Below are 142863 nucleotides of genomic sequence, written 5' to 3'. Positions count from 1 at the left end.
AATAATTCGTCGCTTTCTTTTTCAACTCGTCGGTATGACGTCGTCTAATATAATATGAATATAAATCAATAAAAAATAAAATGATGCTCCATTTATATGAATTAAACGAATTAATCATCCTGAATTGATATCTTTTATAATATGAGAAATTCCTTTAAAAGCAAAATCAATATTTGGACAATAATGTATAGATAAAAATAATCCTGAAATGATCTGAATTATTTAAAAAATTACTAATATTGATCAAAAATTTCATATATAATTAATATTAATGGGTGTTGGAAGATAAATAAATGATAATGAAATTTTTATTATAATATTTTTATAAATTAATATTTTAAATTTTTTTCATTATTATAATAATTTATTCCGTAAAGTTTTTTTTATATAACAAATTTTTGATGAAATTAAAAGTATTAAAATTATAAATAAAATAATTAATATAAAAATTAAATAATTTGGAAAAAAATAATTTTATTATTGAATAATTAAAATTATTATCAAAAATTTTTAAATTTTTTACTATAAATAAATAATTTCAAAAAATAATATATAATTGAACAGATAAATATATATATATATTATAAAATAAAAAAATTTAAATTTATTTTTTACAATTTTTTGTAAATTAATTAAACAAATAAAATAAGAAAATAAAATTATTATTCCCCTAATTATAATAATTGAAATTATGTATAAAAATAATAATGATAATGGTTTTATTAAATAAATATTAATTGATAAGAAAATTGAAAAGAAAAGAAAATAAATTAATTGATTTAAAGGGTTAAAAGAAATTTTAAATAATGATAAATTCATTATAAAAATTAAAATAATAAATGAATTTAATATAATAGAATATAAAAAAAATAAATATAAGCACAAATATAAATTTTCATTATTTCAAAAAATAATTTTAAAAACTATCACTGGATAGAAATTATTGAGAGGTAATAAATTTATTATTTGTTTTGCCTATTTTGTTTTAGTTAATATACTTAAAACTTTAAGGAAATTATACAATTTTGGAACAAAAGATACTCGACGTGCGTGACACGTCATTCCAGCGCAAGAGATTAAGATACTTGAACGTAATTTATACGACGATGATTTTATCATATGTTATTTAGTAAATTAAATAATTCCACTTGATCAAAATCGACGTTTGTTAATCTTACATAGACAACGTGGATCGTCCACGCCCTGAGAGAAAATTTCACTCGGGTGAATTTTTCCAGAAAAAATTTTTATTCGTCCCGAAAAACTTTCCAAATATAAAGCTAGTTATATAATATATTACATAAAGGTCTCAATAAATGATCAAAAATTTTTTTACATTTTTCTGAAAGCCTAAAATAGGCTTTCAAAAGCCTAAAAAGAAATTAGATGTGAACATGGATGTCTCAGCTTGTCTATAGGCAATGGAATGTAATATGTTGAATCACGAAGGATTAATCAAATTACAAATTTTACAAGTAAAATCACTCTCTAAAGGGCAAAGTAACAAGCACAGACTATTAACCGTAATATGACTGATAAAAATACGATAGACGTACGCGCTCTCTCTTTCTCTCTCATAACGTAAGTAATTACCTTTGAAATGAACCTCGCAACGTTATACGAGCTGAAATAAAAATTTGAAAGCTCGAGCGTGATGGCGTCATGCAACCACAGAGGACATGAAAATTAAACTTACGCTTGTAGGGGAAAGCGGGGCGAGACGGGACGGTTAAAGAGAAATGTAAAAAAACATCAAATGTATTGTAACAGTTATTGAAGTATTTGTGAAATGTCTGTGCGTTTATTTTCAAACATTAACGCTAACGGAGACAATTAAAGTAAAACAGCATGGGAGAATTTTATAATCCAATAGAATAAACAAGCTTTTATTTATACATTTTACGATAATCAAATACAAGTCTCCAAAAACACACTATTTTACATGTATAAAGCTTCTAACGAAAATTATAATTTATTATAATATAAAGTTTGATCACTTTCGTAATTGACATCACGAATTTAAATATTCATCTTTTTCTTGAGCAATCGAATTTTCCCAGCTTGCACATATTATTTGTATAAATAACAAATATCTTATATAACAAATAAGTATAAGATTGTAAGTAAAAGAGTTTTATTCCTCCTTTGTTTCAATCTGAATTTTCCAACATTCTTTTTTCTATTTATCGGGGGAAAAAATTTTCACGTTCTTTCTCTTTTCAATTATTTCGTTTTTTTTTTTTTTTTTGGTAGTTCAAACAATTTTGTTTGTTTGAAGAAATTAAAACCGTGGTTTCGCCTAATATCAACCATTTCTCCTTTACTTCTCAATTTATTTTACCCGTCTTGTCAAAATGGTCTTTGAAACCCCATACATCTGTGGCGCTTTTTGATATCCCATCCTCCTCTCTGATGTTGTATCACTAATTACCACTATTTTCCATATTTTCTTCACACCACCCAGTTTTCTTTGTCTCCCTATTATGTTCTCTCGTCATTATCGCCCCGATCACCCGATCACCCGATTCCATCTTGCCTCGGTACCTACTTAAAATGTTCAATTTTGATTGAAACTATATATATACGAAGAGGTAACTAACGAAGTAGACTAACTTGAAAGATGCACGCAAACAAACTGACACAGTCTTAAACTTTCAAATATAATTAAATCGTTGTTAAGAAATTTCAAAATTAATATTTTATATAATGATATTTTTAATAGTTTAATAATAATTTATATAATAATTGATACGATAACTTCTGACACGCGTGGCCTCTATTGCACAAATAGTTTCAGGCTGATAATCTTGTCTACTCGCCTTACTGAAATTTTTACAACATCTACTTCCTTGTCAAAAAAAAAAAAATGATTTACCATTTCGTTTTGTTATCCCGTCTGGCCTCGCGCTTGCTCAATTCGAAAAAGCGACAAATAACGAGGGAACAAGCGAGTCGACGAGGAATCGAGTGGTACCGGTTTAACATCCAAGAATCAGAGAATATGCAGACAGCCACGCACGATATCAACGCACGAGATTTTCCAGTCATTGACGCGACGCGACGGTTCGTCACGCGAGTCTTTGCGTAACGCGCCACGTAATGCGGCGTAACGTGCACGTGAAATTGGCGGCACGCGTGCGAACCTTGAATCTCCTCGTTCGGATCACTCGCGCGTTACGCGGACGTTTATGCCAATTCCGATTTTTATGAATATGCAACGAAAGATATGGAATCTATGTTAGAACGTTGTTTCATAATTTAATCCAGAAGCGGCGAACTGCCAATTCTCCCACAATGAAAATTAGCTTCCATATTCTGTGCGTTCTTTCTCGCCAAGTAGCTTTTCCTTTCACCCTTTGAACTCGATTTGTTTTCAATGTTGTCACGCGTCCACTCGTGATTTATTTTCAGGTAAATTAGGTAAATTAATATGCAGTGGTCAAAATTCAATGCTTTCTTTATTTATTTGTTAATACTATTATGACTTTTATTATTACTATTTTATTATTATGATTTTTATTTATTATTACTATCATTAAGATTTTTATTTATTATTACTATTATTACCATTATGATTTTTATTTATTACTACTATTATTACCATTATGATTTTTATTTATTACTACTATTATTACCATTATGATTTTTATTTATTATTACTATCATTAAGATTTTTATTTATTATTTCTATTATTACCATTATGATTTTTATTTATTACTACTATTATTACCATTATGATTTTTATTTATTACTACTATTATTACCATTATGATTTTTATTTATTATTACTATTATTACCATTATGACTTTTATTTATTATTACTATTGTTACCATTATGATTTTTATTTATTATTACTATTATTACTATTATGATTATTTTATGATTTTTTAAAGTGTTATTGTCGAGAAAGATCGAAGATCGTAAAGAATTTCATAACAAATTTGTATTGTCACTTCCAGAGTTCAAAGAGTTAACTTACAATTAGTTAAGTCAAAGGTAAAATGGAGAGATAGATGCAGTGAAGGAGATCGTTTTAAAAAAAGAGGGCCAAAATCGGCCGCCAGTTCGCCACCAGATCGAACATTAATCCATTATGATGTCACAAATACAATTAACACTAGAACTAGCAAAATGGCCAAAATAATTAATTTATAATTTTCTATGGAAATTTTATATATTTATAACAGTGTACTTTTAGATACTCGAGTGATTTTTAACAAAATATATTGCGTGCTTGTATTATGATTCTTCATTGCATTATTAACTTTCCCTTTTGCACTTTAATTTCTTCGCCACAAATATAGTTTTTCGTCAGTAATTCTAGTGTTAAATAATCGTCAAATCTAAATCAACAAAATATTAAACGAATACCTGAAACACTGTCTCATAGCTAGAAAATAAAAACTAGGAATTCGATTCGGAATCTCGAAAGAATTTGAAGACTCGCTAAATCTTACAGAAATTTTTCAAAAGAAAAATATTACCAAGAAATATTAATTCCTATTTCTTTTTATCGACAAAATCCATCACAGAAATTACTGAACAAACTGCGACCAAACAAATTTTCATCATTCACATCGTCATTCTTGATCAATATCTTTCAAACTAAAACATATTATCTATAATCTTCTTTCCAAATTCGCATTACAACCACGACGATCTCTGTTGCTAACAATTTGAGATTAAAAAGATAAAGATAAACGTACATAAGCTCAGGGTGAAACACATACAGCGACGTGTGTATCTCGTTGAGCTACGCCCGGGGCTATTTACCCTCATGATATTTGTACACTCGTTCATGGAAGATCCGCGTCGGACACTGGTTCTGTGCGAGTTCCTCTGCGTTGCAGCGGGACCTCGAGTAATGTGTAACTCAAAATTAATAGCTCGATCCCGCCGGCCAGAATTATCCCAGTAATAGACGCACGTCACGTTGGATCTTTATCTGGCGACGCTTAGAACAACAGAATCATTGTAAACTCTTTATCGCGACACGATTCGCGAAAACTCTCTCAATTTTGCAATCGGTGATTTGTTTCGACGAGAAAACAACTAAAATTGTTGGACTTTAAACAAAAGAAAGACTTTAAACGAAATTCAAGAAGAGATCACACATATTAGAGATTCTCTGATTATTTACTTCAGCTTTAAGAAATTCCGTTACTTTATGCGAAAACTCCATCGGAACAGCGAGAATTACTAAAAATTGCCGACGTTTGATAATTGATAATGTTAAATAAAAGAAAATTCAGCGTAGTTCAGAATTCGAGAGAGAAAATGACTCGAAATTTTCCTTTCAACGGAAGAAACGTTCACGCTATCCAACTTTTACTTTCGTTGAGTAACGAAGCGCAGTTGCAATGTCACGTCGAAAAATGCTCTTCCCACTTTCTAACCGCGTACCGGCGAACGATTCGCCTGGAAACGAGGTTCGCCGATTTTCCGCCACCAGGCATTCCCCGATTCTCCACCAGTCTTCCCTGCAAACACGGCAAAACATATCGCAAACCATTCCATCGACATTCCACGACAATTCGTGCGCAATGTACAGTATCACTTGAAAATGACCTGATAAAGGATAGCAGAGGGATTTTAAAAATGGAAGTTAACAAACTAAAAATGAAACAGGAGTAGGAGCTACTATAGCCATTAACCATAATGAAACGAAAAGTGAAAATTGCGCACTTTTAGTAAAAATTATTAAAATTAATAAATTATTGCACTTTTAATATATAAAATTATTAATATTAATAAATTATTTATTTCACAAATAATTAAATTTCCATTATCTTCCAAATATTGTCAAAAATTAAATAATTATTAATAATTTTCCAGCTTCTGAACGATTTGAATTATTCCAGAATTAAATGAATTCAATTTATTATCCTTGAAACGGAGAAAGACTTTTGCACGATGCAGACCCCATAATTTGTTACTTTTGAGGTATAAGAAATTTGTAAAGATTCTTGACCAAACTAATAACTAATAATAAATAATAATAATTAAGCGAAGGGAGGAAAAATCTTAAAATTCTGAAGATTAAATGAAACGTATAAATTTTAGAGTAATTACTGTACAGTGAAAGAGCATGACTGTATCAACGACGATGGAAAATTGTCGAGAAAGATCATATAACGATCCACTTGGTCTTTAAAGCGTGAATCGCTTTTGACAATCGTGAGTTTTTTTTAAAGATAATTTTACATCACGCAGCAGACGAAAAAAGTGAGAATATTTTTTTCCTCTGTAAGAACATTTTTCTTTCTCTCTTTAGATCTTCTAATTTCTAAATTTATTTCAAATTTGGAATTTTTCTCTCGACCAGATCCATTGCGGTCTCGAAGATTGAAATTTCCTCTTTAAAATTTCCAACTCTTACGACTTTCATCTCGTCGTTTTATTGAACTTTAAACACCAGGGTTAGAAATTTTGGGATTTCTTAAATTTCTGTCACTCGAGCTTCAATATTCAACGTTCGTAAGACGTCGACCTTCAAAATGATGATTCAGTTAAGAAAAGAAATTTTTAACGTTTCTACAAGCGTATAAATTCTTTTTTTCGAGAGAAAGCCTTCACTTTCCCACTTGCTACGTGATGTAAACTCACCTTCGAGAAAGACGAGCTCGCAAACATTACAAACTAGAAGCTTGACGCTTTAAAACGAGACCAAGCGCTCTCTCTCTCTCTCTCTCTCTCTCTCGAGTTATACGATCCTTTCTTACAAAATTTCTTACAAAATTATACCAGTTTAAATTATTGACAATGTTTCACTGTCATTACGCTTTCTGCTGCAATCTCCGACCGCTTAGCAAATTGTATTACTTTTACGAGCGCCGAAGATTCATTGCCACAAACAGAGCCGTCTGACCGACCATTCCAAGTGACCGGATCCTCTCCGAAAGGAACTAGATCGAGAAGAACAATGCAAGAACAGGTGCCAACAACTATCCAAATAAACAATCGAGGGGATTATAGCTAGCTCTGTTGGCCTCTTCGGTTAGTAAATCGTCGACTATTCGAAAAGGTAAAGGGGGCCGCGACGAGGCCACCTGCCGGCAATTTGTTATTCGACGCGCATAGCTGAACGGATGATCTATCGCGGCTGCTAAGGAGCACCAGTTATAATGAGCGCTATGATCTGTAATCGCAGAATCCGGCCAGGACGAATGGCCACGCACGACGACGACGAAGCGACACGGACGTTTTCACTTCTACATGCCATTTCGGCTGCCTTATGTAAGCTCGATTACGTCTCTCTTCCTTTCTTTATCCTCTTTTTTTTCTCTTTTCTCTGTTTTCTCTCTCATCCTTTCAACCTCTTGCCATGCACGTTAAGAATTTTCTGCCCCAAAATTGCAATATTTTCTCAGTTTTAAGTATATTTAAGTGAGTATTCTAATGTGAAGTGTTTTTTTTTAACTTTGTTAGGAAATTTTTTTTGTAAAGAAATTATTATATTTTTTGCAGTCAAATTGACAACGTTTATTTGTACGTATTTCAACGACGTTTCAAAATTTTTTGGGGTAAAAAAAGTTAAAATTAGTGGCACTGCATACTCTCAAACGGTCGCTTTTAAAAAAGGTAGTCCACGGTGTCCGTGATTCCGACCATTCTACTTGTCGAAAATAAAAAAAAACGTGAATGTTCCTTAATTAGTATGAGTTTGGCTATAGCAGGTACCAAAACAAATGCAAAAAGCTGGTAATTAAAAAAGTAATGATACTCTGAAGTTCGATTATCGATTTTTGCATGTTTTTGTTAAACTTCGGAAGTCTAAAAAAATATAAAAAATAAAATTTTTTGATTGATTCTAGTAGGAGCTATATATAGTCACACGTGTACTAAATGCGTACTTAAACTTTTGAGTCAATTGGTCAAGTAGATTTTGAGATATCATGGACACCGTTCTGAGAAACATAGTTTCCAGAAAAATATCTTTAAAGTTTAGTATTGCGGTAACAATCGTCGCGTTCTTCAACCATAACTTCGTTAATTTTAGGAGTTCACATGGAAGGTTACAGAGATTTATTTTTGAAACTATGTCCTTTAAGAATATGCAAAAAAAAAAAAAATCGATTTTTTCAAAAGTTCACACTAGAATACCCTTAAGTATAATCCAGGCAAAATAAATAATAAATTTATTACTTCTCAACAATTTTTATCCAGTGATATACCGAGTTGAAAAAGAAAGCGACGAATTGTTGTATACGGTTTGGTCGCTCGTTATGGTCCGCAATCAGTTGCCAGCGCAAGTGGTTAAAACTTCGTGTCACGAAGCACGAATTACGTAGTTGAAGTTCGACCGATCGATCGATAGAAGTTTTCAGGGAATTTACGTGGCAGAGATAGATAATTGGAGAATCTCGTGCGATACTTATCGATGTCGACATCATTTTCTTTTTTTTTTTTTTTTTGTGACAGTCGATTTGAATTGGTGATTGGACAAATGAAAAATCATACGAGTTCTTTTCTTGAGAGAGATTTGAAATAAGCGTGATAACAAGTAAGAAATAATTATAGATGGCAATTATAGGCAACTAAAAGACTCGTCTGTGGAGAAGTTGATTATTGAATAATGATTGAAAGTTAATGCCACCTCGGAGTTCAACATTTCCATAGGTTAACCTTGTATCAAAATAATATCTTTCAGTCGTTCGAAAAGGCTCATCGGTCAGTGCAATAATTTCTATTTAATATTAATCAGAGCTCGACATTTGCATGTTATCCTCGAAAAAAAAAAAACTCCATCTGCCGTTTGACATTCCACATTGTTGCATTTTCAACGAGAAGATCGTAAAAAAAGGAAAGAGAGGGTCGTGCGAGTAAATTTGGTTACATAAAAAGCAGATTATGCGCCGGCGCGAGGGGAATAATTTTCGCCGACGCGGAACGATGTCTCGATTGCACAACGAAAAGTTTCGCGATCCATTATCGACTGCATTTGCTGGTCATCCTCCGCTTTCTCACGAGCCCTCAACCTCCCTATATACCGATCTGCCGAACGCTGCTCTCTCGAAACTTTATTCCGAGCCACCACCACCCAGTCTCGAACAAACTGGAAACATCTTCGCGGTCCCGTAAAAGGCAGAAATATCATTTCGTCTCGAAAACTGATAAACCGTCACGACTGTGTAGCTCGCTTTATCGCGCGCGTTACGCAAGGGAAATTTTGTCGCGTGCGATTTTCGCTCACGCCACGCCAATCCCAAAGGGGAGAAAAGAAGAAAGTTACGAGAGAGCGTAGATTCGGATCTCGGATGCTCCTGGCAGCCTCCTGCGTTTGGCAGTGGCTCTCAACGAGAATCTCGATGAAAAACGAACGTAAGACAAGTCGAATGTGGTCCATTCACATGGTGAGTAATTGGAAATGGTCATTACGCGCGGACTCTCTCTTTCTCTCTCTCTTGCAAATTTAGATTCGAATTTGGGGACTAATTATATAGAAACACTCGGTGCAATGAACTGCAATAGCGGATAATTAACCTTTTGAACTCGACTATCCCTTCTTAGGGGACATCGTACTTAAATCTAGCCAACAGCTTTCAGGACTTTCTCTGTTTATAATTATAATTGTAATTATAGAATTATAATATATGTTATAATTATAAGATTGTATAATTGTAATTATAATTTGCTGATAATTATGAACGAACGTGTGTATATGTTTGGTCTCGTATGACGCGATGTACAATAGTATAATGTCTGAACAGACATCTAGAGTGAAAGCTATGATATAACGACGTAAGAACAAAAGAATTTCGGAAGAAGAAATTTCTTAAGAATCAATTGACACTCAATAATTCACATAAACTAAACTCTTATTGTTTTTTTTACGACGGCGGAAGACATTATTTTTCCAGAAATTGAAACTATATATCATTAATAATCTTGTATTATACAAGATGGACCAAAAGTTTCCTCCCACTTGTTTTTTTTTTCTTTTTTTTTTTTAATAAAACATCGAAATATGAGAAAGAACTAATTTTATTAATTTTGAATAAAATTTAAGCTGTTTTAAAATTATTTCTTTCAAGTGTTGACCGTTGTGCTCTTTTTCTTTTAGTAGAAATTTTTAAATTTAAACGATATCGCATGTTGGAAAATATAATCAAGAAAATTTCCAATGGTTGAATACCATTTGAACGATCATTTCCAATGCTATGTCATTTCATTCGAAGTGATGACGCTTCGTAAATAAATTGCTAGGTAGATGATGAAAAAAAGTTTGTCAAGGGCAAAGGGTTAATTCTATCTTTGGCAGGAAGACCGAAATCTCGTTTCGTTCTATTCTGATGCGACGACGAATATGATTTCTTCCGCTGGAGCGTATCGCAGGCGTGAAATCAATTACCGGCGGCGGCAACACTTTCAAATTAACCACGATATGATTAATGACGCGCGACGCGATATGCAAATGGCGGACGCCGGGCTCATTAGAGGAACCGATTTTTTCCTCCTCCTCCCGCCGGTTCGCGCGTCACCTAATTGCAGCGCAAAATTAAAGAGATTCGATGAGTCAACTTCCATTCCTTAAATCCCTGCTCCTCTGTGTGTTTCGAACTCTGTATTAATTCTGTTTCCGATGTTTCTTGAAAACGGAGATGCGAAAACGAGAACATGATACCGTGCAACCAACGATTCGACGAATCTCAGAGACTCGAACAAGGATTAATGCCATGGTATCAAATTCTTTCATTACGGAAGAAGTTCAATCGAAACGACGAAATTTTTCGTCAACGTGCGTTTCTCAGGAAGTATATTGAAATAATCGAAACAATGAATTTACACTGCGTTAAATATTATTTATTTATTCTGTATTGAAGATTATTTATTTTGTATTGAATTACATTATTTATTTATTCTGTATCGAATTGTTAGTGCACATGCTAAAAATTTAACAGTAATTTTATTTCATGATTTATCTAATAATTTACTAAAGCATGGTACATACATAATCTTGCATCATATTTCTCGCCTTCTTCTGTTATGTTTTCAACATAAAACACTACACATTTGCACTTTGGATTTTTCCAAATTATTGTATTGTTTACGCATGCAAACGAAAAATGCCTTTGCATCGAAAAGGTTCATTATCAGTATTGTTACCTTTCGATTTGTATATGTATATTCTACTTTAGCTGTGCTTTTGTAAAAATTTGTAAAAAATTAATAAATAATAAAATAATAATAAATTACTAAAATCTGTAAAAAATTTGTAAAAAAGTTAAATATAAATGTGGACGCATTGTAAGGCTCTTACTAAGTTAAACACCTCAGAAACAAATTTTGAAAACGCCTTTAAAGGGGTTAATTAAACTGATTCGAAAAATGTATTTAATACAAGGATAAAGATGGCATCGCTCGGAGATTTGAATGCACGCTGCGACCCAACGCAGAATGCGTCGTGTGTGCAGCAACTTTTTAAATATGCAGTGTCAATTGTTGCGCGAAGATCACGCAGAAAAAGTCTTTCGTGTTATAGGTATGAAATGTAAATGACATGTCCTATTAATATAAACTGTCTATTTAAAACTAGACGCAAAAAGATTGCACAAGGTTAAGCACGCTGCGATTAGAAGTCAATGAGATATCATAAATAAATCATTAGAAAGCCGTATTATACAGTTGTCAGAGTTGTAAAATCATGAACATCGACCAGAAAAAGAAAAAGATTACTGATACATTATTCATTTCCGAATGTATAATGTGTTATAAATTACCAACCGGTTGTTAATAATATTACAGGTACCTATAAGTAATGTCGTTTCTTTTCAAATTTAATAGACATAGCGACAATAATTTAACTTATTATAATGTAGCCTATATTCTAGTTAAATATATTGACTATAATATAATTAATATAATTATATTATAATATAATATAATTTATATAATTATAATATATTATAGATTAAAATTGTATTAACTCTTAAATAAAATAAAATTTTGTACAGCATCAAAAACAACATCACTCATGGGTATCCTTAATATATTCATTTTCGACCGCGTGATCTCTCTTTTCACCGATTCGTCAGTATCGTCAAACTAAACACTCTTTGATTCGAACGTCATTCAAACTACATCCAATCTGTGAAATCACGCTTCATTCGATCAATTTACGCTTATTAAAACAAACTGAATCGTTATTTTACATCAGCTGGCACGGGAACCGCGGAGAACTTGAGATTTAAAATATCTTGAAAAATGAAACGGGTCAAAACAGAGCACAGGGGTAGAAGAACAAGTGATTTTCGAGAGAGAATCTATTTTTCATCGTGTCGAGTAGATAAAATGGTAATGGAAAATTGATACAGTCGAAAGAGAGTGAATAATGAAACCACGACCGATGGGGTTAATGTATTTTGGAAAGTAATTCCGACACTTCGGTTGCCACGATGAACGATGACCGCGCCACGCTGAGAGACAGACACGCAGGCGGCTGTGTTTCATTCCGATCTCGAGAGGAGGAACTCGCGATCGCGCGACAGAAGGAAAATGAGGATTTCACACTAAAATGCCAAAAATGTTGGAAGGCGACGCGGTACATTCGTCGGGCAAGCGTTGTTGAATTATTGGGTAGCATCCTCTCGACGATCGCCAAACGTCAAAATACGTGATTAGACGTGGCCAATAATAAATCAACCGGGCGATCGTTTATATCTTCGCGGCGAGTGTAATTGTGCTAAATATAGAATCACAGCCGGGCCGAGGATTTCATGAAAGTGCACAAGACCGGAGTCTAATTGCAGAGAAAGAGAAAGAGAGAGAGAGAGAGACGTGGCTCGAGTGTCTCGGAACGAATCGAAGGAAATTGCTTGTTAACTTAGTTTATTCGAGTACTAGCCCTTCTCCTGTTTCCTCGTTTCTTTCATCGTTTCTCGATCGTTCCCCTGACCTATCGTTATGAAATTACGTGTCTGCATTTTTATTTCCCCCTCGTTCCGCATCGAACGAAGAAATAAGTACAGTCAGTGACGAGAAACTGTTACGTTCACCCCTTTTTTTTTGTATACTTTTTTTTTGTAAACGAAAGATTTCGTACACCTTGTAGCGAAGCTATTTTTATTAAAATTACACCAAATTCAACCAATTCACGTTCTCGTGCAACAAATGAAAGTTTGTACAAAAATTGGCAATCCAGTTAAAATATTTTAAAAATATTCACCCCTTACATTTTTTATATACACAAACAAAAGATTTTGTACACTTTAGAGAAGCTATTTTTATTAAAATTACGCCGAATTCAACCCAATTCACGTTCACGTGTAACAAATGTAAGTTAAGTATAAAAATTGGTAATCCAGTTAAAATATTTTAAAAATATTCACCCCTTACATTTTCTATATACACAAACAAAAGATTTCGTACACTTTGTAGAGAAGCTATTTTTATTAAAATTACGCTAAATTCAACCCAATTCACATTCACGTGTACAAATATAAGTTTGTACAAAAATTTAAGTCTGTACAATAATTCAGTTAGAATATTTTAAAAATATTCACCTCTTACATTTTCTATATACACAAACAAAAGATTTCGTACACTTTGTAGAGAAGCTATTTTTATTAAAATTACGCCAAATTCAATCCAATTCATGCTAACGTGTAGAAATGAAAGTACAAAAATTTGTAATCCAGTTAAAATATTTTAAAAATATTCGCCCCTACATTTTCTATATACACAAACAAAAGATTTGGTACACCTTGTAACGAAGCTATTTTTATTAAAATTACGCCAAATTCAACCAATTCACGTTCTCGTGCAACAAATGAAAGTTTGTACAAAAATTGGCAATCCAGTTAAAATATTTTAAAAATATTCACCCCTTACATTTTCTATATACACAAACAAAAGATTTTGTACACTTTGGAGAAGCTATTTTTATTAAAATTACGCCAAATTCAATCCAATTCATGTTCACGTGTAGAAATGAAAGTACAAAAATTTGTAATCCAGTTAAAATATTCGCCCCTTACATTTTCTATATACACAAACAAAAGATTTCGTACACTTTGTAGAGAAGCTATTTTTATTAAAATTACGCCAAGTTCAACCCAATTCACGTTCACGTGTGCAAATATAAATTTGTACAAAAATGCATGATCCAGTAGAAATATTTGAAGGAAAAAAGAAAACCTTTTGCGACCAACTGCACCGTTAAATTACGAAGTCGATGGAATTATCAATCGAAAACAGCCGGGCTGATTTTGCTCGACAAACGCGGCAACGTCATCGAATAAGTAGGTATCTCTGTTTCAAATAACGAGCCAACAAACATTATGCGAAACAGAGGGACGGGGGCCGTTCAACGACGGTTCAATCGACCGCGTTCGAAGCACGGCGCGTGCGCAGAAACGTAATATTTCTCCAATTTGAGAAACTTAAAAGGACGATCGTTCGAGCGTCGTTGCCGAGCGATCGAGGAAATTTTCGTAGGCGAACCAAGAGGAAGAGACAGAGACAGGCAAACTCCGTCTCTTTGATGTGTCGCCGTGGTTTCGTTCCCCCCGCAGGCTTTCGCTTACAGCACGGTGCTTGTTCGACGCCGTGTATCTCCACTCAGAGTTTTTCACGTAAAAATAACGCGACTGCAGCTGTCTGTATCATGACCTACCCTCGTTCGAACCTTCTACTCTCTCCACACCCCCATTTCGTCGAGGCGTGGAAATTTGATGCGTGTCTGCCCAACTGCTCCATTTTCTTTTTTCTATTTTTTTCCCGAAGATCTCACCGCGAACGGCGAATTTTAAAACATCAGATCGACGAACTGAATTTTCAATATTTGTTTGCAAATTGTTGGTAAATTATTTCAATTAGAATTTGTTTGGTTTATCGTTGTCGGTAACTCTTCGATTTATTGTTGATACCCATAAATCTCTCAGATGTATTTAGAAGATATATTAGATTCGATCATTTCGGTCATTTTGTTCGATTATTCTTTGCCATATTTCAAGCAACTTCGTGATTCCATGTTCAAAAAAGTTTTTATATTTTTCGTCAAAAAAGGAGAAATAGTTCCAAGAACGATTTGATATCCACGTCAGCAGAGAAATTTAATAAACTAATTCTGATAATGCCATAGTTTGAAGGCTTCTTCGCCTTCTGCATATTAGATAATTTTTTATGAGCTTGCACATTTTCCTTTCTGATTTTCCATTTTGAAATCGATGCCGAACAAACAATTGTTAATGAAATCGTGCATCTTCTTTTTCAGAATGAATTTGCGGTTTAAAATGAAGTTAGTTATATTTTAATCCCTTGCGCTGGCAACTGGTTCGCGGACCATAACGAGTGACCGAACGGTATACAATAATTCGTCGCTTTCTTTTCCTTTTGAACTTGTCGGTATGATATCACTGGATGGAAATTATTAAGAAATAACAAATTTATCATTTGTTTTGCCTGGGTTACATTTAAACATACTCAAAACTGAGAAAATGTTGCAATTTGGGACAAAAAATTCTCGACGTGCGTGGCACGTCATTTCAGCGCAGGAGGTTAAGATACACGTAGACGTCCATCTAGTAGAAAAAAATGCAATTACAACTCAACAACATTGAATTAATATTCGGTTCTTAAAATAAAAATAACAATTGTCACAACTAAATTAATAGCAGTTAAATTTCACATACTAACAAATTGGTAAATATTGATTCACAAAATTTGCTAAGCACCCCCTTCGATTTACTTAACGATACACGTAATCGTTAAACTCAAAATAATTTCACCCCATTTGCGAAATTATTTCGTTTGCACAACGAGCTAACAGAGCAACCAAATATTCCGAATATTTTTTTGCCGCGCGTCAGACGCGGTATTTCCATGCCCCTTAATTATTTAGATCGAATCGAGCAGACCAAATGCAACCAGCAAGGTTCAAGGTCAAATGTCGCCGGCGCCGATCGTTCGTATCTGTAATTAAAAATCCATGACCGTCGACTTTTCTCGTCGATAATGTATTTCACGTTTCGTGAGAATTGAACAAGGGCAGGGGAATGAAAAAACTAGAGAGCTGTCTGCTGTAAAAATAACAACGCAATGTTGCAAGCAGATGCAGTAATGCGCAGGACACGACCTACTCTAAATCGACGACGAAGGAAAATAAATATCATCGAACGATGCGTGCCTCGTCTCTCGGTTCCGACAATATTATCCCATTTATCTCCGCCCACCCTCTCTGCCTGTTCCGATTTCAAATACACCGCGCCTTGTCGAGAAGAATTCATTGTCATTCGCTTACAACTCCATATTGCCTTTTCAATGTACAGGGTGGAGAAAAAAGTTTGTCCGTGGCTGTCACAAATGAATTCTACGCGTTCGCGATTTGATGGAAATGCATGTAAAGAACCTGCCGCAAAATTGGCCTTGTCCTTGAATTTCAAGGTGAAAATCTTTTCTTGCATCGTGCTCTATTTATCACGAAGGTAAAACTTTAGAAGAAACTATAATTATTTTGAAAAATGGCATGAAAGTTTCTTAATCGTTTAACACTGTAGACATGCGCGTGCTAACAGCGACTTTATGATTCTGGACGCGTGTATGTCTATATTATGTAATGTTTATATTAACAGTTGGTTTTATCATTTGATTATTTAGATTCACACTGATGCTACAACTATGATCAATCGAATGAATGAAACCTAATGCGAAAATTACATAAAATAAACATCCATACGTTCAGAGCTATAAAGTCGCTGTTAGCACGCGTCCGCAGTTAAATGATTAAGAAAGAGATTTTTTGCCACTTTTCAAAAGAACTTATGCTTCCTTGGAAAAGTTTTAGCTTCGTGATGAGTAGAGTACAATGCAGAAAAAAATATTAACTTTGAAATTCGAAGATGTAGAATGACAAATTTTTCTTTCCACCCTTTACATACTTCCACAATAACGAACGCCGTTGCTAAATTCATACGTCAAAGTAATTTCCCAATAAACTGTCTGAATTGCGCGCGAGTCGCGCTAGAAATGTTCTCGCGTCTCGAGCTTCGTTGGAAAAAATTTTTTAATTTCGATTTTTGCACTCTCTCTCTGCCAGATAGATGTTATTCGCAGAGAAGGTGCGAGCAATTCGACGTGACACTGTAGAAAGAAATTTTACTGAAACTTGACTTGATCACTCTACTCAAACGTAGAAAGAATGTTTTCAGCAACTTTACGAAATGTTCGAAAGCAGGTGAACTGCTTTCGCTCGGAAAGACTTCTTGAAAAAGAAAAAGAAAAGAAAAAAGAAAGGGAACAAGACAATTAAATTCGAGCGAGACGCACGCTCAATTTAGCAAGCGTGAGGTCAGTTTTCACGTTCTCGCGAGAAGAAGTGAAATTTCAAAGGGGAGGAAGGAAAGAACGGCGAGGAAAGCGGTGTAACTCGCTGTCAGAATTCGTAAACACCGTGTGATCAAACGCATCGTCGCTCGCGGTGGCGGAAGACCCCACTGGGGGGCCGTAACAACAACCTGACCAGCTTGGAGGAGAGCCTGTGCAGCCAGGCTGCGGTTGGAAATTCAATGTTCTGCATTGCAGTAAAAGGATACACCAGTGGCTTACAACGCACAAGTTTAGCCCGCCTTTAGCCCGCCGCAACGTACATATTTCAGTCCGCGGTCCGCCATTTTTCATCGTTCGTAATCGCTCCGGCTAGATTTCGCGAAAGCCCGCAACGGCGCGTAACGACAGCCTTCTAGTGACAACGGCGCGAACCTCCCCGTTGTGAGTGAAAAATCGAATTTCCCGCGCCACTCGAACCGCCTTGCGACAAGAAAAATAACGTATCGTACGCGTATACTTTGTAAATTTTTCGATCGGACTTGCAATTAGAGACGAACGTCGACAAGAAAGTGTGAAGTGAATTTTATTCGTCAGAATTTCTATCATTTGTTTCTTCTGATGGAGGACAGGAGAGAACGTGAATGTATGCAGAGTTTTGGGGTAGATGTCAATATTCGCAACACGCGTATTTTAGATGACCTAGTAAAACATATTTGACATATGTGTAATTTATGAGTTTTAGAAATTTATAACACGATCATCGAAATAAATCAGAATTTCATGTACTTTCTCTTGCACTTATCTTGTTCTTGCAGAAAATGCAATTCTACCAACTTTCCACTGACAGTGAGTCTTTATAATATAAATATATATAATACATGTATACAGACTGTCTCGTAACTGATGGCACAACCGAATAGATTCTACGTGAAAAAACAAGTCGAAAAGAAAGAATAAAATTTTTTCACTGGAGCCTTTGTTTCCGAGGAAATCGAGTTTGAAAATTTATCAAGTGCACGAATAATCGACACGAGAATATTTCATGCGCAAAAATGAGTAAACATTTTTTCGTTCAAGGCATCATTTTCATGAAAATAGGCTTTGAATATGTTTCGTTAAAAACTGCCTTGGTACACGTGTGTTTGATCAATTTTCAAGCTCGATTCTCTAGAAAACGAAATATCTTGCAGAAAAATTTTATTCCATGTCTTTTACTTATTTTCACGTAGAATAATCCTGTCAATTATTCTTTTCTGTTGCGTCAAGAATTAGCTAAAATTGAAGTAAAAAAATTTTCAAACTCAAGTGTTTTCAAAAACCAAGGCTTTAATGGAAAAATTTTATTCTTTCTTTTCGACTTATTTTTTTCACGTAGAATCACCTCTTATTGAGTTGTATCAGTAGTTACGAGACACCCTGTATAATCTTGTAAGTATCTAATCAAACTCTATTATATTTCTAAAACTACATGTATATACAGGATATCTCGAACTTAAAGTGCAAGATTTACAGATGAGAAGAAGAGGAAAATATATAAAGTTTGTAAAGAAATGTCTTGTTAAAAAGTTATAAACAAATATCGTATATATGAAGCAGGCAGCTACGCGTGATTTTTAACAGAAGGATTAAATACATTAAACATAAAATTTGACTGAAACACAGCAAAAAATTCTCAGGAATTTTATAATGTTATTAATTCTATTATTCATCAAGCCTGATGGAATTGAAAATTATTTTTACATTATTATAAATAATCGTACACGTATCGAAATTATTTTCAGCACAGCAGAACAAAGAAACATGTATTTAACGACGTCGTCTGTGTACAGCGATGAAAAATGCATATATATTTCATATGTGCAATATTTGTTCGTAGCTCGTTTCGTGTCGAATTTTGCATAAAATTGCTTTCTTCTTTTTACATATAGATTAAACTGTTGCAGTTTGGCCGTTTAAGTTCGGAACACCCCATCACACAAGCTCGACAAATATAGATGAACGGATCAGCTAATTATTAATCAACCAAATGACGGACTCGTCTATTAAATTTGCAATTAGATTCGCAAATATTGAAAGCGATACCAAGAAGCCATTCAAGAATTCATTCTTTATCACAACATAACCTTCAACGCAATCGAGCTCGCGATTACAAGCCTAACACAGCCCCACACAAGTCGAGGCAGTTTTCAAAAAATTCAATCAGACGGTATTCTGACGTCCAACGACTGACGGAGACGCCTTCAACATCGAGACCTTCATCCAGCTCATCCAACCGAGTGCTCCTATTATCAGACACGCACTCCAACTTCTCTCTCTTTCTGTTCGCCTGGCCACTATAAGCTACTCTCGCTACTATTCGAGGTATCGAGCCGCGATCATTGACCGTGCCGAGTTATCCACCGCACCGGAATCCGCTTAGCCCGCTTTTCTCGCTTCTCTCCTATTCATCGCGCACACGCTCACTCGGCCAAGCGCGATCTTCGCCTCGCGTCGCGGCGCGGCGTTTTGTTTTCTCTGCCGCTCTTCCTCCTCTATCTTCCGTACCCCTATTTTCGTGGCAGCCGCCGCTGCTCCCTGTGCCTGGCTCTGTGTATTCCATTCGGCAAAAGCAAGCGGCGCGTAGCGTTGCAATTGGCAAGGGAGACAAATGTGGCGGGGCAGAAATTGGCCGTGGCATGTTAGGAGCTGGACAGCCAGGCCAAGCAGACAGAGGGAGGATGTTTCGGGTCGTACGAAAGGCCGAGTATGCCTGTGCCAGCCCCGAGTTATTCGCATAACCGTCTCCGCCAATCTCCAAACCTGGCCACCAAGCCTCTTTCTTCCCCATTTCGCGTGTAAACCCCCCGCATCGCGGAATAAATAGGCAGAGGATCGACCAAGAGGTATTAATCGGTCCAGGATCGAGGACATTTCGTTTCGAACAGCCACGTTGCAATACCAAGCACTGTGATCTACTTATTCCGAAAGTTTGTTCGAAGTTTTTTGAAATATCCTCGATGACAGGCTCTTGATGAAGCCTTAAACATCTTTCCATTAATCTTGCGCCTTTTGCCGCAACATTTCGGACGTGCAACATTTTCGTTTATTTTCGCGACGCTCAGGTGCCTCTCAGCTGTTCGCGCGTTGCCGCAGCGAGGATCATTAAGCAACGATTTCCGGCGGAAACGCCGGGACTCCGATGGAAGAAGCGAACTTGGCTGTTGATCCAGAAGTCTGAAATTCGACCTGGAACGGTTGATACGTGTTTCCTCACCAAACATTGTACACTATTCACGTTGCTTGAATAAATTCAAACTGTCATTCGGTGAATTCAATTAGGGCGGAATTCTGGGCCGAAACAGCCGAAAGTCAATATTCGTCTTCCAAATGCGAGAACTCGCTATCCTTCTCGTCTATAAAGCGTCCGTTTAGGTGATAGAAGGTAAATATGGCAGTCGATGGGAAATCATTGTAAATTCTTCCTGCGACTCGTAAGCTCTTTGAAAATGTCCTCAATCTGTTAAAACATCCTTGTTCTGTGTCCTTACATTCTCGGCGACGAATACAATTTTCGAGAGTCTTTATCTAAAAGAGTTTCACACGGAGCTTAAATTGATCGACCTCGTCTCGATTAGGATTTCGAGATTTCTAATTTTAATATGGATAATTTCGATATTTAATTCTTTTAAAATTTAAGATTTCAAAATCACAGTTGACCAGTTCAGTTTAGCTATTTCCGAGATTCCTAAATTTAATATGGATAATTTGAACGTGTTATCGATATTTAATTTTCAAAACTTAAGACTTCAAAATCAGAGTTGACCAGTTCAGTTTAGCTATTTCCGAGATTCCTAAATTTAATATGGATAATTTGAACGTGTTATCGATATTTAATTTTCAAAACTTAAGACTTCAAAATCAGAGTTGACCAGTTCAGTTTAGCTATTTCCGAGATTCCTAAATTTAATATGGATAATTTGAACGTGTTATCGATATTTAATTTTCAAAACTTAAGACTTCAAAATCAGAGTTGACCAGTTCAGTTTAGCTATTTCCGAGATTCCTAAATTTAATATGGATAATTTGAACGTGACCGATATTTAATTTTCAAAATTTAAAATGTCAAAATCGGTAGAGTTGACCAATTTAATTCAGCTATTTTCCTAAATTTAATATGGATAATTTGAACGTGTGATAGATATTTAATTTTCAAAATTTTAAATGTCAAAATCGGTAGAGTTAACCAATTTAATTCAGTTACTTTCCTAAATTTAATATGGATAATTTGAACGTGTGATCGATATTTAATTTTCAAAATTTAAAATGTCAAAATCGGTAGAGTTGACCAATTTAATTCAGCTATTTTCCTAAATTTAATATGGATAATTTGAACGTGTGATAGATATTTAATTTTCAAAATTTTAAATGTCAAAATCGGTAGAGTTAACCAATTTAATTCAGTTACTTTCCTAAATTTAATATGGATAATTTGAACGTGTGATCGATATTTAATTTTCAAAATTTAAAATGTCAAAATCGGTAGAGTTGACCAATTTAATTCAGCTATTTTCCTAAATTTAATATGGATAATTTGAACGTGTGATAGATATTTAATTTTCAAAATTTTAAATGTCAAAATCGGTACAGTTAACCAATTTAATTCAGTTATTTTCCTAAATTTAATATGAATAATTTGAACGTGTGATCGATATTTAATTTTCAAAACTTAAGACTTCAAAATCAGAGTTGACCAGTTTATTTTAGCTATTTCCGAGATTCCTAAATTTAATATGGATAATTTGAACGTGTGATCGATATTTAATTTTCAAAATTTAAAATGTCAAAATCGGTGGAGTCGGCCAATTTAATTCAGCTATTTCTTTCATACAAATATTGGTTTGGCCAAAAAGTAATTGCGCTGTTTTGTAATAGATGGAATTAAGATGTAATTAACTTAATTTTAAACTGCAAATTCATTCTGTAACCTACTAGCTGATTGTTCAAGCCTGTTTTAGAAAAAGAAAATCTTGCACGATCTCAATAACAATTCTTTGCTTGGCGCCGATTCAAAATAGAAAATCGAAAAGGAAATTAAAACGCTGTACGGCGCTGGAAAAACCTTCAAACCACGGTGTCAGAATTGGTTTACTAAATTTCACCGCTAATGAGGATGTCAAATCGTTCTTGGAACTGTTTTTCGGTTTTCGAAAAAGATAAGAACGTTTTTGAACGCGGAATCATGAAAGCTGGCAAAGGGTGATGAAACAAAATGATCAATATATATTAATAAAACTTTTGCTTCTCGTGAAAAATTTGCTTTTCATTTGCACACAGAAAAGAAACGCAATTACTTTTCAGCCACTTTAATGCATTCTCCGATTTGGATTTAGAACTCTATTAATCTCCTGGTGACTAAGATATAGGCTGATTAAAATAGCTTAATCTACTGATGAATCGAGGACTTCTGATGAAATGTGCTTCATCTCTCGCAGTGTTTGAGTACATTTTTATCGTAAACTTTCAAAAATATAATTGAAAGTAACAACTGCTTTGCTGGCCAAATCAAGGTGTGTTAATCGTACATATGTATATTGATGAAGAAAAAAATTTTCAAGATTGACGAACGTGTTGAGAAACATGCAAAACGACAAGTCGGTCAGCTTAGCATCTGAAAAGGCTCATTAACGGTGTCTCTGCACGGTGATAACGGTGACTCACCGCTGGATTTTCAGGAATAGAAAGACAGTGAATAATAGAATGATGTCATGTCGGAACGGCCCTTAAAACGCGCGGCCGTTGAAATTTTCGAAACACGTCTTCGGTCTTCTCTGCATCGCCGAAATATTCTCCAAGCCCATTCACACCGCCGCGACATTGTCTCTGAACGGACGGATACCATACGTCGGAGTATGATAAATCGGGAGGCACGATAGAAACGACCAAGTTCTAGCTCGTCGCGCGTAATTTACCGGCCGCGTGAAAAATGAACGTGAAACAAAGTGAAAATGGTATTCACCGCGGTAGTTACTAACCACCGGAACGCCGGAAACTGGGACGACCTCCCATAATTCAATACGCATCCGGGGCCGTGTTCCCGGGCAACTTTCTTGCCCGGTGACCGACGATACACCAGGGACATACCGAGCAGTAAATCGCGGCGACAACGCTTGGATCTTGGGTTCAATCGGATCAGCATCAAGACGCCGTCACCTTGCCGGTTATGAAAAGCGTCGCAAACGATGGGACGCCGTTACAAGGGAATTCCAAGAGAGCTCCCTCCCCCACAACGGCCCTCACGACATCCCGACGGACGTTGAGTTTGATAAACGAGTCGATTAGTCTCCTGGAAAGGCCGGAAACTTCGGAGATTTCAAAAGAAATTCTTCGATTATTCCTCGGAATATAATGGGATTATCAGAACAGCGATTAACGAATGAGGGGGGGGCATATGGATCGTTGGAACACTAGATCGATTAACACTAGATCGAAATTGCCTAATTCGCATAATGTTAGATACATTATAGATGTGAAATAGTATGTATTTTTAAAGATTTAAATGATTCTTTACAAAATACATAAATAAAAGTTTTTATAGTTTTTCTATTTTTTTTTTTTTTTCTTTTTTTCACTTTAATATCTCTGATGAAAATTCTATGCTTGAGTCCTTGATAGTTAGCAGTGTTAATGGAACGTTTGCAAGAGAGATTGAAAAATAAGAACGTTGCATTTCCGTTCAAAAGTTTCTTCTGGAGTGATCTCGGAAGTTTTCGTAGAGGCTTAAACTACCGATGAAACATACAAACGTTCGTGAAACTGAACTGTCTTGACTAAAGTTTGAATGGAGAACGTGAATTATATATTTGGAAGAGTAAATAAAGAGTTAGCTATTCGCCATTACGACGCTCCGTTGAAATGCATATAAAAAAATCTTTGACTTTAGATCAAAGGCCCGGGGATAAAATTAGAATTGAAACGCTGACAGGAATAGAATTTGCTTTTATTGAATCGTAACCATGATCCATGCTACGAAAGTGACACGGCGTTGCGAAACAACATAAGCTGTCCGATAGACGTGTTTTATCGCGTCATTTACTTTTATAACTCATCAAATATCCGGAAAACCATCCTGCAAGACTAAACGAAAGTGGTCAACGAAATCGAACGATATATAGGAATATCAAACAGTTGAATTTCCAAAGTAACGTTTTCAAATGAAAGGCTAATTTTCAACTCTTGCGTAAGAAACAATAAGTAAATATCGATCGGAAATTTCTTCAGAATCTCCATAAGCTCTTCAACAGTCTCGTCTTCTCTGTGAAACTCGTACCAGACTGTATATTCAAGATCATTGGATCTTTTCGTAACCTTTGAATTTATAAAACAAATTGCTGAATCAAAATTATTACATATCTTATTAGATATTTTTCTAGCAGAAGTAGAATTAAAATATTTGTATTCATTCATTTACGAAACAAATTGTGGAAACAAAATTGTTAGATATCTTATTAGATATCTTTCTGGTAGTAGAATAAAAAATGTTCCTTCTTTGTCCAATTTTGTCTCATATATACTGTAGTATCGGTTATTATAATTAATCTGTAGTTATAATTTTAGTTATGTTTAAATATAACAGATGGCTTGTTTGTTGATCATAAAACTACGATAAAATATGAATTTGAATGCGAGAAGCACAACGTAGGCATGAAGTGCTTTTCTTTTTGAAAAGAGCAGAGTCGAGCGAGTTGAAAAACTGAGTCATGAGAGTCGTTGAGAGAGAGAGAGCTGTTAAAAGCGTTAATTGTGTTGTTAAAAGAGTTTATTTCAGTTGACAATTCGTGTTGTTTGAACGTTGTCTTGTTTAATTAATTGTTATTCTATTATCATTACTTTTGTTAAATAAACATTATTTATATTATATCCCTACAATACTGTACGATACAACCCCTGATCTAAACTGATGTTGAAAATCGTCGAAACTAAAATCAGGTTTTGAAAACGCGCAAGAATTAATAACTAATGTAAGCTAATTTCTATTGACAAATACTCCAAATATAATTAACCCCTTGCTCTTCTTTCCAAATTTCTTAGGTAAGCATTAATTATTCCAACACGTAACATCGTATCAAATTGTCATAAAGTATCGAAACGTCATATTTTTAACTTCTAAATCAACTTAAAAACTCAAATTCAAATTTCGCGCTACTCTAATTCATTTTTCTCTTTTTTTTTTCTTTTTTTTTTTTTTTACAACGAACGTGACTTGATGACCATCAAAGACAAGGAGTGAAAACAAAAGTAACGCGATTTCTCGAAATTAGTCACAGAGATATAATCACATACATACAGTATGCAGTTACGTTATACCCATAGGTCCCTCCTGCACGAGGTTCCCCGATGCAGTTCGAAAACTAATCCGTTTAATTACCAGGCAATTAGCGGCAGTTTCCATTAAACGCAGAAACACACATTCGATCCAGCCAGGAGATGCAGATTCTCGAGCGGCAAGCGGAACAGAGAGGAGGTTTGGAACGAGCTTACGGGGGTAGGAGGAGGAAAACAGTGGGCAAACGTTTATATTTAGCGGGAGCACGTGGCCGGGCATATCTCTCTGCAGCGAAGAAAAGCTTATGGCCGTGTATGTGTGGGTACCTGTTGCCCCTGGGGACGCCCAGGCGCCTCCGCCTCCTTCACCTTCCGCCGCCGCTGCCGCCGCCTCCCCCGAAATCAGCAGAAATCCAACGTCGCGGGACGTGGACCCTCGAGCGACTGTGCTTTTGGCCCATCGCCAAACCTCATGCCCGGTTTTCACGGCAAGTTTGGCCGAGGCGAGAGAGCACCGCCACTCTTTTCTTTATCTCTCCCTCTCTTTCGCTTTTCTTCCTTTCTCCTTTCTTCACTTGCTCGTTACCAGCAGGGTGTACGCGCGCCACTTTACCCCCAGGGAGCCGCGTTTCCCGGGATAAAAGGCGTCGGATAAAAGTGTCGCGGATAGGAGCGAGCGCGGCCTGGATGATCAACCGAAAGATGATCGATCTCGGCGAGGTGCGTTAAAATCTCTTGGCAATCGAGACGGGCTCGGTATTGCACTTTGTTTCACCGTTTCCGCCCCCTAGCGTGTAAAACAGACAGGGTGTAACCCGGGTGTCTAATGTATTATAGTTAGCTTTGTAACGAAAAATCGGATGGCAAAAAAAAGAAAAAAAATTTCGCATGTGGTTAAATCTCTTAATTAGACTTTATGCAATGATAAAATGACCAAGCTGTTTTGAAAAAAATTGTTTGTTAAAAGATGAATCACACAAAAACATGAAAACGAAAGGATACGTACGCTATTATAGACGTAGCCAAATATCCGGTTTTGTCCCAGAAACATTCATTGACTAAACATTAAATACTTATACTTCAGTATGAGACATAATGGTGAAAAAAAGATCAAAATAAAATCTGTAAAGGCTATAGAATATAAATATTACTATTATCTGAATGTGAAAAAACTATCACTTAGATCACAAAACATTGAAACACTTCAAGCCAAAATTTGTAACTTTATCTGTATGGAACACAATATTATTTGTTTTTGAAACTTGTTAATAAGATTGTGGAGTCCACCGGAATATTATGCCATAGTTGGATTACATATCAAAGCTCTTATTTTGGAAAAACAATAATACCTGGTTTAAACCTACTTTTCCCTATTTCTGTATTGAAATTTTATACACAATACTGCACGTGTTCGTGTACACTTCCTCGCTTCTTTAAATTTCGTACAAATATGTAGAAATCGTTTGGATTTAATTTCAATGAAAACAGATACATATTTTCATTCCTGTGTAATTTTCAACGACACTATATTAAAATTCTCGTATTTAATTATAAAGTAGCACTAAAATCAGAATAACCAATAGAACTCGTCGTGCCTGTGATCATCAAATATCATCAATGTGCATGAAGTATCGAGTGCCAAAGATTGTACGTGACAAAATACGGTCGTGAATCGCAGTTCCATTGATAAGAATCGAAGATGATAGTAAGCAGTTTCTGATGGTACGTAATAGTTTGAGGAGAAAAATGGTGGGATGAAAACGTGGATGATTAATTCGAGACCGAAAGTGACGACTGAACGTGATTCTTGGTAGATCATGATTAAAGATGTGACGCCTAATATCAAAGGCCTATCGTTGGCGTTTAATCGTTATACGATCATAATTCAGTGAAATATCATTTAGAACACTTTAAGGGGGCCATTTTTTAACGATTCAGTCACGTTTTAAGCCATCGAATGACATTTAGACATTAGGTTGAAAGTTTCAGTAAATCGCTAGCGCAAATCAACTTTCATTGTCAGTATCCTATGTGTTTACCGAAATAAACTACCATAAAAGAATATCTGACGCGTGACATACAGGATGTCCCGTTTGAAATTACCTCATAAACTACTCGTTATAGAAAAAAAAAGAAAGTGTTTCGAGTGAAACTTACTTTGTTTCGAGAAGGAGATTTTATGGTGATCACAGATCTTAGTCTAGGTGGGCGTGCTTTCGAGATTTTAAGGTGACCTTTGTCTTTCTCAAATGAAACTATGTATTTCTCTTCGGAAGAGAATGTTATTTGCAGACATGACGAATTATATCGACCTATCATACGTTGATATGTTATTGTAATTCAGAGATCGTTTATTGTCTACCAAGAAATTATTATCTAATCTTTTATATTCGAAACATGTGATCTTGAGCGTCGATACATTGATTTACTCCATCTCTAAAGGATAGTTGCGCCCTGTTTTAGTGTTTTAAGAGGTCAGGACAGTTTGAAATTTTCAAAAAATCGATTTCTTTTTGTTTTAAATAGTAGTTTGAAGTCTTAAAAATAAGACACAAAAGGTCCTAGCCTTTAAAACAATTTATTTTGGAGTATAATAATAAATCCGCGGATACAGAATAATTGAATTTGTATCACTGTTTACAGCTTTAAACAGAATTATAAAGTGTAAATCGTGTGATTCAAATATTACCTTTGGTGAATCGAATATGAGGAGACTTGGATTCAATTTAGTTGTGAATTTTAAGAATTGTGAGCCGCGATATATAAGTAAAAAAAGTAAGTAAAGGATACATATGAAAAATGACGCTCTGAAACTTTAAACGCGTTTTTCTCGAAACTAGGTTTTTAAAAACGGTGTGCAAGATATCTCGGAATCTAACCAACCGATTACTGTGAAACTTGGTGGGTAACATTTACTAGAGATTGACGATCGAACATTTTTTAATTTTTAACAATTTCGAAAAATACAAACAAAAAAACGTAGAAATTTTTGGCATAAATTCGAATCAAAACAAATAGCTGCTCTTTTCATAATTATCACAAAAATGAAAATGCTGGATCGTCAATCCCTAGAGAATATTGTTTACTTTTGAACTTTTTTTGCCTTTTTGTTGCAACTAATCCTGTTTGGCTGGAATCATGCACATCGATAGGCAATGTAAAAAAATTTGTTATGTAAAAGGATGCCGTTAAAAAATTAAATAAAAATCCTATTTTTTTCTTTTTTAATGTTGCTTTTTATAGTTCATAATGTGTTAAAACGAACCACAAAAGCTCGTGTCAATCAAATATGTACTTTCTTTTTACTAGCCCTCCAAAGTACTCGTAATTTTTAGGCCCGTCAAATTGTCCTGCCTCCTTAAAGTATTTCACAAGTAATACGTCAATGAATTCGTTGTGAAACGGGCTACATGTTCGTCTGAAGAAAAATACACAGTTTTGTTAAAAATGAAAAAGTCGTAATTTAGATATCCTCCTCGAAACAAAGTTTTAAGTTTACTTAAAACATTTTCTTTTATAACGAAATTTAGGAGATAACTGCGTTCCAAATGGGACACTCTGGATGTTGTTAAAAGTAAGTAACGAGTAATTTCAACCTCTAGGACTCGTAATCGTCACTCAAAATCTCACGTATCTTGAGAAATAGTAAATTCACATTTTAAAACTGACGTAAAACCACGGAATTCTTTATGGAGAATACTTCTTTTTATGAAGAAGTTAATGAGAAAAAGGAAAATTGTAAAGAAACTTCTCTTTCTCGATAAAAATTCTAAACAAGAAACTCTTCACGATAATAATTAACATGAAGCCACCATGGTTTTCTTCGTTACGACGACACAAGTCGAAAAAGAAAGCCGGAAATGTATTTTCGTTTCGATTTCCCAATATTAAAAAAACCAATATTTAGAGGCACTAAGTGTTGGTAAAGAACTGCTCGATCCTAAATCCCTAAGTCGATTCATTAAAAGAGTCATTACTCAGTCAAAGATTTCCACAACGAAAAGAAACATCATTGACAACTCAATTTCAGTAAGATCAACTTGCGAATCTAAATAAAATATACCTTGTTTGTAACGAAACAGAAATCAACTTTTATCCAAAGGTGAATGGTAAATTCTAATAATCTAAAAATAAAGTTTCTATCATTTGAAAGAACGTCTTCTCTGGTTAATAGGTTGAACGCTGTGACAAGAAAGTCGCATCAGAAATAAAATGAATAAACGAGAATCGGAGCAATAGGAGAGAGAGAGAGAGAGAGAGAGAGAGAGAAAGAGAGCAACACAAGCGGCACAAACGATGCCAATGATCGATGGCTTGAGAAGTTTCTGGTTCAAGGCCAACCTGGTCCTGCCATCGAGAATAAGAAAAAGAGAGAGCAGGTAGATACCCGAGGTGATTGCGGTCGAGGTGATTGCGCAACAACGTGATGCAAAGATCATTACGCCCGGGTGATGTTACGTGCGTCTCAAGGTGCCCACTAGCTGATTAATTAAGTGAAAGTAATCCCGACATTACGGGAGAAAGACGAACCAACCGTCCTTCCTCTGTCACCTTTGTATCTGGCCAACCAACCAGAACGCCGAGTATCCAATAACAAGGTAAAAGCTTTCGCATTGATCGGATACCGATGTTCGACACTCGTCAGATTAAAAAATTACTTGGATCACCTGTGACCGAAGATTGCTTCCTTTGAATGGGGTCACGATGGTCATCAGTGACCGGGAGTGCTTTGAATGTTTTGAATAAGTAAAATAACTAAAATAAATTTTGAATAATAAACAGAAAATGCACTATTCAACAATTAGAGATTTTAAAACATTGTATATTGTATTATTATATATTACAATAAATATAAGTATATTGTATTATTATATATTGTATTATTATATATTACAATAAATATTAGTATATTGTATTATTATATATTAGAATAAATATAAATATATTGTATTATTATATATTGTAATAAATATAAGTATATTGTATTATTATATATTACAATAAATATAAGTATATTGTATTATTAAATATTACAATAAATATAAGTATATTGTATTATTATATATTATAATAAATATAAGTATATTGTATTATTATAAAAATTAAGTACGGTATATTGTATTAAGACATCACAACACTAGAACTAGGAGACCAAAACCAAAGATTTTTTATGGATGAAACAGTGTATTTTTACAAATTTAAACATATAAATAAGAACTTATGTACTCGATTGTATTATAAAATTTCTCTTTTCTTTACTTTAGTATCTCTGATGGTAATTTTATGTTTCAATCATTGGTAGTTCTGGTATTAAACATAAATGAGGCTGGCCATCGCGATCTATTATGATCTCCTGAAAGCCACCATGTATGTAAATCTGACGTAGCAGTCAGTGTGTTGATCAATGATGACCGAGAAAGTCGGAGATCTGAGACAACAGGGAAAAAAAAAGCAGAAAAGAATTTGAAAGATCCGAGATATAGAAAATATTTGAAAACTCGCGAATTCGAACTACCAACTAAAAATTCAAACATCAGAATTTGTTGAAATACGCTCGACCTCTCCCTTTCGACTTTTTTTGCAAAATACGTCGAAGTTCCCAAGCGAATGAGAGAAAGGATTGTTTGGTCGTGGATTAAACGTTTCGCGTAACAATAACGGCAGGGGCGGAGATGGAAATGGAGACGGAGACGAAGGTAAGGGAGAGAGAGAGAGAGAGAGAGAAAATCGCGCTTGAAAACTGTTCGATGAAAAGGCATCAATTGTTTCCCCCCTCCGACCCGTGCTTAAAAGTCCGCGAAACGCGTTTCACCGTCCCTAGGATTGGGTTCCAATGAAAACGCGCATCGAGCCGCCGCAGCGGCCGGTTCACGTGACAAAAGCAAACGAGAGAATCAAACGAACGAAATAACGACGTCGACGAACGTGAAACAATTTATGCACACGCCGAGAAACTGAACACGCACAATACATACGTATCTGGCAATTATTTTTGTCGCCGCGTTCCGGGCTCCATATTAAGACATCGGGAGAGGGGAAATTAATTGCAGCCAACTGCAAGAGACGATGTTTCTGTTCCGCGGGCGACGATGTTATAATAGCCGACGCGATAGACAGCTTTTATCTTCTGAGAAATCTTTGAATTCTCGGCGAGCGATATTCTGACCTGGAGCTCAGAGTTGAGCATATTTTATTCGAACAATGAATAACGAATAAATCTGTCAAATTTATTTGTAAATAACGAATAACAATTTTATTTGAGGAAAAACTATTCGTTATTTACGAATAACGATTTTATTCGAACAAAGATTATGCGAACATGACTTTATTTGTTATACGAAGTTCAATAATGAGTAAATGTAGCCGTATACCGAATTGATTATTTCGACTTCACGGCCTCTTTTCTGCGGCCACAGTTGGGCATTATTCAAATAAAATTTTATTCGAATAACATTTCGAATAAATTCTTCAAATAAAATTTTATTCAAAATATTATACGAATAAAATTTTATTCGAAATATTACATGAATAAAATTTTATTCGAAAAATTTATTCGAAATGTTATTCGAATAAAATTTTATTCGAAAAATTTATTCGAAATATTATTCGAATAAAATTTTACTCGAAGAATTTATTCAAAATGCTATTCGAATAATGTCCAACTCGGCAGGAGCTCGATCCTAAAATCCAAAATAAATGCGTCTATAATGCATTAAAGTACCATACATTGACGTCGACTGCCAATGCTTTTGATGGAAACTTAATGAATCTTCAATAGAGGATTCTTGTTTTAAAATCAAGCTTCAGGAATTTGAAATTCAATCTGTGATTTCTGATTAAGAACTTGTCTTTTTCAGCGTTTCAAACTCAACGGGATCAAACCGTCCGAATTTCGTCGAGACTAATAAGTTCCAAATAATAAACATAATCCTTCGATATCATCGAGTCTGACGGAAATGTCAGCAAATGTAGAAGTTAATTTTAGAATTTATAGTAGCTGTTAATGTTCCTCTTTTTTTCTTTTTTTTTTTTTTTCTACTTTTTCTAGCATTTGAAATTAACGTGGCACGAGCCGCCAGATGCTGGAAAAATAGCCGAAGGCTGAAGACAAACGCGGACCGGTTTCGAAACAATTAGAAAAAGTTAAGCAGCACGCGAACCGTTTGGCCGGGATAATATTTTCTTACGTGCGCCAGAAGAGCCAACTGATTTATAGCGTATCACGACAAGTTTTCTCAACGTGGTGCAACTTCACTATCGTTGTCACGCGTTTAACGACTTACGAGCGAACTTTGGACATCACCTCGAAAACTCTGTGCTTCGAGGTACCTGCAATCCGCCAAAGACAAAAATTGGAGGATAAGACGCGATAAATCATCCTGAGTGTTTAGTGGATGAAATTAAAGATATTTCTAGATTTGTCTTTTACCCGCGACAACTATTATTGTTGTCATGCGCTAAATCCCAACCATGATTTCAGATTTATATCGTCAGTTTCATCAGTTTCTAATTACTACGTACGAATTGAAACTTAACTACACGAGGTTCGAAGTACTTTTTAAAAAGTGTTTGTTAAAAAACAATATAGTTTTTGAAATATTGAATAACAAATGAAGATTGTCCGTATTACTTCATACTACTTAATTTTTGTTAAAAAAAAAAAGAAAAAAGACACTATGTTCAACTATAATTTTCTAAAAATGCTTCAATTTAATTCACAATTTTCCGGTGGGATATTTGAAATGACAATTACCTGTAAGAAATATTCATTATTTTTAAATAATAAATATTTATTATTATCTGTTAGAACTACCATTATGGAAGCTTTGAAAATTTACAATTTTATTTTAACACTACAATCGAACCCGTCAATATGACTGATTTCAGATTCTGGTTTTTTTTACAAGTACTTAAAAAATACGGATAGTCTTGTCAAAATTACTATTAATTTCTGTTCAGAGAGAAACATAATTGTATAAATCTATTTATTTTAATTATCATTTGAATAACAATTTATACGTAGACTATTTTCATATGAGTGTTCTGGTTAGATATTCTCATTTGTTTATCTATATTAATAAAAATATTATTTCATATTAATATTTTTGTCAAAGTCAAGTATATATATATATATATAAAAGTTAATTTTAGAATTTATATATATATATATATTGTTTATCTATATTAATATTTTTGTTAACCAAATGCAAAAATATATATATACTTGACTTCGGTTAATAAAAATATTATTATAATATAATATAAATATTTTATATTAATATTTTTGTTAATCAAAGTCAAGTGTATATATATATATATATAAGTGTTGATGTGCTTAAACGATCAATTTTTACAGTCAATCACGGCATCTCGATTACATCAATTAAGAAGAAAACGCTTTGTCAAAAAAATTTTCCCAACATAAAAGTCAACTCACGTTCCAAAGACACTCCTGAACAGGAACGCCTGTCCAGTGAAATTGAAACGAAGCGGCGGAAACAGGACTAGACAAACGAGTAAAATTTTTCCCAGTTTTCCTCCCGACTGGCCACTTTTTTCTTCTTTTTTCTACTCTTTCCCCTCGTTCCTATTTCGGAGTTAGCGTCGGTCAGCCTTGCCCGAGGTGCGTCATAGGTGAAAGTGGTCCGAGCTAGTCGCGGTCCAACGATCTCCGCGGATTTTTCTTTTTTTCTTTTTTTTTTTTCTTTTTATTTTGCGGCTCGGCTGGCGCGAGATAGGGGAACCAAGTGCCGCAAAAACCAGATCAAAAGTTTCTTTTTTTTTTCTTTTTCACTCTCTCGCGGCTGCGAGCATACGCACGTTTGCATAATACAACGGTGTTATATTTTACGACACGCGAAACGAAATCTTTCAGACGAATCTCTTGCGAGCGTACGCACGAGCGTAATTTGAAAAGTTAACCGGAGTGAAGGACAAAGGATATATCGGAACCGAAGACAGGAGGAAGCAATCCTAACTTCGTTAAACGAGACTCGATATTTGGTCGCAGCTCGGTGAAACACGCGATGGAACGCGACACCGAACTTCCATCCCCCTCCCTCTGTCCTCCGCCGGTTCGAATCGCGAAACTTTCAATCGACTTCCGCCCTGCCGGAAACCGCGTTACGATATTTTACGTGCACGTGTCTCCCGCCTCTGATCAAACGCAAAATTCCCATTGAATCAAGATCTATTTACACTTAACTCCAAGAACATCGGCATCATTCGATATTCCTTCGAATGTTTCGAGAACACGACGTCTTGGACTTAACTTGTAGTTTAACGGTGTAATCATACGATTAAAAATTAGCGTATCATACGTTAAAATTAACTCTAAGACTAAAGGAAATTTGAATTTATCATATTTTCGATCGATAGACCTCTTTCAAAATATAGATACGTTGAAGATATTGGTGCTTTCGTAAATAATCGAAAGTATTAAATTCGTTTTATTCGTATTGAGATAAGACAATAAACAATTTTATGGAATTTTTCGAAATGAAGAAAACAATGTAATATTTGCCATATTTTCTCTTCTATGGGCTCGAAAAGCCCGATTTATGTTAGTTTAGAATTCTATTCTAGGATCAAATATACGAATGAAAAATCGGGAAAACTTTAAATAACAATCAAACCTATCTAAGCTAAGAATTACTCAAAAATATTTTAACACTAGAACTATCAAAGTGATCAAAATGACCAATTTATGATTCTCATTGAAACTTTTATACGTGTAAAACAATTAAATGATTTTTGGTAAAATGTATAAATAAAATAAAAGCTTGAGAACTCTACTGTATTACTTAATTCGAATAAATAAATTTCATATATCATCTATTCACCGATGTTAATTTTCAATTTTCAATTTGATTATTTTTATATACATTTTATTATATATTAATCTATATAGTTTATATAGTAGTAGTACATTTAATTTCCAATTGAAAAAATTATAATAATGTTATATATATATATAATTTCTTGATGTTTAATTTTTATCATTTCTTTAATTATTTTTAAATTAAATAAATTCATTATAACAGTTAAAACATTAAATTAAAAGAAAAAAAACCCATCTGAATGTGGTTTTGATCCAATTTCAAAATTCATGTTACATTTTCAATACCATTTTCCTATTTCTTTTACTTTACACCCTTACAATAATTAAGATATAAATAATAATTAATGCGAATTTCACGCTTTAATTATCTTTAGTTTCAGCTCAAATTACAAGAACAACCTCAAAAACTACTTCGAACTATAAGAATGAAATCTACGCGGGCAATTAGGCGACGCGAGCTCCAAAATCGACATCGATACCGCGGATCAGAGATCGAATTAGAGGATTATAAATCTCTACGTGCGCCGTGTTTTCAATTTCCTCAGTCATTTCGAAAACTGATAGAAAACTCCGGGAATATTTTATCGACACTTTTGCAGGGGGGCTCTCCTCTGTTCGCGAGAAAATCATCGTTGCGCGAGTTGATCGTTCGCCGGGGGCCATTATCGCGAAGGGAAATCACGGCGGGGACGAGGCCGATTCTGCGTGCACGCCGGCCGATAAGACAGGATTTATTGTGTCGACGAGCGACTCGACGAACAAACGATTCTCAACGTCGCGAAACAACATTTAATATCGAACGTCGATACGTGGCCGGTGTGGATGCGACGATAATTAACAGGCATCTCTGGTCGTTCGTGGAACACATTCAACACGAGGCTACACACCACCGTTGTGCGTAATTAACACTAAATGTATCGGCATATATATTTTTCTTTACTTTATATATATTTTTCATCGTTACATTTGGGAAAGATATTTGGCCTCACTTAAATGGACCACCCTATATATATTATTTTGTGCGTTATTTCATATATATATATATATTTTTTTTAAATTTTATATATATATATATATTATTTTGTGCGTTGTTATATATATATATATATTTTTTTTTTTTAATTTTATATATATATATTATTTTGTGCATTATTCCATATATACAATATATATATTGTAATCAGTCAGATCTTTTTACGAAAGGAATACGGCTAATTGTCAATTTAATATAGGAAACAAAGCACAAAATAATCTTCGGATAATAAGAAAAAGAATTCGATTTTTTCATTCTTTTTTTTTTTTTTTGAGAAAAACACGCAGGCACTTTGTGCTGAAATTGTTCATGCTTCGCTTCCTATTTTCCAAGATCTCGCTCCATGCGACTTCTTTTCATTCCCCTAAAATTAGAAATATCAGGCGGGAGCTATTGCAGCTTTTTGGGACTGTAGATTGAAGAACGACAGAAAGTGAAGCGACGGGGATGCTAAAGAGTATTTCACTTGAGCTACAGCACTGTTTTGCTCACAATTAATGGAAACGTCGCTGAATTAAACGTATAGGTGCCAAAGAGTTGTACAGGATGTCCATAAAGTCTCTTTACAATTTCAAAAATTTATTACAAAGGCAATTTATGAGATATCTTCATCAAATTTGTTCTACGTACTCAGTGATTATCAAGATTTTTATCGCATTGCATTTCAGGTATCCTGTTGATGAATAAGATACTATTAAATGAACAAAATGGCTACCCTTACAAAATGGCTACTCCTCAAGAGAAAGCACAGTGTGTATCATGGTTTATTGAAACCAAATCGGATCTGCAGACTCAGCGAAACTTCAGAACTAAGTATGGAAGAGATTCGTCACGTCCATCAGTTCGTACATGGCACAAGAAATTTATGGTGACAGTGTTCGATAAAGGAAGGAGTGGATGACCAAGAACATCTGAGGAAAATATCGATAGTGTAAGAAAGGACCGTCTTGATATGCTTCGTGCAACTAATGGTCTCCACATAGAGGTGTATTAAATGAGGCAAAAAAAAAAAAACTTATACGTCTCATTTTGTAATAATTTTCACCTATCTGTCTTTTCATTTGCCTTTGTAATAAATTTTTGAAATTGTAAATAGACTTTATGGACACCCTGTACTTTGAAGGTGATAATGTATTATATATTATCAGAAGATAATGTAGATGTTGATGATGATTCGAATAAATAATTTTTATTAATTACTTTTCAATACACGAACTGTTTTTTGTGATTACTTCTACGCCACGTAGTACTCGTGAAATCAATGGTCGACGGAAAGATGAAAGGTTTCGAACCGACACGAAACTCGGTGGCTCGTTAGACCCGTAACGTGAAACGGAATACGGATTCGACGATCCGTAGGGTTGAAAGAATTTATTACCCGGTAGTAGCTGGTTGTTCGTGTCGTCTATGTCGACGACGTTTTGCTCGCGAAAGGTGATCTAACAAAGGGTGAAAACTGTCAGGCAAAAGGGTTGAGACTTCGGCGAATCGACGTATTATTCTCGAAAAACTTTAGCTCTGTTGATTCTTACATTATCAATGATAAGATAATCGTGAATGATAACTGGCGAAATTCTAACAATGCTTTCAGATCTTCAGTTCAGAGTAGAGTAAAATAATAATATATTATAATAATAATATATTATTGCATTGCTATCAAAGATAATTTAAAAAAAAAAAACGATCATTTTGCACTGGCGGGAAATTTAAATATACAAAACCACACACAGCGCGTGCACGACACGCAAGTCTCATTTTTCTAATCGCGCTCGTGAAATTCTACGGTGAAGAAAATGAAACTCCTTCTTGACAGTGAATTTGCATTTTTCAACGATGTCCCGTGTGATGCCAAGAGCGATCAACGACGATTATTTATGCGCACGGAGGTCGTTCGATAAACCGATCGAGCCATGACTCTCTGTGTCTTACAGCTTTCGGCTGGCTACGTGTAAATCGAGCCGAATCCGATTCGCAGTCGGAAGCATTTCGTGTCCTCTGCTTCCTCGAGGGGCTCGTGGAACTTGCAAAATCTATGCGTGCACGAGACCCTCCTGGCAGCGTCGAACGTCGTACAGAAATAGTTGGATGAAACAAAGCGAACAAGAGAAATCATCGTGTGGCTTGCGTGTTCTCCGACTCTGTGTCTTCGCCTAATCGTACGTACGTTCAGCTTGGTTAGATAGATTCGTAGGGATAGCAAACGTGGCGACAGAAAACGTCTCAGAAAGGCAAGGTGCCACGTTTTGATTCACCGATCGATCTAGATGTACTATCCGGATACTTGATTGTTTTTGATATGATACATTACAAAATTCATTATAAAACTACGGGCAAATTAAATTGCAATGATTTTACCTACAGTAATATATTATAATTTTTTAATTACCTACAACAGTATATTAATTTCTTATCAAATATTTAAATACTTGAGTGTTTCTGATAAGATACATTATATATATTTTATAATGAATTTTCTTACATACGAAAAGAATTCATCATAAAAATTAAACCAGGGCTTCTCAAATTTTTCCACTTGGCAACTCCTTTTACCCAAACAAATATTTTCGCGACCCCAGGTATATAAACTAGGAATACGAATTTAAACATTTGTTGTTTATGATTTTCGAATTAAAACATAAAGAGAGTTTATTCGAAAATAATTCTTTGGTACACATACGAATATAATTTTACCATGTGTTAAGAACAAATGTTCGTACTGACTTTTTAGCTTTGTTAAAAATTTCTACTTTCAAAATTTAATTACGCGATCCCACACTGAGAAACACGCTGAATTAAACTGCAATGATTTTAATTACAATTTTTCTAATATTTTTTAAATATTTTTTTAATATTTTCTATAATTCTATAATAATATATTTTTTCAATCAGCAATGTGTAATAATAAATCTGGCGTTCGTAATTCGATCAAGCGGCAAATGATGATGATATTCTCCCCGGACAAGCGACAGAAATATATTTATCTTGAAAAGCAGCGATCTCGAATATCGATCGCTTGCGTAAAATCGTGCCACGCGCGTTGCAAAATTCAATTTTAACTGCATCGGAATGTTTTTAGAGCCGGATATTCAAAACTCAAGCACCTCGAGCAGTCAAATTCAAGCGTTTCAGTTCAAATGTTCAATTTAGATTCCCGTTTCATCACGCATCAATAACCAAACGACACGTGACAGACAGGCGAGGAGCGAGAAAATGGGAGAAGGATTTTTTTTCTTGTCACATTCTGGCGTCGCATAAACGAATTGTCGATGATAGTGCACACACGCGCAGAGAAACGGTGGGACGTCGCGACGTCTCGCCTAAAATGATAATTATAAACTCGTTATCGTTATTTTTAATCCTATTACGTAATAGTGTACTGATTTTTTCACATATTTCGCCTCTGTCCGACAAGAATGAGTGGATCGAAACCAGAGTCGACCGCATCCGATCGGCATTAATCTCTATCGAAGGAATTGAAAACGTATAAAAAAGGAAGATCGACTTGAGATTTTGGAATTTTACGACGAAGAAATAGAAAAAAAAAATATATTGTTTTCATTCAAGGATATGTTCAAAGACTCAAAAATATACGAAATATACATATTGTATAACGTACATGTCTCTGCCCGACAAAGAAGAGTGGATCGAGTTAACATGTATAATACTTTATTTATACGAAGTATAATATTTGCGTGCGAATTTTTAATACACGAGGCATTAAATAAAATAAGGTCACCAAAGTTTGACGTTTATTTCTACATATCGTGGTGTACATCACTCATTAATATTATAATTGAAATTAACCGTTAACTAGTGTAATGCGGATTAAATCGCTCTCTCTCTCTCTCTCTCTCTCTCTCTCTCTCTCTCTCTCTCTCTCTCTCTCTCATAAACATAATAATATATTTTTTCTCTCCTCGGTAGCTGCTTTGAATATCTTTGTAACACAAGGCCAGTTCTTGACTAAGCTGTTTTCCAATTAACTCGTTATTTATCTGATCCGTACACACCATTCACATTATATGAGATCGTCTCCTTTTCATAATGATTTATATAATTGGCATGTCTTTCTTTAGACACGAAAAAGCGCAGCAATACATCAATGTCTCTTCAATCTGTTAATTTTCCGTGTTCTGTACCAAAAATATATTAAAATTACATGTTCTGAGTCTACCCTTGGATGTTTAAATTTATCAAGTCTCACGCATTGATCATCGGGATCAGAAAATTAAAAATTCACCCGAGATGTTTGCATTCACAACTCGATGTATTCTTTTCACGTATCAAAACAAAATCATACGCGTGACGGTGTCCCACCAGGACCAGGTTTTTGAAATTTCAATCGAATGGCCAAAGTAGCAGACCGCTGCAGTCGATTTGCGTATAAACGCATTGTAAATGGATGGCACGTGGTCGTGAACGGTTTCCCCGCGAATCGTTTCTCGTGTCATGTTCAGGAAATGGCCCGGGACATTTTTTTAACGATTCATCGTCGCCACATACCATACGATGCTTCTATATTCGTCCATAGACCGGAACAGATGCCATTTATTGCTCATCCAGTGACTTTTTTTTTTTTTTTTTTTTTTTCCTCCCATAGTCCACAATGACAAGAATGACAAATTAACAGAGCTATTCGCTATCCTATCATATATATTCGTTTTGATTCGTTTATCATAAAATTGCTACGATTTTTTACTGCTTCGACGATAATTTAGCAACGTTATTTATTAAAATTTTGCAGTTGACAAATTAAGCAAAGGCTTAAAAAAAAATTTTCCTCTGTCATTTAACGAAAATGTCCATCAAATGTACGGATATTTATTTATTTGAACAAATACGGACATTTATCACAGAAATATATTACACCCGTTACCAAAGTATTTAATCACTTCCGTCGATTAAATAAACTAAAGAGAAACGTACACGTTGCACGATTACCGTATCGCTGTTAACCTCATACCGTTTGTTCTTCCACCAGTTGCTAACTCACCCGACCAACACACTTTTTCATGCCTGTTATACGATATCTTGGCAAAAAAAAAATACTTGGAGCTCATTTCCATTGCTAATTATCCTTTATCGCGAAAATAAGAAATTTTATCGTCTTCACCTATAAACGATCGGTCGGTCGGTTACTTTGCCACCAATCTTTGCATCCAACCAGCCTTTCCCGCCGGATGTGCCTTTTCATCCCCGCGCGTTGTTACAACGCCGACCACTAACTTTCTTCTCCCGGAAACCGCCGCTAATTTCCCTAACGATCGTGGCCCGACAATCTCTCCGCTGTACCGACAGGGAGATCCACGATTTAAAAAAAAAAAAAGAGAAGAAGAAGAAAGAAAGAAAAAGGAAAACATGAAATCGAGGAGCAGCGGCGAACCTGACGCGTCTCTCGTAAAACTCTGCCGCGGTGTCCCAGATCGGAACACTCGATGCAAAGGTTAAAACTCGCAACCAGAGGGATGATCTCGGCTCGTTTAGTCGCGCGTTTGCTCGTTTTATCGCCGACACTCGATTCAGCCGCGAATGTACTTCACTCGGTAATTAACTTTAATTACGAGTCGCTTTTACGCCCTTTCGCCAGCCCAGCCCAGCCTAGCCCAGCCCAGTCCAGTCCAGCCCCTCTCGGCACCCCTCTGGCCCAGTGAGATTCTATTTTTGAATTAGCTACCCTCTGCAACACGCCACGCGCGACTTATGAATAATTTAACGCGTGAATTATTCATGGCCAGAAAACTAACGATAAATCAGGCCTTAATTGTATACCCGATACGCAAACGGATAAAAACGGACGCGTTTCGCGCCCTTATCGTCGAAACGACCGGCTACGTACTCAACAGAAATATGTTCATATGGGTACTTTTTACAGCGGCCTGAATCCTACGAAGATTGGCAGACGGAAATAAAACCGTACGTACACGTCGTTCTCGCGCAACGTTTTTCGCCAACGTAATTCTCGTCGTTCGGCCAATTTAAGCCCGGTGCATAATCCGGTTGATAGCACGATTCTTCGTCGCTTCAACGACGTTGAATCAATTATGCATCCGATCGTGGTATACCTATAGCCCGGCGTCGAGTCGAGTCATTTATTTGCCCAAATGGTCGACAACGGTCGTAACGTGTAAATGAACAAGCCGATGAATAAGCCTCGATATATCTCCTCGCGTTGCTATCTCGCGAAATTTCAACGACTATTTGCTCGATCATCAATCCACGGGAAATTTTAAATTTCGGTCGGAGAGAAAAATGTGTTTCTCACTCATTCGCGTGCAATGTTCATTTCTCAGCATTTACGATTGATATTTTCATTATACATCTAGCGTATCTTTTCAATTAAAAGTTGACATTATAAATACTTTCAATTTCACGATAAAATTATATAATTTTCTTTCACTCTATGAATTTCCTTTCATAGTAAAAAAGAGTTTGATAATATAGATAGAAGATTGAAAAGAAATAACAAACGAAATGTTACTACCTGGATCACGAGATCTTTTGATAGTAATCGTAGTCTGTAATCAGGAAACGAAGGAAGCCGTTGGGTCACAAACTGTCCACACACGGATGGAAAAAAGATCGGACGAAATGGTTCACGAGCGACTGTAAGTCGCACGCGCCAAGGGACTGAAAACGGGAATTGCGGTAACAGTTCCGATAGATTGAAACGCCGCGGTACTCGGCGCATTGTGGTCGGGAGAATATCGATAAGGACGCCTGCACAATTTTCGGTTTTATCACCGACAAGCTTGTTCCCAGTCACCGTGACGTGGATCAGTTAACGAAGTACCCGGCTCGACGACGTTACCCCGCGCGCTCGATCGACCTGGGCCAATTTCCAATTACACTTTTTCAGCAGGGAGCTGCGCCCTGTCTCTGCCCCGAGACGAATCTCGAAAATCGATTTAATTTCACCCGATGGGTCTTTCGTGATATTTTCGAGTTCTCCTTTCAACAAAAAGATCTTTTACGACGGTGTTCTCTAGTCTCTTCTTAATTACTATCCTATTATATGACAACTACATAACTTATAACTCTATGTGAAAAAAGGGTTTTTTATATTTCTGACAAAGTGAAAAATGTTTTTAGACATGGCAGTAGGAACAATTTTGGAAAAAAAATATCGTTCTCTGGTCTCTTTTTAATTATCATCCCATTTTATAACTACATAACCTATAACCTTGTGTAAAGAAAAGGTTTTTCATATTTCTGACAAGGTGAAAGATGTTTTCAAACACGGCAATAGGAACAGTTTTGAAAGAATATTATTCTCTGATCTTTTTTTAATTACTATCCTATTTTATAATTACATAACCTATAATTCTGTGTAAAAAAAAAGGGTTTTTTACATTTCTGACAAAGTGAAAGATGTTTTTAGACAATAGGAACAGTTTTGAAAGAATATTATTCTCTGATCTTTTTTTAATTACTATCCTATTTTATAATTACATAACCTATAATTCTGTGTAAAAAAAAAAGGGTTTTTTATATTTCTGACAAAGTGAAAGATGTTTTTTGACACGGCAATAGGAACAGTTTTAAAAGGATATTATTCTCTGATCTTTTTCTAATTACTATCCTATTTTATGATAACTACATAACCTAAAACTTTATGTAAAAAAAAAGGTTTTTTTACATTTCTGACAAAGTGAAAAATGTTTTTAGATATGGCAGTAGGAACAGTTTTGGAAAAAGAATATTATGGTGTTCCCTAGCCTTTTTTTAATTACTATTCTATTTTATGATAACTACATAACCTACAATCCTACAATATAAAAAATTTTTTTATATTTCTAACAAAAAAAGTGAAAGATGTTTTTGGACATGGCAATAGGAACAGATTTGAAAGAAGAATATTGTACAAAAAACATTTTTTTCGCTTGCTTCATGTTTCTCGAATAATTCGAACTGTTTCAGAGGGGTGAGATTAATAATTGGATTTTGAAATTGAAGAAAAATTTTCATCTCCTCCAACATTTTAATATTTTAATACTCTTGCAATTTTTCTATGTAGAAATAGCAATCTAGAGCTGCATTGTCGTAGAAACAGAACGTGTAACGATCTCGATAAAACAGACAGTATTAAAATTAGAAAAATATATGGTGGAGCCGATTTATGTCGATTTTCAAGCGTTAAAGGGCTTAAACGCGCCGCTAAATACAAATCATACATTTGCAACAGTAGAGATACAAAATACAATACGCCTGATCTAAGTAGACGTCGCTCGAAGCGATCACCAATTAATCAGTGATCCAAAAATATGTTATATCTAAGACAAACGCGCATTATTCGTCAATATTCTACGTAGTACAAAGCGATAAACCGACTTTATTTACTGCTACGCCCTACAAAGAGGCAAAACTTTTATGGGCCAATAAATAATCAATTTCCTCGGGGGCTTAAACACGTGTGTACCGCGGTTGCATTTCTATTTCTTGTACCGTGTCTGTGTAGACTGTTGGTACATACGCAGAGCCGACAAGAATGCGTCGCTGTCTATGCGTTCACGGGTACAGAGCCGCAGTAGCTCGAAATAAGCCTCAGCTGGAGCTGTCTAGGCCTTGTGCTCCTCTTCTTCGTCTTCTACCTCCGCCTTGTCGACCGTATCATCCTCCCCTATTGATTTATCCTTTGGCAATATGTCCGCGAGTCATTGGAAAAGATTGGTCAGGGAGGAACCAACGCAGACTGGACACTGCCCAACGCAAGCAAACAGAGATGATTTACGAATAGCAGTAATGTCGAATACGTTGAAGATTGAAGCGTTGTAAATCATCGTCACAGCCTGAACGAGAAATATTCGGGAAGCTGCGAGCCGCTGCGAGAACGAAACGTCTCGTTGCAACACTAATAAGTGTATTTTTAACGGTGGAAATATATTTAGCTGACCCTTAAGCTAGAATAGTGAGACGGCTGGCCACCGGAATTGCCGGACGATGCACGATCTTAAGGTGCGAAATTTGTTTCAATTTATCGCGCGACGTTGACATCCTCGCCTTCTGTTGGCAACGGATGTATCCACGATTGTCCGGTAACTCATCCGAGTGACAGTTTTACTAACCTATTGTGTTCTATTTCTGCATTTCACTACGCGTGAATCTAATTTCGCATAATTCGTAAGGAGAATTATACGTAATTAAAGTCAATTATCGCGTCTACACGAGAGTACTTCAGAAAGTCGACACCTAGTTATAGGAACGTGAAATATCTATTCGTTTTGTGGTTATAAAACATTCTCATCGGCAAAGTATTATCTACCTTGGAATTGTCTATAGATTTTACGATAAAGAAGCTGTGCACAATTCTCCACACGATGATACGACTGACAATCTCTAATATAAATGACGTCTTTAATTATCAAATCTTATAAAGATATTTCGGTTACTTGGTAATCTCTTCTTTCAGTCTTTTAATTATTAATTCATCGTACATTCGACTAAAATTTAAATATCGTCACTGTAATCCAAAACTATGGTCCAAATGTACTACAGAAAGTAGATCAGATGTACGCCTATATAAATATATTTTGTTACTTGGCAATTTCTTCGTTTTCAAGCTTTTAATTATTAATTCGTAACACTCGATTAAAATTTAAATACCGTCACTGCAGATCGATTAAAACAAACTATATTCCAAATGAACTATAGAAAGTACATTCAGACGCACGCGGTTTATAGAGATATTTTGTTATTTAGTAATCCCTTCGTTTTCAAACTTTCAATTATTAATTCGTGCACTCAATTAAAATTTAAATATCGTCATTGCAGATCGATCGAAATGAACTATCCAAAGTATATTATAATGAATATACTATAATGGGATTGTAGTCCCAACTACAGCGCATTCAGACGCACGTGTTTGAAAACGCTTAAATAGGAAATCCTGCTTTTCATAACATTTCGAAGATAACTTGTCGTTAACACGGGTCAGCCGGTAATGCCTCGACGCATTAAATACCTCATCGATGGTTGAATCGATGATTAAATCGGACCCCGCTCTTATTATCGCGGGCGGCTATGTATTGTCTTCCATCACATCTGCCCGGATAATATATTAGCCTTGTTTTTTTGATTAAATTCATCTCGAATGGCTGAACCGAAAATTACTCGACCGTGAATATCGCGAATTATCGTGATATCAGTGTCGTCGCGTCAATGAGGATGGTTCGCGCTCATGGTGCACCTGGTTCACGTTTTCAAGCGATGAACGTTGTCACCGATAAAAAGGAGAATATGTCTGATTTATATCCGAAATGGAAAAAAGAAACGCGTCTTTAACCCTCGAATGTAATGTTGATTTTTCCTCCTTGTCATTTTTGATCAAACATTTCGAGATTACACGATTCAAAGACAGGGAAGACTAACTTGAATGATTTATCTCGTTTTCTTGTGTGTCTTTTTACTTAGGAAGACAGCCAAATAGCTATACTGTACACTTCACCGATACAACAGCGGTGAAGAAAAATTTTGGCACAGGTTTAATAGGAAAATTGAATATAAATTAGTAAAAGACGAGACTCTTGGAAAGGACATCTGATATTACGTCTTTTACGACTCCAGGCTATCATTTTCCTGATCTTTCTCTGAATATCATAGTTCGCTCACACAGATCAAAGAATCTTAGATTCTAGAAGCATAGAATTACCTAATTATTAACGGAGAGAATCATCTAAATCTACTAATGAAAGTCAGTCTCGACTTGACCCCCTAACATGCCAAGATCGACGTGAATAATGTCGAATTTAAAAAGACAAAAAAATCAGAATACCGAGTAACAAACGTGACCGTCAACGCAGACGCTGCCGAAAGGATATATTTAATCGAATAGGAGCGATTTCAGCACGACGAGCGAGGGATTTCGCGTAAGTGGCGTGCAACAAACGTGCGATGCAGAAGTGTTCGAATTAATGGGACGTTATCCCGGCGATACGTTTCAGCTCGTAAACTACGAGAGGCGAGGCGACGAGCCAGGGTATTTATCCATTACTAATGTTGGCACCAGCCACCGGTGTCGACGCTTCGATTTTAATCGGTTCAGTTTAGAAAATACTCGCGGCCGTCTCGCGAGTACACGAGATCGCGAAACGGGGAACGGAGCCGAGAATAATCCGGACCGGAAATACATATTGACAGCTCGATCTCTGCTCGATCATCCGACTCTGGAATTTCTTCTATTTCTAGAACGAACCAGCAGCAGCATTCTCTTTACCGATACCGGCGTCAAGATCGTATGTCAACTGGAGATTAAACTGGAAATGAAATCGCCACTAATGAAACAGGGGAAACTGTACACCCGGGATAAAATTCTACGTCACGTGCTGATCTCTGCGTTATGTGTGCAATTAAAAAAAAAGAAAACTTGACCGCTACCCTTCGCCCGATATTAGAATATTAGGATATCGGTGTAGCGAAACGGCGAAATATTAATATCGGGATATTAAAATATTGAAGGAGGCATTTGATTGGCCAAAGAATTGGAATATCAGATTATTGACACGCCGGGTATTGGAATATCAACGAGTATTAAAATACATGCACTGCAACGTTGGGATATTAATGTATTGGAAAACCGAACCGAACAGTTGAGATGTTTAAATGTTTAGAGACTGAAGTGCTAGCGTGTTGAGTCATTAAGTACTGGAATGTCGAAATATTGGAATATCGGAGCACTGAAATATTCAGCTGTTAACGTATTGGAATATTAGCATTAAGTATTAGAACACTGGAATATTGGAAGAGGAAAGTTTCGAAGTATTGAATTATCGGAGTATTAAAATACTGGAGTAATTAATATTAAAATAACAGAGTGCTGGAGTTTTGAGAGCACTGAATGCTCGAACATCAAAGTGTGTGTCAAAGTGTTGAAATAATTAAAATACCAAAGCGTTACAATGTTAAAATAATAGTGTTGGAATATTGATACATTAAATTAGAGTATTAAACATTAAAACAACAGAATATCGAGTCATCAAAGAATTTGTCTGCCAGTGTACGTATTATAATACTAAAATACAAAATTACTGACACGCTACGAACGTACGAAGTTACGGTAATAAAGCATCGAACACGCAGACTGATTTAGTGGACACATTTTCAAACGAGAATGACTTCTATATCCAGCGGCAAGTAAATATAGTAAATGAAAACGTAACAATAAAACCAGCGCTTGGACAGTAACGTTGGAGATAAAACGTAGCGGAAGAGGCACAATGTGTACGTATGTATGCTGCGTCGAGAATAACCTGTTCACCAATACCGGCCGGACCACGAGGAGGAAAGAAACTGGCTGAATGAAGACGTGTATCTCTCTTCCAGAGGAAGGGGATAAAAAAAGAAGACGAAGAGACAGGGTGGAAAGATAAAAAAAAGAAAAAAAGAAAAAAAAAGATGTGTCGGAGAGAAATGGCTAAAAGCGTGGAGGAACAACGCTAGTCGGGGCGATTTAAAAACGAAAAAAGAGCTCGACAGAAAAGTTTATTATGTTCTTGAATGGCGTGCTTTCGTGGGAGTTCCGGGGACTCGCGGAAACACGCAATTTTCATGATAAAGCAAACAATAAAGCGCGTCCTAGACGAAAACGTAATAAAAATGAACGAAAAAAAAAAAAAAAAAGAAGACGAAGAAGGCACCGAGTGAACGGCACGGTTGCCATTATGAAAAGAACCATTTAATTTAACAAAGGGCGCCGCTATTAATTTCCCCGACGACATTTGAGATATTTAAAAAAAAAAAAAAGATATCGATGCAGTGGCACCTGAGACGCGCGTTGAAAAGGCCGGATTATTATTAAAAAGGCACTGGACGCTGAATGAAACAAGATGAATGGAAAAACGGTCGAAAGGGAAAGCGGCGAGTGAGTTAAGAACGACGAGAAAAAAGTTCGGTGTCGGTAAATAAATCAGGAAACACACAGCGAGGAGATTAATTTCGCGTGGAAGAGGAGGAAGAAAGATGAGATCAGATATGACGTGTAGAACGGGGGCTGAATGAACTTGAAGAAGCAAAAAAGAAACGGAGGGGGTGAGAAGTGGATGGAGAAGCACGTAAACAAGGAAGAACGATTTGCTGTTTATAAGACGATAAAAGCAGCGACATGAAAAATGAGAGAGGAGACGGAAAGGGTATGGAACTGGTGGTCGATGAGCACGAGAACACGAGCAGAAACAATTGAAATTAGAAATGTTTCAAACGCGGGACACAGAGGCGATGAATGAAATAATGCGGAAGCGTCGAGCTAGCAGAAAAATAAGAACGAACGAGACAGAGCAAACGAGAGGAACGAGGGAAGAAGCGAGAAAGCGAACACGCGCGGCAAGAGGCCGATCAGTCATTCCGAAAGACACGAAAGCTGCAAATAACTTGTGCTCGGTGGTGCTGGTCAAAAGCATCGACGAATGTGTTATGAGATTTGTCCCTCTCTTCCCTCCGCGTTATTTTCAACGATCCCTCGTGAACCGCGGATGACAGAACGTGCGAGAAGAAAGAAAGAACGAGGGGAATAAAAAAAGAACGGGATCATTCAGCAGAGAGGAAGAATTCTAAATCAACGGGCTCATTAACGTCACGTTACGGTTTTTTACACTTAATCCTTCTTCCTTTGAATTGGTGCGCCATGAATTTTTAACGATCAGAGCAAGTGTGAAACGTTGACTGACGAAAGTGAGATAAATCGAGTTGGGGTGTGTGTTAATAAAAAAAAAAAAAAATAATAATAAAAATGAGCTGTTGAAAGAGTTAAAATTGAATTAAGATTTAAACGAGAGCCACGCGATCAGAGCTGAACCATTCGGGTCTGTTTGGCTGGAAATGCAACGCGCGGTACTACGTAGGAAATTGCTTAATAAAGAGGAAAATAAAAGAATTCTGCGATGACCCAAAAGGAATGTCTGATTCACCAATAATTTATTTACGCAACAAAAAGATCTACGAGGTTCATGCATGCCAACGCGAGGCCTCTCTCTTTCGCTCGACTCCAGTGTTGTAATTTTTCATCATAGACGTCCGCGTGAATGGTTCCTACGAGAAGGGAATGTGGATTTCGCTGTATGGTGAAAGTAACGGGGTCGTGGACTTTAAGTCGTGAGAAGGTCTCACGAAAGGGATGTAATTATCATAAACAAGTCTTTTCTAACAAAACATTTGACGAAAATAGCTTCGTCCATTTCACACCAATGTTTTTCTTAAAAATTTCTTTTGCTCGCTGAAATTGAGAAACTACAGCAAAGTGAATATCAGTGATATTTTATATATATACAGTATATTAAATATTATATACATATACAGTATATAACTAAATAATATATAAATACATGTATGGCATATGTATTTTCCTTAACAACTGACTTCTTGTCGATTCTTGTTCTTAGAAGAAAAAAAAAAAAAGAAAATAAAAAAAGAAATCAGACTCCAAAAAATCGCGTCAGTAATGCAAAATAAATTTTCCGATCCCATATTTTTCGATACCGTAGCACGAGCTTATTGTAGCTCGTGTATTACTAAAAAGTTCCCAGGTAAATCTTTTACGAGCCACGCTTTTACGACTTTTCCTGATACCGTACGAAATAAATATACGATCCGAAAAGTATTACTCACAAGTATGTTGATTTATAAACCTATATTGATAACTGTACAGATGCCATCTTAGAATATATTAACTCGCAAATGGCATTCATAAAACCGTAAAACTAAGGCAATGTATAGTGACGAGTACATAAATTTCTATCAAAACTATAATTGTATGTTATAAAAAAAAAAGTGGAAATAAAACTTTTCATAATACAGTTATATGTAGTTAAAAAGTAAACATTTCTCTACTTATAAGTTATACTGTGTGATCGTGTTTATATATTATTATTAAATTTTCTCGACACTTTCACTACTAATAAAAAATATGTTGCATTGCTTAGTTACCTAAATAATTTTTATAAAATGAATATCGTATTTAAAACGTTATTTAGAATAAGACATTTTTAACGAAAATAGTGTGTAACTCCACAATCTCTACAAAAATAGAGTCAGTTTTTTTAGTCTGCTTCTTCAAATACATATATTCATACATGCTTCTTAATACATAATATAATACATACTATAATATATTAATATTTCTTCAAATACATATATTAATAAATTTAAATGAATCACACAGTATAGATGCAAAATTGATATAATAGGAAAATCACTCACCTCCTCGTCCGATGATGGTTCCTCGTAATCCGATTGCGAACCCTTGAACACGAAGATGCATTCCGATAAATCCAATATACGCGCATTGCCAAATTGCGTCTGTCGGTCCGTCAATTGCTTCGCACAAGTCGTTTCTACCATATTCTTCGTTTGTTGATTCAAAGTTTGACTGGAAGTGATAGTCTTTCTGACTAGAACATTCTGTAATGAGAAAATGAATTTTCATTAATAACTTAACTTTTTTTTTTCTTCTTAAAATTATGAATTTCCTCTCAATCTTTGGTAAACATCAATTATTACAACATGTTACATGGTATTACGTGTAAAACATTGAAATATTATATATAATTTGTATTTATTAATCTTCAGTTTGAAGAAATAAAATTGAAAATTTAAATTCATATTCTACAATTTGCTTTTTCTTTCAAATTGAAACCATAATTCACGAGTGTAACTCAAAGGATTAAAAATAAAAAGGAATGTAATCTATTATTTAAAAAAAAAAAAAAGAAAACGTAATTTCATCTATAGGAATGCCTAAAAAATTACTAGCCTAACAGGCCAATAACCACGCAGTGACTGGAAAACTGATAAGCGGTATCACTAACGGAAGGATTTCCATTCATCATCAAAAGTATGAGTCTCTAAATCATGCTACTTCATTCATCCGTGTACACGTGATACGACCACATGGCCATGTACTTATGACTTCATTTATAGATACGAGCGGGTCTTTAAACGAAAACAGCGATGAATACAATATGGAAATAGATCGAATAATCATTTACGTCACGCCAATGTATGTACAATGTATATGCGATGTTATCTATCTCCTTTTGTATACATATATATAGCATGCGTGCAGCTCGTGTAACAAATGTATTTATGTATACATGTGTCTATATATTGACGTCAATTTGATGCTAGTCTGTATTATAGGTTAGGTTTGTCTGACTCATGTCACGAAGCACTTCCAAATAAAATAAAATTTATTTTCCGAGCATTATTCTAATTGAAGTTATAGAAAAAAAACCTAATATAATAAAATGATATACTATCATAAAATAACGTTACTGACAGAATTATCGAAAAAATATTGGAGGAATGCACGTAGGTTAGGAGGCAAGTTCGAATTACTTTCGACATAAACTGAAGTATGTTAAATAATGTAGGTTAAATAATGAGAAACTTACTACAGATTGTTTTAAAATGTAAGACACTAGACCGATAAAATACGTCACATTCATTTAAAAATCGTATTTGCAATAGTATACAAGATTTTTAAATATAGAAACACACACCGTAAACGAATTTGAAATGGTATTGCCATCTAACGATGACGAGTATAACTAGTAATGTAACTTGGAATTTAAAAGTTTACACGTACTTTTTAATTGGTTTCAAATTAATTGAAAAAGCGATGAAAAGATCGCATATACATATGTAATACATATATATATATATATATATATATATATATATATATATATATATATATATATATATATATATATATATATATATANGACTTTTTTCCATTATTTTTAGGCGTACAATTCGCTCCCGAAGTGGGTCAGTTACGAAACACCCTCTATATATATATATATATATATATATATATATATATATATATATATATATATATATATATATATGTAATTCATAATTGTCTTTAATTACGAAAAAGTAACAGAAATAATCTTTGCATAGATTACATCTATTATAACATCTAATCTAAGTAGAAATTCACATAAAAATGTACAAAATTTATATATTTCTTATAGGATTCAAGAAATACATGCACTTTTATAACAAAAATAAAAAATTCATTTATAATAAAATAAATTACTTTAAATCTCCACATTCATGGGTTCATACTGTTTTTTTAAAACAAACGATGTAGCTGTTTTCAATATTACGTCCCCTTTGCCATTATCCTCGGATTTACAATCATAAAGAGAAATTTCAGATACATTCTCCAGTAATTCAAAACCACCGCATTTACGTCTTGTATCGTTTAAATATTTTTGCGTTTCCAATCGAATGGCATATTCTTTAAGTTGTGTCAGAGAACAATGTTTTGCTATTAACTTTGCATTATCATAAATCTAAAATAATAAAATATCATAATTATGCATAATTGTGATAATCGAGACGAAAATACGTACTTGTATACCCTCTGTACAATTTGTAAATATGCAATTATTCATAAATACTTCTCCATTGCTATAAATAACTAAACCAGTCACAAGACTGTCAAAGAGTGTATTTTCTATTATTAGTTTTGCATTAGGTAAAACTACAATTCCTAGTTTCACCATACTCTTATTTAAGGCACATATTTTACAATTGACTATTTTTGTGGTTCCAGCTCTCACTACAACAGCTGCTCTAAGATCACCTACATCTACCGTGATATTTTCTAGCAAAACCTATGAACAAATACACAATATAGTTACAATTAATGATTAACTATGTAACGATTAACGATGTAACTTACTTCATTGCCAGAAAAATCAAGCAATGATGGTGCAGTTTCAATGTCTATCTTATTAAGAATAGTATCTTCTGAACTATCAATTCCTTTAATGGTACCGCCATCTTCCAATCTACCGGCACTTTTTATTGTATGAGTTCCTTTTCCAACTACAATAATATCTCCTGCATCACACGTGTATAGAGTCTCTAATAAAGATCCAGATATTCTAAAAAAAAAATATCAAGGGATCAAACATCAATAAAACGTTTTTAACATCATCAAACTTACATTTATCAAACTTACTTGAAAAATAATTCTGTAGGTAAAGATATTTGAACTTTATTTATAGCTTCCTTCATTTGTTCCAGAGTACCACCAAGCCACACAAAATAACCTTCTTTACATTTCTCATTATTTTCTGTGCTTTCTATTTCATCATTTTTTGAAGACGAGGTCTGATTTGCAAGAATCTCTCTCATAGTTGGATTTTCAAGAACTTCCATCTCCCTTTTAATTTGTTGCAACCGAAAATGAAGTGTCATCAACTGACATGCTGTTCCTCCATCTATATCCTTTTCTTGTTCTTCCTCGGAGATAGTATCTTCTAATCTTGATATTTTCTGTTCAATCTCTCTTCCCTCTCTTATCAAACTTCTAATAACATCACTAGTTTCATTAGTAATAGCACTCCTTTTCATATCAAAGAATAATCTAATTCTAGTTTCTAAATGTACAGACACCCAATCAACATCATCATCATCATCTACATCCCATGGCATCCATAAGTATTTATAAAAGAACCTCAACTGATCGATGCAAGTTGCAGTACCCACTATATCCAGAGCATTATTCTCTTGCATATGTGTTGGGTAAAGCTCAATAAGTGGTATATCATACTTGTCAAGTAATTGAATATCATCTTGAACGGCAGTAATTTTTGCTAATGCAGATAAATCAGAAAAATCAACTTGCTCAACTTGTACGACCACTATAGTAGGATAATGGATATGAAAACTCTCACACACCAAACGTGGTATTCTCCATAATGCTTGCCAACCAACGGGTTCTATTACAAGTTCTATGTAATAAGACCATTCTGCTTTAATTTGTGATGCAGGTACAATTTCATCTCTACTGGATAAAATTTCTGTTAATTCTACCAGCCTTTCTTGAAGACTCTTATCAAAGGTGTACACCTCCATCAATTATCTGTAAAATAAAGAATTTTGTAAAAAAATCGATCGATCATATTAGAAATTTATGAATACACGTCTACCTACCAGTTACGAATTTATTACAAGTTGTATCGAGAACGTCGATTTTAATCTTTTGTCTAATATATCTAACGAAATGAAAACGAAACTTTCGTAGTAATTGTGCTTCAAGTCTAACAAAGTAAAGAATCAAGAAAGTTGCACGCTCTTTTGTTAAAACGAATCGAGATCTGATCTATATTTTCAAATATTATAAATTTAATTAAATATATAAGCGAATAAAAGAGAAATGTTCATTCCAAAAATCACTGATCACTCATATTTTCAATCGACGTTGAAACACTGGCAAATTAACTGTTATAAAATATTCAAATTACAGTAAACCTGATTGGTCGACGAATAATATTCCCTCGATTCTCGTTTTCAACAATTATCGATTTACGACATCGATGATGTCTAACAAATAATAAGCTTGTTCTATCATAGAAATAAACAGCCTTATTTTTGTAAACAATTGGAATTATGTCTGGAGAAACAAATGGTATGTTTAATAAACGATTAAGCATATATCGTTCTTCCAAATGTTAACAACTTTTCGATAGTGCTAATAATAAGTACCTAATATAAATATAAATATAAACAACGTAACTATTTTAATGATATTTTAATATTATTAATAGATAATTATATTTTAATATGTGACGAAGGGAACATGGGGCAGAGTTCCATAGAAGATAAACTTTTCGATGAAATTATTGGACATATAGAAGATATTTTATTAGGTGTGTATTAAGGCAAGGTGTAAAAGAAATTCAATTTTATAATAAAAATTTTATTTTTAGAAGACGATTTCCATGCTATTCAAAAAAAATTTTTAGATAATTACTGGGATGTTTTTGAGCCTGCAGAAGAAAATAAATTAATTTACACAAATATATTTAATGAATATGTAAGTAGTTCAATAATGAAAATAACAAATTTTTTATATTTGTGTACATTTATGTATCTGACAATAATTTTTATAGACTAAGGCCGTGGAAAATTATATTGTTAATTACTTACAAAAGGTTATACCAGATTTTAATATTAACACATTTTTAAAACATTTAAAGTAAGTATAACAATTTTATACTTAGTATATATGAAAGTTGCAAATATATGAAAGATTTATTTTTTTAATAATTATCAAATGATATAGTAATAAGCAAAATGAATTGGAAGGTGAAGTATTCGAAGTGCTATCAACATTCACAGACTTTATGTCCTTCAAAGAAATGTTCCTCGACTATAGAGCTGTAAGTAGTATCAATATAAAGAAATAAAAGTAAATTCCAATAATTACATGAATCTTTTTCAGATGAAGGAAGGGAAAATTCAAGATCTTAGTTATGGAATATCTATCACATCTCTCAAAAGTTGTACATATGACAATAATTCTTTTGGCTAAAATATTTTATCAATAAAATAAATATATTTTAAACATACTAAAAAAATAAATTACTAATCGCATTTCTTATGTTCAATTGCGCTTTTCGAAAATCAGTACATTTATTTTATTTATAATCTTTGTTTAACCTATGGAAGTACAAAAAAATATATACATTGTATTTATAATACTTTTAAAAATTGAAGAATTGTAAACATAGATTATTATTTATGTTTCATTAATTCACTATTCGCACAAATATATCTATTGTATCCCTTAAAGTAGTATATTAAATAAAGTAAGAAATATAATGTTTAATTCAGCACATGAGGATCTCCATTTGTACAAGTTTACTATTTGTTTCATTTGGCATACGATATGGAAGTGTTCCTGCGAAACTAGTTAATGCTCGTGCTTGTTCTCTAAGATCAAGAAGTTGCTGTTTTCTTGCCTCTTCATCACCTGGTTCCATCGATCGTAACTTTTGATACTGACGATAAAGTATTGTCATTGTAGCTAAAAGAACGTCGGCTAACGTACCAGTTACTTCAGGTGGTACTCGTCGCAATGCGTTTACTCTTTCATCGACTTCTTTTATATTTAATGGTAGTAATTTCGATTCGGAAATAGTCTATAAATAAAAATAATTATAATGTTATAAAAAATATTATAATATAAACTTGAACATGAATATTTATAATCTCATGTATCTTACCCTAAGCGCACTTTGATATTGTTCATTATGAAATTGATCAAAGAATACCATTAGATGCTTTAAAGTATAAAATGCAGATACCAATTCAGAAGGTGCTTGTAACTCAATGTTTTGATACCTAAAAATAAATATTTATGTACATATTTAATGTTTTCTGATAACAATAACGATATTATAGATTTCAATTTTACCTTTTGCTTATGTCAGTAGCTGTCACCTGCAATCGAGATCTGAGTGATCCCGGCGAAGTCCTTTGATTAACAACCTGCGCCAAGAGCGTACACATGAGACTAAGAACTTTTTCGTGATTGCGAGCAAGATCATACACTGTCACTGCATCTTCTAAAAGACCTTTTCTATATAATGTGTCTGCGCTTATGTTTATAACATCCTCTGTATTAATTTGGAATTGATCTAAAATTCCTGGTATCCAACGATCTTCTACTATTTTTCCAATTAATTGAGTTCTGACTGCTGGGGAAGTATCAACTACCATTTCTGCAGCTGATGCAGCAAACATATTACGATCATGCGGATCTTTCATAGATCTAAGAGATAATCAGATAATTAAAATTAAATCTTGAAAATTTCGATAATTGTTTGATTTTCTATACAAACCTTAATAAGAATAAGTAATGTAAACATTCCTTTGGATCTGTAGAATCAAATCGTTTAACGTATAATAATATTAATCTGGCAAAGTTTAGTCTTTTAGCAGGAGGCTTATCAGCAGGATCAACACTTATTAAAGGTGCTAAGACACTTTGACTGACTCCTAATAAGTTATGTTCGTGCATAGCAGCCGCTAAATGCACAGCATGAGGCAGATGCCTTGCTCCTGCACCTCTTGCCAAAAATTCAATTGCAGCTTCAAATTGACCAGTTAAAAATAGCATTGAAAAATATACAAATGGTTGTTCGTGAGCATGATAATATGATTCTCCATATATTTCTGATATCATAGTTTGTAAATAATCTAAGGTCAATTTATTTTCTGCATCTGGTTGACCTTTAACCTGGCATAGTTTCAACCATAAATAATCATCAGCTGTGCATATTACATCAGAGTGCAAATCATCAGGTTCACAAGGAACTAGTGCACAATATGCAACTCTTTTATATGGGTCAGTAACGGATCTAACATGTTTCCTGTACTGCAACTTTAAATTTGATTCTGCAGAACTACTAGGATGCCTTTGAACATCGCAACAAGCTTCTTCCAAGGCAACTTTAAATTCTGGAAATTCTGTATTACACTGACTAAGACATTGCAATGCTGCTTTGTAATCACCAACCCTCATACAATAATAAACTAAAGGCCATAATGGTTTGTCTTCAACCATCACAGCTTCTAAATCCTTCAGATTTTGTACTTTAACACTAACAAAACTTTTAACTAATGGCACCGTGCCTGGAATGCCACCCCGCTTGGCTTGAGCAGGGTTTTCATTAATAACAGAGTTCATAAATTCCTTGTATCTATCTTCTAAGTATTTTCTTGCATGTAACACAATTTCTTGTTCAACAATAGGTGTACTTCTTGATTTGATCTGATCTTCTCTAGGGACTGGTCGAATGTTTACCATACATTTAACCATTTTCCAAAGGTCCACAATTTTTTTGTCATCAAATGACTTCGCAGCTTCACAGAATGCATTAAACAAATTTGGCTTAGTTATTCCCCTAAGCACATGATCATTATAATTTTGTAACTCTTTTACATAAGCTACTTCTACACTGGATAAACCAGTAATCATCGACCCAGCTAATTTAGTACGTTGTGGAGTACCACGTAAATCTACAAGCTCCCCAGATGGAGCTGTCATTGCATTTATGATCTCAAATCTCATTTGTTTCCATTCACCTAACATATGCTCCATTTGTTGAACTCTGGTAAGATCAAATGTCTAAAATAAATTTATATAACTTATAAATTTCTATCTAAAATAGTGAAGTGTTGCTTACAAAAAAAAAAACATGATACATCTTACATCTTTATGAACCTGTTCAATGATTGATAAAATAGCATTTTCTTTTTCATTTCTAAGATAATTAACTATATCTGTGTCTGCAATAGGATCTAGAGGTTCAAACGTACGTCTTGCACTGAGTGAACTTAGTTTCTGCGAAATCTGAGGTAAATCAACACCACGTGAACCAAGCAACAAATGCCTGAAATTATAAAACATTACACATATATTACACTTATCAAATAAATTTTATTATACACTTATCAAAAACATGAAACAAATTTTATTTTAATTAGAAAATAAATTAAGTTATTGAAGTTAAAGTGATAGGTAGTGATAGGTAGATAGGATGTCCTAAGAATTTTGGCGCCAGAAATTTATAAAATTCTTAGGTTATATACAGCATTGCGAACACAACTTTTTTTAAGTAAATAAGTTTTGTATCAAAAGTATAAATTTTATATCATTCGATTGAAAATTATCTAAAAACTTCGTATGCAACAAATAGACGAATGTTCTTACGCTTGTACTTGATTATCCTGCGTGCCGGTCTGTGTGACACGAGACCAAAGTTCGTTGGAAGCTTCTAAGATTTGACGAAGATTTCTCTCAACTTGAGGAAGTTCTTCATTGCCTTCTACAGCGGCAGATAATCGTTCTGCTGACCGCAACAATTCACTAAAGCCAGTATCTCCTGACACTCGGGAAGAGTCCGTGTTTAACATATCGGTAAATCCAGGATCGCTCATATTTCAAACTCGACGTCCACGAGTCTCTTAAACTAGAGAAGTGTCCAACAGCGTTGTAGGGAATTTTAATCTTCTCGTAAACTACCGAACAGCATTGCACATCTGCCTTATTGTACCCTAGTATTTGTGAATTTTAAATATCATGAAGCTTAATTTACTTTATTATAATTTACATAATTTGTAACAATTAACGAATAATAAGGAAGATATTTTCTTTATCATATTATTCATATAATAATAATATCTTCATTTGAAAGAGAAAATAATTGACTCGCAGATTTTTGTTATACGTTTAAGGAGAGATCAGTTTTAATTCTTGAGTCAATTTTAAGATTGTTGAGAAAGAATTTGCTTACATTTAAAAGATCAAATCATACGTGTGCACAATCTGTGTCAATGAGAACAAGACTTGAGATTTAACGCTACCAACAGCAACCTGTCTTTCTCATTGTTAAATACCCTACATAGATTGACAGTCAAGGTACATACTTCTACTTGAATTTGATTGTTACAAATGGGATATCCGTTCGTATGCTGCAAACAACATTTCTTTATATTTCTGCTGAATACTCGTGAATCTTGGTAATAAGTTAAGTAACATAAATATGAGGCTTCTATTTGTCTAATTTGGCTTAAAACAAAAACCGAGCAATGATCGAGATAAATGTCACATATTACCCGCGTGTTCCGTACATGTTCTGTCTGTTAAATCGTTCTGTTACCATGCTCGTCAGCGATTAATTATGGAAAAACGAAATTCCAGTAATAAAGAGGACCGTCAGGCCTCGCAGTATTTTGTTGCCAAACAGAATACCATTCTGAAGCGTATGTCTAGCGAATGCGACAAGAGTGTCAATACGTTGCGTCTCGGCATGCTGGTGGAAGCTGTCGAAGATTTGGGGGACAGTGCGCTTAAAGTACGCGTAATTGATACAACAGGATCTGAAATTTGGCGCGGCACCGAATGGCAATGTCACAAATTTGATCTAATTCCCGTTACGTCAGAAGTATGGAAATTTCTGCCTGCTATTTCAGTGCCTCAAGAGAGGGTTCGTTTGGCAAATTACAAACACCTGTGCGAAGAACTCCTGAGTTTAGGAGTGAATGACACTGTCTGGTACTGCGTTGATTCCCTGGGATGCACAAAATATTTAGCTATTATTAAATATATTGGACCTGTGCCACAACTCGGGCAAGGATATTATTTCGGCCTTGACTTATTGGTAATTCAGTGAAATATTTCATTTATTTTATTTTTTTTAAATATTTTTTATAAGATACACGAATATACCTGTTTGATGATATGCTTGTAGGATGGCGACGAACCATCTAAGACAGCTTTACTGAGTAAAGAGTATTTTGTTTCTACCCACTCTGAGGGAAGATTTGCTACACTGAGTAACATTTTCCCTTTAAAACCTGGAGGTCCTACAGGCCTTGCAAAACCAGATAAAAGTACAAAGACAAAAATATTCTGTTCTTTTCAATTTATAGGATTACAATTCGTTAATTGACTCTTTTATTTCAGATTTTTGCGTGAAAAGTGAAGCAAGCAATAATTGTACAAATGACAAGAAAAAGTCTGTATTAGATACAATACCGCCTGTCCTGTTGGAAAGATTTACTCTGTATGATGATAATAAAAACAATAATAGAGACCAAAGGTCTACATCAAAAGAATACCATCAGTCAGTAAAATCAGCAACACATGAAAATGACAGCAATGTAACTAAAAGTACCATCATCCATGGTAATAGTAAAAATATAAAAATAAATTTTATATTTGCTCAGTTTAATGCTCGATAGGATATCTTGCTAACTTTTCTATGAATCCCACATAGTATGCTTGCCTTTGCCTACCATGTGTAGTAGAGGGAGTTAAGAATAACTGAGGTGGTTAAAAATAACCACAATCTTAGTCTCGGTTAGTACTGCCGGCAAGCTTTTTGGTGTTATAAACCTATCATAATTTTATTGTAAAATGGCTGCTGCATTGCAAAACATTCCCCTGTTTGTGTTAGAACATAAATGGAGTAGTGATATTGAATCAAATGTGTATAGTGATATTGAGAGAACGCTCGAATGTTCAAGTCCATTGGATTGTAGTAAGGAATAGACATTTTGAACTCTATTAGCATTCCACGTCTATTTTAATTTGTTGAATTACATTCCACTTTTTCTCTTACGATTTTAGTTACAATCAATGTTCTTTTATAAAGAGATATATTTATTTTGATTTCAATATACGAGCGTAAATTTCAATTGTAACAGGTAACACACCTGAAAAGAACGAAAATAAAAAATTTGGCCGAACAGAAAATGTAGATTTAATTGTGGGTTCAAATGTGAAGGTACTTTTGGATTCTGATATACACTATGGAATTATTCGTTGGATTGGAACTCCTTCTGGTATTACGTCTGGTAAATTAATGGCAGCTGTGGAATTGGTATGTAACATAAAAACTAACAATAAAAATTAAAGTTCAAAATTATTAATGAAAAAGTATAATCCTTTCGTTTATTTCTAGGATGATAGTCACCCATCTGGTACTGATGGAACATATAAAGATGTAAGATATTTCCATTGTCTGCCTTACAGAGCTATTTTCACGGATCTTGATCAATGTTCACGATATGATACCATGGTAAGTATCGTATTGTATATTCTTTTTGTATTCGTATAACAAAATATATTTATATGTTTAGGCAAAAATCGATAATCCAACAACATCACTAAGTACAGATAATTTCGGAAATATGGAAAGCTCTGTTATCATCGGTATGGTACGACCTATTTCCGTAAAAGGAAATTTAGAAAGTATTTGTGGGAAATATCGGGGGATCCAAGGTCATCATAATTCATGTTATTTAGATGCTACTCTTTTCAGCATGTTTACATTTACTAGCGTTTTTGATAATCTTTTATTTAGGTATTAATCTCAAACATTTCATTTTCGTTTTTCAAAAATAAAATATCATACATAATATATTATTTTTTTAGACCACCGAATGAAAAGGATTGTCCTCAATATGAAGAAGTACAAAGAGTATTACGTGAAGAAATTGTAAATCCGCTTAGAAAAAATATGTTTGTAAGAGCAGATCGAGTAATGAAACTCCGAACTTTACTTGAGAAGCTATCATCTGTATCCGGGCTTACTAGTGAAGAAAAAGGTATTTGATCATACATAGTACATACATGAATAACATTTGAATAAATAAAATTATTCAAATATTTTCAGATCCTGAAGAATTTTTGACATCACTGGTTGCCCAAATTTTGAATGCTGAACCATTTCTTAAATTAAGTTCTGGCCAAGATGCATATCATTATCAACTTTTTGTTGAAAAAGACGATCATTTAAATCTTCCAACTGTTCAACAATTATTAGAACAGAGTTTTCTTACAAGTAATATAAGATTGAAAGAAGTTCCTTCGTGTCTTATTATACAAATGCCACGATTTGGTAAATCATTCAAGATGTATCAGAAAATTCAACCTACATTGTTACTTGATGTAACAGATATAATCGAAGATTGTAGGTATTATATTATTGTTATATTGCAATGTATGAATATTGTAGTCATCTCTAATTTTCCGTTTGCAGCTCCAAGACAATGTACCGTTTGTGGAAAGTTAGCGGAATACGAATGTAAAGAGTGCTATGGACAATGTGGCGTTGGACTCGAAAGCATTGCCTTCTGTTTGCAATGTTTAGAAAAGGTAAAATGAATGAGTGAATAAATAAGAACTATACTTTTAAAATAGAATGTTAACTTGTTTAGGTGCATCGACATGAACGAAGAACAAATCACGAACCAAAGAAACTTATAGTACCAATGGAGTTTGCTATTTTACAAGAACATTGTCCAGTTCCACGATTATATCTGGAATTATCAGCAGTGGTTTGCATTGAAACCTCCCATTATGTATGTTTCGTAAAATGTGGTTCTGGTTCGGAAGCACCATGGTGTTTCTTTGATTCTATGGCTGATAGAAAAGGTATTTTTCAATCTTATTAAAAAAATATTTCGATAAATTTATCTATTGAATCTTTATTTTTGATTGATAAAACTTCTTTTTTAGGGGAACAAAACGGTTACAATATACCGGAAATGGTTCCATGTCCAGATTTTCCATATTGGCTAAGTGAAGAAGGTGGAAATTATCTAACTGAACTAACGGATGATCGTCATCTGCCGGAGCATGCAAAACGACTGTTATGCGATGCATATATGTGCATGTATCAATCTCCTGATGTTATGATGTACAAATAAGTTAAATTGCCTGATAATTTAGGTAAGTTAGGTTTAAAGTTACTACTTAATGAAAATAGGCATGATGTTTGTGCTTGCTGCTTTATTTATTTCATGTATATTATAAAGATTTCGTGTCACTAAGAACGAGAGATAAAGAAAATATCAATGCATAACTGAATTATGTCAGTTTATAACGTTTATTCAAATCTACATTTGACAGACAAACATGTAATCTTAAGGAAACTAAGATTATATGTAATACATATATATTATAGAAATCATTTGAAAATCACTGTTTTTAGTCAAAAACTAGTAATCTAACTCGAATATAATGCTGTTTTTTAAATTCACAAGATATATGTATACATGTATATATTTATTAGTGACATAAAATTAAATTTTCCACGCTATGAAAGTTATAGTAAAATCTACTATACTATTGTAAAATTTATACATATTGCACGATCTGATAATTAGTTTCTTAGCAGTAAATTCAAAATATTGAACTAAAAACTTTATAATTCACAAAACTGGGTATTTGTGTATCAATACGTACATTAAGATCGTGTATATTAAAAGTAATATATGAAACATAAACAATTTTATATGGAAAGCTTATTTAAAACATTAAGAATATCATAGATTGATTTTTATAGCAAAGAGCATAAACAGTTAATAAATTTTTTGTAACTTAAAAATATAATGACTAGGATTCAAAAGTTAATGTTGCACTTTTAGATCTATCGTTGCTCTAATAATTTTTTACTTCTATTTTATAATATCAAATTAGATTTATTTTAATTTCCTTATTACTATCATCATAATAATTAATACAATGTTTTAACAAAGCAACTTAGTACAACACCAATTATCGTTACAATAATTCTGAAAAATTCTAACGTTAGTTTTAACGGAGCAACTTAGCACAACATCAATTTAAAATCCACTAAGTTTGTTGCTTTTTTTTATATAAATGATAATAAGGGTTTTTCTGATATTATAAATTTGAACATTTCACATAGAAAAAAAGCTGATTTTTAGGCTTATAAAAATTTGATTACTATGCAGCAGATTTATATGTTTAAAATATCTTGGATAATAATGTGTATATAAAAATTATAAATTCATACGGAAAATAATATGATTCTAAGTTCTTATAGTATTGTTCTTCTGTTTGATTCTTTGTTCATTATAATTACGTTTCGATATTGTACAAAAGAGAAATTGAGAAACAAAATAATTAAATTCTCTATTGAGTCTGAAATAAATGTCGCTGTAAGTGAAACGAAATGAAATAATTGTAAAATTCGAAATATATCACTGTACATAATAATTTATGTACAATAGTGCCGCGTTTATTAACCATAGCAAATTATATTTAGTTAATTTTCAAGAAAAGTATACTTCTAGAAAACTATTTCTCTATTGAATGTGAATGGGATATGGATATTTGATACGTTTGTTTATTTTAATTACGTAACGTCAGAAGTTTCACGAAGCAAGTTCCAAGAACTGGTAGTGGCGGTTAGTTAGACGTAACACTACTGTAATAGAAGAAATTTAATGTTCATTTATGTCCCTGTATGGCAGAACTAATAAAGATAAAGTTTGTAAACATGTATTATGAATTTAGTATCTGTCTTCATCTTCATCCATGGCAAAGTCACTGCCAACACCAGAATCTAACACGTAGAGAGGACTGTAAATACACATAAAAATGAATGACAGTAAATATAACTGAACAATAGTTAAAGAAAAACAAAAGTTGAAGAATGGATATACTTACTTTATTGCTCTGCATGGAAAAAACACAATGCGTTTCAATTTCTTGTTGTAGAAGAAATAATTAAAAGACCATAAGCATCCATCTTCTCCAAATGGATCAGATGCAAAGTCTGGATTGTAACTAAAATATTTTTACATTTTTAATCTTATCTAATATATAATTTTTCCCAATGGAATTCGAAATATTTACCTATAAATATCACATTCATTTAATGATATTTCATGATCAATGGCAGCCCAAAGTGCCGTTCGAAGAGTACGATAATGATCTCCCGCGGTTGCACTCAAATTACTGTCTACAGCATTCATGACCCATTGCAAACTTGGTTCTTTACTGAATTCATGACTCTTAGCATCAGAGAAATCATAATCTGGATGAAAAGCTGAATTCAAAGTGGCAATCAAATAGAACAAGGTTTTTCTACTGATTGTATCGCACAGTGGACCATCTTCATCACCAGAAACACTGCGGCTGAAGGAAAAATATGGAAACTCATTAACTTACTATACAGGTACTATCAAACAGTAAACATGGATATCCTTTTACAAGGTATTATAAACTTTTACTCTGTTTATTATTTAAAGAGGATAATATTCATATTATTATTTCAAGAGGATAATACTGATATTTTTAGATTTATTATTTTATTATATGTCTCATCTACAACTCTTAATACCTAAAATACCCTTGAGCAGGCGATGTTCCTAAAGATGTTTGTGGTGGTGATAAAGCTTGAAGATCATGCGGAGTAAAACCTTGTTCTGCATTGAAACGTTTGTACAACTGTTTATCATTTCCAGCCATTTTGCAAGAGTAGCTCTCTATTCTGTGGATCAAGAAACAAATAATGTTCAAGATCATTCTAGAGGATAATACGGATCCAATAAATAGCATTCCGACCATCTTACCTGCCTATTATTTTGCTGTCTCCAGTCTTGATGGACAAGGCACTGTTTATGGCTTCAAAGCGTGTACTCTCGAGCAATTTCATCTTGTCAGTAAGCAACAGTTTCTCTTTATTTTGTCTAAGAAGAACGTCCCGGTATTGGATATCCTTGGTGCATCTCTCAGTGGAACACTCTTGTCATTAATACTCCATTACACAGGAGCTGATGACCTTTAACGTGTTTTTGCGGCTAAACTTGACCTCGTTTCTCAGTCGGACGGCCAAGGTGTTCAATATAATCGAAAATTTAAAAAGTTTCTCGAACATCGAAGACTTATTGAGTCTTTGTACATTTTTCTTATGTATATAAAAATTCCTTTCCTTTTTGAGTGTACGAAATTAATCGTGGACGTAATGATTTTCTCCGCGGCGCCGAACTTGTACATCACAGATCTCTAGTTAAAAATATCGAGATGAATTTACCGTCCGTAAAAATGTAAGAGTCCGATTTTAGCAATCGGTTCTCAGATTTAACTTGAAGCGCTGTCTTCTTGTCGCTGGCGCGAATGACGTTAACAAGCTAAAGAGAAGGAAAACAGTGTAAAAGGACAGGCGAGACTACCCTTGAGAAACAAAAGACGCCGCGTTCCTCTTCTTTTTTTTTTTCTCTTCTCTTTTCTTCTCTTCTCTCGTTTTCGGATCGAAAACTCGCGCTGAACGAAAAGTCGCCACAAGAGGGAAAAACAATGAATCAGATCTGTTTATTAGAGGTCAGCTAAACAAAGTGACTAAGAAGAACTTCTGCACGTTCGCTACTGACGAAAACAATCCATAATTACGGACATTGTTGTCACTATCACTTGAATTATCACGGCCACTATGAAATAATATCACCGTAAAGTTGATCCAACTTCGATACGACGATTAAAGATCGACAAACTTCAACCCTTCTCCGCTTCTGTTTCGCACAGTTTACCAATTATTTGCGTCTCGATATTAGTACACCTATGCAACGAGTATATGCGTCCTACGTGACAGAAATAGCACAGAGAAGCGTCTTGAACTTTCCTCTCTCTCTCTCTGATTCTGTTTCTGTCTTGTTTGCTCTTTTTACACCGCTACTCGCTCTACCCCGCTCTCATATGTTTTTTTAGTGGGGATGTGTACATGAATTTCGTTCAGCCAATCGAAATCTACCAATAAGAATGTGTATGTTAGGACGCGATGCAACGAGTCGCGTACTGGCTTTGATTGTGTGCACGATTGCGTACACGATTCAATTCTGGTCCGCGGGTCCGCGTAACGTTCGGTCTCGACTCTAACCTTGCAGAATGCTGACAGGAATTCGAATTCGTTGGTAAAATGTCAAAACGTTGGGGCAGCGACTATGTCGTTACGGAACATCGTGATTTACAGGTAACTTGTCTCATCGCACGATATTACGTACCGTGTGATTTCAACAACGTGAGATTTCAATTTCGAACGTTGTAATGCATAATTTATTATTGAATTATTTTTGTTTTATATACAGGCTAATACCATGGCCGTAGATGCGACGGGTAATTACGTATTACTTGCCGGGTAAGTAAGCAAGAAACGAACTTTATACTCATAATGTGATAATATAATTTTCACAGTTTTCTTCATGTTTTTTAATTTTTTGTTTTGTTTTGTTTTGTTTTGTTTTTAGCCGCAGATGCTTTGCGGTGAAACAACTCGACGACAGTGTCGACATATTAAAAAAATTTCAAAGACAAAGTAAATATGAGGTTGGCTCTGCAGAATGGAATCCCACAAGTATAAATTGTCATCTTTGCGCCGTATCGGTTAGAAATTAATCTGTATGTTGTGAATAATGTTGTAAATATATCTAACTGGATTTAAATTCTAGAGCAATACACGCATTGAAATATTGTCCCTCACTGGGAATGGTAATTACGACTTACAAACAACAAATAGCCTGAAAGCACATACAAGAGTTGTGAGTGATTTAAACTGGCATCCCAAAGAACCTGACATCATTGCTTCTTGCAGCATTGATACATTTATACATATATGGGACGTAAGAGATCAAAGGAGGCCATGTTTATCTTTGTCTGCAGTTGGTAAATACACTAATTACGAAATTTTGCAATAAAATGGTTTGCAAAACATTTAAAGATGTAATTGAATGTGTTATAGCTGGTTCTTCTCAAGTAAGATGGAATACTCTTTCTCCCAACATGTTGGCTACAGCTCATGATGGAGATATTAAAATATGGGATCAAAGAAAAGGAAACAGTCCTATGCAGTATATAGCTGCTCATCTAACAAAAGTAAAGCCTGATTTCACAACAGATCGTTTTAATAATATTCAGTAGCATCACTTTAGTAAAGTTCTATGAGATATTTATAAACATTAAAGTTATTTTAGATACATGGTTTAGATTGGTGTCCGTTTCAACAAAATCAATTGGCAACGTCTAGTCAAGATTGTACAGTGAAAATCTTCGATATCAGTAATCCACGAAGAGCCGAAAGCATTTTAACAACGAACTCACCAGTATGGAGGGCGAGATATACGGTAAAAGTAACATTGTATTTAAAGAAAATGAAAATTTTTTTCTCTCTATTAAAATTAAGTTCTATTTACAGCCATTTGGAGAAGGATTAGTAACAATAGTAGTACCGCAATTACGACGAGGAGAAAATAGTTTATTATTATGGAACACAACAAACCTCAGTGCTCCTATCTATACTTTCGTAGGACATACTGATGTTGTTCTTGAATTTCAGTGGAGACACCAAAAATTAGGTACATGGTATATAAATAAATTTTCAAATGAAAACATAGAATAAAATATTACGAAATATAGTATTTATGATTTGCAGAAAATAGTGACTTTGAATTAATTACTTGGTCAAAGGATCAATGTTTAAGAATATATAAAATTGATCCATTTTTAAAGAAAGTAAGTAAAAGTAAATTTCTATATACATATATGTAAAGATTAAGATTTTTATTTATAAAAAAATTTAACTGTAATCTTGTTTTAGTTATGTGGACATGGCATAGAAGATAGTTCATCTATCTATACTCAGTATTCTGAAGATAATAATTTAAGTATGTTTTTGTCTTGTTCACAAGTATAATGTGTGTTTTTTTTTTAATTCAATGCCATCTAATGTAATTGCCATTAATATAGGAACATTACAATCCGTCCAACAGTTACAACTTAGTGATACTCAAACTGATCGTGAAATGAATTGTATAACAACAAAAGTAGATGAACCTATATTAAATTCCGAAACAGATGCATATATCGAAAGTAATAAAGAAATATCGTCTCCTACACAACCAAAGACTTTACAGCAAGAATTTTCTTTAATAAATATGAATATACCAAACATAGAGGTAATATACATGTGTAAACATAAACTGAAGATATGTACATGGATACATATTTATTTTTATTTTTACAGGTCAACGCAATGGATGCTGTAGAACGCAGTTGTACCGTAACAGCATCCAATAAAAGTTATAATGTGATATTAAAAGTAAATTTCCCTGCAAATTATCCTTACAGTGCGCAACCTACATTCCAATTCTGTCCTGGAACAACAATCGACAGTGCAACATTGGCAAAGCTGTTGAAAGTTTTAAAACAAACTGCTCAACAACGCGTTAAAAAGAACAGATCGTGTTTAGAACCGTGTCTTAGACAGTTGATTACAACATTGGAACAAGTAAAAAAAAATATATTTTTCAGGTTACATGTACGTCTTTTATCTTTAATGTCTGATATTTTTCCTCTGTAGACATGTAAAAATGATGAAAATGAAAGTAATCATTTAGGATACGACATTCAAGACAATGCGAATTTCTTAAGTTCCTCTAATATGTATACAAATTATCAAGATGCTTACATACCGTTTCCTAGAACATCTGGTGCTAAATTTTGTTGCGTAGGTACGTATCAAAAAATAGTAAAAAATACAAATACTGTATAAGGCATAATTCATTGTTTCAATAGGTATACTCGTATGTTTTGGTCGTGCTTCATATACGAGAAGATCGTCCATGAAACCAGAATGTACAACACCCAGAGCACTTTCTGCGTTAGGAAACGGAATAGGCAACGGAGAACATTTTATGCACATGTATCCAAATTCTTATGTTCGATCGAATGACAACATTCCTATAAGTTCCTTTTATTTTCAAGATCGAGTATGTACATTTTTTATGAAAAAAATAATAATATAAAATAGTCACTAAATATTATTTTCAAATTAATAGAAAATAAATCGTGGATTACATAATACAAATAGAATGACCCATAGATCATGTTGTAAAAACTATCATTTTATGGTGATGATATACGATGCTTCTTCTTTGTTTTTCGTCAACAAAGAACTTGCAGAAAAATACGTGTGAGTACAAAAATATGTGTGATACAATTTTCAGAGATTATTAGTCTATTTTTAGAAAATAATTTTTTAATTTTATTTTATATCTGTAGTATCAATATCACCGATATTCCGGCAATGTGTCAATACAACGCAAATGTAGCTGCATCATTAGAACGTCCTGATTTAGTTCAGGCGTGGTGTTTAGCTGCTCTTGTGATATCACAACCTGTTTTAAATATTGGGCAAAATTGTCAATCACCCGAGATTGATGCTCCGTGGCCTTTACATCCTTTTGGTCAAAATTTAATTCATTCCTTGTAAGTACAACAAGAATATATGTTACTTACAATAAAAACAAATTAATATAAAATAATTGTTTTCTATTTTAGAATACAGCATTATGCTAATCAGTCAGATATTCAAATGGCAGGTATGCTGAGTTGTGCATTTAGTTATCGTTCTGAAAATCCTGACGTTGCGCAAACACGGCTAAATAGCAAGTCCATTAATGTTAGTGTAAGTATGTTATATTTATTTTGTAAATATTAAAATGTTCTAGCATGATCTGGCACAAGCACTATTTTTTATAGCATCATTAATAGTTGATACATTATATGTCTTGATCATATATTTTGTCTTCTGTTCACAAACATACTGAAGATACTTGAGAATACTCTTTGAACATAATCATCTATTGTACCACTATTCATGTTCCAATGTTCTTAAACTACAGTATATCACATGTATTATACTCAGCACACATTTCTTTTTTCTGATGCATGACTAAATATAAATATCTTACCATACGATCACATATCACGCATATGTATTATAACTACAATAAATGTCCAAAATTATTTAATTTGGAATTTAAATAGATTATAGTATACTGACGCAAGCCATTGGTATTTTATTTCAGTATTTTTCTTTTCTAATATATTTACATTTTTTTTTTTAAATTACCAAATGATTGATACTGTGTTATCTCTGTTATAGAGGCTTTCTACAGGAAAATGGTGGTTAAAGGTAAGGCATGGTTTTTGAATTTTTTAAATTCGTACGTGTTTGAAATGTTCTTAGGGTTCTCTTATGGTGATATTTGTTATTGCCTTACAGCATCGGAGTGGAAGTGTGATGGTCCCACAAAGCATGCAGGTTTGGCCCTGCTTAATATTTCAAATGCCAAACTTTTCGATCTTGCATCTAATAACTGTTTTACATTATGATTAATACTCATAAAATAATCGTACATGTTAGTAGTAATTAATCATATGTGATGTACTGTTTTGTTACCATAATGCCTCGAAATTTCACACAGAAGACAAACATCCTTGTGCAGAAAGTGATCATAGACATTATGCCTTTTATATGTTACTTGTGTATATTGTGTTTTCATATTGTTTATATGTAAGGTTTATGAATAGTCTTGTAATTTTATATATTATTTTAGCCTGGTGGTTCTCCGTACCACACGATTCATCTAGCCGATACCACATTAGAAGGATGGAACTTCCAAAATTTGAAGCAACATCGATCCAACTCGTGGTCTGATTCGCTCGACGACTTAAAATTAACTCAAGACACGTCAGGGGATTCCATGAAAAATATTAGGTACATAATTGAAAGAATTTTAATCAAAATTATTTAATTTTGTTGCACAAACATTGGTCATGCAGGTTACTTGATGAAAAATATACTACTCTCTACGACGGTTACAAAAAAGCGTATGCCGAAGTGCTACATAGATGGCGATTATTAGACGCGCGTGCACAAGTATTAAAGCACGTAAGCACAACTCCATTAGACACGCATAAAGGCGTCGAATTTCAAAGCGAATGTCAATTATGTGGTAAAGTTAGCAGAGGACCTCAGTGTATAAATTGTAAACGATTAGCATTGGAGTGTGTAATTTGTCATATCTCTGTTAGAGGTAAATTTAATGCAGTGGAATTATCAAATTATAAATTAATAATACAATAATTTATAATTATCCTTTTTTTACATTTAGGTCCAAGCAATTTTTGTATATTTTGTGGGCATGGGGGACACACGCAACATTTAGCGACATGGTTTACTAACAAAACATTATGCCCTACAGGTTGTGGATGTTATTGCCTACAGGAAAGTTCTGCTCTCTTAAAGTTGTAAATAAAAGATAAAAGAAAGTTGTACATAGTCATGAAGATATGTAAAGAATGTTACGAGAAGATAATAAATATGTTTTTCTTTAAAAACTTTTACAATTTTTATGCTTTTTTTATTATTATCGTTCATTAAATTCATTTCTTCGTGAGATGAAGTTATTCCAAGAAATATTTCTTTCAATTCCTTCATCTCAATTACAAAAAAAGAATTGAGCATCTGCAAAATATATTTATATTGTACATTAAAAGATATTAAAATATACCAGCATAGAAATGAATTTTTTCACGAGCAAGAACTGCTTCTTTCTGCCTCTTCTTTTTTCTCGTAACACTTCTTCCATCGTGGCATTTTCTTCGTTTAATAAAACTATAAATCACTCCAGAAATTAAGTAGGATTATGTCACTAAATGACGATGGAAATTAGCCTATAAAACGTTTTAATCTGTTACTTCAAATATCATTATTTATAAAGGATTAACTTCTAACAAAAGTGGAGAAATTTTTTCTCTGCCATTTTATACAAAACTTATCATACAAGATAGTTTTACTTAAAAAACAACAATTGTTTCTAACAAATTTTATAAATTACAATACTATACAGTCTCTTCCGTAATGTTTTGATATAATTATTTAAACAAAACGTTAGAAAATTGGGATTAAAATCAATAAATGAATAACTATGAAAATCAATAGTTGACAATTTAAACCAAAACACGATTGTTGTGATGTTTTTATTATTCGTCATGAAAAAAAAGTACATATAAGCCTCTGAATTTAATTAATAACTAGTATCGATAATAATCAGCTTTATAAGGTCCTTCTCTAGGTACATCAAGATATTTCGCTTGTTCCTCTGTCAATTTCGTCAATTTTACACCAACGTGATTTAAATGCAACGCAGCGACTTCTTCATCCAACTTCTTCGGCAACATATGAACTCCGATTGGATAAGACCCAGGTTTGGTCCACAATTCTATTTGCGCTAATACTTGATTTGTGAACGAGTTGCTCATTACAAAACTGGAATGTCCTGTGGCGCATCCAAGATTAACTAATCGACCCTTTGCGAGGAGAATAATATGCCTGAAAATGAAGATCCGGAATATGAACCGAAAATATCATAAAACCGATCAAAAATCTGAGTGCAGTGTATGAGCTTAATGAGAAGTGAGTATGTCTTTAACGTTTTCCTTAAATAATTTTACATAATTTAACGTTTGACTTGTTAATATAGAAATATTTTTCATTAGTATATGATGTTCACATATATAAAAGTTATTAATTCACCTGCCGTTCTTCAATTGATATCTGTCTACTTGTGATTTAATGTTCACTTTTTCAACCGCGTTCTTCTCAAGCCATGCAACGTCAATTTCGCAGTCGAAATGACCAATGTTGCAGATTATAGCATCTTCCGGCATATTTAGAAAATGGTCACCCACTATGATGTCTTTACAACCGGTAGTGGTAACATAAATTTGTCCTTTGACCGACGCTTCTTCCATTGTCGATACCTAAAGAATATATTTGAAAATTTCAGTCAGGCCCCAATTTACTTCTATCGCAATTTTTGACCAATACTAATTTAAATACACTTCATGCGTATGATCTTTGATTTAAGATCACCTCGTATCCTTCCATGGCAGCTTGAAGCGCGTTAATAGGATCAATCTCCGTGATTATCACACGTCCACCGAGTGCTCTAAGACTTTGAGCGCAACCTTTTCCAACATCTCCGTATCCAGCGACCACACAGACTTTTCCAGCAATCATGATATCCGTCGCTCGTTTGATACCATCGATTAACGATTCTCTACAGCCATAAAGATTGTCGAACTTACTCTATTCGACAATAGAAAATTATTTCACATTACACATTAAATTATTTTATATTAATTATATCTGATATCAGAAAGTCAAAATAAATAGACAAGACATAAAATAATTTGTAAGATTGCAGAAATTTTTCCTCTGTAATCAGAAAGGCAAAAAATCAACAAAATATACTTATTATATTTTCTTTTTGTAATCTTCAATTAAAAAACAAAAAAGATTTAGTTCTTTGATTTTGTCATTTTGTTATATCTAAATTTCTTGGCAAGACTTGTAATAAGTATGTATTTTATTCTGCAACAATCTAACAATTTCTTTTTTTTTCAGGTTGAAATATTCTTCCTATTTTTCGAACATGGTGCAACGAACCTTCGTTACTGAGTCGTTCACATTTATAGCAGGAACTTTCAAAGTGCCTTCTTTCATCATGCGATATAGATTGTGAACTCCGGTTGTTGTCTCCTCGGAAATACCACGGCATTCCTTCAAATATTCTGGGAATTTGGTGTGCACGAAGTTGGTCAAATCACCACCATCGTCAAGAATCATGTTCAATGGTTTCCCATCTTTGAATATGAGAGTCTGCTCTATACACCAGAGATATTCTTCGTCGGTTTCGCCCTTCCAAGCATACACGGGAACCCCCGTTTTTGCAATAGCTGCTGCTGCATGATCTTGCGTGCTGAATATATTACACGAGGACCATTGAACCTATTGATGTAGAAGTCATCGCGATAACGAGTCATTAACATTTTTGTTGACTTTTGGAGCAAAGAAACCAAACACAAAAATATTTCTATACATCTGTATAATATAGAACAAAATATGACGAAACTGTACGAAACAATTTTTTGATATAAAGTCAATATATACGTACGTATAATGCATACAAGTATGTTGAGATAATTCATGTTTTCTAAATTTTTCATTATTTTGTATATTAATTTTTTTGCAATATTTTGATATTTTTTGTTCATTAATTTGTTGAAATGTTTCACATTTTTTTATATGCAAATAATTTTATTATCGAAGATTGCAATGTGTAGCTCTAAGTATTGCGACATTAATCGGTGCTGTTACATACAGAGTGTCTCAGCTAAATTAATTTGAGATTAAATGATTTCAATAATATGGTTCTTTGGATCGTTGAATTTGTCTTTTTATGTTCTGTAAAAATATTAAAATATATATATATATACGGTTTCATAAAAAAAATTACTGATAAAATCTTACAGAAAACTGATTTTGAGAAAAATTTATCTCCACCGTTAATATAACCTTTGAAATAGTGTAATTTATTCTGAGAATTTTTTTCATACAATAAATAAAATAAATATTTAGATAATCCCATTTAGCTGTACAACACTCTGTATATGATCGAGTAATCTGAATGATATCTAGATATTGAATTGTTCGATTACGTCAATTTATATGACGTTAAAAGTGTAACAAGATTTATAAAAGAGTCGCGTAGTACTCTGTTCTTTGCCTGTAAATTTTGTACTCGAAATGTAATACTCTAAAGTATAATAGAAAACAGCATTAAAATCCAATTTATATTTCGAATCAAAATTAAGAATATATCTTTATGAGATTTCGTTTCAACATACTTCTTTTTTGTCAAATTCATTTTAAATTACAAATGTGATTAAGTTACAAGCAATTTGGATATTAAAATTCAGATCCACAACATTTTTAATGAATCACGATAGTGATAATAAGAAATCATTATTGTTGATTAATCTAAATTTTCTTACATAAGAATCACATTGCTAGATACGATATTATCATTGCGTCATAGAAGTTTATGATATTTATTTTCTTTTTCATAACTTTAAATAAATTTAAAAGTGTATTATGTTTCATAATAACGACAAGAGACGTCAGCCTCGCTTTTTCTGATCTTGATCTTTGAAGATGAGTCAAAAATTTTCCGATGTCTGATATGATTGTTGACGAATGTTGTAAAATATGCAGGGTCACAATTTGTGGAACGATCTATACATGTATAAATGCGTACTAGTTTCCTCATCGTATTTTTTTCTATTCTTATGCCTTCAAATATTTTGCAATAATTATATTTCTCGCGCAATAAATTTTCAGAACTAAATGTGTCTTTAACCCGGGATTACCCACCTGGGGGTCTAGGGGCCAGGATGTACCTGCACTAGACTCCCACGTAGGTAATCCCGGGTTAATCTCCGATTTCGAATATCGAGCATCGGACACGAAAATGTGAAACACTAATGTGAAAAGATAACTTGATTGTCTTTTCTAAGGGGACATCGTACTTAAATTTAGCTATCAGCTCAGCCTTTGATTTTTTATAATTGATAATTATAATGAACGTAGATATATTTGGTGTCGTATGATATAATATAATCGTATAATGTCCAAACAAGTATCTAGAATGAAATCTATAAGATGTAAGAAGAATAAAAGAATTTCAGAAGAAGAAATTCCTGAGGGCAAAGACAGTAGTCAATTGATACTCATTGGAATAATACACATAAACTAGACTTTTTACGAAAATTTACAAAACGGTGAAGATGATTTTTTCTGAGATTGTATGTTATCATTAACGTCTATATATTGTACTTGTTCTAGCAAATTCGCAATGATGATCTCATTGATGATTACTTCAAACGGCATCATATGTTAGAAAAATATCAAAATTTCATGATGAATACCATTTGAACAAGATGATTATTTCCAATGATATATCATTTTATTTGAAGTGATACCTCGTCACTAGTCAATAAATTACTGGTAGATGAAAAACAATTTTCGAGGGCAAAGGGTTAACTTACCTCAGCCCCAAGTTCAACGAGAGTTTCGATGAGAACGGCAGTCTGAACTGTCATATGTAAGCAGCCAGCAATTCGTGCACCTTTCAAAATTTTTTCTGGACCGTATTTCTTTCTTATGGCCATGAGACCGGGCATTTCCTTCTCCGCCAAATTAATTTCCTTTCGTCCCCATTCCGCCAATGACAAGTCAGCTACAATTGTTAGAAATTGGCATTGTTCATTGATACATGATTAAATTAATATTTTTTTAAAATTTCATTTTACAATATATCCTTAAATGTTTCACTACTAAATTGAATGAAAAATTGTGTAGAGACGAATATTCTATTCTATTATTTTTATCAATATAGAACAATTACATATCATTGATAAATTATGATGTGCTATTTGTAAAACTTAATTCAACAATCGGTTAATCGCTATACTTTGACGATATGCAATTCATATTTCAACATTTTTTCTTTCACGATTTTTTCTATCCAACATCCAGTTTATTTAATCATGTGCTTTAAATAACGTGCAACGAGGTTAATTTACTCCAAAATAACAACCACGTATCTGATTAAACTATTCTAAAATTCATAATGGTACTTACCAACTTTAAAGTTAGAGTCGCAAAACATTTTTATTCGTAGAAACAATTGTTACACAGAAATAAAGTCAAATTTTTAATTTGAATTATGAAAACAAAACCCACTCGACAAATGTTTCACCGGCAAGTCGCGGTAAGGTACTCGCAACTCGTGAGGAACGTGGATCATTTTAACAAATTCCGCTAGGATCCGTAACTACTTAATCACGTGAACAATGTTTAAAAATTTTGGCGGGAGAATAGAATTTTATTATTTCACATAATTATTTGCTTCTCCTATATTTCGTACCTTGCTTTCTTCGTAGATTTCTTTATTTTTTTGTTTTTTAACTCAGTTTTAATTTCGCCGTATCATTTGTATTTCGATAGATAGAATCAACTGCGCTACAAAAGTTCAAAACTCCAGATATTTTTGTGTTTATAGATTACATTGTTTATATTTACTATGAAAATTTAATTCCTAAAAGAACTTACTCTTATTTTTCGGAATAACAAAGAAAAATGATTGGAGAGGGATAGAGTTAAGGATAAGTAACGAAACAGTCGAATGTCATTTAAAGGAATTGATTTACTTAATCAATTTAAATAAATATAAATACAATACAATTTACAATTAAATTTTACGATATAATTATTCAAATGAGTGCTTTGATGGCAACATTACAGCACAAACGAGGTATATGAATAGACTTCGCATACAATGTACACAATTTTTTGTCTCACGATTCGGAGTCCTTGCCATTTTCGTGTCGTACCGATTTAGGTTTTGCACTGCAGCACTACTAGTAATGAGAATTAAAATCAAAAAGTATGGACAATATTGTCATATCTGCTTCGAGAGTTATTTATTGAATTGAACGTGGTACTTCATCAATGAAAGAATATAACGATTTAAAGCAGTGATTGGAATGAAAGATTTATTATATATTTGTTTATTTACATCTATTTAAAAGTATTAGAAAAAGTTGATTGAAATATAATTTTTAATTTATATTGAAAAAAGTTGTGATAAATCTATGAAACGAAAAATATGGATAGTTTTTTCTGATATAGAGTAGAATGATTTAGGTTATTTCGTCTATGGTTACTAGCATTTCAGTATTGAAAGTTTGCAAAACACTGTAGTCTCAAAAATCACTAGTTGTTGGTTCACTAGTTCTCCAATTCACCGTTGTTCCAACGTAGAGTGCGCTAAAATACCAGTAATTTTTTAGTCGGTATTACAGGTCACGGACCACGAAATTCCGCAAGATGCAATGCCTACTCATCACCCTGTCGGTGACTTTGTCTGTACTCAATGATAATACTTTCGAAATAATCGACAGATGTCTCCATAAAACATTTTATTTCTTTAGACTGGTAAAGTAGATCTCTTCACAGACTATATTTCTCATAATAAAAATAATCAAAATACGTATTTAATATAATTTAAATTTATAATGTGTAAAGATTTTACTAATTGCTATATGTACATATTATTTAATTGTTTCTTTCTACAAATTCATCAATGATATTACATCGATTATTTCGTAACAGATTCAAAAAATAAAAATAAAAAGATTTAAAAATTCATATTTATGTATAAAACGTATACATTAATTTATAATTATTATTCTATTCGCAGACTTAAACTAGTTAATTCGCAGAATTATATAACCTATACAAAATTTAGATTTCAATAATAACAGATTCTAGACACATAAAATCTCTGAGTATTGTTTTTATTATAAAGAAATCAGAAGAGAAAATTGAGAAGCGGAGAATTCCACGGATATCGTTCCCGCACTGAAATCGAATTGACAATTAAGTATTTAGGGTGGCTGCGGGTCGCGTGTCAGCAAGAGTCATCTTTGCCAGCATGATCGTACGTAAAAACATATGGTTTCTACATGGGGTTTACAAGTAGGAGACTCTCGAAGACTCGATGAAACAATTTTCTACAGACCTCTCGACTATCGTATTTATTGCTTTTTGGAGTATTTTATAAATATTACAAAAGTAAATCATATTATATTTAACATACAACATACAAATTAAATTATTGTTATATTTTGCTTACTCTAGTGTCTCGAATCGTTGAGTTATAAATGATCATAATAATAACATCGTTGAGTTGTAAATGATCATAATAATAATAATAATAATCCATAATAATTCATTGTTAGATTTCTAAAATTTAAGGTACCCATTTTTATTTTGTATTTTACATTTCCCATGACAGAATTAAATCGAAAATATTAAAGCTGTGCAATTTAATTCTAAATTGTCATAGTTCCTAAGGATCCAGTGATATGTATTCTAATATTATTCTGTATTATTTATTCTATATTAATCTATTTTATTAATATTCTATACTATTTAAACATGTACCTGCCAGAAATAAAATTGTCAATTTCCAGGTCCACCGTTTTATTTAAACGAAAATATTGAATTTGAAAACGATCTCGGGGGAGATTAGCCGTGACATCGACACTTTTATGTGATATTTCTGGATATGGGCGCAGTTTTCCACTTGGTTGCTCGAGCATCAAAAATTTCGTGTAATCAGATCTAAAGACGTCCCCGTAAATTCCCACCCGCAGTCCTGTTATATTATTGTACGTAGATGACCTTATGCGGGATGATATAAACCTCGTACCACGTGTCAGAATCCGAATTTCTCGTTCTCACGAAATATGAGGGCATAGGTCCTCAATTAATTGCTCGTCAATGTGGACTGTGCTTTTTGACCGCGAAGAATTCACAACGAATACGATTTGCTCTCGGCTGCGTGAGAATCTATATGTAAGTATACATCTATGTACTTTGATACTTCATTGGTCCTTTTCAGAATTGCTTTAGAAAATTCAGTACAATGACGATCGCTTGTATTTGTATATATGTATACTTGTCTATTATGCTGAATAAAATTTACTTTAGATTTGTTATTTAGTTTGCAATTATAATTGTATTAGTTTGTATTTTAATATTTAAAAGATTAATATGTTGAATTAGTAGATATGCCTCTAGATTTATTTTTGAAATTTGACTGACATATCATTCTTCAAATAAAAGATTGGAATAGTAATATTTAATGTACTTACATAAGAAAGATACCTAAAAAATCTTTACTTTAATCTTTAATTTATTTTATCAAAAATAGTATAATACGTAATTATATTAATTATATATAGCATAATTATATATTAACGAATTGTAATATTAATTATATCTACAGTGGTACTACAAAAATATATAACAGTGAATTAGAAACGATCGACGAAATTAAAAATGGATAGGATTTTACAGTGAAATATGTAGCTCAATAGAAATTTATAGGTTGATTTCAATGTATATAAATCAGGGTATCATTACGAGAAACACCCTGCACGTGTATACAGAACGGGACAGCAACGGATGTGACTACGTTGGGTTAATAAGGATGCGACGTCATCGGGTTGCGACGTTACATCTTCTCCTTTGAATCACGATCTCCGAATCTAAGAGTGCAATTAAAACACCAGCCTGATTATCCTTACAATTAAACGTAGCAATTCGAGAAAAATCTGGGCAAATAAAATAAAATTCTATTCTATTTTATTATTACGACTCTACTATTTGATTTCAATTTATTTTATTCTCTATATCGTTTAACTCAACTTGACATTTCTTATATAATTTACTAATTTTTTATTTTTAATATATCTTATTTATTTTATATTTTTCATATTTTTTTCTTCACATATTTTCATTATTTTTCATATTTTTTTATTACACAATATAATTTTAATATCTCATATTTCAATGTATTTTGCAGATATTAATTTCTTAATAATGTAACTCAATTTCCTGATTCTTTCGTACTCTACACCCTTTAACTGTCAAATTTCAATATCTTTAACTAACAATTGATTTTAGTTTTATTACTCTGTAGAAACAGATATTTTATATTCATTAAAATTATTGTCGTCAAATGTATTAATGAATAATGTTTAGAGACTTATTAACAATTTAATTTGCCAAACTGTATAACATGCATTCTACACCCTTCAATCTTTATAATTCATAATTAATAATCTAATCAATCTCATTCTACAGTTTACAGTTCACTCCTCGTAACTCTCAAATTCACCCCTTATGATCTTCATTCCGTTCATCGATAATCTAATTTAGCTCGTTCTTCACCCTTTGATTTTCAAATTTTTCAACAATCTAATTTAGTTATATTCTACATTCTTCGCACGTTGCTCTACTTTTTTAACTTTACATCTTCGATTAATGTAGATTTTCTGAGTTTCCAATCACATGTAAATTCATCAATTTAATATTATCAATGCAACTCACAATATCATCAATTGTCATTGCTAGAACTATAAATACAGGAACAATTTTACAAAATTTCAAGAAATTGAAATGTGAGGACATCATAATAAAAATGTTTAGGACAACATAATAAATTATTGCTTGGTCCTTAATAAGTTAATTAGAAACAGAGTTCGGTGCACTCTCTAAAACAAGTGTATAATTTACAATCGGTATAATTATTGAAAGCTGGAGGCTTAATTTACACCTACTCAACAGGTGGTCTCACGCCAGCCAAATACACCTGTTGCATTCAATACACATGGTCATGTTCATTCTATTTCGAACGAGGAATTTATCTTTCCTATGAATCAAATCTCAGGTAAAATTATTGAACATACATTGTGAGTATACCGAAATATTCTTGCTTCTGATCGAGGGTGTGGATCGATCGTCAGTATTTCTTTTCCTCAAAATATAGCAGCCGAGTCTTCGTCGTTGGTCATCTTTCCACGCTTTGACGCGTGAAATGTACCAGCATGATATAAAGTGACTAATGCCAATGACTGTTGCTTGTTCGCCAAGGTTTCATGGGGGTGAAAAAAGGGAAAAAAAGAGAGAAAGCAACGTGATCATTGTGATCGCGATCGGGGAATCTCGCGACGGCCATGTGGGCACGTTAATTCGACCACGGCTGTCATAATTGCTTTTTCTGATGGCCATTATCCTGGTACCGGTGATATTGTACTACGTATGGCTTTTGGAAGCTTAGAGAACGTGAACAGGGTGAAATTTTTTCCTCATATATTTTTCCATAAGATTCTTATTTTTTGTCATTTTTTTAAAAAAAGCGAATATTTCTCTATATAGTTGATTTGTTATTTGACATATGTAAATATCATTAACGCTTCAATTATGAAGATATAAATAAATATAACATTTAAATGCCTCAACATAACAATGACTTTGTCTTTCTATTACTAGAAAACTATAGGGGAAAGGACATAAATAAGAAAAAATTGGTCACTTTGCAATAAATAAAATAGAAATGAATGGGAAATATATTAAGTGCACTTCATTATAACAAAACTTTCCAAAACTTAATCATTGTTTGAAAAATTTCATGCCAAACTTGTTGTACAGAATTTAAGCAATACTTTCATCTATAAACATAGTAATCTAGATCACTAGCTAGACATTTTTTCAAAAATATTCAGAAGACCATCCTTTCAAAAAATTTCCATCCTCAAATATTATTCCTATGTAAAACTATTGTTTTAAACAATCTATCTATTAAGAGAATTAGTTTTGCACAGCAATTCTTATTGAAACTAGTTATTGTTAGATTCAGACTGTAACCTGGAGGAAGTCCTGAGAATACGTCGATATCAGAGCGAAGAGAAAAACGCGAGCATGGTTGGCGAACAGAGAGCGGAGGTTCCCCGTCGCCTTCGCGCAATTACGTCCAATTGAACTAATTCAGTCCAATTGACGTTAACAGGCTCAATTGGTCGGCCCTGCCAGCCTGGCCACACGGCAATACTATCCGGTCGGCATACCTACGACGTAAAAAAAAGCGGCTCGCGTGCAAAAAGTCGCCCTGAAACCCTCCTCTTCATCTCGTTTCTCTTTGTCGTTTGATCTAAATATACTTCTCGGCAAGAGAGAAGTATCTTTCCCTTTGTCTGCTTATTATTATCTTTACATAGAAGGTTGTATTTTATACACATTCATATGGTGTAAAGTTCTGTTCTGTTTTAAAAAATAAATATGAAAATAAGATGTAATATAATATAAAGTAGAATCAGAAAAAATGAAGGATTTTCTAATTTTAAACAAAAATCCTGAGACTCCAATTTTAACAAAATTATCTATTATATTATAGAGAAAGATATTAATGTATATTTTGAGAAATTGCAACATGTGAATACTGTGTTTGATAATTAATGTTAGAATATACTCTTTTGAATTATAAATTAAATTGTCACAAATTGTTGGAAAATTTGTTTTTTGGATATAAGAGAAATGTAAACAGAATTCTCGTGGGATAGAAGAGCGAATAAATGTAAGTTACAGCGTTCTCCACTGTTGAAGGAGGATATTATCGGAAGGGGAAGAGGTGGAGTCGAGAAACTCCTTCTATTCTGCTGGTAGAAGTGGTGGGAGTCCAACGTATCGTGTCCATTTCATTTTTATCTGTCTATCAGGTTTCTATCCCTCTCTCGCGCCGTCAGAGTCGTTGGTGGGAGATAATTGTTTTGTCTTTTCTTTCTTCCGCTGCCGATAACCACCACTTCGATATATGTACATATTTCTTTCTTATTTAGCAACTATTGATTCTTTATATATATATATATATATATATATAGCATTTTACAAGATATATATTATTGTAACATATATATTGCATGTTACAAGATATATATTAATATTTTTTTCAACAAAAATTAAAAATATTCAAATTTAGGATTATATAATAACAATAATAAGGTTTTTGTACGATTTGGTACGATTCTTGATTAATTTATAAATATTGAATATTAAATACAATTTAAATGTAAAAAATTGTTTATTATCATACTTATATATATCATATAATATTTACGAAGATTTTAAATAATATACCTTCGCAGAATTAACATTTACGGAATTTATACTAATGTATCATATCACAAAGCGAAATCAAAAAATCACTTAAATTGAGAATCATTCTAATTCAAGTCTATACTTTATCATTAAAAAATAATTGTACCAATAACTTGTATAATAATTATACCAATATACGACTCTATAACGTATTCGTTTTAATTTAAAATAGACACACATCTATTTTCAGTGTATATAACATCCAAATAAGAAGAAATTACATGATTTTCTGACAAAAATTTATCCAAAAATCACTGCACACTTATAAAAAAACACGTTACTTGCACGAACAACGTATTAAATCGGAATCTCTATTTCGAGTCCCTCCGATTTCAAATTTGGCGCGCTGCGAGCTGTCACTTTCACTGAGCGCACGTGTTTCCTGTTGCACTGCCAGGGTAGCATCGCCGTTCGGTCAGAATCGGGCAACATCGTACCCATCTAGACCTCGTACACATCTTTTCATCCGTTTTGTCCAAGAAATTCACCTTCCACAAAGTTTCACAAAATCACTAATCTAAAAGATGTTTCCGAAATTAAATTGTACGAAACGAACACACTTCTATAGCTATGTATATGAACATATATGAACACATATATATGTATGTATGTGTATATATATATATATATATATATACATGAACATATGATACAAGACACGAAATATCCGACTGTGCGAGCAAGAAAAAGGGGTCGAAAAGAAAGTCGTGCAGAGGGTCAGTACAGGAGGCGACCCGTTACTGCAGCCCGGCACCACCGGACCTTCACTTATATCGTCTCTCGGCTAATAACGCTAGTAATGTGATATGATTAGCTTAGTTGAGTTCAGTTTAGTTCGTATTCGTTCAATTTAGTGGTTCGCCAGCAAAATCACATCGAGTTAAACCCATTTAGGCCAGTTAAGTTACCGACTTCTCGCTCTTGCGCGCTCGCCGTCATCCTCCCTGTTGCCGTCGCCTCCTGCATCCACGGATATCCTGCAAGCGCGAGTATCGTGCGCGCGCGTCCGCGTTCACCCGCATTCAATCATCTTCAACTTCCATCGAAGTCCGATTGACGTTCAAGTTCAAGATATGGGGAAAATTGAAAATTCTCGGAACTTCTTCTGCCCTTGGTCCATGAATTCCGTTTGAAGATAGTTTAAGGTTAGGTTCGAATCTTGGAAACACTATGACAGTAGAAGAGATGTGTATTATATGATAATATTTATATGACATGATTATTGTATATATTTGATTTTATATGATTTGATTGTATATTTCTATGATTTAATTATTATATGATAATAAATAAAAACTTCAATAAGAACTGATTTCTTGAATTAATAAGACTGACTTGGATAAAGTAGCGTACAAGAGATACAGTAATCTATAATATACGAGTACATCAGTATATCGAATATATTATAGAAGGTTTTTTGTTGTAGTATATTAAGAAACATTCGTCATCAGTGTACATTCGTTACAATTGGAAAAAAAACCTGTTAAAATGTAACCATTATAGAAACTGCTTATTTGCAGAATAACAATTATCTTTCTTATACAATCTTCATCAAACAAATACAAGAAAAGATATTTACATGAATTCATATATTTGAACTGCATCATCCAAAACCTCCAAAAATTAAGAATTGAATTCTTGAATTAATAAGACTGATTGGTTAAAGTAGTGTACAAGAGATACAATATACAAATACACGTATATTATAATAGTTTTTTATTACAGTATATTAAGAAACATTCGTCATCAATGTACATTTGTTAGAATGGAAAAAAAAACTATTAAGATGTGACCATTATATAGATAGATGAAACTGCTTAATTGCAAAATAACAATTATATTATCTTCCTTATATAATCTTTATCTAACAAATGCTCATCTTTGAAAATAAATTGATAAAACAAGAAAAGATATTTACATGAATTCATATATTTGAACTGCATCATCCAAAACCTCCAAAAATTAAGAATTGAATTCTTGAATTAATAAGACTGATTGGTTAAAGTAGTGCACAAGAGATGCAGTATACAAATACACGTATATTATAATAGTTTTTTTATTATAGTATATTAAGAAACATTCGTCATCAATGTACATTTGTTAGAATGGAAAAAAAAACCTATTAAGATGTGACCTATTAAGATTATATAGATAGATGGAACTGCTTAATTGCAGAATAACAATTGTATTATCTTTTTTATATAATCTTTATCTAACAAATGCTCATCTTTGAAAATAAATTGATAAAATAAGAAAAGATATTTACATGAATTTATCTATTCATCTGACTGCTTCATCCAAAAACCACCAAGATCGTCCTTCATTTAAATTCCATCCTTTTATCATTCTCAAGCCAGACATTTCTATTCGCGGGGATAATCACGGGATCCATGGATCTGGAATAAACAGACTCGTTTGACAAAAAGGAGGATGGACGCGGGAACGGTGGCGCGATCGGTACCGCGCGGAGCAACGGAAAAGATGCACCGCAAGAATGGTAGGGGAGGAAGTGGAAGAGTGTCCGCGAGAGTGCAATTAAATCAGCGCGTGACAGGCGCGCGCTCGCGCGCGCTAATTACCGCCGATGAAATTAGCAGTTAATATACGCGTGTACACACGGAATGGGGGTAGTTTGATTGGGCCAATTCGAGGCAATTCCTGGCGATTGCTGGTTTCATTGAGCCTGCGCTTAAGAGCTCAGTGCCATGCTGCCGGTCAACGGACATGGATCTCTTGGAAAGTATATAGGTACTCTTACCTTTCTCGTCCTTCCGATCGATCGTCTTCTCATGAATCGATCGATAGATCTCGAACGTTCTCAAGACCGTCCGGTTCAAGTGCGTGTTCGCCGAAAGCGACTGACCCGGGAACGACGCGACGGAATGGTGCTGAAGCGAAATTGCGGGACGATTCAAATCGTGCGTGTGACGCGAATCGATGTGGAGAACCGTGCATTCCGTCGACGAAGGATCGCTGACGCGGCGGACGCACGTCGATCGTCCCCGAGAGCGCATTGTCACTCTCGAATTGTTTGATCGGGGTTCAAGGTTCCGGTTCAAGGACATCTGCAAACAGAGACGGGAAACTGATAACCGATACGGATGTGACCTGAGCTTGGGATTGAAATCGAATGGCGATGCTTTGATGGAAAATGGATTTCTCGGAACGATTGAAACTATTCTAGAGAATGGAGCGAGACACGTGGATCTGGAAATTCAGGTAACGCGGTTGCGATATTTGATGATGAAAATTGAATTTTAATGTTTTTCGATTTGTTCGTGTTATATTGTATGAAATTGTCTGAGCCTTCCTCCACATGGTTTTGATATTTGCTAGTAATGCATATAATTAAAAGCTTCGCAATTTAAGAAAATAATTACCTAATTGATATTCGAATTGTACTCTGATATCCATTCTTGTTCTTTTTAATTATTAACTTAATTACTTGTGTTTTGAGAAAATATTGAAAAGTTGAAACATAGACCACCAATGACATATGTATATCAGACGGCTTGAGTAATTCCATGCGAAAGTTCAATTATAAGTAACGTCATCGTTGGAATATGTAGCTGCTCCAATTCTCTGCGTAAAACTATGTAATGTGTCATATCTGTTACGTTGTGCATAATTACTTCTACTGCATTAACGATAAACTCTTAACTGTCTGTAAATTTTTATAAAAATCATTCTCTTTAAGAACGTCTGTTTTAATTTTCTATGGAAGATTTTATACATCTACAATATCTGCTTGTTTAAGTTTTAAAATTCTAATTAGAATCTTAGACAAATCATTTTATTGACATTTCTTTTAAAAGTACCATTGTCTAAGTTTATTCATCTTACTTTGTAGCATTCCAGTGCATGCGCTCCGTGCATCATTCTCCCTAAACCTGAATTCGCGAATGGTACAACTAAACAAATCAAGAAATCTTGCTTCCACTATACTTGAGCTTTGTCTTACACAGTTAACAAAGATCCAAGATATTCATCAACTTTCCTTGAATTTAAAAGGAATTTGCTATTCTTCGTCTTACTTACATCCTGCAACAGAAAAAGAGAAAGTAATTAAAGTAATTAAAATAAAAATAGTTATCGAGTTAGTCATCCCTAACAACTATCGAATCATCTTTAAAAGTAAATTTTTCGTAAAACCACCTTATTTCTCCTGCATACGCAGCGCGTTCTCTCTGCAATGATCATCGTTCCAAGAAACATCGAGGTCGTCGTGGGTCAAGCGCAAGTTATTCACGTTCAAAATGGAATCGTGGCGCACAGAATTTTCCCATCGCTGTGGATCGTGCACAAGTCAACCCGCTCCGATTCCCACATCGTCCTCTCTCCCTTCAACATCATCCTCTGCAACATTACCTAGCGCACATCGTGCATCAAGGCGGCGTTCTCCAGCCTCTTTATCCGGGGGCGGTCGTAACGCGATGATGCGACAGTGGCCATAGCCACGAGACCAACGAGAAAGACCCTCGGTACTCCGACTCCGAGCAGAGAAGACATCGACAACGAGAAAGATGCGGTACATATTTACCCTATGTACATCCAGCCAATACCATGAAGAATCGTTCCACTTGCAATTAGAGTGGTGGACGCCGGACAGAGGAAAGGCAAGAAAGCGAAAAAGAAAAGGAAGAAAGAAGCAAAGAGAAGTGACAGAGGCGAGGAGGGGAGAGGGTGGTGACTCTCTTCTATGCAAGGGGGATTAAAAAGAGAGACAGACAGACGTATACTCGGATGCAGAATGGAAAGGGAGAAAAAGAGAAAGAAAGAGGAAGAAATATGTATGTACATACATACAGGAGAACGGCACATACCGCGCCCGCATAAAACGGCCATCCTCTCGTCGAGCACGTAACGCGTAGTAGGTGCTACAGGATTGGTTGGCTTCTATGTGTGGGGGCGGCCTGGCCGGCAACCCGTTGAAAATATAAGCGTGTGTGAGTGTCGGTTGATTAGCCACAGTCAGGACGGATCGTCGCTTAGTGCGACAGTGTCCGGTTAGTTAGGCGGCTCTTGTTGTTTCGCGCGATCAACTCACCCGGTTCTCGATATATAGAAAATTGAGCAAAACTCGTCGAGCTGCAAGAGAAACAATATACATAGTCATTGAGAAAATCATTCGTCCCCTTTTCTTCTTATTTTCTCTCTTCTTTTCGTTTTTTCTTTTTTTTTTTTTTTTTTTTTTGTATAGAAAACGTTTCGATATTAACGATTTGAACTGAGTTCCCCCGGTTCACTCAAAGCATCGCAAAGTCTGCCCGTGTGTCGGCGACACGATGCTTGGCTCTCGCTTCGTTAGCTCGTACTAATCAAAATTAATCATAACCCGGGCAACAATTGATCGCAATTGGCTCGGATTCCATTACGGAGAACGCGCGAACGCCACGGCCGTCATCCTGCGCACCGCGCGCGCCTTTTTGCATAATTGGCCAGCTGGAGGTCTTCGCGAAGAACCCAAGAAATCTGTGATAATAAAGGGAACAAGAAGTGAATGAGAATTGAATATACTTGTCCAGGGTATTTGGAACTTTGACTGGACGACATCGATCAATTACCATTTGTTGCTACTGAGAACCAGGAAAATAGAGAATAAAGTTGAAGAGGATAACGTCGAAGAAGAGAAAACTGTTGTGTAATTTGTATTGGATATCTAAGTGAAGGATCAAATGTTTATTAATCGCGCGAAGACTAATAGAAAAACTATGCATGAAGATCGAAGAAGATAAACAACTGTCGAGGGAAAAGGAGGAAGAAAAAGAAGAAGAAGAAGAAGAAGAAGAAGAAGAAGAAGAAGAAGAAGAAGAAGAAGAAGAAGAAGAAGTGAATAATTAAGAAAAAAAGAAATCTTTCTCGGTATTAGAAAGTATTTAAAGGAGAAAAATAAATATAAAATCGAAGTTTGTGAAACTGTTGAAAACGGACAAATACGAATTTATATTAGAGATTGAAAGAAAGAGTATATATTTATTCTTATTTATTAAAAAGAAGAACCTTCTTATTTAATTGTGATAATGAAATCGCGTGTCTTTTAAAATGTCAAGAATGTTTAAGAAACGAATCGATAATTATCTCATGATCATTATTTAACGCTAGAGAAATAATCTGGCATTGTTATTTGTTACTCGAAGAATCGAAAAGAGAAAACAATTGATATTTTCCAATTTGTAAAAAGAATTTTCAATTTGTAAAAAATGGACGGAGGTCCCTTCGATGACCCAATCTTCTCTGATTTCGGTGGTCGAGGAGGTTCAGGGGTTCATAGTATTCAAGTGATGCTTGGCCTTCATGGTGGACATCATGGTGGTGATTTAATGCCCACTGGAGGCCATCTTCACAAGTTGGACTCTTCCAACAGTCCGCCGCATCATCAAACGGCTCATCATCATCTGCAACAACAACAGCAACAACAAAAGGAGCTGAAGGAATTGGAATTAGCTGGAATGTATGCACCTCTTCCTCAGACGCAAGATGTTACCACGTCAACGTCCACCGCTGCGACACCGACCTCAACGACATTACAGCAAGGTCTGCAGCTTGGAAATCCTTTGAAAAGGAAACCAGAAGATCCGATGAACACTCTTGCCCCAGGTTAATATTGTATTTTATAAGATCCCTACTAATTTGAAGAGACACTTCTGAAATTTATATTGATATAAAGCAATAAAATTGTTGAAAAAAAGTAATAATTGTATTTAAAAATATTAGCATTAAATATTATTAAATATTAAACTATTGTTAAATATTAAAAGTTGATTAAAAAAGTGTAACCAATTTTGGATTGATGGAAATTTAGATTTTAAAAGGAAATTAAGATCAGTAAATTAATAATAACTGATTTAAAAAAAGAAACTGAATTGAATAGAATTATTATATTGCTAAATCATTATGTTATGCAATTTAAGTGAAATAATATTTATATTACAAGGAATAATTACTAACGATTTTACATTTTGTTGATTTCTATTTACAGTCAGTAGTGAAGCTCAACCAGCTAAAAAAGATTCCAAGAAGAAAACTGACAATAATGGAATTAAAAAGAAAAAGACTAGGTATATATTTCTTTAAAATTATTTAAAATTAAATTCGTTGTTTATTATAATTCTCGATCCTTTCTTTTCCACCATTAAAAAAAAAAATCTATAAAGACTTAATTTAAAATTAAAAATATCGTTATACCATCATCGCGCCACATGTCTTGAATTTTTCGGTAATAATCATATTTCACTGAAAAACACAATTATATAATCTAAAACTTTGACTATTATTACTAGACTGTAGATCTTTATGCAATTTGAAATTTTTATGAATTTTTATGAATAATTAAAGAAACAAAGCTAAATATTAGAATAAGTATCATGTTTTAGATATTTTGTATGTTTTTGCATATTGTGTGCATTCTTTTCATTGGCATATTTTCAAATTTCTCATTAAAAAAATCCACAATCGTCACCATCCAATGAACATTTCAATTTCATTGTACAAATTAATTATTTCAGAACAACATTTACCGCTTATCAATTGGAGGAGTTGGAACGAGCGTTTGAACGTGCACCCTATCCTGACGTCTTCGCACGGGAGGAACTGGCTTTGAAACTTGCTTTATCAGAATCAAGAGTTCAAGTTTGGTTCCAGAATCGACGTGCAAAATGGCGGAAGAGAGAGCCTCCACGCAAAACCGCCGGTTACATGGCTGCTGGTTCAGCAAGTCCCGGTTTATCAGGTAATCATAACAAAAATAACTGATATTTGTCTATGCTGATTTTTTGTCATCCTCTAGTTTTATTCTTACTTTATTCCGAAATTATACTAAAGTATTAAAAATATGGTACTTCAACTTTTTTTTCTAAAAACAGATGCGACAAACAATATTTTGCAAAATCTAAATAGAAATTATCCAAAGGATTAAAATATTTTTTCGAATATTTTATTCATTACCGATTTAATGTAGTTATTGAAGTTATGAATGAGGAAAGGAAAATTTGTAATTGTTGTTCACTATTAATCTCTCATTTTCAAAAGCGCATTTAATTCATCGATTTTTACAAACTCAGTTGCATTGAAAATATTGCAAAAATTTATAAGAATATTTAATAGATTGATATAAACTAGTAAAAATTGTAATAGATACCAAATCTTTTAATAATAAATAACACACTGCTAACATCTGAAAATTCTCTTTTTAGCAGGGTCATTTACTTCGTTGAACAATACTCTCAACCCCTTCGCTTCTCCAACGACAGCGACGGCACCACCAGATGCCTGGGCGTATTCTCCAGCGTACGATCTGGCGCCACATTTGAACTTACTTAGCCCGTCTAATTCTCCATACTCTACTTCTTTCGGTGGGCCAAGCAACAACGGATCAGCATACTCATACGCAACGATGCTTCCGCAACACGATGTCTCATTATTCTCTACACCATCTGGGAACACAATGCGTGTTCACCAGGATTACATGAACGCCAGTAATAGTCCACCACCTCCTCTAACTCGCAACGATTATCAGACTATGGTGACTACGCACTCGTCACCAACTCATCTAGCCAACTCCATGTCCGAAGAGGATCATCAGCAAAATAAACAACTGGATTATGTCAGTGGTCTTAGTCCAGCGGATAAATATCAACACGAACAATCTGATTACACACAACAACAACAACAGCAGCAGCAGCAAGATCAGAAACAAGAATACGGGATGCACTCACCACAAGGACGTCAAGGGATGAAGGAGCAGGTGATGGTGAAAAGCGAGCCAACCAGCCAACAGAACTACGTGCAGTTGCCTCCTTTTTTGAACTGACTCGAAACCTCCGATTTAGATTCACTGTAGAAAAATTGGCGGTTCCGGTTTGGAATAGATCTTTCTTGGCAAAGGAATATCAGGACTAAACACATAAGTGATGTTTGGAAAGATTTATTAATATTTTGTTTACGCTGAAGATGATGATAGAAGGCTTTGAGTTAAATAGAATTATCATAATTTGTTATTTTAAAAATAGAAAGAAGTTTGAGATTGGAGGTTTTTAATAGAATCTTTAATATTTTAAGAAATCTTGAAAATAAAGTCCTATTCTCCATACAGTTCCATTTTTGTATTATATAGTTTAAAAAGATTTATTGGAATTTGTATTATATAGTTTAATAAGATTTATTGGAATTATATTTTTAAAACAACATTTAATACTAAAAATATAACCATTGATTTTTCTTAGTACGAAAGTAGTCTCGAGAATTTTTTTATAATAAACTTACATATAAGAAATAAAATATTTTAAGGGAAGCAATTAATTGGATGAGAGCATTCAAGTGCCTTAAAAATATGGATCTGTACAAGATGTGAATACTTTTGTATTGTTTATCCTTTGTTCACAAATATCGAGTGAAAATGAGCATTGCTATGTTGTATTTTATTCAAGTATTCTGTAGTGTATATTAAATCATGTACATACATGCATATCGAGAGTATAAAATATTATTTGAATTTGTAAAATTTTCTATAAAAGTATTTTGTGTATGTTGTGCTCTGCTTACTTTTTCATGTTTGTAATTACTTGCAACTAAATACACTTGAAAATAAAAACATGTAATCAATTATTTGATGATGATGTGCCTTGAATAAAAATTGTTATAACCTTATATATTAATATTAAATTTAGATTTGTATACAAAAACGATTTTTAATAAATATTCAAAATAAACGATTTTTAATAAATATTGGAAAGGATTTTGTTTCAATATACAATTCATATTATTGATATTGTACAATATCAATATAAATATTACATTTTTTGTTATATAATATTACGTAGTCTATAATTCATATTATATAATATATACATAAATCATATAAAGTATAACAATCGAAAATGTAATTAAACTTTAAAAGTTTCATAAAATTGAAATATTTTGAGACAGCACAAATTATAATTTAATTAATTTACATTCTAAAATAATTTAATTAAATAAATGTATATTAGATTCAAAAATATAATGTTGTTTAAGAAAATGTCGGTGATTTTGTAAAATGTTCATACTACTGTTGTGTATAAAATTGCTAACTCATAAAGATAATTTTTAAATTTTGTTTATTAACATGCGAAATATTATACATATATCTATTATACATATATCTAAAAATATTTAATTTTGACGTTTTAAGAATCCTACTTTTTACATGTTGTTCTGTACATGTACTTAATGTTATTGTAATAAATGTTCAAACCACGCTTCTCCACTTAAATTCATTACTTCATTTTCATCGACATTCATACGTTCAATAAGATTATCAAGTTCATACACATCCTCAAAAAGATTTGATTTGAAAACTGATATTTCGACTTCCCAAACTCCATTTCCACTAAAATGATATTTTTGTTCTAATTTGTATAAGCATAATGCTAAATATTGAGTAGAAGTAAAATTATATCCATTTTGTGGAGAATATTCTTTATATGATAAGTTTAATGTATCATGAATCAGCGACCTACATTAATACATTATATATTAATCTTTAAATATATTTCAACATTTTTAAATATAATTTTCTCACCTTGGATAAAGTATAATTTGAATATTTTTACATATATCCTCTATTGAAAAATATTTCTTTAAATATTTTATAGTTTTATCTATGCGTAGTAGTGGAATGGATTTCCAAAAAGGATGTTTTTTAATAGAAGATAGTAAATGAATTTTATTATCGCCAAATTCTTTTTTCAAAATATATGACACATGTTTTGTTGCAGCTGTATGAGATAGATCACCTTCTATGTATCTAAAATTATGAATTATTATTAAAACAATTTAAATATATATCATTCTATATAATTCTTCATTTTTTATTCTATAATAATAATTACCTTAAAAAGAAATCTTTATTTGATAAGTATGTATGAGTATTTGCATTATTTGAACAATTTAAATGTTTCATATAAGTTAAACGATTCGTGATTGATTTGTGATAATAAAGCATAAATACCAATCGTGGATGTTTCAACCACACATCTAATTCCAAATTATTTGCAAAATCTGTATATCTTTCTATAAAGGTATCTTTGTTAATTTTAAAACCTTGTAAAATAGATCTATGCGACTGATTTTGTAAATCAAAGTTTTGATAAAGTTGGAATGTATTTTTTATTTTGCTTATATCATGTAACAGAATTCGAGGATATAATTTTATTAAGTCAATTACACTTTTCTCATTTAAGTTGGTGTTAAGTTCATTCAAAACTTCTTCAACATTGTTAACATCTATATTCAAAACATACAAATGTTTTTCTAGCTATGAAAAATATTGCATCGAATTAGATCATTTCCAAATATATAATATTTACTTAAATAATTGTACTTACAAATTTTTCATCAAGCTGACATTTATTTTTCAATATATCTAGCAATCTGGTCATTTCAGTAAGACTTACATATTTAAATTTTTTTCTTTTATGAAACAATTTATTATCTAGTTTCATATGATGTTTTTGATAATACATAATGCAAAATTGATAATAATAGCCAATTGTAGTATGGGTCTCATTTTTAATTATATATTTATCAATCTCATTATATGTTAGATCTACATTAGAAAATATGATCTTCATTATACTTTTGTTACGTGGAATATCAAATAATTTCTTAAAGTAGCTTGTAGATTTTTGCATCAACAATAAAAATCTGCAATAAGAAAAGTAGCTGTAATAAATAACAATCAAATTTTAATTGACTTAAAAGCTACTGACATACCGTCTAATATTATATAAATTTATAGATTTCACACCCATTTCTTTAAATATAAGTATTCTATTTCTTAAGGTTTTAGGCTGAAGCTTTAAACAGGGTATCAATAGCTCTACTTTATCTAATCTTACATTCATATTCTAAATAAAAAGAAATAAATGAATTATTACTGAGAAACAAGTTGTAACATAATATTATATATTATTATACATGTAATATTCTTATCATTAAATGTATAGTATACACAAATAATATTTACCTGCAATATTACACAATTCCGAATAATTTGTTCTTCTGGTATTTTCCTAAGTTTACTATCCACCTTATTTTCGTGAAGTATTTTGATAGCATTCCCATCAAGTTTTAAATTTGTAGCTAATATGTTACAAATTTTTGATTCAGTTGTGATAGGTGAAATTAATTTTCCAAATTGTTTTATTATAAAATTCGTTTTAAATGTTTGTTTAAACATTTCAATTTATATGTATTTACAATGAAAAAGAAAAGAAAACAATTGAGATCTTCGAAGTAAGGTTATCCCATTCAACAATATAACTAATATAATTTTTATTCATTTAAAATATAAAGTATAGCTGTATTCTGGATGCCACTGATTTTCACAATTACAAAACATAACAATTACAATTTATAGTAAAATACTGCTTCTTGTGACATTCCTTAATCATATATGAAACAATCTATTATTGGCTATCTCGATTCTAAAATAATACTACATGTAATTGCCAGCAAACTTACGAAACTTTAAACTTGTTTACATAGGCAAATAAAAAATCAAAAGAATGTGAATCTGATTGATTGTTTTGGATATGATTAATATAATTTTAAATAAAAAAATAAATATAAAAATGCACGATAACAAACAAAATGCACAATGATGGAGAGAGAAAACTAATTTTTTCGTTTCTCTTCCGTTCCAGATTTCCTTTCATTGCCGAATTATAAATGAAATAATTTTTATTTCTTATTTTAATTAATTTTGAAATAACAAAAAAATTCTAAAACTGATGTAATATAATGTTGATATTATTAAAATACAATTATCCAATTAATGTTGCAGAAATTTATTATTTTAAAGTACACAACATAATATACAATATTAATACATAAAATAATTCTTTCGTAGACGTGAGTAAAAAAGGAGATTGCGACATATTTCCCCGTTGCTGGAGCATTCTAATTTTGTAACTTTAGCTAAAATCCAATTTATATATATGTATGGAGAACACGATAAACATATATTATCATATTGATGCTTGAACGTTATGTGAAATAATCGAAACATATTTCGGCATAGCGAAATTTATATCTCTGATGGTTTGATACGTAAAATAACAGGAACGCTAGTGCATGGTAAAATGGCTAATTCTGTAACAACAGCTGTCACTAAATTGGCTGGTGTAACGTCATATACGATATTTAAAAGGTTCAACAATTTTTTTGTTCTCCAGTTCGTTAATAACGATTTTTGCGCACCGTTACTATAATCTTGTACAAGCTCATCTGCATTTCCTGTGAATAAATTGTTGATAGAAAAGAAAATTAAAAATACATAGATATATTAAGATATAGAATGATTATAAATAAATAAATTGATAATATAGGAATAAACATAAATTTTCCGTTTACCTAATTCATTGTACACAATAGAATCTGTTTGTACACGTTCGCAAGATTTATGAGTCTCGCAAGCTACTAAGACTGGAATATTAAAGGCTCTGGCCATTAAGGCAACTTGAGCGGTACCAACTCTTGACATTACCGAACCATTCGCTAATATTGCATGGGCACCAAGAAACACTTTGCTTACCTATTCATTAATCTTATTACTTCGATAATCTTAAAAAATATTTAAGTAATACAAAAACGGAAGCATCACTTTTACTTACTTCAGGCATTATATAACTTAAAGCATTAATTAAAATGTAAGAGCACTCAATTCCGTGCTTTGCTAAACGTCTAAGTTGTTCTTTTCCTTCCAGCCATGGTCTTCCATCAACGATAATAACGCGAAATTCTTTAGCTGCAGTGTGCGCATCTAATAGTATTTTATGTATCAAAGATGAACTAAAAACAGTATAAGTTTCATTGTGATTGTAGAAAATATTGAAAGATTTTCTAAAGTGAGCACTCACTAGCCATAAGTTAGGATAACATCTCCATTAGATATTTTAGTTTGAATAGTTATTGATATTGCCTTATCAGCGAGTTCTATTTGCTCCCGGATATAAGTATCTATTGCATTACTTAATTTATTCTTTACCTGAATTAATTAATTTCATTTTATAAACATTATACAAGAATATAAATTAAAAATTTAAAAACGTTACTTACATCTACATCGGATAAAGAAGAAGAAAATTGTGTCATTTGCCATTTTAAATGCTTCAATGCATTGTGCATTGAAACAGCCAATGGCCTACAATGATGCAAATAGGCTACAGATTCTTGCAAATTTGCTTCTAAACCTCGGATAAAATCAGCTTGTGGTGGTCTTTCGAAATCCTGAATAAGTTGTTTAACACCAGCTAGAAAGGCAACACATCTTGCATTGCTACCTACAATTATTTTGCTTGCATATTGTGCACCTAATCTAATTATTGCTGGATGTATATTTGAATTCACAAACGGAACATTAACAATAGCTTGTTCTCTTTCATGATATAGGTGTTTGAACAGATTTATTTCATGAATGTTAATTTTTTGAATCTTTTTCGGTAATACTTTCTTTACTGTGTCTATTACAGTAATAGTGTGTGTTGCAGATTTATTATTATTATTACTATTATTATTATTATTATCTTCTTCTTTATTCTTATTTTTATTTTTTTCTGATAAAATTTGTTGCTTAGCTGCTCTTTGTGCTTCTTGCTTGGCTCTTCTCTCAGCTCGTAATTCTGCTTTGCTTTTCCCTTCACTACTAACTTCTGATACTATCTTTTCATCTTTTTCACATATATTTGAAGTCTTAGTGATTACTGATATTTTATTAGGAGATTCAATATTTTTGTTAGTCACAATCTCTGGTGTATCATTGCTCGTTCTATTCTTAATACTATTGGAAGATGTTGATTTATTATTGTTCGAAGGATCTTTGTCTGGTATTTTAGTGGACTTAGCTTTTGCTTTAGCATGAGCTTTAGCTGCTTTTTTTGCTTCTCGTTCTGCTTTTATTTCTTCCCTTGATTTTTCTGAGATATTTCCTTTTTTGTTGGTCATTTTGATTGATATAACTGTCGATTTCTGATGTTTATTATCCTCTGCAAATAAATTTTATCAATATCATGAATTTAATTTAATAATTTTCTTATAATGTGACAAAAAAGGAACAAAAAATTCTTGTAGTTGAAATGTATAAATATTTACGGACATGGTGTGTATCTTCTTGCTCCACCATCATCATATCAGTTCTCAGTCATAGACATGAAGAATATCCAGCTGGGAATAATAATTCAACTTTATAAAATCATAAACTATTAATTAAAATATAATTTTTTGTTGATGAAATATTTATCCATTTCTGTTACCAATACAAAATTATATATATATATATATATATATATATATATATTTTTACGCTATTTTTTAAATAGACATGACGATATGTTACACAATTCACAATGTATTATGAAATATTTAGTTATTTTACAAAATATACTCAATAGCATATTTGTCAGGATACATAAATTGCATAATAACTATAAATATGTATAAAATTTAGTTTATTTTGGCAAGATTTGACAATCTATTTATTTAAAGATTTTATCATTTCATTTACCTTAGATACATGTTCCTAACCTAATGTGAATATTTTATTTTTAGTGGATGTCATAATAAAATAATTTTTCATTCAAATATTTCATATATAATATAAGTACCTTTTAACTTGCAATTGATATATATTTCTTAACAATATGTATCGTGCAAAGAACGTTTTTTCACTTTTAGTTAATGTTTAGTTATATGTACGCAATATTTTCACTATATTTCAAAGCTTTAGAAAATAGCAGTACTTCCATCTAGAGGTGTACTTGTATACTAATTCTAGAAACAAGTGTTTATATAGTTTGTCACTTCGTCTTTAGAATTACGCAAGATGTAAAATTCAATTATTAAATAAATAAATAATATAAATAATCATTTATATATTTCGACATACAAATTGAAATTGTTTTTATACTTTTATCCAAATTCTGCATCTTATCTATTTATAAAGGACAAAATAATAACAATCAAATAAGAAGTACAAATAGATTATTTTAGACTTTATTTGTACAACAATCTGTAAAATTACTTTTTCTGTGCTGCTGCAGCTTCATCTTCGCGTTGATAAGATTGCAATAATTCTTGTTTCTTTGTAGCAATACGTTCTGCTCTGCGTTTACGCGCTTCTCTAACTTTAGTACGACGCGCCTCTGCTTGATCCGAAAGCATCTCTGCTCTTGCTTTCTCGGCTTTCTTTTTATGAATAAATTCCATTAAAACTCTCTTATTCTTGAATACGTTACCCTTAGCCTTCATATATAAGGAGTGATACAGGTGTCTGTCAATTTTTTTTGTTTCACGATATTTCTTTAAAAGTCTACGAAGAACTCTCATTCTTTGGATCCATAGATCCTGCAAAGAAATAATGTAATTTATGTTCAAAATGTTATTTATACATGTAATAAAAAAATAATTTAAATGCTTTATATTATCTAAGGAGTAATTATAAAAATGTACACTTACTTTTTGAGGTGTACGAGCATTTGCTGTACCTTTTCTTTTACCAAAACCACAATGACGTCCTTTGCGTCTAGCTTCAGTATTCTTACGAACTCGAGCTCTAGAATGAACGGCAACGGGTTTTTTAATAATAAGACCATCTTTAATCAGCTTCCGGATGCTTTGTCCTTAAACATTAAAATAAATAAATAAAAGTTTATATATTATATATAAATAAAGTAGAATATTTTAAATAAAGTAGAATTTAATTTTTAAGAAACATACGAGAATTTGTGTTTGCAATTTCATTGATTTCATTGGGGTCCAACCAGACTTTCTTTTTACCACATCGCATAACAGAGGCTGCAAGCCTCTTTTGCAATTTCAACGAACTGAAACATACAAAGTGAGGTTATGTTATGCTAACGAATTGTGCTGATATCAAATACAGCATCGATTCCTTACTTTAATTTAATTTATAGAAAACTGTTATTAGAATCAAAAATTATAATTTGCTAAGTACGAAATTGTATATTTAGAAAACATCTAAATCTAAATCGTGAAACCATGTGGTTAGTCGTCAACAAATTACCAAACATAAATATGCAAAATATAATAACTTAAGCTAAATATAAATTTTTCTATTAATGTGATAAATAACGCAAATTATATTTGAGTGAATATTGCTAAAATATAACTAAAAATTTCTAAATAGTCCATACCTCATGACAGAGCTCACCAGTTTTTCTTAGCAAAGAACTTCAAGATGGCGGAATCTATATTTCCTGTACATAAAAATCAAGCGGAAGTAGCACAAAGGAATACTTTCATTTAAATAATTTTGTAATTTCGCAATTTTGTATCGATGTTTACCAAAATAACTTAAATTGAAAACTAAAGAAAATAATCATTTATCACTTTTTTCACGATGAAAAAATATTTTTTAACATATTCATATGCAAAAGTTTAAATATCTAGAAATAAAGAATTAGAATATTTAAAAATATTCTATAAATATTTAATATTCTAAAATATAAATATTCTTAAAATATTTTATAAATTAATTATATTGTTTTAAAAAAATATCAAAATAGCTTCATTAATGATCTTCAACTTAAACATATGAAAATAATTTAATAATTTAAATATTTAAATCTAAATCCATATACTTTATTGTATTTACTTGATTAAAAGCCTTATTATTAAATTGCAAATTTTTAATTGCATTTATGAAGATGCTAAAAGTAGTATTTTAGTAAAAATATTGTGAAAATATAAAATATAAAATTGCATAAATACAACAGCAGTCTGCTTATAATACACAAAATATCTATCAATTTAATTGACGAATAATCTCTCTTGCATAATAATTTATCAACTAATAATATTAATGTCTTGACGTATTAAAAAAAATTTTTTTTTTATAATATTATGACTTTATGCCAACTAGGATAATCAACTGAAAACTTTGTCCCATCGTTTGTAATTTGTAACTTACAATTAGAAAATTTCAGTAATAATATATTAACAATGAAATTGGTAACAATTGTGCCTTTGAGACGTGGTCGAATTTGTAATTTCCCGCTTAAAAGAGGCGAACGCAGTGAACAAAAACGTGATATAGAATGAGTTATATTCCATTTGTGATATTATTGCTATAATATCAATGCTGCCACTGCGAATGTAGTAGTAATTTCAAGAAAGAGAAAAAACGTGTATGTATAAGCATTTTGACACTTTCAACAGGACCGTACAAAGAAACTTTTAGTAAAGAGTCAATACACTTTGTGTCTACAATGCCTTATTTGTGTGTAATTTCTTGAAACTTTTGTGACTTGTAAATAAAACACTATTGATTAAAAATTATTATTTTTTAGTCGTGACATCTGATGTCAAGACGTCTCAAAATATCAGTCGGTGCTAATTGGCTGTTTGGTTTACGGACCTGTTATGTCGCTTGTATTATAGTAGGGGAAAATGGTTAGTTACAAAGGTTTGAAGCTTCAATATGTATTCATATTAGAAATACTAATGGAACAACGTGATGAACTGTGACGAATCATATTTAAGCCGTGCATTTGAGTAATAGACAGTGCTGAGATAGAGTAATACGTTGATTGATCTAGGTATCTTTTGTAAGTGTAAAGTAACCTGTGTAATATGCAGAAACAAAATATGACGGTAAATAAGGATCTGCAGTATGAGCGAAGTAGATGTACTTTTGATCCTATCGAAATTACATATTTTTTTGATGGCAGTCCAGAGAAGATGGAACAACGTCGTAAACGAGGTATCGTTTAAAGCCTTTTTGTTTTTATGTGCATGCATGACGTTAAAACGTTTGACGGGCAAGAGTGATGGATCTCACTTTTCTTTCGCTGTTATTAAGAATTAGATAATTTTAATAAAAATAAATATTTTATTTTCTTACTTTTATAAAGATTATTTTTCATAAAATAGAACTTTGTTCATTGGCACGTCATTTATATGTACTAATTAATGTTTTATTTTCCTTATCTGCTGTCTCTTATTCCAACGAATATGAGTAAGATATAGAGAAAGTTAGTAAGCTTGTTTGACTTTCTCGGTTATTCAAATGGTTTTGTTCTCCAATATTTTCGGTTAAACGAAATTTTTATATATATTTTATTTTATTTACAATACAGAATTTTAACTGTAATCAGTTTTAGACGTGAATTGAAACTGGTTTTTCTCATTTTAATCCCTACAAATTTCGTGATTCACTGTAGATTTTTCCACTGAAAAATGATTTCGCAGGTAACGATATAGATTTTAACAATTAAAAAGACATTTTTCATGAAAATTATAGAACTTTCAATCGGAAAGTAGTACTGTAAATAGTACATCTGAAGTATACCTAAGAAAATGGTGAAAGTACATCTAAGTAGAAAATAGAAAAAGTTTTTTTAATAATTGATATCTGTTATATTTGCAATTTTTAAAATTTTTCAAATTTATTATTAAAATTGTCTTTCGAGGAATGTTTAATTTGCGATACTTGTTTATCTTGCAAACTTCTGACTTCATGTCAAATAAATGAATGTTTATAAAGATTTGTATTTATTGATCTAAATACGTATACTGCAAATCACATAAGTTCAATTATGTGTTAAACGGTTTAATCAATAATTACATAAAACGATTTCATTAATGAATAATTACTTATATAGCGTAATAACATTTATTGATATTAATATTCTGAATTACTAACTGCAAAAATTATTTTTTAATCAATGTTGTTACAGAAAAATTAAAAAATTTTTCAGTATTTTTATATTATTTAAAATTTACAAAAAAGTAAGAAATTATATATATTATAATATTACTAAAATTATAATTAAATTGTTATTTCAGATTATAAAATATATATTAATTAATTTTGACACTCTATCTACATAATTATATTACTAAAATTAGTTGCATAATTTGAAAATCAGTTTTAGAAATAAATAATTAATAAATAATTCCTCATTTAACATTTACATATAATTGCATCAACTACTATAAATTATTAGTGATGCAATTCGATTAGTTTTGTACCTTTTGACATAATTTTGTGTTGCTTACTTTCTATTTCTTGCTGTTAAACTTGAGGACCTTTTATAACTGCTTTTCCATAACTATTATGTTAAACATGTTATAATAAATATATTTCTAAATTGCAAATATCATACTAAATTTTTATATATTTCTAAATTGCAAATATCATACTAAATTTTTAAAGATATTTATTACCGCATAAATTTTATCAAGAGTCTTATATGAATTGGCTATAAGAGTATTTGCATTGCAAATATATTCTTCAAGTTTATAAATCAACAGTTTTTTGTAAGTGAATATTCAATAATTACTTATGCTGCATATTAATTTGTTTACAATAAACGTTTTGTGACACTATATAGTTTCAAATTTTATCATATATTTATAATATAATCATAATAGCCGTGTCTTAAAGTGCTGGTAAAATTTCAAAATGTCTTATATTTTTTTACGATTTTTTACGTTCTTCGTTCGAAATGGAAACAAAATAAATCTTCATATATATAAGGTGTTTTTTTACAAAAAATATAAATTTCTTAATATCTTTGTATGTATATACAATTTTTTAGTGTTATAATATCTTAATATTATATAATATTTAAGTAAATTATAATATAAAATTAAGCTTGAAATGGTATTTTTAAATACAGGAAATGACTACGCTATGTTATGTTTTCGTAACAATATTAATTTTATATGTATATATTCGTTGCAAAGTAACAAAGTTCGAAGTCGATTTAATAGAACAGATTAGTGCTTAATCATTTTGTCATTGTGGATAGTATAATATGTTTTTATCAGTTTACACTTTGAACAAGTTACTTCGACTTTGAGTTTTTGATAAAATCTGACAAAAGTTCACTACGCGAACATTAAAAAAATGTTGTAAACAGTCTCAGATTAACATTTAGATATTTTACTTTTGAATTTTATTTTTGGATAGTTTATAATCCTAATGCATAATTAATAATATATTATTGAATAGTCAATTAATTGTGTAATTTATTATTTATCAATTAGCGTTAGTTTTTTCATCATATTTTATTACTGTCTAATATTATCTTTTTATGTTGCATGTATACTTATCTATACGTAATAAGAATATCTTGTAGTAAATATTCAATTTTTAAGAGATAAATATTCATATTTACATATCTTTTTAATTATTTTAAGTATTTATGTTTCTCCTTTTTTCCATATATGGATAACGTTTATTAACATATTCACTGCCACATGAAATTCGTCAGTTGTAATTATTTTATTTTATTCTTCTAATATTTTTATTTTTTATTATTTTACATATTCTAATGTATAAATGTTGCAGAACGATACTTTTTGGACGATCCACAGTTAAAACAAAACGTACCATTAAAATTTAGAAGTCATAAAGAAGTATATGAAGAATCTTTACGCTCTGCGTGCAATGTGCTTAGCAAAGTTAAGGAATTGCAATTATCAGGAAAGGCGGGCATTGAACTTTATATGTAAGCTTTATTATGTAACTTTTCTATGTTAGTGCTATTGAATATGAAGACAATTATAATAAACAATTACATCAAGGAATAAATTAATTTTCTTCTACATATTTTGAATATTTCTTTATTAACGTTAAAAAATAACATTAGTAAAATATATCGAATCTTTAATTTAATTATTTAAAATTTTTGCAGGCATATCTTTGGAGCGAGACTCGGATCTGCATTGTTCCAAGATGGGAATCCATTGACTCTACACTATGCCATGTTCATTCCAGCTATTATGGGACAAGGCACTTCAGAACAACAAGAATATTGGCTAAGCAAAGCTATTAGTGGCGATGTTATTGGAACTTACGCTCAGGTAATGTGCATGTATAGACAAGGAAATTTATCCAAATTAAATCCTTACAAATCCTAAAGTCTGCAAATTAAATAAATTTGATCTTATTTTTCTGTTTTAGACTGAACTGGGTCACGGAACGTTTCTCAGAGGTTTGGAAACTACTGCAACGTACGATCCTAAAACGAAAGAGTTTGTCTTAAACAGTCCAACTTTGACATCTTATAAATGGTGGCCAGGGGGATGTAATTATGTCGTAATTATATCGTAATAATGTTCTTCATCAAAAGCATGATTTATTTATAATTTGATATTCCAGTGGGTCATACTGCAAATCATGCGATAGTTGTTGCACAATTATACATACAAGGAGAATGCAAGGGAGTTCATCCTTTTATCATACAATTAAGAGACGTGAATACACATGAACCTTTAAAGGGTATATATACATATTATTTAACCGTTTATAATTCATGTTTGATTGAAACGTGTACACTCTATTATTTTCCTAATTATCAAAAATACAAATTTTTTCACATTATTAATTTTTTTCTTTACAACTTAATGGTCAAAATGAATCTGTATTTAATTCTTAGGTATTATAATCGGAGAGATTGGTACAAAATTGGGAATGAACGGTACTGACAATGGCTTTCTCGGATTCCGTAACTTTAGGATACCTCGGGAGAATATGTTGATGCAGAATTCTAAGGTAAATTTTCATAAGATTACTGTAAGAAAAGCAAACAGTTCTATTTCTCATCGTTGAAACTGTTGCAAAATGAATAATATTTGATAATATACTTTCGTGAAGAATAATGATTTTTCTTATCTTTGTATCTTTTGCTTTTTCGCCAAATTCTTTTCTTGTGGCAGTGAACTTGAAAGGTAAATTATGTCTGTAATCTATTAAAATAGAACTGTCCAGAAATCGGAATTGCTATTGCAAATTATAGAACTACGTTACTTATTATAGGTGCTAGAAGATGGAACATATATAAAATCAGTAAATGATAAGTTAACATATGGTACAATGGTGTTCGTTCGAGTAATGTTGCTGCAAGATCTCCTACATTATTTAATGAAAGCTGCTACGATTGCAGTTCGATATAGTGCAGTGAGACGTCAGGGTCAAATAAATTCAGAGTAAGTGTTATTAAAAATAATTTTATGTAAGATAAAATGTTTTATGTTCCTTTTTTTAAAAAAATGAAATATAAATATTACTATAATATGACATTACATATGAACTATTAATTTTAATTAAAGAATTATTAATTTTATTTTTTCCGTTGATATTATATTATTCTTTTTCTTTTTAGAGAGTCAGAAGTACAGATTATTGATTATGTAATGCAACAGTACAAACTCTTTCCACATATCGCCACATGTTTTGTAATAAAAGTTACTTTTACTTATGTCTGGAATATGTATATTACCGTGCAAGGTGAATTGCATCAGGATGATTTTGAGAAATTACCAGAGGTTGCAGTCTTCTTACTAATATACTCTCTTCTACATCTTCGTGTCTTTGGTTTTACTAATTTTTTTTTTTTTTTGTCAACAGTTGCATTCTTTGGCATGTTGCTTAAAAGCAGTTATATCTGCAGACACAGCAGCTGGGATAGAACAACTTCGGTTATCTTGTGGCGGACATGGATATATGAATGCCAGCAATCTTCCAATAATTTACGGGTTGGCCACCGCAGTCTGCACTTATGAAGGGGAAAATACGGTCTTGCTTTTACAAACAGCTAGATACTTAGTAAAATCATGGAAACAAGCTTTGAATGGTCAGCTGTTACCAGAATCTGTAAAATATCTTAATGAAGCAGCGAAAGGAATTAAACAACGTCCTTGGAATAATGATTTAGAATGTCTTATTGAAGCGTATGACGCAGTAGCTGCAGGGTATGTAACTTGTGAATACATAAAATAATAACTAGTTGCAAATAGTTCTTGGAATTTTCTAATTTTTTGCAGTACTATTCGTTTAGCAACGGAAAATATTGATCGGAGGATACGTAATGGCATTCCCTCGGAAGAGGCCTGGAATCAAACTAGCATCGAATTATCTGATTGCGCAGTGGCTCACTGTCGAGCATTTATTGTAAAAACAATCGTTAAAATTTTTAAACAGTCTACCTCGGAATCCGATGAATTTCGCGAAGTATTGCTTCAACTTTATGAATTATATATAGTATATTGGATTTTAAGAAACTACGGCGCTTTTCTCCAGGTAACTGTTAATGTTTTTAAAAGAATAGGTAAAAAGAATAGGTAAAAATTTTTCTGATGAAGTTCGAATTACAATGAAACCATATTTTTTATTATATCTTGTTACATACTTTGAATTAATTCTCTATTTTTCAAGTTTTCTTCAATGAAAAAAGAGGATGTCCAAGTACTTCAATCGCGTCTGGAATATTTATTGATGATAATCCGCCGAAATGCTGTGGGAATTGTAGATGGTTTCGATATGGAGGATGATATTCTTTGCTCGGCTTTGGGTGTTTATGATGGTAACGTTTATGAACGATTGTTTGAAGAAGCCATGAAAAGTCCTTTAAACAATGAAACTGTGAACATATCTTTTGAAAAATATTTGAAACCATTCATCAAAAGCAATTTATAATGCGCGATATAAGCAAAATCTTAGTAAGTTATAATTATTATTTCAATTTCTTTGAAGATTTTACATTATCATAAAATGTATTTCTAATGAGAATTCTTCCTTTTCAAAGATGTTTTTATGTATAAATTTTAAAGATAATCAATGATGTTGTTTTAATTCAATTTATAGGATACAATAATTATATAGAAGAAGAATGTATGAATGTTATCCATTTTACTACGAGTAAAATGTTTGGCAAAAAAATGAAAAATATTTTTGTACGATTTTTATAATCGATTCTCATTGTAAGCGTGTCATTTATACAATGCAATAATTATGAACGAATTTTTAATAGAGATTTTATTTTTATAAGAATCATTTTAGGATGTACGATCATTCCATAAGATGTCTTAAATATTTTATGAAAAATGATATTTTCTATACAGTTTTTGCAGTTAGTGAAGTGATATTGAAATACAAAATGTCTATCTCTTTCATTCGACGTGCTTAAGAAAAAAAAATTGCATTTTAAAATTAATTTTTCTTATACGGCACAGTGTTTATTTACAGAATAGGAGCGACGACATACAGTACTATTCGTTATACTAACATAGTGCAATTATTGTTAATTTCTGTTAATAATAACATATTTCATTGACGTATAAACGCCCGCAATGCAAATAACACGTTTTGAAATGCAATGCAAATTGCGTTATCACGTTCTTGAACTTTGATCGATTCGTGTATATATAATATATCCAACGAGTGTGAACATTTGTAAAAAAAAAATGTGTATTAAATAAAATAAAATTGATAGAAATATATAATTCATGAAATAGAAATATTTCAGAAGAACAATATTTATATTTCTTATATTTCTGGAATATTGTAGTTCTACTTATATAAATATAAGTAACGCAACTATGAATAAATGACGTAATACATAAAAATACAAATTAAATTTTAAATAATTAACTTTTTCATTTTGAAAATAAATAACTAAATAGTATTTGCTGAGCCGTTGCTTTTATCATATATTTTAAGCGCAAATATTTGTTTTATTTGCACCGATTTGTTGGATATACTATAGATCCTAGGAACTTCAAGCACGAATCGATAAAATCGTTATAGATTAAAAATGTAAAATGTAAAAGTGTAAAAGAAAGAATTATAATTCGCTTGTTCACTAGCGGGCGATTATTATTATTATTTTTATTATTATTATTATTATTATTATTATTATTTATACAAATACATATACATGTATATACTTATATATGTGTTCATTGATCACGAATATATATACATATATATGTAATATATACTTTATGGAGCTCTGAGAGCGATCCAAAAGGGTAGGAGGGTAGACAATACTTATTCTTAAAAAATAATATTGTTAATTATCATTATTATTAAATATTATTTATGTTCATTTTTAAAATTATTATTCATTTGTCCACCTGGCCTATGGGTTTTCGTCTAGTGTTAGACAGACTTCTCGTTACTATAGCATTCTTTATGGAATATATCCTCTTATAAAATAAGATTTCATTACAATTAGTATTATTTCTTGTCGCACAGAACGTAGACAGCGCATTTTGAGTATTAAATGAGCCATATGGAAATCCAACATGCTCTTTTTACTTTCTTATCTTTTGTTGTCTAGGATTCTCGCGTCCAACATAATTTGTTTTTGATCGCGCCTAAATGCAAGAAATGCTGTAAGAAATTTCTTCGTGATTCACGAACAAATATATATATATATATTTTTTAATAAATTATTTTTCATATATGTATATCAATAAATTATATCAATAAAAAAAATTTTAATTTTTTTTAATTAATTATATTTAATTTGAAAATATTTATTCGTGAAAGGAAGAAATTTTTTAAATTTTTGCCTATTAAGAAAAAAAAAAAAGTTGTGTTGCTCCGTATCATCGCACGGAAAATTAAATTATTACGTAACAAACAATTCTCTTTACGTTGCGTACAATTATTATTACAATACAATAAAGATTATTATTCCGTCTCCATGTTTCTTTTTACCAGTAGTAAGAAAGGAAAAGAAATATTCAAAAAGGGGAAATCGAATAGCAAGAGAGGAAGGAGATTCGAGGAATTAAGATATTTTCGAAAAGTGAAGAAATGTATATATGTATGTATGTACTTAAGGATTTTCAGAACTGATTTGACGCGAAGAAAACACGTGACGAATGACGTATTTAACAGTAATTTTGACTAAGTTTGATAAATGAATTAGCAATCTGTAGTAATATAAAAAAAATAAATTTCCTTTTCAACGATTTATGAGTTAGAGGCAAAGCAGAAAATTCGTATGAATGTGTATATATTTCGCACAATTAATTCTTAGGTACTGCGGTCTACTAATTTTGGGAGAAATAGAAGAGAGAATTAATTTCCATTCTATTTATTGCAAGTAACTTATCCTAAACACAATCACTTATTCGGTACTTTATCGTACCGTAACTTTTCAGACAGTTTTGATCATTTTTACTTAGATATCGATAATTATTTGCGATCTTTACTTCTCACATAATTTGTATATCGAATAACCGCTTATTTATATGATTCTTCTTCCAAGTCGACCCTATCAATACACTTATTCTTTTTATTACTATCTGTTACGTGTAGAGACGTTTAGACACTTTTATAAATAAACCTATAAAATAGCTTCCAGTGATTTTATAAATCGATAAGATCGATTTAGAAGCAACGAGTGTGCCATTATCAAAATGCGCTGATCGATGGAATTTATCTGTCTCGATGAAAAACACACGATACCTGAAAACACTTAAATCGATGTCGTAAAAAATAATTTCCATAATGTATGATAAACACAACATGATGTTTATTCATTCTTTTTCTTCCGTCTGTTACAAGCTAATGGAATAAAAGTCGTTTCGTACGACATCGATTATGATGCATTGCGTTGGTTAAAAAAACGCTTTGCCCTTAACGTTCAATTATCGTTTTAAAGCGAAATGGAAAAGAAAATAGATAGATAGATTACGTGAATTTCAGAAAAAGAAGATCCAGGAAGAAACCGCGACTACGTGGAAAAAATATTACGACAGCTCTCGTAGGCAATTGGTGTTCCTTATGTAATTAATACATGGCAGTATCGACATGATATATTTTAGTTTACCCCGATACATCGGACTTTATAAAAATGGCGCCCGTGTTCCTCCTACGCAGGTAGAACACAGATTTATGGTAATCTTATTGTTTAAATAAAACTTTCGCGCGTTGAAAAATAGGATTCTAATAATTCTTATTTATTTACATGAGAAAATAGAAATTTGTGTGTCCACTGTTCTTTTTCTTTTCTTCTTTTTCAACTACAAATAAATGTGTTTAATATTTTAATTATTTCTGTGTCAGATTCTGCTTATATGTTTTAAGTGATGTTGCTTTATTTTATATATTGGTCGATACGGGCGATAATAAATGCAACGGTTCATGTACATAAAATTCATATTATTATTGCACAGGATATAATAGTGACATAACGTTATATATAAGATATTATAAAAGATATAACATCGTATATATAAGATTATTTATCAAGTATGGAAATCATTCACATTTATTCATTGAAAAGTTAACGTCAATTAATGTCGCGATCTAACAGGATAGTAAAAGATATCGCTAGATTTCTACGAATTGTTATCATTCGAAATTGGAGGGAACATGATGGAACAACGTATTCTAGATGGTGTGACTAAAAATTCAATCTACTAACGCTATGTTCCATTAATAATATTATTATTAATAATAATAATAATAATAATAATAATCCTAATAATAATAACGTTACAATGATTAATTTATTAGTTGTTTCTTAATAATTCTTTTTTTTTCTTTGCTTTAACAACTCCCTTCTTTCATTCATCAGCACAATCAAATGTCATCCTTTTTAATTCATAATTTCATTTAACAAAATCATACATAAAATCGTCTTTTTTTTAAAATTAATTATCGACGATTAAAACACTGATTGCGTTCTACCTGGAAAGAGGCGAACGTGACGCCGAAAACAGCTCAAATAATTGAGGAGAGGCGAGTTAACGATCCACAGGATCACTGAAAGTGTAACGGAGAATTTTAAAAAGAAAAAAAAAAAGAAGGATATGGGAGGAGAATTAGAAAGTGGGAATAGAGAAAGCAAGGAGAATCACTTGGTCCTACGTGGAAAAGTTAATAAATTATTACAACGTACTTCGCGATACTGATCGACCATAGGATAAATACCGCGGATGAAAATCTTGGAACAAATAGATATACACTTGTACGTGTGAATACCTTTCATTTTTAAATCATTTTTGTTTTTTTCATATGGCATACGCATGTCTCTTTGCAGTCGGAGATGAAAATCGTATGTACGTATATAAATCTGTGCGTGTACGCACGTTATATTCCTTTCAAGATTGGAAGAAGTAACGTTCTTGCATACACACGAGAAATTTAAACACCTTTTTCTTTTTTTGTTCTCATGGCAAATAGAATCTTTCTCGACCAGCAGAAGAAGCTTTTTTTCTTCTTAAGATACAAAATGTTTCTTAGTTGTTTTTAGGGTGGAAGAAGGGAATGATCGCGAGGATACATTTTGCTGTTTTTTGATAAAATGCAATCGATAAATGAATCTTCTTTTTTTTTTTCTTATAATGTCGTTCGTTTTGTTTTTTACGGAAGATCGACTGATCGTCGTCACTTGAGGTGCTTAAAATGGCACGCTGAGTTTTTTATCCACTAGGTGCGTGGCAATCGATACAACCGTGTTCGATGAGGACATTTCCGCTTGGAGGCTTAGCTTCAACCCCTATCGCGAGCGTAATGAAACACGCGTTTATTAATAAAACAGGTTTCCTGATTTTTAGCTGGGATTCATATCACTGGTTTTCGCGAGTTTTCGTAAGTGAATCAATAATTTAAATACTCTAATAAACAAGCACGATACAATAAAAATCTGGAGATTAAAATTAGAATTATTATACGGAATTCTAAGCCTAATTACTGATAGAGATATACATTTTATCTCATTAACTTAGAAATAAATAATTTCCGTACATATAAAAAAGTATCTTAGAGGAACATCGCAACTGCATTTGTGCCATCTGACATTTGTTCATTATATTAAAAGAAAAAAAATATATATGTATATTAAAAAAAAAAAAAACGGGATTCAATATTAAATAGTAAATTATTAAACGATTTCACGTAATTAAATACCGATATATGAGATTAGGAAATAAATTTTATGATTAGCATGATTTCAGATATAAATACTCGAATATACTTTAAATTCATCAATTTGTCAATTTCTTCTAAATTTCCTTTTAATTAATGAGTAACATCGTCTGTCCTTATCAAAATGTGAACATATTATAATCATTCGTTATAAACAATCCATTTAACTTACTAGATTATCCATTTAATTATCCTATATCGTATCTAGGTATATTAATGATTTTAAAAAAATTAAGAACCTTAAGTTATTTTTAGTATCTTCACCTATCATTTGTCCCACCGCCTAAGCTGATGCTATTCCCTAATTTTTAATTTCCCTTATTAGTACAATTCTACTGCTCAACCTAGGTCAAAATAAGTTACAGATTTCCTACAAAAAAAAAGAAAAAAGAAATCTCATGTCTCTTTCTCTTCTAGCAATCGTAATAGGCGTTGAGATTCCACAAAATTGGACTCGAGAAAAGGGAAAAGCGTCAATGGATCAGAGTCTCTGTGTCATACTGTTAAAAAGATTTTGCAAATCTGGTAAATAATTTGGAAACGATATATCGCAAACAGAAAACAAAAAGAAAGTAAACGAAAAACAGAGGAAGAGAGAAAAAAAAAGGGGGAAGGGAAGAAAACAACGGAGGAAACGTTGATAAACGAGGTCGTGGTTCATGGGATTGGCGTTGAAGAGAAATCACGGTGGCGCAACGATCCTTCTTCCTTTCCCTCCTTCCACCGGACCAGAATGATTAACGACATACCAGCAGCGTTTATCGCCCACGAATTTTCGCGTTCTCAGTTCTGTACAGTGTGGCGTGGCGTGTATGTACGCCTGGATACGTATACGTTTTGAAATACATGCTGTTTAAATGCATCTGGAATTGGCGCGACCTTGCCGACGAGTATTCGCGACGGGGAGCGCTTCATCAGTCGTCGCCCTTTTTCTTTCCTGCTCGATCAGCGCACGACAGTTACGGAAGAAAGACAAAAACATTCAACAATTAAACACCGAGTTCGTACGAAAGTATAAAATAAGTTAGAACCGAGAGGAAAATCGACGTTTTACTCCCGGAGGTGGACCAATGCTTAACACAGGGAACTACTCGCAGCGAGATGGCACGCGAGTAGGAAAATAGAGTGATGTGGGGTGTTAAGGGAGGTTCCACCTCAGAAAGTAACCTGTTAAATTAAAAACAGGCGCCTATTATAAACTATAGAATATTATATCGAAATGAGTAGATCGTTATAAAGAAATTGAGGCGCGTTTAGATGAATAGAAACGGAAGTATTGGGAAAGCCCCTGAACAAAAGGTTAGAAAGATATAAAGGTGACGCTTTTTCCCCGACGTGAAGGAAGTCTCTCTCTTTATGGTCAGTGAACGAGGTGTTTCGCAAGACACTCGTGGGAGATTCCGAATGTATCGTATCGTCGGCGGTGGCGCTTAATTCGGTCGAAGGACATCGTCTTTCTCGGCATGGTATCGTGGGACAAAACTGGGCGGTGCCAAAGCCAGATAAGCTTTGTCGCCTCAAGCATAGAATTCCCGATTGTGATGCGGCGCGCCGGGCTTAAGGAACGCCTGCGCCGCCGGTGATCTTCTTGGCTCATCAAGGGCGTATGATCCCTCGTCCTTCTTGCGCATCCTATATACGATGAACATCACCACGAGGATTGCGCAAAGTAGACCAACTACTGCGCCACCGATCACCGCTGCAAAAGGTTGTTTTAATTAGCGCAAAATTTTAAATAAAAAGAATCGTACAAAATACATAAACAATATATAGAATTGCTTAATATTATGCTTACATTTTAGCTGATGAATAAGGGTGAGAATAAATGATATCACTTTGCAAATATAATTAATGTCTGTACAAGGGAAAAAGTAGTTGAACTGTTATTATTAACGTAATTTTACAAAATAGTATGTCAATAAATTTCTCAATTATTTTGCATTATATTTTTCATTTATTTACTTAAAATATTATTTTCTTTGTTTCTTAACTTATTCCTCTTCAACAGTAAATTTAGTGTTAACTAACTAGTAACTGACTAAAGAAAGTCTCAAATCTGAAATATCTTAAGTAGCCGTACAAGCAGCAGCAATTCATTATTCAGCGGCGTTAAACCATTCAGAGTGTTAATTATGTAACGCATTTATTATGCGTGGCTCCGGATAAGTTAACTTAACCCAGAATTTCGTCGGAGTTGCAGAGTTCTCGTGAATAAATACCGTTTCCGTGGAATGTTGATTCGCGTGTTGCCTTTATATTTCAAGTTTAACACTAAGGGAATGCGTTAATAAATAACGTGACCCCCTTGTAGTTTTGATTCTGTAAAGCACTCTGGTTTTCAAAGCGACTCTGTTTTACCAATTCTACCGTGATTGAATTATTTTGCTAGCGTGCAACAAATGTTTGAAACATAAAAAATTCTGTTATACATAGTCATAGTACTGAATGCAGTTTACTATTTGGAAAAACATGGAACTTTCAAATGAAGCACGTATTCTAAAACTAATTGTAAGAGAAGTTAATTCAAATTGAAACATGTTCCTTAAAACGTTAGTTACACATTAAAAATATTACTACTTTAGGTAATTAAAAACTATAAAAAAATAGTATGTCATATATGTATAGTAATACAATTATATATATATAGTAAATAATTATATATACATCACAATTTATAACATTGCAATAATGTATTTGAAGATTCTTTCAAAAATAACTATAACTTAAGTCTTTTATGTGAATTTATTCAGTTATTCAAACAGAAATTGCAGAATATTTCAAATTAGTCTCAAATCTAAGAAAAACAGTAAAAAAAATAGAGAAAAAGCAAACTTACCTGCCAATACACCTGGCTGAGCAAAGAAAGAGCTGGCACGGTCTTCGTGTTTCGGGTTCATGATGTACACTTCGTGGATGTCGTCGGTGTTGTCCGAGTGGTCGTCCTCGACATTTAAGGGCTCGATTACATCGACCTCGTTGTCGGGTCGGTTTACGGGCTCGACGATCGTCTGCAATGCGATACCGTTTAATCAGTTTAATCCGTTTAATTCGGACGTTCGCCAAGAGGTGTTTTCAAACAAATCTAATAACCCGTCTTAATGCCCACGCGTTTCGGTGGGTTTTCCCTTTGCGTAGAATCAGGGGGAAGAAAGGTGTATTTCGTTGTTAAACGGATCAATGAATCATCAGTGTGGCTTTCAACACGTTCAAAGGTATTCCATTAGACTTAACATAACAAAATAATTAACTTAAATAATCATTCTTGGCACAATTGTGTTTCTCAACTGTCAAAGAATTTCTTCAAAGTTTCAAGAAAATGTGATAAGTTTGGTAACTTTAGAAAGATGGTTTGACACAATAGTTTGGGAACTACGTCGATAAATTAAAAGATTTTTAATCCCGTAGAAAGTATCTTGACAGGGGTTCGCAATTAATCATAAAAACTTCAGCCATATTCACCTGTTCCTTATTTTTATCACTTGGTTCGTCAACGGAATATGGTGTTTTTGGTTCTGCCGGCCTTGGAGGCGGTGGTTCTATCCTGTTATTATTACTAAAATCTGTAAGAGAAGAAGATAAATAATAATTCGTTACTGCCGTGTTTTCTAAATAAAATCTTTACACAATTATTACTTAAATAAGAACGATAAGTGGTTATTTCAATCACGTCAACATGTATTTATTAGACTGCGGGTTTACACATTTATGGGAAATTTCAAAGATGAAATCAAAGATGATCTCTGAGAACGACCGAGAGATCAGATTTGAAGGGGGAGCGATAAAACGCTGAGAGTGTCCAGCTTGGCAATTTTGAAAACAAAAAATGGAGACAAAAAAAGTGGAAATGTTTCTGGAAATCGCGTGATGTGAGCATCGTTGGTGTGTTATATATACAATGCATTCCACGAGCTGGATTTTTATTGAAAAATTTCCAGCAAAACGGAGAGGGACGCAACTCTTTGATACTGTCGATCTCTGGTTGGGGGACTGTCGATGGAATCCGTACGGATCAGTAGCTTTTCGAAAAAAAAAGCCCCGATGGAGCTCGATTGTTTCGCCAAAATACTCAAATTCTTTTTTCTCTGTTGTCTCTAAACTGAAATACTCAGAGTGGAAGTTAACCGTATTCTAGTTCGATTTGAAGTTTATCAATATTGAATTTCTTGGAATTACCACACAGAGAAAATTAAAAACGAAGCCGTTTTACTTTTGTAGATTTCTTGGAATGATAATTTCATTATAACTGAATTTTCTATAACAATAGAGTTGATAATTAATGTTACATGCTTTAACGTGAAACTTCGATGTACAATATTAGATATTTGAACGACGAGCAAAATTAATACATTTTTATAAACTTTGGGATGAATAAAATTATATAGAATATACGTTAAAATGTAATTTACCGTGATCGTCGTCGCCGTCCTCATCGTCCGGACCAAGGCCACTTCCGGATGCTTCAGTGTCGCGACCTTCACTGCCTCCTCGACCAGAACCCTCTAAAAATTCCTGGTCGTCCAAATAGATATCGTCCGAAGAATTGTACGCCGAATTCCCTGCCGCTGTCCTCTCTTTTTCGTTTTGATTCTTCTGGAATAGAAGAAACAACATTTCTTATATTTCTATTCAAATATTCTTTCTACAGAAAAAACTTATATATACATATATAAAAAACTTTATTTATGTTAATATGTTTCTACAAGCGTAGAACAATATTTTATAGATTATTTGTACATATATAAAGAGAAGATTAAAAGATCGTTATGAAAATAAAAAAATAAGAGGAACACAAGAGAACCATATAGGCAGCATCGCTTTGTCTCATGTTTTTTGGGTTCTTTTTATACTTCGACGAAACTCTTTGTACCCCAAAATAGATTCCATTTCTGTAGACACGTTCGTCTGTTCTGGTATCAAGTTACCTTACACAACGTCGGTGTTGTGAAGACATCATTTTGTAGCGTCGTGCATAACAAGAGAAAAAGCACAAAAAAGAAAGTGCCATTTTCTTAACTTATGCTTCCCAATAAATTGAACAAATTCTTAAATACTTTGCTATTAATTTATATTTTCATGTTAATTCTTAGTTGATGCGATGAATAAAAATTTTCCAGAGAAAAATATAAGTTACAAACTATGATTCAAGATTCAATTTAATTTTTATAATATACTACCTTATGTCTTAATCTAATTTTTCTTTTATTTTCAGCTCTGCAACTTAAAAGATAATTATAGTTTTACAACGTATGTAGAAAATCATCCGTATTGCTTATTAATAAGATAAGTAATGAAATCGATATAAAATAAAACATTGGAGGATGCAATGATTAATAACAGTAAACCTGCGGAACACGTCAAGGAAACTTCAAGCGATAGTTTCCGGTTAGTCAACGGTACTGGAATGCTAGAGTGACGTGCAATAAAGTCCAGAATAACAAATGGCATTGTTATCGCGATTCCCTATCGATCCGCGATATCTCTTCATTTATTCATTTCGATCAAAAATATTTTCGATATTTCTTGATTGAATTGAAATTGATTTGCATAACAAAAGAGTATACGATAAATTTTTATACCTTGCCGTTATACATTTTTCGTTAATAATGCAAGTTAATTATGTCTTGTTTTTTTTATTCGAGGATATATAGTAAAAGAGATAACTGAAGGCCAGACGTAAACTTTTATAGAACTTATTCGTTTCCTTTTAGAAACAAGTGAATTTTCAAAACTTAATCTATATTTTCGACAATTTATCATGTTCCATTAGTCATCGAGCGTTATAAAAATTAGAATATCAATGAAAACAGACTTTTCGTAGCATTTTCATGTCAATCTCAAATTGTCATCGATGACTTCTTTTGCTTTTCCGAAATAATCGAAATAAGCAATTCCGGGACATGCATAGTCTCTCTCTGAAGCAGTGACACGGGCGGGAACAATTGAAAGAGAAGCACAAGTGCACAGGATGTTGTTTATGTACACGTTGTACAATCAAATAGAAACGAGCAGCCGACCAAATTCTCGACTACCAAAATTTCGAGCATTACTAAAGGAAACTAATTACGCCGTTACGAAAGCTGTCATCTGGTGCATTCGTGTTTACACACGTACGTAGACTGATCGTTTAGTTAGAGTAGAGAGAAGAGTATTCGTAGAATACATGGCAATATTATACGTACTCGATCGTGTAATAGATTTTCAAACGAAAACCTGTTATACGATCGATACGGAAAATAATTTTAAAACTTATTAAAATTTTATTTACATATATTAATAACAGTTTTAATTATATTGGGCGATTGAATGGAAAATTCGTGCATTTTCACTTATTACATTTCACCATGTTGTTTTCAAAGAAACTAAATTATTTAATCGACGACGTGTTAGTTTTTACTACTTCTTTATCAATTTAATTGTAACATATATTTATGAGAGATATATGTATGTATATATATAATAGTAATACCAATATATGGTACTATATATAATACCAATAAAACTATTAAAATATTTTAATATTTGTACGTTATCGAATAATGTTAACAAGAGATAGCTATCAATTACAGAAATAATTTCAATTTTTTTTACCGGTAATCTTTTACAAAACTTTTTTAATTGAGAGCAACTTAAACTTCGCCGCGGTTTTAGCATATCGATCTTAATGTTAATTGAAAGAAAGGAAAATATGAAATTCGGTAGAAGTAGAAACTGAGCAGAATAAATAATGAAACGTGAGAATCGCTGCGAACAAAATTGGACAAACCTAAAAATTAGATAAATAAAACATTAGATAAATATCGTTTAACGGAGTAATTGTTTTATTAAATTTCGAATGCTCTGTATTATAATAGAATAGAAGATTATATAACAGAGAGAGATGCATGGACAATTTAGTCAAATTATTAACTGAAACTTGAAAAAAGTCAAATTTTAAACAGGAGGATGTTCCGAAAGAAGAATCGTGCTTGAAAAAAAAAATCCTTCAGCACACAATCCTGTATCGCAGCAATTCTCTCTCACGCCAACTAGAAATCGTTTCACAAAATCTGAAACCAAAGTCAAACCTTCATTCAGCAATATGATATATATATATATATCTAACCAGTCCATACCAGTCACAATGTCACTAGATAGCGCACTTAGGATTGCACAAGGTTGCGAGAGCAATGTCCGCGACCAATGCACCGGGCGCAGGTGATCGTGCGTACGGATACATCGGCGAGCGTATCTCTCTCGCAGCTGATCGATAACACGAAAATTCGTCCTCGTCCCGGGGCCAGGTTACTCACCACGTTGAAACAATAACACGCAACGCTAGGCCTGGCCTAGCCTCCATCCGGAGAGACACGGCTGATTTTCCACGCGTATATTTCACGCAGCCACGGCCACACGCACACCGGATCCCCTGCTTTCTCCCTCGACTTTTTTTTTTTTCCCACCCACCTCGTCTACGGAAGAAACGCAAGAATTGCGCGGGCGCGCGATGTTATCGACCTCCTTCGCGCATTCTGCCGCATTACGCGTTTTTTCCCCTCTTTCTGTTTCTTTTATTTCCCCCTCCCCTCCCCTTCACTCCTCTCTCGCGTGCCTCATTGTCACCGGCCTATGGAGAAGCGAACAATACGGCCGTGTTTGCATGCAAATGACTAAAGGCTAAGGTCAAGGCTCTTGGAATCCACTTTGGATCCCGCCTTTTTTTTTTTTTTTTCTTTGGTCATAATGCCGATTTTCGCGGCAAACGTGACGAACGAATCTCTCTGACGAGAGAGTCAGCCGGAGGGTTACTTACGAGACTCGTGGATGAAAAACGATGGCGTGTGTCGGTGATTTTTAACGGCTGTGAACGAGAAGTTTTCGGCAGATAAGACACGATATGCTTTTGAGGCAAGCGGCGACTGCACTGACGTAGTACAGGGTCGAGCCTGTAGACGGCACTGCTCCAGGCTACTCTATATAGCTCCTTTAGATATAAAACGGGAGGACCTGGCCAGGACCGTACCACCAGACGCCCTATATAGTTTTATTTCAATTCTCTTACTTTCCCCGATGGTCGACAGTGCCATCTTCTTAATTAATCGCTCCAGAACGAGTTCGATATTCTATAAACTGAACGTACTCGCCGGAGTATCTCTGTACCTTACTCGCGAGATCAAATGGAGGGGAAATGTTTGAAATTTCACAGAATCTTTCTCTGCGCTGTGAATAGGCAATTTTTTTTTTATTCGGAATATCTTTCCAAGTTTTTTTCAAGTGTTTTTATTTCCAATTGTATATGTATATATCGTACAATTATATAATATTAATATATTATTACATTATATATAATATATATAATATTTATATATATATATATTATATTATATATAATATAACAAATATATAATATTAATATAATGTATTAATATTATATATTAATATATGTATATATCGTACAATTATATAATATTAATATATTATTACATTATATATAATATATATAATATTTATATATATATATATTATATTATATATAATATAACAAATATATAATATTAATATAATGTATTAATATTATATATTAATATATGTATATATCGTACAATTATATAATATTAATATATTATTATATTATATATATAATTATATTATTATATAATATATATAATATAATATAAAAAATATATAATATTAATATAATGTATTAATTGTATAATATATTGTATATAACGTATGTTTATATTTTTTTCGCGTGCACAAGCAGGAAAAATTCCGAAGAAGTCGATACACAATAGGGAAATATACAGTAAGTCGCACGATAAGACGATCCATTCGATTTCACGTCGTGAGATATTGAAAATCCACCAGGCTCGGTCAGAGCGCGCGACCATACGCGCATCTGTATCTACATGTGTCGCGTTCTCACAGTCGGCGATGCGTATATTCGAATAGAATTGGAATCTTTCATATATTGGATCGAAATTCGTATATCTTAGCTCGTCGTGTGCCGTTTCCTTAGATCGATCCGTTCGCTATCGACGTTGCAGCTGTGCTCTCGCGTTTTGTCTCGCGTGTGTACGCAGCTTGCTACATACGGAGCAAGGCAACACTGGATATTTGAAAGAACAATGAACTTCCGTCAAAGCTAATATCGCACGATGAAACGAATCAAACGTTGTCCTCGTGGGAAGACCAAGCTGTCAAAAATATACTCGCGCAAGATCGTTTCGAAAAACAAAATTCGAAAGCAAAATCGATTTTTCGCTCGCCAAATGGAAAAAAAACTGTTCGGTCGATCAGATCAGTCGACAGCTGTTGGTGAATGAAAACACAAATTGCGCCCATTATTTTCCGATAATTGATGCGTTTCCAGCAAAACACACGGGGCGTGTTATCCATAAAGCGCCAACACGGCGAGGCTAATTGCAAACGAGTTCGTTTTAATCCTAAAACGACATTGGCCGTATATGTACGCGTGACTGTACGAAAGTGTTCGAAACATTTGTAAATGTCTTTCTTTTTTTTGAAATTTCAAAGTTTTCTACGGTAAGCAAATACTTTCGTGAAACATTGCAGATTCGAGAAAAGCAAGATGAGATCTTCCAAAAATATATAATTTCTATTCTTTGATCATCAGCATTGTTATTAAATAAATATTACTTATATTTAATCTCTACACACACACACACACACATATATATATATATATATATATATATATATATATATATAGATTAAATATAGGTAATATTTATTTAATAACAATGCTGATAATCAAACAATAGATAATTAGACAAGCTAACGAAGATTAACAACTAATATACGCAGTTACAACTTAGATAAACTTTTTTTTTTTAATTTTTAATATATATATTATTATTATAATATAATTTATATAATTTAATATATATATTAGAATATATATATATATATATATATGTGTGTGTGTGTGTAGAGATTAAATATAAGTAATATTTATTTAATAACAATGCTGATGATCAAACAATAGATAATATTTAAATAAACTTTTTTTTTTTAACAACTCAATCAACTCTTTCTTTAAATTCAAATCGACTCTGTTTTTCACTTGTTCGACTCTCCAAACAGAGAAACTCACGCCTCTCTCACCACATTCGTACTTTTTCTTTTCTTTTCTTTGCATCCCTACGATCAGCAAACATTACAGGTCATCTAGTATAATTAAAGATACTACAAGTACAGGTTAACATAACTTAACAACGAGCTACGATAATGACCTACGATGCTACATGTACATTTGAATTATTGACGTTTCATTTAATGTTAATCTCTAATGTTAGAATCGTCGAAGATACGCAGCAGTGTAGTTCTAGGATAGAACGATTTAAATGTTTTTAACAACCATGAATGAATTCCTGTAACAAGAGAACAGTTAAACCGACCGATTACCGACGAAGTTGGTTTACTCGGGGAAAGCAGAGGGCTTGTTCGCGTACTTGCAGAGGAGCGCCTGGCATGCTTCTCCAGGCGAACTTCCTGGACGAAATTTCAACCGATTAGATTTCGTTCGGTTCCCAGTACGCGGGAGATCGATCCTTCGAGCCAGCAAAGGGAGCAGAAACGGTTCATTAAGTGCGTAACAGAGCAAATACAGACACCGAGGAGGAGAACGGGAGAAATGGTAGAAAGATAAAACGTATCTCGGGTAAATGAGAGAATAAGTGCGTTCGCATGAAAGAAGGGAGAAACTCGAAGTGGCGGCTTGTTTTTGAAAATTTCGTTTCACGCTCGATGAATCGCTGTCTGAATCGCATCACTGGAAAATTTCACGTTTAAGTTGTCATTGTTATCTTTCATACGCGTTCGTTTTTCTTTCTTCTTTCGTATGCTTGTGGAAACACGTTCGTAATTTTTAAGTTACTATATGCTCATTTATACGTGGTAAATTTTATCCCATCGGCAGCAAAAGAAATCGATTTAGGTTAGGTACTTTTCTTTCGATTCGATCTTTACGCACGTGTGCGCTGGCACCAACACGAAGTTGCGATTAAAAATTTCATTTCCGTGATATTCAGACAGAAAATTTATTTAAAAAAACACTAGATATTAATAAATACGAAAAACATTTAATTTCTAAATATATATTTATTTTTTTTATTCGACAAAAATAATAATATATTCATATATATTTAGATCATTTATTTTCGAGATAATTAAATTATTAAAATAAATTAATTAATCCTGATACAAAAGGTACAAATTACATTTTACTTATTATTTTTTTAATAATTTCATTTTCATTATTCTAATTATAAATAATTTTATTAATTTTAATTTTACTATAAAATTTTATTTATTTATATTTTAAATTAATAATCATAATAAATAAATTTATATTTTTAAATAAAATTTTTAATTAAAATTAATTCTATTTAATGTAAATAAATAATTTTTTATAAACTAAAATTTTTTATCTAAAAATACTTTCCAGTACTTTTACTTATTCTTTTACTTATTATTATTAGTATATATATATATATATATATATATAAAATTTTTATTATTAGTATATTATATATATATATGAAATTTTATATAAAGATATATATATATATAAATTTATTAGTATATTATATATATATATATATGAAATTTTATATAAAGATATATATATATATATTATTAGTATATATATATATAAAATTTCATATATACATATATATATATATATATAAATTATTATTATTAGTATTATATATATATATACTATATTATATATATTTTTTAAAATGATATACATATATACATAATATAATAATATATATGTATATATTTTATATATATATTTTTTTAATGAAACGAGCTGCTAATAACGTTAATGATAATTTACAATAATGTCAGGAATTTCTTCTTTTTTCACAGCATGTCACGATGTAATTGTATCTGTTGTCCATCGTTGACAATAATTCATAGTCGCGCGCAATTATTCATAGAAACGTTCGACACGCGGCTCATTGTTTCCCCATGACATTAAAATCGCTCGATTGGAATCAGTCGATTCAATTAACAGTGGCAAACGGCAACGCGAGAGCTATGGTACTTGTTTGCTGTTTTTCTATCGGGTTTCACTTTCCCAATTCCGAATGCGCTTTCCGCTCGAACAAATCGGTGGAAATGCGCGAAACAGCCGCATAGATTATTGTTTCGCGCCTCAACATGTCGGTAAAGTAAGGTGTCAAATGCACAACGTGCGACCACCGACACCATCGTCCCTCCACCCCCTCAACCGTCAACCCCTATTGGCTGTAACCGAGGATAAAGACTCCGTCATTTCCATTTCAGAGAATTAGGCGGCTCAACCTGTGAAATACAATTTCGTGTCAATTAATTTCGATGCCGGTTTTGAATCGGCAGCCGACAACGTTTTAACAACACGTTGAATATTTCTACCAACTGTAACTTATTAAAATAGCTCGCGAATACGCCGGTATATTAATGGATTTGTAGCAATAACAGCTGGCGACACATCGTGGAATCTTCAAACAGATCGTTGTTCCTTTGATAGGTAATAAAAATTACAACTTCGTGCAATGAATGAATTTATATTTATGTACAATCTTCGTACGTTTGTCACACTTGTGTACTTGTTAATTCTAGGCAGTGTGCGTACTTATAGTCTTGTCTTTCTGCTATTTCATAAATTAGTGTACAAATTAAAAAGAAGAAAAAAATAATAATATTCTGTTGTAAAACTCGTTTACTAGATCTCTTTATTGTAGACATGGAGCTGAAACATTTCGTGGAATTGCTAGTAACTTTACCTAAGTATCGTTTCAAGACTGAGTATTTGATTGATAGAGATCAAATTTTCCAGTAACGATACGCGATCTTCTAAATCTTGTCCGAAACTTAATTTTTTGGAATCTAAATTGATATTCCATCAATAAATTGTAATAATAATAATGGCAATAAATTGTATTGTAACAAACATAAATAACAAGAAGATACATAAAGTTTTACGAATAAAGAAAAACAGTCCCCAAATATAGTGGAACTCATTCGATTGATTTCATATCGTAATTAGAAGGATCTGCAGCGATGCGATCGCGGAATATCTCGACGGTGAGAAGTTATGCCCTGTTGACAGATCGTGAAAATCGTCGGTCTTTTTTTTTTTTTTTTTTTGGTTCTGTCCGTGAAAATCGACGGATAGGGAAAAGCTTTGCAGACTGGACGTCCCGTTGGCATCAAAGGGCGCCGCAGAAATAATTCAAGTACATGAAAAGGGACGGGGGGGAAAAAAGATCGGGAGATTGTCGTCGACAAAGAACTAGTCGACATAGATGGATGGATGACGGAACGGAGATCGATATAGCGACGATAGCAACTACACTATGAAAAAGGATGCGCTCTAAGAATTACAGATCCAATAACTGTAAGAAAGAAAGGAACGTATAGCACAGTGTGGCAATGCAATACTTGTTCTAACGGATTTCGAATGTTTTGGATCTGTTGTTCGATGAAAAAGTAGCCTAATGTTTTTTGATGCACGTACAAGTGAATTATATCCTTTCTTGTAGTTCATTTGTTTAGTAGATAATGTAATTTGTAGAAAATAGATTAAGTTATTATTAGTAATTTATATTTATTAGTAAGTATTATTTCTTAGCAATATATATTTATTAGTAAGTGTTGTTTATTATTTATTAGTAATTTATATTTATTAGTAAGTAAGTATTCATAAGTATTATTAGCAATTTATATTGCTGAATTTATCCTTTCTTCTAGAGTTCATTTGTTTAGTAGATAATGTAATTTGTAGAAAATAGATCAAGTTATTATTAGTAATTTATATTTATTAGTAAGTATTATTTATTAGCAATATATATTTATTAGTAAGTGTTGTTTATATAAGTAATTTATATTTATTAGTAAGTATTAATATTATTATTTATTTATATTTATTAGTAAGTATTATTTATTAGCAATATATATTTATTAGTAAGTGTTGTTTATTAGTAATTTATATTTATTAGTAAGTATTAATATTATTATTTATTTATATTTATTAGTAAGTATTAGTAAGTATTATTGGCAATTTTTTTTTTTGCTGAATTTATCCTTTCTTGTAGTTCATTTGTTTAGTAGATAATGTAATTTGTAGAAAATAGATTAAGTTATTATTAGGAAGTATTATTTATTAGCAATTTATATTTATTAGTAAGTATTATTTATTATTTATTAGTAATTTATATTTATTAGTAAGTATTATTTATTATTTATTAGTAATTTATATTTATTAGTAAGTATTATTTATTATTTATTAGTAATTTATATTTATTAGTAAGTATTATTTATTATTTATTAGTAATTTATATTTATTAGTAAGTATTATTTATTATTTATTAGTAATTTATATTTATTAGTAAGTATTATTTATTATTTATTAGTAAGTATTAATATTATTTATTATTAAGTATTATTAGCAATTTATATCTATTTACGATTGTAATAGTAATTTATATTTATTTATTAGTAAGTATTATTAGTAATTTATATTTATTTATGATTGTAATCAATGATTTATACTGAAGCTTTCTGTATTCTTAATTAACATCAGCTGTCCAGTACTGTTAATGTTTGTTTAAAATGTTTTGAGTTATAGTTGTTAACATACGTCGGTAATTTAGGGAGTAAACTTTACATATGTAAAGATGGACATTTTTTGAAATTAACAAATGTCCTCCATTTTCGTGGTTATAAACGTTGCAATTCCTGTAATTCTAAATTTCAATTATGAAATTAATAAATTTTACCAGTCAGTTCAAACAGTTTTCCCAGCAGTCGTCAGAATTGCAATTTTAAGAGCTGCTAAAAGGATTTTTAGTGCGCGCTAAAATCATTTTAAAAAGATGTCGGCCGAGTTTATCTGCTAGTTTCGGCCGTGATACGATGATCGCGAACCGCTGAGACACGCCAGATATTTGAGATCGAAGCGTTGAGTAGCTGGAGGATTAAAATATCCACGTGCAGGGGGGAAATTGCTCGTGGAAGAGATATCGTGACAGAGACACTGCGGAATCGTGGGAACAGGTATTGTCGGAGGAAGGAAAGGAAAAAGGTGAAAAGGAAAATATGAGACGATAAAAGATGATGACAGAAGCAAACGGAGTGGAGAGAGGAAGTCGACGGAAACCGAAATCCCCCGGGAAAATGGAAAAATCAAGAAAAATCAGCTGGCTCCGAACACTTGCCGAGAACTGTAAACTTCAAAAGGGGAGAGAAACTGCAGAGACAGGAAGCAGCGGCTGGCCGCGGAGGAAAAATCCAGCTGCACTCTGAGGATTAAGGAAAGGGGCTGAGAAGTCGAAAGATGTGGGCGCAATGGCCGTGGACGAAGAAATTAAGGCAAGTATACAAAGTCAGATGGAAGTTTGTACAATGGAGAAAAGACAGAGAGTGAGAGAAAATGTCAATGCGTAGTACGTGCTTTGCGATAAGCTGAATATAAATTTTCGAAACCGAGAGATTTCGAGGTAGATATTTGTTGTTAAAGACGGTGATACTTTATCCTGAAAGAGGCAGAGATGTGCAAGTGCCTATTGTCACGGCAGAACGCTACGGAAAAATTGGATATTTTATGTATCGCATTATGAATACAAATAACGTTTTATTGTTCTGGTAGGAAGGAAGAGGATGAGTTTTAATATTTAAAACGCTGCAATACGGCATACTGAGACGCTTTTACTACACGTAAAATAAAAATGAACCTGAATATCATTAATGCATTGGATACACCTAAAAAAAAAAAAAAAGAAAGAGGAGATAATTCCGACGAAAAAAAAAGAAAAAGAAAGAAATTTCAATATTAAAAAGAAATCTGTTGAATATTTCCCACGAGCTAAATTCCATTGCAAATTATACGTCCCGCTGAAACCTTTCAATAGCCGTTTCAAGCTCCCGTTACCTCGCGTTATATTCTTACGCAAATTTCATTTCAATGAAATCGTCCGATCAATTTCCTCGGCCGTTTCAAGTCAAAGGGGCCATTATTACACCGTGGACTTTACGCTGAGCGTTCAGACATCATCTGGTAAATACGACAGAACAATTCCAGAAGCGCGCGACGCGAAACTTCACTGCCATTGTGTCGCTGGGCGAAAGAGAAGAAGGTGCGGCACTTCTCGACACGGGTGGAGAATACCGGGGATGGCGTTCAAGAACAAAGAGAAGAGTCAGGTGGAGAAGTTGGGAGAGCAAGGAGCAACCCGAAAGCCCGAGGGAATCCAGAAAATCCGCCGGGCGTCGAATGTCCCCGGGCGAAGAGACTACGTTGCTCTCGGACGAAGAAACGAAAGAGAAAGAAAAGGAAGAGAGGAAGGGCGGCGAGGGAGGGAGAAGAAAGTGGAAACACGGGGAATGGGGAAAGGGTGTAATAGTTAGAGGCTGGGAGGGAAAAGAAAAACGGGAAGAACGCGGGAAGAAGAAAAGCAAACAGACCGCCGCCGCGTGAAACGCATCAGACTAGACACCCGCAATCGCGTTCCATTTTGCTAACGAGCTCCTGGAGATGCGTCGAAACGCGTGAAACACGGACGCACCACGTGCCTCGGCAATTATCGCGATAATTATACCTGCGGTTACAATGCAACAGACTGGCTAGCTACGGCGGAGCTTTCGAGCCCGCGGGGAGAGAAGAAAAGAGCAGAACACAGTGGTTTTTTAGCTGAAATGTTTTAATCTTCTGTAATGGATGGTCGGTCGGATGGATGGAATGGATAATTTGGTGGCGGGAACACGTTTGCCGGGATGAAGAATGGACGGTGATGTTGATTTGATAGCGAGGAATGTCGGATAATTGTTTCTCGAAAATTGAAAATGAGGATCCTCGTTGAGGAGGAAAGCTGAGGCGAAAGCTGAGAACTGGAAAGTTATTTTCTATCGAAATTGAAGATTTACGGGGAACTGAGGTGGATTCGATGGTAGAAAATTGCCTTTTGAAAGGTTGGAGATTTATTGAAAACATCGTAGAACATCGTGTAAAAGTTGGCAGTGGAAGGTTTTCCTCTTCAAGTTTGCAATTCACTCGCAATTACGATCAATTCAGTATACGAGCGTACATGCAACTACGTGAGAAATTAGTGAAAATCATTCGCTGTTTAGGAACGATAATTTCTAATACGACGTTCCTAAAAACACAAACGCGGTTAAAGTTATTTCGTTGTTACAATTTTCATCCTCTTCGTTTCAGTATGCTCGCTAACGCAAGCAGAATTTTTTAAGATGATTCCAACGTTGCCCGACGTTACGCACCTGCATCAAAGCTCTCTAGCCCTCGGACAACTTATTCAGCATCTTTTCTGCAGCCAAAGCCGTAAAAAGTTTGCTGGCACAAAGGCCCTTTGCAAGTAGACGCTTCCTCGACATTTTACCTTTGCGTTTAAAGTTTACCATTTCGTTCGTTAATTTCGTCAAGAGCGCCCTGCATATTTTTTTCAAAACCCGAAACCTGTCTCATCGGCAACTTTATCTTTATAAAAGATTTCTCGAGCTTGCTCTGCGAGCAACATTGGCTTCCCGTTGGCTCTAACTATCAGAAATTCCCAGATGCAACCCTTGCTCTGCTTCCACTCAAAGGATTTTCTACGGTTTCCCAAGGGGACACGGCTTACACACCTGGGGAAGTTCCCCCTTCGGCTGATATCGGTCCTCGCTAGAGATTTATTTCGAATTCACCGGTTAGAAACGTTAATACGCTTCCCTTGGAGATCGTATGTCGAGAGACCGAGATTTTTCTTGCACAAGGGGGATATTAGCCCGCTAAACATTAAGGCGAATTACGCTAATGAATATCTAACCCGAAGCTCCGATGTTAAAGGGAATTATGCTAATGAGCCTGGAGAGACAGAAGGGGAGAAGGGAGAAACCGTGCGTCTTGTTGCATTATCCTCTGATGTTCGAAAGAGGAACGGAGACTTAATTCAAGAGAAAATACCGGAAGAAACGAAGAGAAGGAAAAGTGTTCCCCGTTTCCAGTCGAGTTTTTTCAGTTTTTCCCTTCGTAGACTTGGTCTCTTTCATCTACCATGGTGACTCTTTTTGTTTGTAAGCCGACTGCAATGAAATTTTCTGTATTCTATACAATAAATTTAATTTACAGCGTAAATGTGTCTTGTTGCGTTACTTTCGAAAATGATTTACACACGAATTGACAAATTTCCGAGCATGTTTTGACGATTTTAATTATTTTTGAGCTTCGTCGCGCTTTGTTGATCGATGAATTTCTTCGATACTTAACAACCACTTGCGCTGGCAACTGATTGCAGACTATAACGAGTGACCTAATTGTATACAATAATCATCGGTGACGACGATGATATCACTGGATAAAAATTATTGAGGAGTAGCCAAATTTATTATTTGTTCTGCCTATTTTGTTTCACTTAAATATATAATTTTACTTATTATAACATGTTATGCTATAATATATAATATGTTATAATATAACTTATATTCTGGTTAAATATACCGACATTTAGTTTTTATTGTTAAATTATATTACTGTAATTAAAACTGTAGTAACTTTTAAATAAAATAAAATTTTCTACAGTGTCAGAAAATGACATTATTTATAGGTATCCTTAACCACTTGCGCCGGCAGCTGATTGCGAACCATAACGAGTGACCGAACCGTATACCAATAATTCGTCGCTTTCCTTTTCTTTTAAACTCGTCGTTATGATATCACTGGATGGGAATTATTGAGAAGTAATAAATTTATCATTTGTTTTGCCTAGGTTGTACTTAAATATACTTAAAACTGAGAAAATGTTGCAATTTTGGGACAAAAGAATTTTCGACGTGCGTGTTACGTCATTCCAGCGCAAGACGTTAATAGTTAGCTTAACTTTGATTTAATTTAATTAGAAAGATGAAACCGACCTCGAGAAAGATGTAAAATTGAAATTGATATCGTCAAACAATTATTCAGTATTCTTATTTCGAACATTTTAAACAATGATCATTTGATATATTCAGCATGTTTCTAAAAAAACTTATTTCACACATGATAGATGATAGTTAATTAGATTGAAAATGATTAATATGAGACAGATTAATATCAAAAAAAAAAAAAAAAAAAAAAAAAAGAAAAAAATTGGAAAGAAAAAAAAAGAAACAAATTGTATTATTTGTATCGTTGGAAAGCAATGTTGGAAGGGTTTCTGATGAGAGCTGCGAAGGGTATGCATGGCAGTTGGGTAGAGAAAGGGTCGTCGATCCACGTCAAGTATAGCGAATGGATTCTTTTTTGCGCGTGGCCGCCAGCTATGTGGGGAAATATTTGCCTAATTCGTCGCTTAGCATGCAGAGAAGCTGAGTTGGACAGGCTGAACTTTCTTCGCAGCTCGATTCTCTCTTTTTTCCCACCCTTCTCTCAATCCCTTTTTAGCCAATTTCTCTTTTCGTCCCCTCTTCTTCAAGGATCTAGATTCTTTGACACACAGGGTAGATACCGGGGCGAGGGTGGAATTAATTTGATAACTTTTTGCATGACTTTTATACGTCCCCCTGCGCTTGCCACATTATGGATTTCCCGCGGAGGAAATTGTGGCTTGAACAAGTTGAAGAATTCTGCGTTACGAGTCAAGTCAATGTTTCGCAAAGAGTTAATTTTCAACTATAAATACTACATGTACTAATTATACGTTATAATTAGAAGAGTCTGAGTCAAATTTCAATTGATTTATCGACAAATGTCATGCAAAAATATACGAAATAAATTTTTATTCAGATTCTGTTAATATATAAATATCTACCGTCTTAGCAATTTTCTCTGCGTCCATGATGATAACATTATTTTTTTCACTCGCTAGTAAAGTCGATTATAGCAAAGTTGACGATGGTTCTTTTTTTTCTTTTTCCTCTTGCAGAAAAGTTGTGATTTTCTCGATGAAGAGTAGAAAGTTGGTTCAGCGAACGAGTAGGGGGTGTAAATCTTCGTGGTTCGTGACGCGACACGGAAGCGTTCGTTCGATATCATAAATTTTCGTGGTTTCTTAGATGGCACCACAGGGGTAATGGGAATCTTTTGATGAAAATTCAGTCCCTCGTGCGCGGTTGGGAATGTAATAATAATCCGGATACCGGTTTCACTGGCGAGTGTGTATCGAAGTTTTCAGAATATTCGCGAATGGAGTGGAAAGAATTTTTAATTATCCCCTGAATTCTGTAGAGTCTTACTCATATTTCAGGTAGAAAATACCTCTTCAAGTTATTTGTTTTACTTACTTATAATATTTACGTTTTTACTTATTTATAATATTACTTATTTATAATATTTATGTACATTATAATATTTATTATTTTACTTATTTATAATATTTATGTACATTCGAAAAAGAACATACTCTCCAGTCTCATTGTTTCATATTTTAATAATTGTCATGTAATCATATCGTAACATTAATTCAAAACTTTTTTTATTGTAATCTTAATCTCATTTGTACTTTAATAATCACAGTTGCAATTCAACAATTTAAAAGGTATGAAATCATCAATTTGTAATTTTACAAGCATTCGTAAATATTTTTCATTTCACAGAGAGATGCTTTTTAAGGAAACTAACATTCTTCAATCTTTTGCAGATTAAATTTTATAGGTATTTCTAAAAAAATATCGTTTCATCGCTCTATATAATAATCATAATATAATTCTCCACCGATACTTTGTACTTATCTCTCCAAAGTTCCTTTTCTAATTTGAAATATCCACGAATGGGTAAATTCAATAGAACAGAATGATAATACGCAATTGAAACACTTTGAAATGCCATGAAATTTACATTTCGATTCCCCGCGCAATATTCTCGCGGAAAATAACGATGCAAATATCGCAACGATTCGCAATACGATTTGTACTTTCGTTAACATAATTCCCGTGAGGCAGAGAGATTCTTCAAGGTTCATCGTTTCGGCGTAATTTATCACGAAAATGCCTCGCATTGAATGAAATATTCATTCTTCGACAAGCTGAAATTGCGAGTCAATTGTTCCCATCTCTTCTGACTTCATCCCCTCAGCCTCTGTTAAATGAATTATTAATGACGCGTTTACGCGTGCGTTTTTAATTGATTTTAATCGGATCGAACGGAGGCGAATCGATAACGATAATTTATGAGGCGGGGGTTTAAAGCAACTTGTAGGCGAATTGTTTTTCAATTCGACGACCCGAATTAATCGAATCATTTATATCCGGGCTACCGGTACAAATTTTAGCCCGTATCTGCTTAATTTATTTAATTTATCGTCGAACAATGCCGGAATGCAAAGTGTAACGAGCAAACAGAAGCCGGGCCGGATTTCATAAAAACAGGCTCTGTTCCGTAGGAAGTTTATCAGAGGCGGATGTTTTTCCTATCCTGAAAAGCAAAAGGGGATACAGGATATTTTAACATAATATTTGGATTGCTCGAAATTGTAACATGCAACGAACGACAACGTATCTTTATAAAATCGTGTTACGTGCACGTTTCGTTTAACTGCTTCCTCTGTTTTTAAATATCGGTATTCAAAACTACAAATTTCACAGTTAATTTTATCATCAACTCTTCGAATCAACCCTTACAACCGATTATCGTACGTACAGGTTTGCAGCGCATCTTTTTAAAATTAAAATCAAAATTGAAATTAAACAGGCGAAATTAAATGTTAAATTATTTTCAATTAATATTAGTTATAATATAACGTGACTCGTTCACTTTTGTCACAAACGCGACCTGAGAGGGGGGTTGGGGAAGATTTAAAAAGTCACAATTGCAAACAGAATCTCGAATTTATCGTTTTTTTCCTCATCCGCCATTTTCTGCATCTTTTCAACGATCTTTCTCATAAACGAAAGAATAAAAGCACTGCCCTACATGCATAAAAGAAGGCTGAAGAACGTCTGTTCCCTCTCGAACTCAAACGGAATCCCCTTTGTCCCCTGGCTCGCAGTTATTATGTACTTTAATTAACAGAAAACACGAATATCCTGTCCTTTTCAATCCATTTCTTCCGCCATCCGGCGAACGACAAGCGCACGAAATATCTCCTCGTTTCTGTTTGCCCCGGCCTCTCGTATTACTTTCAATTAAATTGTCCACGAATCTCATTAAACTCCGAGCAAACTTTCCTCGTCGTCTTTTCTGTCGACGACACTGGGCGCGACGTTTCCGAACTTCTTTCTTTTCCATTCTTCTTTTTTATCCCTCGGCTACTTTTCCTTTCTTTCTCCTCTCCCTTCCTCCTACATCGTTTTCTTTCACGATCCTCCCTCGACTCGAACGGATTAAATGCGTGCACGCCAACTAGACGAACGTTGTACGAACGTCCTCGACGAGCTGTACGAGCCACTCGGAATTGATCAACTTCATCGAGAAGAATGAACGTCCTATTCCTCTTTTATCCAACAACAGATCCATGCTTTCTTTCATTTCTCTCTCCCTCTTTTTCCGTTCCTACCACTTCCTCGTCGTCTCTTCATCCTTCGCAACGACCAATTTGTCCGGACACTCGAGCCGCCGATGCTCGCCTTTTTTCCCACCCGCGACCCTTTTCCCACTCATTTAGAGCCCTCCCGCCCCTTTTCGTCCTGCGACGCTCGTTTAGCCAGCGAGCTTCTGGAGGAACCTCTTGAAGAAAGCTTCTGAAGGGCGGCCGAAGCCTTTAGAACCACGCGAATTAGCGTGCAGTCACGTTTGTTGAACCGAGGGTTCTCTTTCTTTCTTTTTCTTTTTTTTTTTTTTTTTTTTTTTTTTTTTTTTTTTTTGTGAAAGTTGTTAAAATAACCGAGGACTACTGCCACGACATGATAAGCAATCAAGGGTAATTTCGGTAATTTTATCGTAGTGATTTTGTGGCTGAATGATTTTAATTTGGTATTAACAAGAATGTGCATTTAATATTTTAACAGTTTAAGTTAGGAATTTCAAGATCGAGTAATTAGAAATTCATTCGAATCGTGAATATCGCTGTTAACCTGCCACGCACGTCGAGAATATTTGCCCCAAAATTGCAACGTTTTCTCAGTTTTAAGTATATTAAAATATAACCCAAAAAAATATTTTGAAATATATTATATTGAAATATAAGGCGAAATGAATAATAAATTTATCACTTTTAGTAATTTTTACCCAGTGATATACCGATGAATTCGAAAAGAAGACAAATTGTATACGGTTTTGGTCACTCGTTATGGTCCGCGAACCAGTTACTAGCGCAAGAAGTGAAGACAAACTCTTAATGGATCGAGATTGAAAATTCTGTGGAACGTCAGTTCTCAATTCTCCGAAAATAAGAACAAAATGATCTCATATGCGAAGAAAAATTAGAAAAATCATAAGTTGTGGTAGATGATTGCGTAACTAGAAATTCATTCGAATCGGAAATATCGCCACATCGAACGGCGAGTTGTTACAAAGTTCTTATTTCCTCCATAAAAATAAGAAACTGTAATCTTACTTTCTCAGTTTAACTTTGTACGAAAAGAAGTAAGAAAAATCCCGAGTTAAAATATTGCAGTTCAAGTATAACAAGTACAAAGTATAAAACGATACTTTTCTTTTTGTAGAGGCAACCTGCCGTATCGACTGATGCAAAAAAAAAAAAAAAAAAAATTACATAATTATACTTCGTATCTCCTACAAACTTTTATCTAGAGAAAAACTAATTGCAAGTATACTAAATTACTGTCCTCTCAAAAGAGAAAAAAAAAAAAAAAGATGCATTTGAAACATTTTTTAAATGACGAAGTTTCTAGGATATAATTATATTTATAGATTAAAATGGGACATTCTGTATATATATTCAAGCTACACGAAAAAAAACTTTTTCCAAAAATCTAACAACAAGAAAAAATACTAATCAACGCAAGGAGAAGAGTGAGAAAATCCCCCCCCCCCCAAAAAAAGAAACGTAATCTCCGATCCAATCAAAAATATCTCGAGCAAACTGAAAGTTCGAGATTAAAAACGTCGATGCGTCGAGCGCACGTTCGACGAAATTACGGAAATCTGGTAAGGTGGTATCTGCAGAGTATTTTACAGGAGCAAAAGGAAGTCGTTGTTCCACCGGATGATACTTGGCCTTAATAAGCCTTCGAGCGTCTCGAATTCGAGTCAAGCTTGCGTCACGCTCCTTTCTTCTTCATTTTTTCCCTTTTTTTTTCTTTTTTTCTCCATCGCGTGGCAGCACCCTGTGCAAGCTTCGTTTTGCCTGGCCAATAAAAGCTTCGACCGACTTTTTCGACGGCCGCATTGTTTTCAGTTTGGCCTTGATACGTGAGGGTGATCGACGCACGAGGTCGACGAGAGAGAGAAAAGGGGGCGAAAACAACGAAAACACGAGGAAAAAGAAAGAGAAAGAGAGAGAGAGAGAGAGAGAGAGAGAGGGAGAGGGAGAGAGGGTTCCTCTTCGGGTTGAATCGAGGTCCTCGTCTCGTTATCGAGGCCCGGGTCCTCTCTTCTATCGGTGGACCGTAATTACGCGAAAATAACTATGTAAGCAGAGACCGTCTCACAGCTACGTGACGATACATTGAACGATGAAAATGCTGGACCGTGAGATTTTTCGAGTGTGATAAAATCTGATGAAGTATGAGGATTTTTGATGGAGTTGGTAGTATAACGCAGCGATAGGCAAAGATGAGGTGGATGGATGAAAATTTCCTGTGAAAGTTCCTCGTAAAAAAAAAAGTTGAACAACGTTTCAACACTAATGTTATAATGTTATAATCTTGCCTTTCGAACGATTATTAGAAAAATTATTAAAATCGCTAGATTTATCTCGCCCTTCTAATACTTATATATTAAGAATGGAGATACATATTGCAGCAGTTTGACTCTATCATCCTCGATGACAGATAATTTTATACTTTCGTCTACAGCGTTAAATTTAATTCAATATTAATAATTTGACTTGATGATTTGATTCGACAATTTGAATCGACGATCTGACAATTCAATAAATATATCCAGTGATACCTATATAACATTTTCCTTACATTGAATCCGATTTAAGCTTTTTACAAGTTCAGGCAAAAAAAAAAAAGAAAAGTATTTACAAATACTATACTGATGCATATTTATCTAATAATTGTGCAATTGTTCTCCCTCTATAAATGACCGGTATTCATAATTATTCAAGGGTCAATCTGAAAGTTAGTCGCTGACCGACGAATTCGTTCGACCATGATCTCTGGTCTCGCCGGCAGAGAACCGGTTCGATTTAACGGTGCAGCTTATTTATCCGTGTTTATCATGGCCAATTCCGCGGGCTTTCGACGCGGATGAGCACATCGTCCCGGAGTGGCACGCTCCGACTGCTCGCGCCTAAACGCGTGCACATCCGGAACGAATTAAAGGCCGTCTCTTTTTCTGGCCGAACGAATCGCTCGCGTTCGTTTTGCTCGATTGAACGCTCGTTTAACGCTCGATCGGACGGAGTCTTGCCTTTCCGTTTCTCCCTCGGAAAACCGTCGAATTCTCACTGATTTAACTCTTTGGGGCCGCGCGATGCTTTGTACCGTGTATTTGGATTAACCCTCGGATACCGGATGCTTGAGCAACCGATACTCTATCCTCCGTCATACTCGTGGCTCGCTCTAAAGATTAGATAAATAAACGCTGCCCCTCTTCTTTTGTGATATTGCTTTATTGTCTTTTAGACAATATTGTCTTGCGTAGCAATCAGAAATTTATTGAACAACATTAAAATTATTCATAAATAATTAATGAGTTAATCATAAATAATTAAAGAGATAAATAATTAATCCAACTTAAAGAAAAAATGAAAGAGAGAGAGAGAGAGAGAGTGAGAGATTATGAATAAAAACAGAACAAGGAGGATTTTCTCTAATCACGAGATTTTTGCTTTCGAAGGAAACCTCTCTATTTTTATCTATACGCGGCTAAATTTTTCGAATTTTCATCAGTGTTACTAGAATACTTAAAAAAAACTCTGAGAAAACTTCTTCTTCATCTCCGTTTACAAATGTGCGATATCTTGCAAATGTTCGTGAATATCGTGAAATAATAGGAAAAAGAGAATAGTGTAAAATAATAATAATAGGGAAAAAGAAGACAGGAAATTATAAATAAAAAAACGGGAAAAGGAGTGATTTTCTCCGAGATTTCTCCAGCGTCGAAGTAAACCACCCCGCGTTCTCTGTTCGCAAGGACGCCGCTTCTCAGACAAAACAATCCGTACCGATAATTAGCGCGCCATTAGCGAGACGTTCTCTTCGTTAAACCGGCAGAGTTTGCGTGCGAAGGAACAAGGAGAGAGCGAGAGAGAGAGAGAGAGAGAGAGGGGAGGTGTAGTGAAACGTCGTGTGGAAAGAGGGTTGAAAGGGGTGGCAGTCTCTCGAAATCCGCACGATAATTCCGCCTATTCCGGATCCGGTCCCTCCGACTAAATCCTTTTCCAATTCTCAATGCTACTTATCCCTCGTTGCAGAGTCACTGATGGTTGGAGAGAGAAAAAAAAAAAAAAAAAGAAGAAAGAAAGGGGCGCTGTCCCGGGAGGGAGGAGGAGGAGGTTGATTCGTCGACCCTGACTAAGCTCTCAGTTGGAAATTTCTCGCGAAAATACAAAGAGGAGAGAGAGAGAGAGAGAGAGAGAGAAAAGGAGAAAAAGGAAAAGAAAAATAGAAGTCCAGTCGATATTCGATATTTTTTTTCCCCTTGGAATTTAACGGCCTTCGTTGAGCTGGGTTGAGAGGGTTGCCGGGCGAAGGTTGTTCAACATTTCATATTTTGTGTTCGGTTCGGTTGTCAGAGCGAATCGATATGGATAGAACAGTCTGTAAGATTTTGGAGAAATTCAGGGAGATAGATGGATGTTTATTGACGGAGATGGTAAGTTGTTTGTTAAGGGGGATGAGGTTTGTGTGCTGTTACTGGGAGGGCGGAGAAGAGAATCGGGGGATTAATTTTGTACGTCGTGCAATTAATTTCTTTGATTGTTCCTTGACAAGTTAATTTACGAGTAGAATCATTAATAAGTTAAATCGAGTAGAATATTTTTTTTCTTCCGTCAGATATTTCGCGAAATTTTATTGTTTTATTGTTTATTACGACGTTTCGCATAGGTGCATTGTTTTACATTGAATTGGAAAAGGATTCAAAGTGTCTCGAGTTTATAACTGACTTGTGAGAAAATGACTTGTGAAAGTCAGGCATTATTAAGAAATTCCTCTCAAATTCTGGTGTTTCATCATGTAAGACAAAGATTCAATGTATTTCAAGCTCGTAATTAAATGTAGTTTATTAAAGTTGGACGTTAAACACATTAAAACATGTCGCAAATTCCCCGAAATTCCACCTTAGACGTAC

At 33.2% G+C, this 142863-nt stretch overlaps 14 protein-coding genes and 1 long non-coding RNA gene across 32 annotated transcripts; 6 read left to right on the top strand and 9 right to left on the bottom strand.

Moving 5' to 3' along the window:
- Nucleotides 1–51626: 51626 nt before the first annotated feature.
- LOC122527542 (protein nessun dorma) lies at nt 51627–55536 on the bottom strand. 5 transcript variants are annotated; one of them, XM_043651817.1, is made up of 6 exons: nt 55386–55536; nt 54409–55314; nt 54127–54331; nt 53795–54058; nt 53476–53734; nt 51627–51827 (listed from the first exon to the last, which is right to left on the bottom strand). In XM_043651817.1, exons 2-5 carry the CDS (start codon nt 55305–55307, stop codon nt 53477–53479), a joined length of 1626 nt encoding a protein of 541 aa, XP_043507752.1. In that variant the 5' UTR covers nt 55308–55314; nt 55386–55536; the 3' UTR covers nt 51627–51827; nt 53476. The 5 variants fall into 5 exon arrangements, with proteins under 5 accessions (XP_043507752.1, XP_043507750.1, XP_043507751.1 ...); XM_043651815.1 differs by lacking the exon at nt 51627–51827 and having other exon boundaries at nt 53279–53734; XM_043651816.1 differs by lacking the exon at nt 51627–51827 and having other exon boundaries at nt 53279–53734; nt 55382–55533.
- A 170-nt stretch (nt 55537–55706) lies between these two features.
- Nucleotides 55707–56816, top strand: LOC122527544 (ADP-ribosylation factor-like protein 2-binding protein). 5 transcript variants are annotated; one of them, XM_043651821.1, is made up of 6 exons: nt 55707–55857; nt 55997–56101; nt 56162–56268; nt 56345–56430; nt 56518–56614; nt 56677–56816. In XM_043651821.1, exons 1-6 carry the CDS (start codon nt 55842–55844, stop codon nt 56764–56766), a joined length of 501 nt encoding a protein of 166 aa, XP_043507756.1. In that variant the 5' UTR covers nt 55707–55841; the 3' UTR covers nt 56767–56816. The 5 variants fall into 5 exon arrangements, with proteins under 5 accessions (XP_043507756.1, XP_043507760.1, XP_043507759.1 ...); XM_043651825.1 differs by having other exon boundaries at nt 55707–55860; nt 56027–56101; nt 56165–56268; XM_043651824.1 differs by having other exon boundaries at nt 55707–55860; nt 56027–56101.
- Nucleotides 56817–56828: 12 nt separating this feature from the next.
- On the bottom strand, nt 56829–60248 carry LOC122527541 (nuclear pore complex protein Nup93-like). The gene is made up of 6 exons (XM_043651814.1): nt 59953–60248; nt 59452–59632; nt 58079–59367; nt 57652–58008; nt 57461–57578; nt 56829–57376 (listed from the first exon to the last, which is right to left on the bottom strand). Exons 1-6 carry the CDS (start codon nt 60177–60179, stop codon nt 57065–57067), a joined length of 2484 nt encoding a protein of 827 aa, XP_043507749.1. The 5' UTR covers nt 60180–60248; the 3' UTR covers nt 56829–57064.
- Nucleotides 60249–60627: 379 nt separating this feature from the next.
- On the top strand, nt 60628–66054 carry LOC122527539 (ubiquitin carboxyl-terminal hydrolase CYLD). Its single transcript, XM_043651812.1, has 11 exons — nt 60628–61402; nt 61493–61634; nt 61708–61929; nt 62451–62626; nt 62708–62824; nt 62886–63109; nt 63181–63353; nt 63422–63718; nt 63788–63903; nt 63966–64182; nt 64267–66054. Exons 1-11 carry the CDS (start codon nt 60923–60925, stop codon nt 64455–64457), a joined length of 2355 nt encoding a protein of 784 aa, XP_043507747.1. The 5' UTR covers nt 60628–60922; the 3' UTR covers nt 64458–66054.
- LOC122527540 (repressor of RNA polymerase III transcription MAF1 homolog) lies at nt 64525–67272 on the bottom strand. Its single transcript, XM_043651813.1, has 5 exons — nt 67134–67272; nt 66902–67051; nt 66415–66696; nt 66226–66345; nt 64525–66138 (listed from the first exon to the last, which is right to left on the bottom strand). The coding sequence occupies exons 1-5, from the start codon at nt 67214–67216 to the stop codon at nt 66069–66071; spliced, it is 705 nt and encodes a 234-aa protein (XP_043507748.1). The 5' UTR covers nt 67217–67272; the 3' UTR covers nt 64525–66068.
- Nucleotides 67273–68327: 1055 nt separating this feature from the next.
- Nucleotides 68328–73734, top strand: LOC122527538 (GATOR complex protein WDR59). Of its 5 annotated transcripts, none has more exons than XM_043651810.1 (21): nt 68328–68527; nt 68643–68692; nt 68802–68908; nt 69003–69216; nt 69293–69426; nt 69525–69674; nt 69746–69905; nt 69983–70062; nt 70148–70214; nt 70297–70505; nt 70574–70837; nt 70910–71060; nt 71125–71318; nt 71388–71521; nt 71611–71817; nt 71890–72016; nt 72497–72526; nt 72617–72655; nt 72951–73111; nt 73177–73430; nt 73509–73734. In XM_043651810.1, exons 3-21 carry the CDS (start codon nt 68876–68878, stop codon nt 73646–73648), a joined length of 2748 nt encoding a protein of 915 aa, XP_043507745.1. In that variant the 5' UTR covers nt 68328–68527; nt 68643–68692; nt 68802–68875; the 3' UTR covers nt 73649–73734. The 5 variants fall into 5 exon arrangements, with proteins under 5 accessions (XP_043507745.1, XP_043507741.1, XP_043507742.1 ...); XM_043651806.1 differs by having other exon boundaries at nt 68802–68937; XM_043651807.1 differs by lacking the exon at nt 72617–72655 and having other exon boundaries at nt 68802–68937.
- A 437-nt stretch (nt 73735–74171) lies between these two features.
- On the bottom strand, nt 74172–80588 carry LOC122527551 (adenosylhomocysteinase). Of its 2 annotated transcripts, XM_043651837.1 has the most exons (7): nt 80578–80588; nt 78884–78984; nt 78289–78479; nt 75848–76189; nt 75272–75487; nt 74933–75159; nt 74172–74728 (listed from the first exon to the last, which is right to left on the bottom strand). In XM_043651837.1, exons 2-7 carry the CDS (start codon nt 78909–78911, stop codon nt 74431–74433), a joined length of 1302 nt encoding a protein of 433 aa, XP_043507772.1. In that variant the 5' UTR covers nt 78912–78984; nt 80578–80588; the 3' UTR covers nt 74172–74430. The 2 variants fall into 2 exon arrangements, with proteins under 2 accessions (XP_043507772.1, XP_043507771.1); XM_043651836.1 differs by lacking the exon at nt 80578–80588 and having other exon boundaries at nt 78884–79041.
- Nucleotides 80589–85711: 5123 nt separating this feature from the next.
- LOC122527550 lies at nt 85712–88679 on the bottom strand. Its single transcript, XR_006306362.1, has 4 exons — nt 88566–88679; nt 88074–88203; nt 86461–86975; nt 85712–86324 (listed from the first exon to the last, which is right to left on the bottom strand). It is a non-coding gene; the product is annotated as an uncharacterized LOC122527550 (long non-coding RNA).
- On the top strand, nt 88497–91551 carry LOC122527549. 2 transcript variants are annotated; one of them, XM_043651834.1, is made up of 2 exons: nt 88497–89026; nt 89985–91551. In XM_043651834.1, the coding sequence occupies exons 1-2, from the start codon at nt 88745–88747 to the stop codon at nt 90177–90179; spliced, it is 477 nt and encodes a 158-aa protein (XP_043507769.1). In that variant the 5' UTR covers nt 88497–88744; the 3' UTR covers nt 90180–91551. The 2 variants fall into 2 exon arrangements, with proteins under 2 accessions (XP_043507769.1, XP_043507770.1); XM_043651835.1 differs by having other exon boundaries at nt 89658–91551.
- Nucleotides 91552–91646: 95 nt separating this feature from the next.
- On the top strand, nt 91647–95407 carry LOC122527548 (retinal homeobox protein Rx2). 2 transcript variants are annotated; one of them, XM_043651833.1, is made up of 4 exons: nt 91647–92404; nt 92787–92865; nt 93313–93536; nt 94003–95407. In XM_043651833.1, the coding sequence occupies exons 1-4, from the start codon at nt 92008–92010 to the stop codon at nt 94614–94616; spliced, it is 1314 nt and encodes a 437-aa protein (XP_043507768.1). In that variant the 5' UTR covers nt 91647–92007; the 3' UTR covers nt 94617–95407. The 2 variants fall into 2 exon arrangements, with proteins under 2 accessions (XP_043507768.1, XP_043507767.1); XM_043651832.1 differs by having other exon boundaries at nt 91650–92404; nt 94000–95407.
- Nucleotides 95408–95796: 389 nt separating this feature from the next.
- LOC122527545 (transcription termination factor 5, mitochondrial) lies at nt 95797–98454 on the bottom strand. Its single transcript, XM_043651826.1, has 6 exons — nt 97812–98454; nt 97559–97692; nt 97171–97489; nt 96676–97100; nt 96366–96590; nt 95797–96299 (listed from the first exon to the last, which is right to left on the bottom strand). The coding sequence occupies exons 1-6, from the start codon at nt 98022–98024 to the stop codon at nt 96017–96019; spliced, it is 1599 nt and encodes a 532-aa protein (XP_043507761.1). The 5' UTR covers nt 98025–98454; the 3' UTR covers nt 95797–96016.
- A 161-nt stretch (nt 98455–98615) lies between these two features.
- Nucleotides 98616–101609, bottom strand: LOC122527546 (translation initiation factor eIF-2B subunit delta). Of its 3 annotated transcripts, XM_043651828.1 has the most exons (8): nt 101449–101609; nt 101349–101368; nt 100941–101008; nt 99905–100830; nt 99706–99833; nt 99460–99637; nt 99200–99380; nt 98616–99082 (listed from the first exon to the last, which is right to left on the bottom strand). In XM_043651828.1, exons 4-8 carry the CDS (start codon nt 100787–100789, stop codon nt 98874–98876), a joined length of 1581 nt encoding a protein of 526 aa, XP_043507763.1. In that variant the 5' UTR covers nt 100790–100830; nt 100941–101008; nt 101349–101368; nt 101449–101609; the 3' UTR covers nt 98616–98873. The 3 variants fall into 3 exon arrangements, with proteins under 3 accessions (XP_043507763.1, XP_043507762.1, XP_043507764.1); XM_043651827.1 differs by lacking the exon at nt 101349–101368; XM_043651829.1 differs by lacking the exons at nt 100941–101008; nt 101349–101368.
- Nucleotides 101610–101807: 198 nt separating this feature from the next.
- Nucleotides 101808–103105, bottom strand: LOC122527547 (60S ribosomal protein L19). Its single transcript, XM_043651831.1, has 4 exons — nt 102997–103105; nt 102560–102666; nt 102299–102462; nt 101808–102187 (listed from the first exon to the last, which is right to left on the bottom strand). The coding sequence occupies exons 1-4, from the start codon at nt 102999–103001 to the stop codon at nt 101861–101863; spliced, it is 603 nt and encodes a 200-aa protein (XP_043507766.1). The 5' UTR covers nt 103002–103105; the 3' UTR covers nt 101808–101860.
- A 1110-nt stretch (nt 103106–104215) lies between these two features.
- Nucleotides 104216–110522, top strand: LOC122527553 (probable peroxisomal acyl-coenzyme A oxidase 1). The gene is made up of 12 exons (XM_043651838.1): nt 104216–104564; nt 107160–107319; nt 107506–107674; nt 107775–107898; nt 107973–108092; nt 108250–108365; nt 108630–108799; nt 108976–109138; nt 109221–109564; nt 109637–109892; nt 110028–110311; nt 110457–110522. The coding sequence occupies exons 1-11, from the start codon at nt 104435–104437 to the stop codon at nt 110286–110288; spliced, it is 2013 nt and encodes a 670-aa protein (XP_043507773.1). The 5' UTR covers nt 104216–104434; the 3' UTR covers nt 110289–110311; nt 110457–110522.
- Nucleotides 110523–110801: 279 nt separating this feature from the next.
- LOC122527554 (syndecan-like) lies at nt 110802–122623 on the bottom strand. Its single transcript, XM_043651839.1, has 5 exons — nt 122603–122623; nt 119945–120128; nt 118998–119098; nt 118375–118546; nt 110802–117237 (listed from the first exon to the last, which is right to left on the bottom strand). The coding sequence occupies exons 1-5, from the start codon at nt 122606–122608 to the stop codon at nt 117056–117058; spliced, it is 645 nt and encodes a 214-aa protein (XP_043507774.1). The 5' UTR covers nt 122609–122623; the 3' UTR covers nt 110802–117055.
- Between the last annotated feature and the right edge of the window lie 20240 nt (nt 122624–142863).

This window comes from Frieseomelitta varia, unplaced genomic scaffold (genome assembly GCF_011392965.1).
Source record: "Frieseomelitta varia isolate USP_RPSP 00005682 unplaced genomic scaffold, Fvar_1.2 scaffold_225, whole genome shotgun sequence".
Lineage (NCBI taxonomy): Eukaryota > Metazoa > Arthropoda > Insecta > Hymenoptera > Apidae > Frieseomelitta > Frieseomelitta varia.
Note: the sequence above shows the minus strand (reverse complement) of the source record. Positions and strands in the feature narration are given on the sequence as shown.

Excerpts from the sequence above, each read along its gene's own strand:
- LOC122527540 (XM_043651813.1), bottom strand. The coding sequence starts at position 67,216 with ATGAAATTGCTCGAGAGTACACGCTTTGAAGCCATAAACAGTGCCTTG. Across the intron at positions 67,052-67,133 it reads GACAGCAAAATAATAGGCAG|AATAGAGAGCTACTCTTGCA; the intron begins GTAAGATGGTCG and ends CTTGATCCACAG. Across the intron at positions 66,697-66,901 it reads CCTGCTCAAGGGTATTTTAG|CCGCAGTGTTTCTGGTGATG; the intron begins GTATTAAGAGTT and ends TTTTTCCTTCAG.
- LOC122527554 (XM_043651839.1), bottom strand. Across the intron at positions 119,099-119,944 it reads GGACGGCGACGACGATCACG|ATTTTAGTAATAATAACAGG; the intron begins GTAAATTACATT and ends CTTCTCTTACAG. Across the intron at positions 118,547-118,997 it reads GTGATAAAAATAAGGAACAG|ACGATCGTCGAGCCCGTAAA; the intron begins GTGAATATGGCT and ends ATCGCATTGCAG.
- LOC122527545 (XM_043651826.1), bottom strand. The coding sequence starts at position 98,024 with ATGTTTAAACAAACATTTAAAACGAATTTTATAATAAAACAATTTGGA. Across the intron at positions 97,693-97,811 it reads GGAATTGTGTAATATTGCAG|AATATGAATGTAAGATTAGA; the intron begins GTAAATATTATT and ends CTTTTTATTTAG. Across the intron at positions 96,300-96,365 it reads CAAATTATACTTTATCCAAG|GTCGCTGATTCATGATACAT; the intron begins GTGAGAAAATTA and ends GTATTAATGTAG.
- LOC122527553 (XM_043651838.1), top strand. The coding sequence starts at position 104,435 with ATGCAGAAACAAAATATGACGGTAAATAAGGATCTGCAGTATGAGCGA. Across the intron at positions 107,320-107,505 it reads GCGGGCATTGAACTTTATAT|GCATATCTTTGGAGCGAGAC; the intron begins GTAAGCTTTATT and ends AAATTTTTGCAG. Across the intron at positions 108,800-108,975 it reads CAGGGTCAAATAAATTCAGA|AGAGTCAGAAGTACAGATTA; the intron begins GTAAGTGTTATT and ends TTTTCTTTTTAG.
- LOC122527538 (XM_043651806.1), top strand. The coding sequence starts at position 68,474 with ATGTCAAAACGTTGGGGCAGCGACTATGTCGTTACGGAACATCGTGAT. Across the intron at positions 70,215-70,296 it reads TTCTGAAGATAATAATTTAA|GAACATTACAATCCGTCCAA; the intron begins GTATGTTTTTGT and ends CCATTAATATAG. Across the intron at positions 71,818-71,889 it reads CAAAATTTAATTCATTCCTT|AATACAGCATTATGCTAATC; the intron begins GTAAGTACAACA and ends TTTCTATTTTAG.
- LOC122527541 (XM_043651814.1), bottom strand. The coding sequence starts at position 60,179 with ATGAGCGATCCTGGATTTACCGATATGTTAAACACGGACTCTTCCCGA. Across the intron at positions 59,368-59,451 it reads TTGAACAGGTTCATAAAGAT|ACATTTGATCTTACCAGAGT; the intron begins GTAAGATGTATC and ends AATTTATTTTAG. Across the intron at positions 57,579-57,651 it reads GCTACTGACATAAGCAAAAG|GTATCAAAACATTGAGTTAC; the intron begins GTAAAATTGAAA and ends ATTTATTTTTAG.
- LOC122527549 (XM_043651834.1), top strand. The coding sequence starts at position 88,745 with ATGTGGAGAACCGTGCATTCCGTCGACGAAGGATCGCTGACGCGGCGG. Across the intron at positions 89,027-89,984 it reads ACGTGGATCTGGAAATTCAG|CGCGTTCTCTCTGCAATGAT; the intron begins GTAACGCGGTTG and ends CTGCATACGCAG.
- LOC122527542 (XM_043651817.1), bottom strand. The coding sequence starts at position 55,307 with ATGGAGGTGTACACCTTTGATAAGAGTCTTCAAGAAAGGCTGGTAGAA. Across the intron at positions 54,332-54,408 it reads CCTACAGAATTATTTTTCAA|AATATCTGGATCTTTATTAG; the intron begins GTAAGTTTGATA and ends TTTTTTTTTTAG. Across the intron at positions 53,735-53,794 it reads ATTGTACAGAGGGTATACAA|ATTTATGATAATGCAAAGTT; the intron begins GTACGTATTTTC and ends TTATTATTTTAG.
- LOC122527546 (XM_043651828.1), bottom strand. The coding sequence starts at position 100,789 with ATGACCAACAAAAAAGGAAATATCTCAGAAAAATCAAGGGAAGAAATA. Across the intron at positions 99,638-99,705 it reads GTTATCCTAACTTATGGCTA|TTCATCTTTGATACATAAAA; the intron begins GTGAGTGCTCAC and ends TACTGTTTTTAG. Across the intron at positions 99,381-99,459 it reads TAAGTTATATAATGCCTGAA|GTAAGCAAAGTGTTTCTTGG; the intron begins GTAAGTAAAAGT and ends ATTAATGAATAG.
- LOC122527551 (XM_043651837.1), bottom strand. The coding sequence starts at position 78,911 with ATGTTTTGCGACTCTAACTTTAAAGTTG. Across the intron at positions 78,480-78,883 it reads CGACTCTAACTTTAAAGTTG|CTGACTTGTCATTGGCGGAA; the intron begins GTAAGTACCATT and ends TAACAATTGTAG. Across the intron at positions 75,160-75,271 it reads CTGCCATGGAAGGATACGAG|GTATCGACAATGGAAGAAGC; the intron begins GTGATCTTAAAT and ends TATATTCTTTAG.
- LOC122527547 (XM_043651831.1), bottom strand. Across the intron at positions 102,463-102,559 it reads AATTGCAAACACAAATTCTC|GACAAAGCATCCGGAAGCTG; the intron begins GTATGTTTCTTA and ends TTAATGTTTAAG. Across the intron at positions 102,188-102,298 it reads ATGCTCGTACACCTCAAAAA|GATCTATGGATCCAAAGAAT; the intron begins GTAAGTGTACAT and ends ATTTCTTTGCAG.
- LOC122527544 (XM_043651821.1), top strand. Across the intron at positions 56,102-56,161 it reads TATAGAAGATATTTTATTAG|AAGACGATTTCCATGCTATT; the intron begins GTGTGTATTAAG and ends TTTTATTTTTAG. Across the intron at positions 56,431-56,517 it reads ACATTTTTAAAACATTTAAA|TAATAAGCAAAATGAATTGG; the intron begins GTAAGTATAACA and ends CAAATGATATAG.
- LOC122527539 (XM_043651812.1), top strand. The coding sequence starts at position 60,923 with ATGGAAAAACGAAATTCCAGTAATAAAGAGGACCGTCAGGCCTCGCAG. Across the intron at positions 61,635-61,707 it reads CCTTGCAAAACCAGATAAAA|ATTTTTGCGTGAAAAGTGAA; the intron begins GTACAAAGACAA and ends CTTTTATTTCAG. Across the intron at positions 63,904-63,965 it reads GTTTGCAATGTTTAGAAAAG|GTGCATCGACATGAACGAAG; the intron begins GTAAAATGAATG and ends TAACTTGTTTAG.
- LOC122527548 (XM_043651832.1), top strand. The coding sequence starts at position 92,008 with ATGGACGGAGGTCCCTTCGATGACCCAATCTTCTCTGATTTCGGTGGT. Across the intron at positions 92,405-92,786 it reads GATGAACACTCTTGCCCCAG|TCAGTAGTGAAGCTCAACCA; the intron begins GTTAATATTGTA and ends TTCTATTTACAG. Across the intron at positions 93,537-93,999 it reads AGCAAGTCCCGGTTTATCAG|CAGGGTCATTTACTTCGTTG; the intron begins GTAATCATAACA and ends TTCTCTTTTTAG.